This window comes from Hoplias malabaricus, chromosome X1, assembly GCF_029633855.1.
Source record: "Hoplias malabaricus isolate fHopMal1 chromosome X1, fHopMal1.hap1, whole genome shotgun sequence".
In the NCBI taxonomy this organism is placed as follows: domain Eukaryota; kingdom Metazoa; phylum Chordata; class Actinopteri; order Characiformes; family Erythrinidae; genus Hoplias; species Hoplias malabaricus.
Window position 1 is genome coordinate 15,737,353 of NC_089818.1, and position 121,655 is coordinate 15,859,007.

The 121,655-nt window shown below is 39.9% G+C and overlaps 3 protein-coding genes across 7 annotated transcripts; 2 read left to right on the top strand and 1 right to left on the bottom strand.

Moving 5' to 3' along the window:
* Positions 1–14,181: 14,181 nt before the first annotated feature.
* LOC136675646 (GATA-binding factor 6-B-like) lies at positions 14,182–21,431 on the top strand. 4 transcript variants are annotated; one of them, XM_066652312.1, is made up of 7 exons: positions 14,182–14,306; positions 15,134–16,011; positions 17,343–17,509; positions 18,765–18,890; positions 19,257–19,344; positions 19,470–19,585; positions 20,596–21,431. In XM_066652312.1, exons 2-7 carry the CDS (start codon positions 15,144–15,146, stop codon positions 20,761–20,763), a joined length of 1,533 nt encoding a protein of 510 aa, XP_066508409.1. In that variant the 5' UTR covers positions 14,182–14,306; positions 15,134–15,143; the 3' UTR covers positions 20,764–21,431. The 4 variants fall into 4 exon arrangements, with proteins under 4 accessions (XP_066508409.1, XP_066508412.1, XP_066508408.1 ...); XM_066652315.1 differs by having other exon boundaries at positions 14,193–14,306; positions 15,180–16,011; XM_066652311.1 differs by having other exon boundaries at positions 14,255–14,302.
* A 42,290-nt stretch (positions 21,432–63,721) lies between these two features.
* LOC136675677 (CDK5 and ABL1 enzyme substrate 1-like) lies at positions 63,722–91,135 on the top strand. 2 transcript variants are annotated; one of them, XM_066652372.1, is made up of 10 exons: positions 63,722–64,340; positions 76,837–76,908; positions 77,600–77,692; positions 79,731–79,808; positions 84,214–84,319; positions 84,662–84,815; positions 85,312–85,415; positions 87,708–87,814; positions 88,328–88,535; positions 89,278–91,135. In XM_066652372.1, the coding sequence occupies exons 1-10, from the start codon at positions 63,889–63,891 to the stop codon at positions 89,416–89,418; spliced, it is 1,515 nt and encodes a 504-aa protein (XP_066508469.1). In that variant the 5' UTR covers positions 63,722–63,888; the 3' UTR covers positions 89,419–91,135. The 2 variants fall into 2 exon arrangements, with proteins under 2 accessions (XP_066508469.1, XP_066508470.1); XM_066652373.1 differs by lacking the exon at positions 79,731–79,808.
* Positions 91,136–98,101: 6,966 nt separating this feature from the next.
* On the bottom strand, positions 98,102–119,524 carry LOC136676015 (NPC intracellular cholesterol transporter 1-like). The gene is made up of 25 exons (XM_066652864.1): positions 119,433–119,524; positions 114,513–114,638; positions 113,771–113,877; positions 113,169–113,332; positions 112,054–112,221; positions 111,157–111,400; positions 110,601–110,686; positions 109,822–110,186; positions 109,389–109,615; positions 108,999–109,099; positions 108,773–108,875; positions 108,202–108,391; positions 107,936–108,118; positions 106,690–106,804; positions 106,198–106,325; positions 104,880–105,014; positions 103,916–104,005; positions 103,505–103,695; positions 102,847–102,962; positions 102,220–102,349; positions 101,755–101,955; positions 100,782–101,013; positions 100,350–100,463; positions 99,839–100,001; positions 98,102–99,589 (listed from the first exon to the last, which is right to left on the bottom strand). The coding sequence occupies exons 1-25, from the start codon at positions 119,517–119,519 to the stop codon at positions 99,507–99,509; spliced, it is 3,849 nt and encodes a 1,282-aa protein (XP_066508961.1). The 5' UTR covers positions 119,520–119,524; the 3' UTR covers positions 98,102–99,506.
* Between the last annotated feature and the right edge of the window lie 2,131 nt (positions 119,525–121,655).

Consider the following 121,655-nt stretch of genomic DNA (forward strand, 5'->3'; position numbering starts at 1 on the left):
TAATTCCCAATGTTAACTATTTTAAAGACTGAAATGGTGTGTTTAGTGTTCCAGCCTCTGCACTAATTAAGCCAAAGGCATGACAAGGTTTACATGTTCATTTCGCTTCTTAATACTGCGCCAAAGACTTAACGACAGGGTTTGTGTAGTTCAGCCTTAATGCTAACTGAGCTAAAAGACTTAATATTGATATCTTTATTTTGTCCTTGCTGATAACTGTGCTTAATTGACTTAAATTTGTGTTTATTCCAACCTCATTGCTAAGTGTAATAAAAACATAATGCAAAAATATATTCATTTGTTTCAAGCACTACTTCAGCTAAAGCCCTAACAACATATATGTGAGTATTTTAATCTCAGCGCTAACGGCACTAAATATTTAAAGGTTTTATGTGTTTAATTAGGCTCTAGGCTAAGCTAAAGACCTGACAAAATATATGTGTTTATTTCTGCCATGGTGCTAATTGTAAATCTTTATGCTTCGTCTTAAGACCTAATTAAGCTATACACTTAATTTCAGGATATGTGTTGTGTTTATTTCAGCCTCAATGCTAACTGGTGGACTGCAATGATTAAACTATGCAGAAAGTTTGGTTTGGTAAGTTCCTGCTAAAGATGAAGTTTCTGTGTTTTTTTCCACCGCAGAACTAATCATGACTAAAGCTAAAGCCTTACAAGTGAAGTTTATGTCTTTATTTCTACCCTGACCATGCTTATGATATGATCCCTTCTGTTCTCGCCCTGTTTAAGGGGGCACGTTCCTGGGGGCTGTGTTAACCATTAACTGCCTCATATAACTGTGTTACTGATTGATGCCTCGTGTTCTTGAGCCTCGCACTGACCCGAGCCATGTCCTCCACGTGTGCAGGTGTCTCCTTATCCACCCAGAGCATCTCCCCTTGCCTTGAGAAGACCCTTCTGTCTGTCCAGCTTTGTTTTTACGCTCCTGCAACTCCCTCACACAGCTGAAAAAAGGCTCCAGATGCCCGTCCACTATCACCCCCCTATCACCACAAGAACCAAGAGCTCCCCTTATCCTGGCCCTCCACAAAATGCTGGGCACAAAGACGTCTTTTTACAAAGTAGAGGAAGCCCAAGCTGACGTTTAATGCCTCCTTGTTTTCCTCAAGGGCAGAAGCGGAGAGCTAGCGGGTGTCGTGATATATGGGCCTTGAGCACTTGTTCAGAGCTGGTGGGGCCAAAAGCACAAAGGGAGGAACTCAGGAGTTTGTGCTGAACCTGTGGCAAAGCTGTGTGTTTTGTGTGTAAAAGAGGAAGCAGGTGTGTAGCTCATGTGTTTCAACCTGACACACTGACAAAATGTCCACAAACCAGCCTAGATGCTGATTTACAGTTGCTCTGCCATAGGTCTAGCATGTTGCACTATAGTAAAATAACTGTATCAGCTCCTTGACTTAAGCATGCTTCCAGTTGTTCTGCAACTGCTACATCTTCCGTGATAAAACAAATATAGATCAACCTCTAGATTTAACCACAGTTCCAGTTCAGGTTCCAAACCACCCTTGTTCTGTGTGTTTTTGTCTTTTTTCCTGAATTACTAACATGGTCGCACTAATCAGCATGTTAAGAAGCCCTTCCTGACTTGAAGTGGTTGTACTGCAGGAGTGCAGTGGGCATGGCAGGGATCCTCCCAGAACTCATGACCAGGAGTGGGAACCACTGGGCTGACATTATCCAGAGATGTCCACAGTCACATCATGGAAGAACAAATCAAATTTCCAGCCTTTAGTAGAGACTGTAGATTAGTTTGTTATTATGAGAAGGCACAGGATTTTATGGAGAAAATTCCTCTTAGAATGTAACCCTTTTCAAGCAGACATAATGACTGGGTTATTGGTGTATATTTTGTAACTTTGTACATATAAACAATTCCAGCAATGTCCAAAGAAACGCGTGTTTCTTCCACATAGTAACTTTGGAGCAATCCAACTTTCAATGGAATTCAATGTAAAAATATTTTATTCCAAGTCATTTTGGAGCACTTTTTCCAATTCATCTTTAAGTTTTCACACTAGCTGCTGTGTTCAGTTACCATTTACTCAGTGCTACCGGGGCTGGAGGGTAAATTATTCTAGCACATGCTTTTTCTGAAGCATAAGAAGCCCATCACTTCTTGTTTTCTAACTGCAGCTATATCAGTGTTTCTGTAGCTCAAAGCGTTTACTGAACTGTCCAGTAACAGTGACATCACCATTAGCTCCTTAATGGAAGAAGCACAATTTCTCTTAGTTACTACCTAGACCTAGACTCGGTCGAAAATTGTATAAGTTGCAAGACAATGTATTTAGCTCAAATCTAGTGATTATTTGTTATGCTTTCCGTGTGGTTACTGAGTAATTCCTTGAGTGTGGACACCTGTGAGGATTAAGAAGTTGAACAATGCTAAGCCGAGGGTCCTGAGGCCTGGAAGTGATAACCTCCAACTGGTGTTGTTTTGGGTCCGTCTGAGAAAGCTTTCCTGTCTGGACCATTGTCTCCTGTTGGTGTGAGAGACGCTTTTACATAACATCCGAGCACAATAGCACCTCTCGGACTGTGTGTGTAGAGTGAGCCTCGTGCCCTTTGAATGCCGCCGTCGACTCGGCCTCGCAAGCCACGAGCAAACACAGCCAGGTACACACACACTACTGCCATTACAAGCAGGCCTATTGTTCCTAGGTGATGGAGCTTTGAAGTGCGCAAGGTGAGAATGCATGGCCCATGTTGTTTTTCATGTCAACATCCAGGAACAATTGAACCGCTCTCACTCAGTAAGTCATCAGAGATTAATGTTTAAAAGCAGCCAGGCCTTGCAAGGTTCCAAACAGGGGTCATTAGTGTTTCTCACCTTTAATTTTACAATTTTGAATGTACATAGGTGGTTTAAAAAAGTCAGGCTTTCTAAAAGATGTCATTTGCTAATTTGGTTCATGTAGTGGACATACACAAACACAAAGCACAAACAACAGCCAATTTTTACAGTCCATACGGAGAATTATTACAAAAAAATCAACCCATATATACACCTCCATTCAGCTTACAGCATTTCAGCCCACCCATTAATATTACGTGGAGTGTTTCAGCCTGGACTCCTTTATTTATTAAACAGAGCCAATCAGAACTCAGGTCATTTACATATATTCGTCTTAAAGGCAAAGTAACATGGAATATGTTCTTCTTGGTAGATGATATTGGGGAAAAACCAACAAACTATGTAGGGTTTAGGCTCATACAGGGTCATTTATAACGTACATTTAATGACAGACTTTGTGAAAAACCAAAAATGAAGACGATCCAATACCTAAGTTTTTGAATCTCTTATAAAATGCAGCCATTATGTCTTGTCATGTCCAACAGCTGGTTGTATGTGAATTAGTCCCATGATGATAAGCTATCAAGCACCATGACGTAAAATGAAATTCTATCTCCTTAACTAAAGAGAAATATGTAATCATCCTTCCCTGGACACTCTTGCTAAGTGTGGGTCTCATCTCAGTAGACAGCCCCCCTTGAATCATTTGCATATCTTGTTTTTGGGATCTCTCGGTCGAATGGGTGGTTAGAAATCTCACTGTGTTCTCTAAACAGCAGCGTTCTCAGAAAGCAATCAAAAATGCTAGATCCTTAAGACTATCAAGTCAAAGCAGGCACAACAACCAGAGCAGTGAGGGGAGATTCTAGGAGGTGTTAAAATGGTCAATGGTTGAGTAAGTTACAGTGCTACTCATACTGCTTCCTTTAAATACAAAGTGTACTTAATGTGTAGGTTCCATGCCCATAATCACTAGTGTGTCTTAATGCTTCTGACGCCCTATAAACCTATTACATTCAAATACACAGTACAAATCCACTTTGTATTAACTGAGTTACAGCTGTAAAAACAACAGTAGGTTTGCTACAACTACGACTTCCCCTAAATTTATAGGAGTAAGTAAATGTTTAAAGGACAGAGGGGTCTGAGGCTGATTAGCCTCCAAACTTTTCAGAGTTTCCTTGTTTTATCAGCTTTATCAGACAACTTAAGGAGAAAATGCCACCATATCTCACAACTACAAACCTCAATCATCAGCACTAATTTGTTTCCACTTTCTACATTGCGCTCTCCTCCAGTTCACCTTCTACATCTGCAGAAGTCGTAGTTTTGAGAACGTGAGGCCTCTTGCCCTGTCGTAAAGCCACGTGCAGTAGGCTGCATACGTGCTTCGTGGGCCCTACGCGGAAGTGTGTCTGTCTGGGGAACAAAGACGACTACAATGTTCCACGCCTTTTAGAGCTGGCCACCAGCTCAGTGCACAATGTTAACACCGTCCACGCTGCAGATCGGTCTGATAGGAGTCCACTTCCAAAGTTCCACTCCTTTCAGACCTTGGGTGCCTTTTTTCGCCTTTTGAAAAACAAACACAGCACCAGGACTCATGGCTGGTTTGTCCATTTTCAAATACAAATATGAAAGAGCAAGGAGCTGAATTTAAAAACCGATCAGTCTCAGACAAGTGCAAGAGAGTGACACGTTGTTTATCAATGGAGTCGTCTCTCCCTCGCTCTCTCTCGTTCTCTCTCTCTCTCTCTCTCTCTCTCTCTCTCTCTCTCCTGTAGGGACCAGAACTGGCCTTAAACACTCCATTCCCGCCATGAGTAAACAGAAAGGCAAACAGTTTTCCGTCTTCTAACAGTGCCTGGTACAGTGCTGGTACTAACCCCACACACACACAGAAGAATAAGCACCGTTTGACTGTTTGATTGAGGCCTGATAAAAGCCATAATTGGAGAATGTAGAATGCATATGTATTTTGTGCTCAAACAAAGCCCTTGTCACGCCATAGAAACCGAGTCCAGCCACCATTGTGTGTCTCCTGTCAAAGAATGGCTAAGTGGGAATGTCTAAGTTCACACAGCACTCATGTGACGAGTTTCTTTTCAAATTTCTTTTCGAATCCAGAAAACATATCTGTAACAGTCTGGCCACCATCTAACACCCCTTTCACACTGTTCTTCAATGGTCAGGACCCCACAAGACCACCACAGAGCAGGTATGGTTTGTGTGGTGGAGCGTTCACAGCGCTGCAGTGACACTGCCGTGGTGGTGGTGTGTTAGTGTGTGTTGCGCTAGTGTGAGTGGATAAGACACAGCAGTGCTACTGGAGATTTTAAACTCCTCAGTGTCACTGCTGCACTGGGAATACTCCACCAATGAACAGTGTCCAACAGTGAGCATCCTGTGTTCGCTGATGGAGGACTAGAGGACAACGTGAGGTATTTAAACAGTGTTTAAAAACTCCAGCAACACTGCTGTATCAGATACACTAGTACCAACACAACACACACTAACACTGTCAGTATTCAGAGTATGCAGAGGAACAGATAACTACAGCCTATAATTGTAGGACTAGAGTGCTCCTGTACGGTCAGTGGAGCTGAGAGAATGGACAGTGGGTGCAAAAACAAGAAGGTGGTAATAATGGTAGGGTTGGTCAGTGTATATATATATCATTATATTCAATGACTGTGCTCTCATACATTTTCTTATAATGCTGTATATAGGAGCTAACAAATAAAATATCAAAATACATGTAGAGCACATTTTCGTTACATATAGGTGCGTAAATGTATTTAACAAACTTAACTTAATTTAATCAATATTTATTAATTACATATAAATAACAAATTATTCATTAATGTAGGATCTTGTAAAAATATAAATCATGTAAGGGATATAGTGTTTAACACACAATATCCTGTATTACTGTATGTAGATAAAGAAAGTTTGTATATATATATATGTGTGTGTGTGTGTGTGTGTATGTGTGTGAGGGTCAGTGGTTGGTACGGTCACCAAAGGACAAACAAAGTCGTATCATGATGGCCATTTTGTTACGTCTGCACTCCACTAAAGTTTGGCTCAGATCTTATCAAAAGTGCGGAGAAACCATTTGTTCTGTGGACAAAAAAGCATTTGGAAAAAAATGTCAGCGTTTGTCCACCCTGCAGTGTGGTGTTTGTGTTTTAAAGGTGACTGAAATGGTTTGCTACTATTCAATTTTCAGCTGTGAGAGCTCTCAGAAAATAACACTGCTTCAAACTTTCTGTAAAGTATCTAGAGAAAATGATTGAATGCTGTAATTTCTGCTGTTGTGCGCACTCTTTTAATTAGACGCCACTCTCTTGAAGTTGTCTGTCAGTTGTAGATGATAAGCTCTGACTGATAGCAGCAGGCCACATTCTCTAAGTCCTGCTTCCCTGAGTTATGAGCTATTTTAAAGCTTTAGTGTCAGACTCCCATCCTATACATTTACATATAACAAGGCTAAGGGCATTAGATGACCTTGTGAGAGTGCTCATTATTCTGGTGTGAAATTAAAGCTGTATAAACGTCTACAAATATGTTCTGTTATTATTTTAAAATCTGAAATAACAATATATCCCACATAAATTATATGTAGTAAGCAATATAGGATCGTATATATGCATAGACATAATAAAATGTGTCCTATATGTGTAAGTACCTATATACAATAATAATATGCACCATTTTTTTAAACACACAGACACACCTCCAGGCTAAAAATCATTGTTATCCCAGAAAAAAAGAACAAAAATTATATCTTAATTGTAGAATATTTCTATTGTTCCATTTACCATGGAATTTTTCCAGTCACGTGGATACACATTTTAGTTTTGCTTTACAACTTATTTACTATTGAATATCTGTTGCATTATCACATTAGGTCACATATAATTAAGCTGTAAATACACTTTGCATTTATCCATTCACAAATAAGTGTTAAGCCTGATAGTTTTCCATCAGAAACACAGCGGTGAGGCCTTCAGACTCTGGGTCTATCACATCGTCTCCAGGCTGTCTCTCCTCTCCGCCGCCACGGTGACGCAGCAGGAGCCGAAGCTGATAGCGTCGTCCAGTGGCTTTTTAAACAGCTGATTCAGGCCTGACCTTCGCTTTAGACACAACACAGGCCCTCCACCAACAGGATGAAGGCTGAGTGGATGGAGCTCAGAACAACAACAAGGCCTCAGAGCAGCACGGATTTCTCTTAATGTAATGGTAGTACTGCACGACAGTCATGCTGGAAAGCAGAGGCCATTTTATTTACCTTCATCTCCTGGCCTTTACACAATGGGCACTGCTTCTAGGCCTTAATACGCCACAACTAGACATTTCTAGCAGCTATAATAATAAATGTTTGTGGGATCTTGTCATGCAGAATGTTTTGTCCATTGTAAAAGTATATGGTGTGTCTGCAGAACAAAATCTCCAAAGCAATGTCTTTAAAGGAGAAACCGAAACTTTTTATACCAATAAACCCATTCATTGCTAGTTAATATAACTGGGTTTTTTTAATATGGAATTTTTCTGCTGATCCATTTATTGTACAATTTTGGCACAATATTAGTTGTGCCAATAAAGGTCAGTGTTTATGTTTAAATCATGAAATGCAAAAATATCGATAGAATTTGTGCCTGACAACAACAATATATTCAACAAACACTGTATAATGTATGACATATATTTTATTAATTTGTTTTTTATTGATGAGGTAAAATTACCTCAAAGACACAACAGCGTTTGCATGGACCTAAATGATACAACAGTGTTTTTATATGATACTCTATGAACTAAAAATACCAAAGCTGTACCCTAGAAGTTAATGGATTATCGATGTCTGTTCGTCTATTGATTGTACCCTAGGCTAGTCATGCTAGCAAACATGCTGGTGTCAATTTATTTGCTTTCACCTTGTGGTCTTTGTGAAACAGACAATGCAAAGTCCACTAGCACATGCTGGTGTGTTTTGTGTAAGAGTCTTTATTAATTTTAGTATCTGAGCTTTCTTCAGGTTAGTTTCATATGCAATTAGCCTAGCTAATGTGTTCATAGCGTTGAATTGTTGTGAGGTACTGTTATTATGAGTTTGGATCAAAACAATTGACTCAGCACTCTCAAAAAGCCACAGTACAGCATCTGGGCAAACTAGCGTCTGACATGTTTTAAGATATCGTCAGGTAAAATTCACAAGCAATAGCCCAGGAAATCCTGGCATACTTTATTTGACACGTTCAAATTTGTGAGTGCTTTTATTAAGTGCTTGGATATAAACATTCAGCTCAACTTACAATAATAGTTAGCATCTTGGCTATTTTCAGTCATAAACAAATGATCCTAAATATGTTGGATTTTATAATCTCCTTTATATAATACAGGCAGAATGGTGCAAGACTGGTGGAAAAATCGCTCAGAGCTAGCCACCCGGCTAAATATAGCTTCCAATAGCCCTGGTGTGCGTAAAGCATAAAGAGACCAATGCCTATCTGACTGCAGTCTAATGGCTTTTTAAACACTCAAGTGTAATGAGCGATGACTGAGGCTCTTATCTGTTATTCCAGCACATCTTCTTCATGTGCTTGACTGCTCACAGCCTGAATGAGCCACAGCCACACACTCCTAATGGCTATTAATAACAGCTTATAGCATCATTATAATATTTAAATGTTTAAAAGGACCTGTCATGTGGATTGTAAACACTTCTTTTTTATGTTAATGTGTTACTGTAAAAAAATATTTAAAAGCTTCATATCTAATGTGTACTCTCGTTTATCTAATTACCTTTCTAGTTTTTCTTCTGCTCTGTCAAAATAGAGGTACAGGATTGTTCACAGGAACACCCCCCCACACACACACACACACACTCACACACACACAAAATAAATACAAAATAAATAAAAATACCCACAACCATCACCACACACATAAGAGACACATACCTTTAAATGCATTATAATTTTCTAAATATGCCAAAAATGGAGATACAAGGTTTTGGCATGGTGGTGACACATTACTCAAAAAACCCTGATGTTTTTCCTCTGTGAAATGGACAGGACTGAGAGTGGGTCATGGAGAAATAAATAAAACAATTCAGTGGTTATGAACAAGGGTGAGTCACATGATCCAAACTGGGTGCGTCCCACCTGCAATGATCTGTGGGAAGGTTGTTAACATTCTGCTATCAAAGGTCTTTTACTCACACAGACACACACACACACAAAGGTTTCTTTTACACCTGTTCAGTTTAATCATCTACTATTCCAAACAGACACCTGCAGAAACTCTGCTCTGCTCTACACACTCCTCCATCTCGGCTTTTTATTAGCTACAGGATACAGTGTGAAACAACTTTTTATGAAATATTAGTGCCAAAATATTTTGCTCATTAAAAAAGACACAATACACATCAGTGTCAGAGATATTTCCACTCATATATAGATTAGTCTTAAATGTGTTAACGTTCAAGATTTAAATCAAACAGGAAATCGTATAAAACTCCTAAAACCAGTGGCCCCTTATTTATTAGTTTTTATAGGAATATTATATTCTTACATTTCTACTGGTGATAGGACACTGCCAAAAAAACTGAAGTGAAATTGTGATTAGAGTTTGTACCGGAGTAAACAGGTCTACTGCTAATGGGCCAACGAGCTCAGAACGGATCACTCCAACACAGGAAATGACTTCCCCAGGCTTTATTAGCGAGAGAAGGGCTTTACTTGACACTGAGAGTAAATCAGTGCAATCATCACAAACCTGCAGAAAACACTGATCATCAGTTACACACTCACATCAGTGTTTAAGATAGAGAGAAGTGTCAGGGCAAATATGTTAATAGGTCATTAGATTTATACAACATGCAAAGATAGATAGATAGTGATAGAGATAGAGAGAGAGAGAGAGAGAGAGAGAGAGAGAGAGAGAGAGAGAGAGAGAGAGAGAGAAAGAAAGAGAAATGTGGTTACAGACCAAATCTTTCACTTAAAGTCAAACTCAGACTCTTTTGAATCTTGTGTGTGTATTTATATAATTAAACAAATTAGTACTTATTTAATTTACAACAACGCTGCCACCAGGTATAAAAAATCATTTCAAAATCACATTAAAACCAATGGAACACCCCATTTTAAAACAGAATACAAAAATGATAGTATGAAACACAGTGTCACTGACCTTATCAGGTTCATATCAACCAAATGAGCACAGAAAAAAACGTGCTCTGTTGTTACCCAGTAAACAATTAGCCGTTTATTCAACGTTGAAATAACGTAATGACTGCCGTCTAATCAACGTTCTCTTAAGGTTGAAAATGAAAGTTGAAAAGACGTCCAAAAACAGACATTGAAAAGACGACTATTAGACGTATTTTGAACGTCCATTGACGTTATTAATTGGTCCCGAAATAAATTACTTGTATAAAACGCGTTTTGGACGTCCACTGACGTTATCGATTGGTCACCAATTAACTAACTCATTAAGATGAATTTTGGACGTCCATTGACGTTTAAAATGTGTCCTTGACGGACAGACTACTTTTAGACCTATTTTGAACGTTCAGGGACGTTCCTTGTTTACTGGGTAGGAACTACATTCTGGTGCCACGATGTATTTTTTACATTTTGGAATACGTTTAATCATATCTTTTTGCAGTATAATCAGAGTACACTGAGTGTTAACTCTGAGTTTGTAAGTGCAGCTCGTGATCTGGGACTCGCCTCTGACAGAAGAGAAAATATTTTAGTTTTACTCACAGGCAAACAGCAGAACACACTGACCACAGCTCTATACTGACCACTGCAGCTCAGCTTTATGTCTTTATATATTTACATCTGTTCTCTGTGGGAAAAGAGGGGATTTAATTAATAACCTGTGGCTGTTCTAGATCCGGGGTTTCAGCTCGAGTCATATCTGTCTGGGCTCGTGCGAATGACGCCGCTGACGCAGTTGAGAAACAAACCCGCAGATATTTTGTTTTTACTTGATATTGTTCTTTCTGCACGAAACTTTTCGCGGAAACAACTTTACTCTGATTTCACTCGCGTTAGCCCTCTGTGACGTCATCACGACTGATTTTGTTTGACACGTTTTTATCGTCTTCATTATGGGTTTATCAGGTTTTTTTTTTTTTACTTTTTATGTTTTAATTGGTATTATACTAAATAATTATTGTTATTATAATTAATGGTAGTAGTTATAGTTATTACTACTATTACTACTCTACTACTACTACTATTACTACTACTACTAATAATAATAGCTTTTATACTATTTTTCAAAGTTAGCTTAAATTAAGCTAATAATAATAGCTGAATCAACAAAGGAAAATAAAATATGTTTTTATTTTTTATTGTATACTTGGCAGTTTTATATCATTTAAAATGTATGACGTATAATTTATAGCTGTGGGCCTTCTCTCCCTCTCTCTCTCTCTCTCTCTCTCTCTCTCTCTGTGTGTGTGTGTGTGTGTTTGTGTGTGTGACAGAGCACTCACTCACAGCGCTGTAGATATTACTGAATTGATAAGAAACATGAAAATGTGCTATTTTCACTCCAATACACTCTCAGATTTTGCTGCTTCACAAGTACAGCATAAACTGCATTTGCATTTACACAGAGAACAGGATGCAGTATAACTGTGTGTTTTACGAAAAGTGGGAACTATAATGACCACAAAATGATCTTGTATAAGGTTGGTGTGAGATTTCAGAAGGGTTTATAATTCACACGAGATACTACAGAAAGTTGTCATTTGCTTTTATTTCGTTTCAAAACAGAAACCACAACTGAGGTTTGTAACGTCTTACCAGTGTTTCTGACTAAATTACGTAAATAGTTTAAATTAATTTAAAATAGGTATATGGATATGGAACTGCAATATTTTATTGTATTAATTATGCAGTGTTATACAGAATGCATAATGTGTTTATTTCGCGGTGGAAAAAAAATATTTTCCTCCTTTTTTTATGGAATTTGGTTTAGTATAAGAGAAATATTTCCCCCTTAAAATACTCCTCCCTCTGCAGTATCATTTAAAATATAATGCGAAATGAACGTTTATTTATAATCAATGAACGGGTTAATTTCACTCAGAAAAAAGAACTCGCAAAACATGCCCCATGTGTGGGAATATAATTATTACAAAGGAAACAAGTACAGTAAAATACTGTATGTAGTATTGTATAGTAAAAATACCTTGTTATAAATGGACAGTTTATCCCCACAATTGCAATGAAAAACTGAAAGGGCTCCCCTTCTTTTTGCCTGTAAAATATAATAATAATGATTTAGAAAAGTGTACAGACACAAATGCAGCAGGGAACACTGGAAGGAGAAAGTGACCGCTGGAAGCTTGCAGTGACGTTGGTAAAGCACTTAATCGCTTCCTGTTAGAAATGGTTGATAAAAATGTGAAATACAAAAATACATTGTGAACTGCTCCGATCTGAGGGGGGGGGGGTACATTTTAAAATGTTCAGAATTGTTAACAGTGGTGGTAATAGGAACCAGTCTGAAGTGTTCAACAGGACGTCTGAAAAGGTTAAATTGATAAATTGGAAATCGGTTTCCAAGTGAAACAGGAAATAATAGGACGGTCGTGATTTTACCCGTTCAGGTTTGTCTGGTGGCGGGGAGGAAAGTGTGATATGATATTACCGGTTTATTTCAAGTCTGCAGGGTTTGTCTGGTGTAATCATAGATAAGAAGGCAACAGTCACAACACTTTGATTGCAGATTAAATGATGAGAAACAATACCTTTCATTAATTTAACCTAGGAAGTTAAAATCATTTTTATTCTCTATGGTTGTAGACATTGTGGGACACATGTGCTACTATAACCATCATAATATCACTATTAATAAGTTTCTCTACAATGATTCACGTCACATCAGACCACTGTATATTATTAACATCTCACTGATATGTTTTAAACAGAGATTTTAGTCGAAAGTGGTGAGACTGCCTTTTCAGCAACAAACAAATACCAGAACACAGTCAAATCACGTTAGCATTGGGCTAAACGTCTAAAGATCACAGCTGGGCCGTTGAGTGGAGAATCATTAATCCAATAGACGTCCTCCACTCTTTCTGATCAATCCACAAAACAATGTATATTCTACCTGAATGAATTATCACCTGTTCAAAGTCAAAGCCCCTCCCGTGGAAGAGCCATTGCGCGCGGAGGTTTAGTGGTCAGTCCCTCACTCTCCTAACTGCCGCCCCATCGCCAAAGATAAACTAATTATCAACGAGCTTCATTTACACAACAATGAGACAGTACAAGCTTCAAAACAATTAAAACAACAAACCACAACACAAGCCAGTGATTCCATCACTGAATCACCTCCATTGATCACCACTGTCTCAACCCTCGTCCAGTCTTTAACTTTTACTCAGGACTCCTGCAAAAATGTGTGATTGTGTATTACGTTTAATTTATATATAATTTACACTGTAAAACAATTAAACAATTTACTTATAAAATGAACTTAAGTTTTTTTTTATTTTATATTTACATATTTATTTTACACTTTTATATTTTATATTTTATATTTTTAGTAACAAATGAAAAGATGCAAAGCAGTGAAACACTGAATTTTATAACATTTTATTTATTAATCTATAAGTAATAAATTACACTAATAAAAGAAAATTAACTGGTAATTTAATACACTTTAAATGGATTCGAAATCATTATTATTTTTTTTTCACCACTGACATTCATTTTAAAAATGTTAAGGATTAATTAATTTTATATAAGGATTATGTTAAGGATAAAGGCAAATTAAATATTATTCCCTTTTATTTATTGGGCTTTAAATAATACATTAAAGACATGAAAACAAACAGGATAATGTTATAACATTTAAAATCAAAGATTTATTCAACGTAAGTTGGTGAGTGGACAAATAAGAAAATATTTACAATGTACACAAAGCTGGACATAGAATACCGTGTATACAAATGTACAAAACCCAAATTCGGGAAACCAAAAAATTATTATAAAATTTACAGGGAAAACTGAACTGTGTGTTCTTTCTCAGTTGCGTTGTATTTTTTTTCAGCCGTTTTCGTACGAGCCCCGCCTCTCTTGCTCTGATTGGGTAGCAGCGTCCCAACTCCTGCGCTGTGATTGGCCAGCCGCACGTATCCTAGCGAGCATATGCAGACCAGCCCTGCCCCTATTATGCGAGGATTGGCCAATAGTTGCGTTATAAACCGTCGAGACGAGCCCAGAAAGGCGGGGCCTGTCAGAATGCGGGTGGGAAACCAAAATAATAACCACGCCCTTACGCTTAGTAGCGCTTAATGAAAAGTACCTCTCACGCCTATTTAGAGCGCCCGTTTCCAGAGGCCCCGCCCACCCTCAAACATCCAGATGAGAGTCCAACTAAAAGCTTCCATTCCAAGTTTTTCTTCGACATGAGTGGACCCTGCGGACAGCGGCTCATGGCTCAAAACCAGTAGGTCAGTTTTGGAGAATACTATTTGTATGAAATATTCCGTTTAACTTTGTTTCTTTCAAACTTCTTTGGACGAAACGTTTGGATACTCTGAAGTTTGTTTCGCTTTCACGGAGAGCAGCCCGTAAAGGTTTGTGTAAAGCTCTTATCTCCCTGAGGGGCTTATCTAGCGGTTATCTCCTTGTTGGAAAGACATATTGCGTTTTGTTTCCTATCTGTTTCACTCTGCGAGGGCTTTTTGTGGTAATTTGATGAGGATCCAATCCTTCAGTGGAGATCCTTCTCGGGTTTGTGGAATGTGCTCAGCTGTTTCTCTCATGGGACTTTTATTCCTGAATTATTAAAATAAATACGAATGATTGAAAAATAACATAAAAGAATGAAAGTTCTGAAAGTTAAAGCAACAGTGCAGTCTGCAGAGTTGGTTTTTCTTTTAAATGAAAATGTTATTTTGAAATATGTTTATATTTTATTGTACTTTAAATGTTTTCTATAAACTATTAACATTTTTTGTTTGATTTTTTTTGTGTTAAAAATCATGAGATATTTTAAAAAACAATATCTGGTGAATTCTTATTCAATATATGGATTTGGGTAAAATTCGTGCCCAACTTTATATTTTAAAGAATACACATTAAAATGTTCTATTGTGGGTCACTTTTCAGGTCACAAACTTCAAAGTTTTTCATGACTTTTGAGGACCTTTGGGAATGAAAAATGCTTGGGAGGTTTTATCAAGTTTTTTAACTAATATGCTTCTGTGCTCTGAATAAAATACAAACTCAAAAACCACCATTGATCATATATTTTTTTTAATTTTCAAATCCGCAGGGTGACTTACATGGTCTCTGTTTTTCCACGAACTGATATATCAAAGGGATCCTGGATGGACCTGGGGGACAACAGCTGGTCCATGGTGAAGCGTGAAGTGTCCAGTAGCCCGGGGTCTCCGGCTGAGCAGAGCTACTTACCTGGAGACAGGAGGGACCGGCACACATCTGGAGAACTGAGGTCATGTGGTCCGTCATCACTGGGTGCATCCAGGCGCCCTGAGGGCAGGCCGCTGCACTCTTACAGCCCCTTCGGTCATCCTGTTAATGTCCTGCCAGGCTCTGAGGAGGCTGCACTCTTCACGGACTTGGACCAGAGCAACAAGCTGATCATTTCAGGAGGGGGGCATAAGGGTGGGCTCATAGTGGACCCCAGCGACATGTACCAGACCCTGGCAACTGCGTACGACTCGCCCTCAGCCGGTTACGTGCACTCCAGCCCCAATTCTCCTGTCTATGTGCCCACTTCTCGGGTAGGGCCCATGATCCCAAGCCTTTCCTACCTGCAGCCGGGCGTGTCGTCTCAGCCTAGTCACGGGGTCACTGGTCACCCAGCCTGGACACAGCCCACTCCCGAGAGCCCATCTTACAGTTCTGGTAGTCCCCACACCTCCAGCCGCTTCCACTATTCCCCAAGCCCACCCATCAACAACGGCACATCACGGGACTCCAGCTACTCCAACCCACTGAATACTAATGGCCGTGACCAGTACCTGTCCAGGCCCATCAGCGGGTCTTATCCCAGTCCCTACCCGCCCTACGTGCCCCCACAGCTGCCCCAACTGACCCCAGCCTGGCCAACTGCCTCCTTCGACAACTCCATGCTCCACTCTCTCCAGACCAGAGCAGCGCCGCTTTCGATCAGACCTGGGCCTGGAGGTACACCTTTCCTAAACTTTATAGGGCACAGGGAAAGTTGTCTCCTGGTTAAGTGAAATGTTTTGTTGATTTTTCAAGTGAAAATCAGTACACATCTGCAACAGAGGACATACAAACATTTTAAAACACACATAGTCATTATTTGCTGAAGTCTAAACACTGGGGAAAAGGGCCAGAGACATCAGCCAAATCAGAAACAGCATATAATATAAAATATTGAGAAAATGTTACATGTAATTTTTGTTTTCACTAGAGGGTGTTCTCTCTTACACTCGTTTAGGAAATCAACCTGTCATTTTACCGGGAGTGTTCAAACTGCTGCAAACAACTTTAGACTTAAGCTTAAACTGAAGGCTTTGTTTGTTCCTGGGAGTGTTTTAGAATTTCTTAAAAATGTTTATTGGAAGATTTTCCTCATGTCAGAGATATTTCTACTGATTTTAGGGACAATCTTAAGTAAGAATCAATTTAACATTTAACATCAAACGAAGAGGGAGAAAATGGGGTTATTCAGATTAAACTGGATATCTGTTCAACCTTTTTAGGCCTTACATTTTTTGTGTTAAATACATTGAAATAACAAATACATTCAACTTAAGCCCTGGGCTATTAACCTTCGGCCCCAGTAGGACTCTTGGTTTTAATTGTTGTGCACATTATAATCTCCTCCTTTTGCTGTTCAAGTGTCAGTGAAAATGACTAGTGAAATGTCAAATTACAATCCAAAGTTAATTCTAAAGTGTTTTATACCATTAGCGGATGTTCACCAGGTTCATTTCCCAGTAAAATAGATTCTATTTAAGGTCCATTTCTTCTTTCAGGAATTTTTTTAAATTATGCATTAAAAAAGGTAATATATTACATATATACAGCATATATTAGTGAAATCAATATATAATACATGATAAGTAGCCTTTTTTATGGGATCAGTTGCTTGTTTACTGTTTCTGGCAAAAATGTTGCAGTGATTTTATTTTTTTTTTTTACATGTTTTTTATAGTTTATCATTCCCACATTCAACAAAAAATAGCCATATATAAGTGTGCTTTTTTAAATAATGAATTTAGTTATTTTTATTTAGAAAATCAGTAGAACATGTTCTTTTGCAAGAAACGCGCACGGACTGTTTTATTATGCGATTAATAATGTTATTATTAGCAACGTCTAATAACAATCTGATGCCGGTAAATAATGTAGAATAACATACTACTGTTTTATTACGATTGTTACCGTAATTAGGTCTATAATGAATCTATTAATACACTGTAATACCAGTCGAGGAAATGCTTAGCGTGATTGTGTGTGTGTTTGTTTGTTTGTGTTCGCTGTAGACCTGCTGGAGGACGTGCTGGAGGCGCGCGAGTGTGTGAACTGTGGCTCCGTGTCCACGCCGCTGTGGAGGCGCGATGGCACCGGTCACTTTCTTTGTAACGCGTGCGGACTCTACAGCAAGATGAACGGCCTCAGCCGCCCACTCATCAAGCCGCAGAAGCGCATGGTGAGCCTCAGCGCCGCGCTACACCCGCGCACACTCTCTCTATCTGATTCTCTCTGAGGACTGCGCAAAATGTGTGCGGGTTCTCCTCACACCACTCCTCGGGCTAACGGACAGGTTTATTGCGCAGGAGACGGCACGGACCATCACGAGCCTAATAGACCTCTCTGACACACATTATTACTTAGTGTGTATTATTTCTAACACACACACACATACACACACACACACACATTAATACATATAAATTTTTGTCATATTAATATTATTTGGGATTTTTTTCAGCAGTAGGTTGGTGGTAGAAGAAAAAATGTAGACTACAAACCTAGTTAAACTACGATGTCGTTAAATGTTACCAGAGTTAGCATTACATATTAAAACTGTTCTACTTTTATACCTTAAATAATTTTATTTTCAGCTACATTTTAGTGAAACCCATGACTCCAGATATTTGAACGTCATATGCGTACAAAGTGGGTCTTCTTTTCATTTAAAAATAAAGTTAAAAGCAAAGTTAAAAAATACATAAATGCAGAACCATTTTTAAAACCTATTTTTAGCTTTTACAAAACGAGAGTAATCCGTGTAGTTTCAGTATACTGAAGTAAAAAAGAAAGAACAGCTAATACAAATTCTAGGCACTAAAAAATGTATTTTCACGTATTATTCAGGTTGCTGAGCTGATAAAATGAAATAAAATAATAATAAAATAAGCAATACTGGATAATCTAAGGAAGATCTATTTTCTGAAGCGGAGTGAGATTTTAAACGAAGTGCTATCGCCAGCGTTCGCCATTTTCCCGCTGTTTAATCTCTTTCCTCGCTGAACTCCGACTCGCTAGGTCCTAAAGTTTGCTGCAGTATTCATGTTTAAAGACGTGCTTCTGTCAAAGACAGTAGTTTGATAGATTTATTACAATAATAAACTAAAATAACAAGGCATTTTTACTCCGTATTTTTATTTTTTATTTATTTATTTATTTTGCATTTCTGCCAGACTCCTGAAACAATAAGACTTATTATTTATCATTATTCACAGAATAAATACAATGCTACATGATATCATAGTAAGTGCCTTAAAATAATTTTTGTACTAATAATTTAAGCTTTAAAAAATTAATTAAAATACAAAATGCTGTTTCAGAATTTTAGGTTTTTTGTTAGAGACGCTTCCATGTGCCGTTGAAAGAACGAGTACATTATGTAAATGAGTTTGTGTTATATATTTATTTCTTTGCTAATTTTGTTTGTTTGTCAGGCCTCTTCCCGCCGCCTCGGTCTCTCCTGCGCAAACTGTCAGACCAGCACCACGACACTGTGGCGCAGAAATGCAGAGGGTGAACCGGTGTGTAACGCGTGTGGACTTTACACTAAACTACATGGGGTAAGTTGCAAGAATATGAAATGTTTAATTAAACCTGTTTACCATACCTTTTTAACTCACCTGTTCGACTCACAGGTTTATTGAATCCATTTATCTCAGAAACTATACACCTGAACCAGCTTACACTGTCAGAAAATGCGTTTTCCGTGTTCGTCCCTCAAGTTCAAAATAATATAAGTGCACAATCAAATTTAGAACAGTGGTCTCAGAGTCATAAACTCCTGCTTCACCTGATTTAAGTGGTAACCCTCCCTCTACAAGTGCATTTGGCTATTTAGTAGCTTATATACTCTGAGGGCATAGGGGGCTGTGAGGGGCTACTCCAGTTAGTGAAAGGGCATTTTTCACCCATGTTTATCTGAACAGGTGCCCAGACCTTTGGCCATGAAGAAAGAAGGGATTCAGACAAGGAAAAGGAAACCCAAAACCTTGAACAAAACAAAGGGATCATCAGGTTTGTTAAGATATAACTTTATTTAAGAAATGAACTATAGGCACATGTCTAAATATATAAAGCTAAGTAATACCCAGTCTAGTATATATTAATGTATTTATTTGTCTATTTATAATTACCCACAGGAAGCAGCTCTGTCCCCATGACTCCAACATCCTCCTCTTCATCCTCCTCCTCATCCTCCACTTCAGAGGAGAGCTCCAAGAACAGTCCTCCATCAGCGCAGGTGTCCGTGACCTCTGTAAGTTCACGTCTCTTAAAGAAACCTTAATCTCAAAAGCCTAAGGAGACTCTCTTTACGTACTTACCCTTTGTTTTTTAATGGAGTTATGAAATAACTAAAGTTTGGGAGACGAACCATGCCCAGACTCCTCCCCTTCACCATTACACACTATAAAACCACTCCTCTCCCCTATCCTTCTCGTGATGAACTTCGCACCCCTCCAACACCCCTAATCGCCCTTTTCCATCAATGACTTTGCCTGGCAAAGGGGGATCCGGCTTCAATCTTCACCAGTAGAAGCCACCCAGAACTCCCAGAGTTCCCCTTCCTTGCCCTGCTCACATCAGGAGTGGTCTGCATTTCGCAAACAGGTTTTAAAAAACACTTTTTAATACTGGCCATACAATTATTGACACACAATTCCTTATAAAATCATGTTCATTGGGATTTTTCCTCCTTCACTGTAGACTGTACTCTTCTGGAAGGCTTTACACTTAACTTCAAACATTGCTGTGAAAATGTGATAAACAGTGAGGTCATGTACCGGTTTTGGAGGAGTGAATTATAATTTTAGGTTTTCTATGGTGCTCTATCAGTCCAGAGAGTGCCGTTCTACAACTCCACAGCTAAGTTTACTCCTATCTGCACATGTGCTGTCAGGGAAAAATAATTTGTGTTGATCTCATATGCCCCATGTCATCTCCAGGACTTATATTATGTTCTTTTATTTTACACAGTTCTATATTGAAAACTTATTTCTCTCTGCTTCTGGAAAAGTAAATGTAGTTTACCTCTAAAACCACTGTTGTACCTTTAACAGTGTACCTCTACTGTACCTTTTTATTCTGAGTGTGTGCTCAATAATCTCTTTTATTTTTATGCATTTTCTATATAGATTTACTAAGATTTGCACACTAACCCGCTAAATTAATTAATTATAGGGCGTGTCTACACACATTTGGATATATACACTCTATACCTTATAATTCAGTGGCGATAATCATTGTTGATGTTTGTTTTCATTCTAGGTGAACTCCTCAGCCATGGTGGCTCAGATAGAAGTTCCAGGTACCACAGGCTCCTTAGTGAAGTACCCCGGGCAGGACGGGCTCTACACAAACGTGGGATTAACGTCCAGCGCTGATGTTGGGGCTTCTGTACGAGGGGACAGTTGGTGCCCCATGGCTTTAGCCTGACCCTTGCTTTTAACGGGATAAATCCCCACTTGCTGTAAACTGACTGTCCCAGCCGTTGTTCTGCAGTCGGCTGCTTCTGTCTGGAGCCATCCACCTGTCTTTGGTCCATGTTCACACCCTGAGCTTGTGCAAATGCTACTACTCCATTTTTTCAAGGAATATTCTTTCCAGATGATTCCACTGGAGACTATGAGTGCCAGCAGTTTAGGACCTTCCTGATGGAGATGGTGGTCTCAATGGAGTCCTCAAAAAATACCTGCCTTGGGTATTGAACCAAGCACACACTGCACTATGTGGAGTACATGGATCAAAACGTCACTGTGTACATATTCCTGCTGATGGATATCCCACCTGGAAAGAGAATTTGGATCGAGACGAGATGAACGGGAGAAAAATCCCAAACTTTTTGATCTGTTTCAAACTGGAATTGTTCCACAAACCTCCCTCCCCAAATGAAAAGAAATGTATTTATGATGCTTCTGTTATGTTTTGTCCAAAATAAAGGTAAATGTCAGATTTTAAGTCTCCCTTTACAAGCATAATTATCTTTTGTTTGCAGTGTGGCTATAAATCACTATTCCCCACACCCTTACACTAAGAAAGCTCTTATTGAATTGCGATGGTTGAATACAGGGTAAATGAAAGGAATAGCTTTTTTTTCTGCTTGATTTTTTTATTATGTCGCTCTGGATCAGTGTCAAAATCAAGAAACTCTGAACGTAAAGAAATGAATGGTACTACTCTGAAATGTTAAAAGGGAAAATTTCAGTAGGGTTCAATTATTTTAAAACAAACAAGAATAAACCGCAATTGCTAGTAAAACATGAATTATTAGAACAAACAGCACTCAGGATACATTTTCTGATGCAAAATCACTAGTTTTGTTACAATACACAACTGCAAAATAGTTTTGCTGCAATATATATTTTGTGTAACACATTACTACCTAAGGCATTGGTATATCAGTGCTAATGCTGATGAATATTTCATTTGATTTCTGTTATATTCTTCCAAATAAAAAACACAGTTCTGTGCTTTTCATTTATATATTGTTGTTGTCCAAAATATATTCAGTTTTAGCCATTTCTATTGTTCTTTTTGTCCTTTACATTTTGTGAGAATATCAAAATAATTTGACATACAGAAGTGGTATTAACTTGCGTTGAAAATACAGGATATTGTTTTTTTACAGTTTTATAATTTTTGCAGATTTTGGGCAGCAACAGTATACTGAAGGAAGGAGCTTTTGTGCTTTGTAGTTTGTACAGTGATTAAGTTACAGAAATACGTTATTCAGCAATGAAAGAGAGTTCTTTTATTTCTTAGCATTTTATCCACAGATGCTGTTAAAATAACTGATAGCCAGAATGGCACAATATACTCAGTCTTGTCTTGGCTTTCAAGACAAGCAATTAAAGTGTAGATGTATGTTTATCCCAGAATGATCCATTTAGACTAAGTAGAGTCTAGGGAGCGCTAGGACCTGTTAAAGTAATCTCTCTGAAGGGCTGTCCTTCATTCACTGTAGTGGGAAGATTTCCAAAGAGAAGAGACTCTTTCTAAGTTAATTCATTTTGTTCGAGGCTGGACACTGTGTGCATAACACAAGCGACATTCGACTACAATCCTTCTTCTTTTGCTTCTATGACCTTTAGAGTTATTTATTTCTTAAATGTGGTGTGTTTCTTAGAGGTGGTTTCTTATTTTATTTTGGATTTACTAATGTATTTGTATTTTTTGGTTGTATTTTTTTGGCTTAATTTTCCATTTCAAAAAGTTTGATTTGTCAATGTTGGTTCAGAATTAAGCCATAGAAGGTTTCGTTCTAAACATATTTCATGGTTGGGTCCCCGCCTAGGTGATTTGCAAGGGTAAAATGTTGATTGGTTGATGCCTTAAATTCCCCCAAACAACATGCCATTGTCACAACTGTAACTAAAATACATTTTGTACATTTTGAAAACTATAGAATCACAGCTATTTCCTGTGATTTTACAGATAATGTGTGTAGTGGAACATTAACTGTGTTCTGTTGCGTTGAACAGACGCAGAGCCAGTGGCTAGTATTCGTATTGAATAATCCTGTTCTAAAATCAAGCTATTTTATTTGACTGAAATGTTGTGAAATTTTTCCTCTAGTCCTCCAGATGCGTTCACACACACTGGACAATAAACAAGAGCAGTAAAGTACCTGACTGGGCTTTATTCTTATGTTTTTGTTGTTGATCGTCATGTCACTTTTGTAACAAATCCTTGTATCTTCAAAATGGTACCTTCACAACAGAATTCTAAAAACTTACACTGAAAAACATTTCCCCCAAGGGTCTTTCTTCACGAAATTTACAGTCAAGTAAAATGATGAGTGGCTTTTTAAAATAATGTGTGTGATAATCAAAAATAATTCTCATGATGTTAAATCTATACAAAATACTTACAAATACAAAATCTATCTTTTAATCCCAAGCCTATCACTTAATGTAAACTTAGAAGTTCAACAACACTAAAGAATCTACCAATGATAGTTTTTCATACGTCTTCACACATATTTGAAACATCAAATTGAATTTATTGCATCTATTATTTATTGTTTTTTTTTTTTTTTTACATTTTAATCAGTAGTACACAGGCTGCTGTAGCCTTTATTTTTCAGGAGAGTCTCCGCAGGTTAAATGTTGTTTTGCTGTGCTTTATGGCCTGGCTCTGATCTGAGGAGTTATGGCTTTGCGTGAACTTTGGCTTGTGAGTGCGCTGAACTTTGACCCTGGCTCACAGCTTGATTTATGACTAATTGACATCTTTACTGCAGTGGATCCGAGGGAGCTGTGATGTTACGTCTAGTGCCTGTTCTTTCACATTTTTAAGCAGAATCAGAATAACAACAGAGCTCATATGTATTTGAGGGATATGTAGAAACATCTCGAGAAATTCAGCAAATTGATCCCAAACAAAGATAGAGCAGATTGGGCGTAAATTATTTTTCAGTTTCTTATTGCTTTGTTGTTGTGATGTTCACAGTTGAATTTCTATAGATCTTTTTAATTGCAAGTTTAAACGGTTAGAATATAAAAGTTATTCAGAGATTTGATGTGAGTCAGAATTGTTCACAGTGGTGGTGAAGGGGACCAGACGTCTGAGGAGTTAAATGCCTTTTAAAAAGCTTCCTTACAGGAAGGGAATTTCCTGTACTTATTAAAAACAGACTAAAGTTTTGAAGAATTAGTTTTAAAAGAGTGTAGCTGTAAACTTTGGAGCTAAAACATATGTATATTTCACTTATTTTTTTTTAAATTTATCATTGTTTTACAATTTTATTTAATCAAAATACTCATGGATCGTTTTTAGATTGTAAGTAATGTGGTTATATTTGTGATATCACAAACCCTTGGTTCTTCATGTACTTTAAAAAAGAGTTAATAAGCTTCTATAGAAGGAACCTTTTCACTCTTTGTGTTCATTTCAATAACAGAATACCACACTGAACAACTGGTGGCATTCCACTTTAATCTGATATGCTTTACAGAATGTATTCCGTTCATTGCTCTGTACCCACAAAAGTGTCAGATTATACCAAGAAAATCAACTTCCACTGGAATAAAACCAAGGAAAACGTGCTTGCAACGAAAGACTTTAGTTTATGGCCTTGTTTGTTCAATTGCGACATAAGGCCAGGTCCAGACATGAGTTTAGAGCTGAGTACACACGCACTTACCACTGCCCTTTTGAACTGAGTTTGTCCCACTTGCTCTGGAGAGAAGTACCAGTCACAACAGTAACTGAGAGCTCAGAAAGACAGGCAATTAATAACAGCTTTGGCACAGTTCGCTCAGAGCTTATAACATCCCACTGCATTCCAGCAGCCTCTCTATGTCACAGCACCACTCTACAGCCAACCAGAGATTTATCCAGTAGCATTAGACCAGCCGCGCACACTGTATGACATATTACTGCCACGGTTTATAAGGTGTTGGGATCTGCGAAGGATTTGAGTTAAAAGTTTGCCCTGAAAAACATATTCACAGCCTCCAAAATCTACAAATTCACTTCTACTAACATACTTCATTTCTACACTTAAAAAATCAACAGTTTGGGGTTTCTTTACTGTGAGAGCTTCCTTTGGGATCATACTGATGAGTTTATACTGAATTTAAGATACATATGCGTCCACAGGAGCAGAAGCGCAGGGGTTAACTGGGGCAGATGGCTCGAATACATCAGCTTGTTTTTTATTAAAAAGTAAAAAAAGGCTTGAAAGCCAGGTGAAAGCATATTGCTGGCAGCAGCATGCACTTTTTTTATGCACTATAAATGATAACATTGCCAAGACTTGTTAAAGGCAATTCTGTCTATATATGCAGGCCACTTTATTGAATCCCACTTAATAAATAAATAAATAAATAAATAACTGTAGCATGGGAACATCGTTTAATTTTAAAATATTCCATTTGTTCACCTTTCTCCATACAGATAAAAATCCATACATCCACCTACCAGCACAGAACATTTCCCCCTTCCACAGTGTGGATTGTAAAGGGTCCTTGGGTGTCTAGAAAAGCGCTATATAAGTGTAATGATAGATAGATAGATAGATAGATAGATAGATAGATAGATAGAACAGCTTGGCTAATCAGGCTAATGTTTCAAGGTGAGGCACTGTTTTGAACAGCCAATCAGAACAGAGGTTATTTAGACGTCTCCCAGCTATAGGGTTAATGAAGACAACTATAAATGTAAGAGGAGCAAGATCCATTCAGATTTGCCAGACCATTATCAGGTCCACAATATTTATCAAACCAGAGTTATTAGATATTATAGAGTAATTTATACTTGTAGTTAAGTATAACTTTATGTAACATGTGACAGGGATACCGGGATGTCCCCAGAGCCTAATTTTGCTTAAAAATCTAAGGAGGTAATCTATGATATTTTGAGGTAATGAAAAATCTGTTGCGTTTTGTTTAATTACGTTAAATTTTGAAACAATGTCAGATTATTAGAATTATTAACACAGAAGAGATGTAGGCATTAGATGATTGCTATGGAATTGTTTTTTATGCCACCCACTCATCATTTTTCATGTCAGACAGGAAACTTGTCTGCCCTTGATGCTAGCGCTGAGGACACCTTTTTACCAATATTTTTTTTCATGACCTTTAGATACCTTTAGCTACACAGAGTATCACATATTTATGGAAACAGAAGCCAGCTTGAAAATATGTCTGCTTCGACCAAGACAAATTACAAACCACGCTTTAAAAATCTAAAGCTGGCAAAAGGTGAAAACTAAAGGTGGAGCAAATATTTATTTTGCTGAAAATTTATGGTTAGCATAAAGGAGCTCCTGTAACCTTGGAGCACAGAGTACTGTACACAAACACCACTCAGCTCTGTCCCCATTTTAGCATGTGCTAGAACCTCTGGTATATTCAAAACAATGTAAATGTGTTCACTTTCATTAAGCATTACAAGCAATACAAGAGGCTTTAAAAATACAGTTTGAATCTTTCAACCACGCAACACATGACAGTGTTCTTGCTGTTATAGGCTTTTTAAAACTACAGTTGATTGGATGTTAGCATGCTAATCTCTACCTCTTAAAATAGATTAGCATAGTTGGCTAAATGCTTTCTCCTCTTATCAGAAATTCAAACTAATAAAATATAATGGTGGGTTATTAAAGGTGACCTGAAATCAAAACAGAGTGTTTTGTTAGCTCATCATTTTATAATTTAAAGACAAAATTCTTTGTTCCCTACAATCTTTATAAACCAAAGGGTTTCAGATTTTTTAGAATATCTCCATGTCCCAGCTGTTGATTAAATATTTAGTAAACTGAAACATCTTTGACAAAAGGATGTCATGTTTGGGTGGGGCAGCACGGTGGCGCAGCAGGTAGTGTCGCAGTCACACAGCTCCAGAGAACTGGAGGTTGTGGGTTTGAGTCTCGCTCCAGGTGACTGTCTGTGAGGAGTTGGTGTGTTCTCCCTGTGTCTGCGTGGGTTTGCTCCGGTTTCCTCCCACAGTCCAAAAACACACGTTGGTAGGTGGATTGGCGACTCGAAAGTGACCGTGTGTGAGTGAATGTGTGAGTGTGTGTGTTGCCCTGTGAAGGACTGGCCTTGCGCCCAATGATTCCAGGTAGGCTCTGGACCCACCGTGACCCTGAATTGGATAAGTGGTTACAGATAATGAATGAATGAATGTTTGGGTTGGTAACAAGAAGACAGTAGTCTGATTTTCAGGACTAGGAGGATAGGGGATTGGACTGATGATGAGGGTTAGACTGGACAATGATATTGGGGGCAGATGGGGGCAGATGATTTTTTGTTTATTTGTTTGATTTCCAGTATTCAAAATTCAGCAAATGTATAGTAGTATACTATACATTATATAGTGGCATTCGATCTGCATGAAAACCCCTATACCGTTTGACCAAACGGGTAAGATGGGTTGAGTCAGAAGGTCAGTGTCACCCTCCCCTCTCTGGCACTCTCTCTGGTTGAAAGTCCATGCACAGAGTAAACAATACAGGACGAATGGGACTAAAGCTCGCCTCAGGCTGTTTGACTGTTAAAGACTGCAGCTCCCTGGGGGTTTCATCTCAATGACCCCAGCACAGTCCAGCTGCCTGCGGAAGAGATGGGATCATGAATCTGCCATTTGTGGTTTCCTAGAAAGACTCAGCTCTATTTTGGACAAACTGTTTTGTAAAACAAACAGACCAACTGAACAACACTACCAGAAGTTGCTTGTTCCAACTTTCATCTGAAATGAAGGGTATTAATACAGAGTTTGACCAAATGATACTTTCCCAATTAATGGCACTGCATCTCTTCAGTGAAGAGCCATCTAACCCAGCCTCATGTGCAGTGGCTTCTGAGCATCCATTTCCTTAGCTATGGGAATTATACACCATCTGTGTGTACAAATATAAATATAAAGTATAGGAACATAATATAAGTCCTGGATAATACATTGGGCATGTGAAATCAACACAAATGTACAATCTACAAACATTATACAATATGGTATAATTATTTTTGCTAAATAAAAGGTACCACCACAGGGCCAGAAAAAATTATCACCACAATGACACTTTTTCTGAGGTTTTTTTTTACAGTAGACATTTACAGAAGTACCTTGTGTAGCACATAACCTGTTGGCACATTGTTTCTGTACTGTTGGGGCTTGTTTAATGTTGCAATCATGATGGATTCATTTTAACACAGAAATGCTAGATACATCACTGCTTGAAAATAACAAGTGAGTCAAGTTTACACTCTCATTATCTCCGAGAAGGAAATACGACGTTGCAAATGATAAACATGCTTTTGCTACCCATCAATCATCAAGTAACCTGTAATATCATTAAACGGAACTGCTGTGAAATACATGACAAAGACTGAATGAGTCTGTCTTGTAACCTAGGAGTTTGAGTGGGAGTGTCTAGATTCATCTAAGCAAAGTGGCTTTGCAAATGAGGTCTGCAGTTACAATCAGCAGGACTACGCAAATGAGCAACTGCAGAAACATTATCATGACATGAAGTAAAATAGACCCCTCCCTCCAAGAGCTCTAAATCTGCAAATGCATTTTACAACATAAAAGTCCTTTTAGAAATGCCAGTGCATTATATCAACTGCCATTGCTCATATGAAAACCTCATTTCAGTTTTGGACAACTCATTCATTCATTCATTATCTGTAACCGCTTATCCAGTTCAGGGTCACGGTGGGTCCAGAGTCGTTTTGGACAACTGAAAGTATTATTTATAAACACAACATGTGAGGATATCTAGAAATGGACTGTGGACCCACCGTGATTCTGAACTGGATAAGCGGTTAAAGACCATGAATGAATGAATAGGAGTGGTCTGATCTATGTTGTTTACCAAATCGTCAGTACGAATCCTAGCCATCTGAGGATGTCCAAAAACCTAATTATCCCAGATATTCATTCAGTGCTGTATCAGCCAGTGCAGGCATGCAAGACATCAGAATTAGATGTTGGTGATCACCTCCAAGCATACTGAACTGTCCAATAATATGTTATCAGGAGCAGTTTGAAAGGATACTGCAGCCATTCTAGACTTATTAACTGGCTGATTAAATTGGCAGTTTTTAAAATGGAAAAAATAAAGTAAAAAAAACTGTCAATATTGAACATAAAATGAATGTAAGTTGAATTATGTGTGCATTTTACAATATCATTAAATATTTAAATGCAGATTTCAACAGTCCAAACAGACCAAAAACTATAAAGAAAAACCTTAGATTTATGCTATTACTGGTTTTGGACTTTTTTTTGGTGTTACAGTAAATATTTATATTACAATCCACATTTTGTACAGCACAGTAGAGAAGCACAAACACAAAGAGTAAAGACATGTCCAAAGGCACATAGTTTAATGCTAAACAGCATGCCAAACAAAAACCACCATTGCAAGTGCACTCACCAGTACAGCATGTATAGTGCGTATATTATGGAAGTAGGTGGTTTTTTTTACGTAGTTTTGGAGTCAGTCAGCGAGAAGGAAGTTTGGTGGAGGGCCTTACGGAGATGGAGGTGTACAGTGGGAATTGGAGGAAGGGCAAAAGTCCATGTCCTCACTCTCCGAAAGCGGAAGAGCTAGCATTCGTCACAACTGACAACTGGCTCCACTGTGGCCTCAAGAAAATGATATGGAGGACATGACATCTACATTACTGAGGCTCTGTTTTCATTTCCACAGAATCTCTACTGGGCAGTTTTGTGTGTTGCTTGTGAGCTAACCCTTGGAGAAAAGTTCAAATAAAAAGGAGGAAGAGAATTCCCTCACCACTGATAAGTTCCACTAACAAAAACAGAAATTCCTTCATTGTGTGACTGGGGATAATAGATGAGCTAGAAAACAGCTCAGGCAGGTATTCTAAATGTATCAAAACCTCGTGTGTGGATATCATAGTACAGTAGCTAAGCTAGCCTGTCAGGATTTTCCATCCCCTTTTAGGGCTTCAGCAGTATGTTCTGGTCTTTTTGTTGAGTTCAAATGTAAGCTAGGCTTATCTACTCCAAAATTATGAAAGTGCAGACCAGCAAAGATGTAAATAATCCTACTTTGCTTGGGGAAGATAGGTCATGATGGCAAGAGTGTTTAGCATTCTTACCTCAGTTCCTTCAGGTCAATATTGAGGAAGCAGTGCAGCAGCCACAGCTGAAAAAAAAAACAGTTTACAGTCTAAAGGAAGTCTTTATGTTCTCAGGAATTTCAAATGGATGAGTTATATTTGTTCATAATTCAAATTTAATTCAGGCTGACTTGTTTTTGTTAGCCATTTTCCTACTTCAATAAAAGCATATGCTGTTAGCAGTTTTATGCAAATTATTGCTAAGTAGCAGAAACCATGAACAATAGACTTTTGCTTTCTAGAGCAGTTAGCTTCCTGTAACAGTAATGCAGGGGAAAGCATTTCGCATTCTGGTCATTTTACAAGTACGGTAAGATTTATGACCTCTCCTACACATAAACACTCCTTTTAAAACATACTGTTTGCACCAATAGTTGCAGGAGATGCTAGTAACATTTGCTAGCCTAAAATACGATGCAGAAGCATAGCTCAGTAAATTTTTGTGAAAAAAACAATGAAATAAAAATCCATTAACAGCGTGGGTCAAATGTGGATATGTTGTCCACTCAGTAGAATCACAAATAAATTGTATTTGCCTTATATCCATACAGTGTTTCTGATGATTAAACTGAAATGGAATTAGGTCTGAGTATATGAATGTTACTCACTGTCTTCTGTAGGAGACTTAGTTGCAACACTGAATTAAACTAAACCTGCTGTGTGGAGGCAGTACTTCAGCCTGGCTATATCTGACTGTATGTTGTTTAAGTGCTTTAAAATGGTGATAGACTATAGACACCTCCTGTATAGTGTAGTGTTAGAGAAACGTTGAAGAATGAATAGACACATTTCTTAAGTAGCCTTTTGTGTTGTTTTGAACTGCTCTATTTTAGAAGAGGTTATCGAAAAAAAACAAGTGCACAGAGTGTTATTTTACTTGATTTTAAACTCATCTTGCCAGGAAGGAGGGGAAGTCTGTGATTTTTTTTTCCTCAGTCCAGAGCCAAATGAGACGAACTGTTACTACAAACAAGAGTTCGCAATGTTGAGTCTAAAATAGACGTTGAATCTTGATGAACAGGCTGCTGTTCACCAGTGACCAAGGTATGTTTTCATACTTCCATTTTTTGTCCGATAGCTTCCCAGTTTAAATCTTTTTTCTCCCTTTCTTCATCATTTCAGAAGGCCGTCTGCGAGGCTGCCCCACTAAATCATTAAAGTTCATTTAAGTATTTTCTTCAACTGCTCCAGACATAATCCAAGTTTTTGCAGGGGTTCAGAGCGAGGTCACTGCTATCTCCTCTCTCCCACTAGCTCAACAGTCAGCCCTCGTCCAAGAGGCTCAGAGCTGAGTTCAACACATCGGTCTATGGGAAACTGCGCTCAACGCCAAACGCAATACTTTCCAGCGTATTTCTGTCAAAGCTCGGGCCTTTTAAAAACAACACAATTGCTGAACTCATAGGAGTGCCATTTTAATCAATTACCTATGTGTCAACAAAGCAAATTCTGTGCGTACTTTTAAAGGAAGGAAGGTCTGACTCAAGCCACTGTACATGGGCCCGCAAGCTCATTCCACAAGTGGCAAGTTTTTTATTTTTTATTGTTAAACAGAACATGATTACTGAGGACGTGCATCATGTATTTACAGACATCAAACTGAAGGTCCATAATTTAAGGTTTAAGTCATAAAAATGACAAGAAATTATATTCCTCTTTCTACATGACATTCCAGATAAACTCTTGAATTTAAGTCTCTTAAATGGTTCTTGGTTTTTAAGAAAAACTGAAAACATATTGTTGCTGTTCAATTAGAAACATGACTTTCCCAAAATAGTAACTTTACAGTTGAAGGAAAAAACCTTTTTAACTTGCAGTGGAAGTGAAGGTAAAAAGACGTTAAATGATCTCCAAGTAGCTTTGGAGCATTTCTATTGGTACATTCATTATGAAAATTTCAAACAATGTGAAGGACATTTCCTGTGTTCAAATGATGTAGCAAACTTAACATTGTCAAAAAAGGTCATACATGTTTTTAACTAAGTCAGCACGGTGGCACAGCAGGTAGTGTCACAGTCACAGCTCCAAGGACCTGGAGGTTGTGGGTTCTGGTCCCACTCTGTGAGGAGTTTTGTGTGTTCTCCCTGTGTCCATGTGAGTTTCCTCCCATGGTCCAAAAACACATGTTGGTAGGTGGATTGGCGACTCAAAAGTGTGAGTTGTCAGTGTGTTTATGCCTTACTTAGATTCTACAGGGATGTTTTTCCACTTTTCAAGTAATTAAATGTAATTAAATGTAATTCAAGTAATTTCAAATGTCCCACATTTCAAGTAATTATTAATAAATGATGAATGATCTTTAGTTGTCACTTCAGTAAGGATTTTTAAATGACTTTTTAAAGGTCTGTGGCGTCTATCTGTTCTGCTTATCTCCCACCAATTATAATTGTGCTGAATGGATGTGCTGAGGCTATTTTTGGTCTGAAGTGTGAGACTGTGGTGCATAAGGACAGCTCCAGCAATCTATCAGCTGTCCCCTGGGAGCATATAATCAGCTGATAACAAGAGCAGTAAGCAACGTAAGGCTGAGATGATGCAAGACTAGCTTGCTGTGTGCTGCTGCGATTGACCGATGGTGCAAATGGGATGATGAGAGTGTGGAACCTCTAAGCCCTTCAGAGGTGTACAATAACCCGAACACTTGTTAATTTTTAATTGGGTGAAACAATGAGTGCTGCAGGAGTTAAATTATCCTTCTGAATATCAGCTTGACTACAAAACTTATCTTTTTGTCTTTTATCTTAAAATTGGGGAGTTTTCACAGCTCTGTTCTTCACTTTTTAATCTTCATGATCTAAAATGAATTGCTAACACACTGAAAAATCAATGGTGTAACCCATTACAAAAACAGCACAGCACCATTATTAACCTCAAAAATGTATCTATTAAAATAAAGCAATAATGTAACTTCCTACTAACCGCCTCTGCTACTAAATCATACGAAGAACAGGCTTTATAAACAGCATTAGGATATTTTTTTCATGAATTCTGGCAAAAATTCAGGCCTTTCCTGCGTCCTTGCTCCGAGACCCCTCGGCCGAGGAGGCCTATTAATTACCGACGTGACTTTAAAACTTCCTGTTTTCCTCTCCTTAATTAAGCTAATCGGCCTCCGCCTTCTAAAAGGGAGGAAATGCCTTGAAATAGTTCCCAATTTTCAGCACGTTCAGTTATTCAGATCGCATCAGGTCGCTTTAATGCAGAGATCAGCGGGCTTTTGATGGTGGAGGGAAATGAGCTCTGTCACTTCTTCCTGTGGCACTGAGGGAGAATGTGGGAACTTTTCGGGGGAACAGCGACAAGGCTGGGCACGGCCGAGGGCTTGGGACGGCCGTACGTGCTCGAGGTCAGGGCCATCCAGCATTCGTCTCTGCCAGCGAGTTTGTTATTTCTCCACAGTGCACACTTACTGCACAAGGAAAAGAGATGTTGACTTATGCTCCCTGTTCCTTTTCTCCTGCCTTAGACTTCTGTATGATCAACACATAAGACTGAGAACTGGAACACTGGGAGGTGGAGAACTTGTTTCAAATAACAATGCTTCCTTTGGATGGTTCTTCATCTTTGTGTGAGATCCACATAGACTCAAGGTCTAAAAGGTACCAAAAGGCATACATTCAGGTTTCTTAAACATTTGATTTTGTAGAAACCAGTGTGTAAGACTGGCCTAGCCCCACCCCTACAGCACTACTTCCTAAGCCACTCCCCTAAAACACAAACATAAGCACAAGGTTTGATAAGTCACACAAAGTGAGAAGCACAACGCCTCTCCATCTAACACCATGCACCTACCTCATGTCTCATTCACATGTAAGAAAGCTAGGTGTGTTCTCCTTGTGTCTGGATGGATTTCCACGTTGGAAGGTGAACCTGTTCACTCAGGTATATCATCTAGTTTCATCCAGGCTTTTTTCAGAGCAGCTCTGAGGGTGATGTAGTAATAAAGAGGCAGGTCTGGATGAAATGATTAGATAGGGCTTTCCCAGTCCTGTGATTTTCACAGAAAAGTAATCTGTATTTGTCCACAAAGTGTTATTTGGAACAAAAAAGGTACTTCTGAGTCATTTTTGTTTTTCTAAAACACCATATTTGGTTTAAAGAGATGTGTGAGCCTCAATAACCTTTTTGAAAAGACCCCTCACATTTACATTGTGGGGAGGTTCTTTAAACATTAAAGGAACCAAAACAGTTTCTTCTAAAGCACTGTGTAAAAAACCCCTTTGGGAGCCTTTCTGTTTTGGTAGTGTAATGTAACAATGTACCAAACCTGTTCCTCTCCTTGGTCTTTACGTTGGGTGAAAGGGTCCTTGAACTTTAAAAAAATGTGTCTGCACACTCTGACATTTCATTTACAACAATGGCTCTTTAAAGGGAATTAAGTGTGTTTCTACCATGGCATTGCTCCAAGGACATTGACTTTTGAGTAGAGCTAGGATTTATCACCTTGGGCCCAATGGACTATTAAATTAGCATAATGTTTCCCTTCAGGGGGCATCCTTTTCTTCATTCATTTGAATTGAACAGCACACATGAGCCCATGGTATTTTCTCATGGCTAGACGAACCATTCATTTTTCCCAATCAGTTCCAGAATGAATCTACTTCATATACAGCTTCTAAAAGAAAAAGACAAGTGTTTGTTTTAAGAAAACTGCTGATGAACCTATTCTGATCAACTACTATTCTCTCGCTTGAATAATGCGACATCATTCCAGAAGCTGCATACCTTCACAAATATCAGTGTTAATGATTTTTTTTTCAGTCTGTGGAGTGGATTTCTCCAGCTCTTTGCTCGTGCTCCAAGGAACACCTGCCCAACTGACCTTGAGAGTGGATACAAACTTTATCTCTGTGCCCTCCCATTCCTACAGCACTCTCATAATCGCACTAAATCAACAGTGGGCTCTCTCTTTCTCTCCTCAACTCCTCAGTGGCTCACACTGTTTTCATAAATGCAGTGTATTTGCTGAACACACGCCAGCGTTTTCACCCCTTTCAGCCGTGAACTGAAACTCACCTCCAGCCTCACCCTTCTGGTTTTCATAAGGAAGAACCAGGAGAGAGAGGCAAGCTTTTTCGGCAAGACAAGAAAGTGAGGCAAGACGTTTTTACTCCTCTCAGGGTTTATATTTGAAAGAGTGTGTGTTTCCCCCACATCACCACAGAGCTGAAGATAATGTTCTCTAGCCTACAGGATTAATGTGAAATATATCTCTTATATAATGGTTATAGTTACTCACAAAGCATGAGATGAACCCCCAGCAGTTAATCACTTTTTATGAGTAGCTGAAAATTCTGAGTGTATTAAGCATGAATTTTACTGCATTTAACAGTATGTACAGTAACCTTTATTATTTCATAAGACTTTACATCAAGCAGTGTATTGGGTTCTGAATGTGCCAGCTTCATGCAAATGCAAATCTCTGCTCTGCTAGAGCTGCCCTTGTCAACTGTAAGCGCTGTTACTGTGAACTAGAAACAACTCAGCTATGAAGCAACACATAACAAAATCACAAGATGTTCTTTCTTGTCCCTTTCTTGTTCTTTCTTGTCCCTACGTTTCCTTTTATCGTGTAGAACACCAGGACAGCTCCACATCATTTCACACCCACAGTGTTGAGTATCTTCTCACAATGAAAGGAAACAAAGACATATTTTTTAGCTGTCTTTTACTGTTGAAATCATTATGTTGTTTAAATGTTAAAGTTTAAATGTGACAATAGGTGTTGTGTGGTTATTAAAATTGCCACAGTTTCTGTATCATATAATCATTTTTCAGTTTTGGAAACTCATGATCTTACACATCTTTATGTAAGTGGATTGTTTTAAAGCTTGTCTCCTCAGAAATATCACCTGAAAATGAGTAACATTTATAAATGGCTTAATTCTTACAACATTTTGGTGGTTATGTCATATTCTTTATTGGAGAGGCCTGTGGTTTACCACACTATGAGTGATCAAGTCATTGAGTATTTTGAAAGCTACTAATTTTGTGCAAGTTAATAGAAGGTCATTGCAATGGAGGGATTTTTTCACACACACGTCATTTCCACCATCAGCTTCTGTGACAAAAGCAGGAGTATTGAGACAGTGAATAAGGGTGGAGTTGTTGTGATGATGACTTAAGATTAACTGAGAGAGAGGCTAGGCAGAGTCATAAAAGAGCTGCATGGACTTAGTGCTCAACATTTCTGACCAGTCAGCACCTTGTTTGTGTTGTTAACATATTGTTATATGGTGCCAGTCGTCCCAGAAGTTCTTTAGGCCATGCATGCAGTGTTTAAACTAGCTGTGGAAAATGTCTTGGAAAGTCAAGGTTAGTCCTGTTAATCATTGATTTGCCAGAGCAAATGACCCTGTGAATATGTCATGGCCAGAATTTGACATGTTAGAATCATTTTAACTTACTCAAATATTATATATTCAGGTCAGGTTCATTTGAGAGTAAAACACAACAAAAGTGGTGTTATTACTGACACAGCAAATGTTACCTTAAAGGTGATGTTCTAGATTTTAATAAGAAAAAAAACACACATTTTATAAAATTCAGAAGGTGTTTCCTCACCATCTACTGCTTTCCAGTCTAATGTCTCTGTTCAATATCTCACAGCAGACAAACAGCATCTAGACGTTTTTAAAGACAGACATTGAAAAGCATGAACTGAGATGAGGACAATGCTCTATTCCTGCTCTATAGGTGGGTAATACTGGCTTATTTGTGCTGTAGAAGGAACTGACTCAAAATTCAAGAGAGTGGTAGCTGTATGAAAGTAAACACAAACAGAAAGATCCACAAAACTAAACAGTTTGATTTACATTTACATTTTTGGTTTCTGTGTTAATTCAAACAACGAATAAAAACGTACAGACAAGTTCAACCTCAGACACGTACAAACATTTCTTTCTCAAATATGCAGCTGGACATTAAAAAAAGAACACAGGGTTTTGCCACAATGAAATACATTTCTCATTTTTGCTAATATTAGTGAATAGTATTTGTATATGTGCTTAACAAATTCAGCTTTAAAAAAAAAAAAAAGACCAAAAATTGTGGACATGTGCTCAGTAGAATAGGAGGAATATATACACTGCCTTTCTTCACACTGCACTAATAAATCCCTTTTCAACCATCATTCTTTAAAGAACCGCGAGTGCTTCATGGGAGAAATTATTTCTTGAAAAGAAATGTCCGCTGATTGTTCCCAAATGGTAATGACTAGGATGATGACTGTGTTGATGATGTTAATGATGATATAGCAGATAGTGATGTTGTTGTTAGTAAAGGGGCGTGGCGAAGGCTGTGGAAAGCGATGACATCATTGTCCCAGTAGCCCCTGTGCACCGTATGAACGTCTATGGCTCCTTTAAGAACACAGAGCTTTTATCGCCCCACTAACATTTATTTAACCCTTTCCTCCTGTGTGTGTTTTGAGGTGAGGAGGAAGGTGCTTGGGGCTGAAGGAGGGGGTGGCTGGCTCCTTAACTCTTCCGAAAGAAGCTATCACATTTCCTGACCATTACATCAGAATCCCGCCACCACCAAAAACCCCACCACCCCCAGCCCCATCATCAACCCCCCTCACACACACGCACACAAAAAACACACCCACCCACTCTCTTATTCACTCCCATTACCAAACACTCAGCGCGCAGTGGAGGAAACTTGTAACCCAAAGGGTTACAACAATACTCAGACAGTCCCTGAGCGCATTCTCCTACACATTCCTGCCCATGACACACAGTAAATGTGTGGTTGAATACAATCCCGCGTGTGGTGTAGGATGTATGAGTTACTGTAACTTGTAATGAAGTAGTGTAATGCATTACATTTACCGACTTTGAAGGAATTTTTTTTCTTGCATTACTCATACGTAAGAGTAATATTAAGTATGTGTGATGCATTTAAAATTAGATCTGTTTATCTGTGCCTGTTTTGTATGTACATTAGCAGGTGCGTGTGCATGCAACTTTTAAAAGGTGGCTGTGCAAATTGGTCTGTGATATGATTATAATTTGCTGAAGCATCTGTTCATGCTATGTATGCGGAGTCAGTGTATTTGGTGCTTTCTAATTTAAGGTAATATTATTATATTTTTCATATATATTTCTTCTGAAATGAGAATACGTAATAGGGTTTTTGTTCCTAATTGGTACAGTAACAGAATCGTCTTTCCTAGGAAGATTTTAGACTAGATACTGGAACATTTCTATAAAGATTTAATGGCATTGAGCCCTGAGAGCAATATTTAGGCCAGGTACCATTGTTGGAAGTTAGGTTCAGGATCACACTCATGGCCCCCTCAAACTGAATAAGGTGGTATTCTGTCTTGTCAGAGAACACAATTTAATAGCGAAACTGCAACTGAATGTACTATTGTAAATTTCAGAAAGATTTGGGTTTTAGAAAGTAACTTCAAAGTAAATAATGAGTCTCGAGATTAATATTTCCTTGAGATAATAAGTACTCCCACCACATAAGAGCAGTTTGAGAAAAGTAAACAAGAACTTCCAATGGATTTCCTTATTTGAATAACCACCCCAACACTGCCTCAGTGGTTTTGCTGGATTCTTTCATCTCGGCTACCAGTCTCCATCCAGCACTTCACAGTCCACTGGGAGCAAGATAGAAAGCAAAGAAGGCTGATTTCATCACACTGAAGGATTCTTGAAGGCGGCACTAGAGCTAAAGGCCGAGCCTCTCTCTCCCACACTTCCCCTGGTGGGACGCTCCTTTCTCTGATTCATCATTCGCAGAAGGAAAAAAAAAAAAAAAAAAAAAGAAAACAGCACAGTGGACATCAAAATAAATCGTAGGCCTTTGGTCCAGGCAGAGTTTCAGAGGCTAGATAGCACTTAAACATGCTGTTGTTTTTCTAAGGAGGAAGACAGAGCACTTTATCTAGCTCTGGAGAATGTCTCGCTCACTATTCCCAGTTTGTTCCCACACTGTACACCCCATCATTCACCACAATGTACTTTTTGTCGTCAGTTCGTGTGGCATACTGACAGCATTGTAGACGATGTAGGTATTGGCTACGTTAAGGTGGTGAGAAAGGCGAACAGCAACCTACTGCTTTATTAGCATGCTAATTCTTGCTAAAGTTCGAGAGCAAATCTGCTGTTAGCTGTAATGAGCTCACCAAGGCTACCCTATCCCATGAATTAATGTGGTCAGAATGTGGTCAAAGTAATCTTTCATCCAGCACAACACCTGAACTAATGTATAAAGGTCCTCTTTTTGGAGTGAACTAGCTAAGGTTTCATTTTGGTTTGATATGATTTTAGTTATTGGCTCACACCTATCAGAAGAAATCCGTTATATTTAATTCATTTAACAGTGTCATATGACATCGTAGACTACGGCTACCGCAGAAGCTCTGCCCTCACCCGTGTGTTTTGTGATGAGCACAGCATGAAAAAATGAAGACTAATGGTGAGGTAGACAGTGTCAACACAGATCCTCGGATCTGCATGGACCTTGCAGAAGGGTGTTTAGATTTGTTCCACAAACTCCAAAAGCAAACTTTAGGAAGCAGCGAGGAAAGGATTTAAACAGCAAAAGTAGGTGACAAATTTTGTAATTAAAATATTAATGTTATAGATTTCCACACTGAACAAGCAGTTTAAATGAACAACAGTGGTCTTAAAGTACAGTTTTGTTCTGGACTAAAGGTATATTGCATTCTTTTCCCTAGAAGGAGAGGTAAATATTTGTAAGATTTAACTGTAGTACTGTGTAAAAGTAAACAAATGAATACATAAACAAACAAATAAATGACTCCAAAGTATGAATCAACACCATTTAAAAATCTACACTTATTGTAGGACATGGCACAGTTATGTTCGCTAAACAAAAGTGCTCATTATGTACCCTTGAGAGTACCACCACAGTTTTTCTGAGAGTGTAGGTTACGGGTTTCATTTTGTGTGTTGTAGTATCATACCTTGATGTTTGTTGTATGATGTCTTTCTTTTGGGGGTGTAACGTCCTCTTTATGGGGTAATGAAGGTGGTCATTGCCATGATATTATGAACCCAACCGTTCTTTTTAATGTATTCCTTTAAAATTTTATGTTTTGTTTGAAGATCTGTAAGGAGTGTTTGGACCAGAGATCAATGGCACTCTCCCATCCTAGCCATGGGCAAGTGCATTCCCGTTGCCAAAAATCTACTAAAGGGTTTACATTCGAAAGCATACTAACAAAATAGCATGTAAAAATATATGTGATCAAATATAATGTATTGTGAATCCAGACCAGATCATAGTGTCATGCTCTTGCTATGGCACTCTCCTCGCAGGCCTCAGTTGTTGTCTTCTTTCTTGTGTTTGACTGGTCTGTGCTCCCCCCCACTTGGTGTCCTCTTCTCAGTGTTTGGCCAAACTCCTAAACACCTGTCACTCCACCGTCCCCGTGTGAGGTCCCCTTTTCGCGGTCTATCGAACACTACTTCGAGCAGAGCTCTCCGACAGCAACCCCACCTCCCCCCTTTCTCCCATGGCTCCGATCCCAACATTTACTGGATCCCTGGAACATCAATGATTTGTTTATAATTAGCACTGGCACCTCTTCACTACTTAGAGAGTGATTGTTTTTCGGAGAGGGGCTGAGGGAGACGCATGACAGATGGAGGGTTGGCGCTTCTTGTGGAGCTCCAATGGGAGCGTGGTGGGGTGTCCAGCACTGGTGTCGTAGCAGACCACATTCCTCACAAGCCGCTCTGGAGCTGTGGCTGACAGCCCTTGTGATAATAGCTGGGGGATGATAGTCCACCATGGAGCCCTCCCTGGAATCACTCAGTTAGCCAGAGCAGGGAAAAGGCCCTAAACCCGTGCCTAAACCCAGGAGCAGAGGACGCTTGTTCTCCACGGATGCTCAATTAATATAGGGCCAGTGTTTATACGGAGAAGTGTGAGGTGTAAATACACTTTGTGTGGTCCATGAGCTTCGCAGGGCTGACAGGACTCAGGGCGATGGCAACCTGTGTTTTAGCACTGTCTCCAGACTGTTTACCAGGGACTAGGGACAATATCCATGGGAACATTGCTCCAGCTCCATCGGCTTTGTAAATGAGCCCAGACCTCAGCCAATTAATCACGCAGTATTTGGGACATCCAATAGGACAGTGTTTGGAGGATGTCACGTAAGACGAGGAATATCATTTAATACATCATCCGATATTTACAGAGCTATACTTAGCTGGGCACTTACTAAAGGTGTCCAGTTGCAGGGTAAAGGCCTCTTGGTGCATTTTCTGGGACACCTTTAATACATTTTATGGGCAAAAGCTTGTGGCCACCTGCACATCCAAGAACACTGATAGGTTGTTGGTCCCCCTTTGCTGCAGTAACCTCTACAGGGGTTTACAAAATGTAATGCTAGTTACAGATTTAGCAAGCTATGTTAAAAAGTCCTCTAAAATATCTCAAAAAGCCTCACTCCAAATTCAAAACTCTCATATTCCAGATGAATCATACATATTTCCGTGACTTTTACGCATATGTTCTTGCTGTGATAGGCCAGCGAACACTTTTAAACATCAGTCACACCTAAACCAATTGTAGAATCAGTGTCTAAAATATCCAGACACCACCGCCTTATATTGCTTAGTTTGTGTTACTATGTAATTGGCCTTCATGTTTACATAGCAATACATCACAAGTCAAAGAGGCCCTGTTTGATGTAATGGAGCCAAGAGTTTAACCTCTGCAGGGCAAGAGTTCTGCTAGACTAACTTCAACTCCAACCAAATCTACAAACTGAAACCCAAAATCATTGGGACAGTATCTGAAATGCAAACGAAAACCCTACAGCTTCTACACAGTAACTTCACCAGTGTTAAATCAACACTGTTAGTGTAATAATTTAACACTCTCAGTGTTAACACTAATAGTGTTGATTTAACACTGGTGAATTTACTGTGTATTATCATTAGAAGAATCAAGGCATCTGGAGAATTCTCTGTGTTTGTAAAGATCAAGAAGCAAAATACAAGAATTTGAATTAGTTTCTGATGACTTGTGCAATGGAAGAATGGCAAAATATGTCACAGGGTTGTGGGATAGAGGCGTTTGGTGTGTTCTCTCTGTATCCGTGTGGGTTTCCTCCCACATTCCAAAAACACATATTGGTAGGTGTATTGCTGACTTTAAAAATGTCCATAGGTGTGAATGTGTGAGTGTGTGTCACCTTGTGAAGGACTGGTGTCTCCACCAGGCTTTGTTCCCACCTTGTGCCCATTGATTCCGGGTAGACTCACCACAACCCTGAACTGGACAAACAGTTACAGACAATAAATGAAAAAAAAAAGAACTGAAAATAATTTCAGCAACTGGTTGATATCAAATGACAAATTTGACCACTGGACTACGTTTCAGCATTTCCGTTCCCAAGTCAGTGATTCGGCAGATCAGTCTCTTGCCTTTGACCCCCTAGTGACCCCTTACCTGTGGACGCCCTCACGTTTTCTTTGATCTGACAGAAGGTGTATGTACAGTAGAGGTCACACTCAGCGATGTAGTAGTTCACACAATGCTCCGTTTTCCTATGTAGTCTGAAGTTTAATCAGGGATTAAATATTAAATTGCAGCAAGTGAGAGGTAAATACGTTAAAGCTGTATGTGAGCACTTCTAGGCGACGGATGTTAGTGTCAACACTTGCCTTTGGCCTTTTTTTTCAGCTTGTCGTCTGGTGTTTGCCCTTCCCTTACATTAAGGCGTGGAGGTCGGCTAGACGGAGGCCCTCAGCTTCTCTTTGACAATACTGTCAACGTCAGAAAATAAGAGGGAAAAGAACATTGTATGATTTTGAAGGACCTTTTAGACTGATGATCAAATCAAATCAAATTTATTTATATAGCGCTTTTCACAACTGATGATGAAATGGTACACTTTCTTATTGCTATTGTTTCTTATATTTAATTAATATGATTAAATAACAGAGGTCTTTCATTCAGAGTCAGAATTATTACAGTGGTTATATGTACCAAAGTGATTGTGATCCTGAAGCCATTATGAAATACCAGTACCTGACCTCACTAAGGTCACTGTAGCTATTAATACCCACAGGGAAATTATTGAAATTAGTGAATTCACAGCAGTATTCCTGTAGTGTAAAGTCCAGTGTTAACACCAAAATAGGTTCGCAAGCTATATTCCACTTGAAAAAATTTTTTTAGAAATATTCATGATGACAGACAGAGACAGAAAACATTTGCAGAATGTTTGGGAGCCCGGTTTCAGAAGTGCAGTCTCACAGGGCACTGTAATTCATTATCAGAAGGGGAGATGAAACATGAGTTATTTCAGAGGTTATAAATCTCAGATTTAAAAGCACTCGTGTGAAATGGCAACAAGCACAAAATAAAAGCCAGCAAAACTCATTCGATCACAGGGACACATATTCCTCGGAGGCTGGAGCCCTCAGGTCCCATTCAGTTGTCCCTATGATAAAATGTTCTAGGTCAAGAGAACTCTAACTCTAGAGAAGCAGAGAAATCGTGGATGTGTCACAGTGCCATTAGTGGGAAAAGGAAACCGATACAAAACAGATACAGAACAATATGCCTGGCAAGCAAAGAAGCTGCTTATGTTCAGAGCCCAGGCTTCAACATATTTCATGTTGTGAAATGTGTTGTGAAATATCTCTAAAGAAAGTATGTTTTCTGGAAATAATGAAAGCTGTTTTTAAGCTAAAGCTGCTGAAAAAATAATATTATAAATAGGTGAATTTGTGGACGTATGTCTTGTTTAGGTTTCAGAACTGACTCCAGTATCTAGTTGTATGTAAGTTAAGTGGTGATGGACTCTAATAGTATCTGTACCGGTGAGGATATGCTCTGACATGACTAGATGATAAAGAACAATGCAAGCAGAGCAGCATCACTTTCTCACAAGTCCACTGCTTTGAAAAATCTGCCTGGTTTCCTATTTTTTCAAATTTGCTGTTGAGCTTCAGGAAACCACAATGTTTCCATTAACATTCAGTAAATTATACATCTAACTGAGAAAAGGCAGCTTAAAGCAGTACCCGTATATGGTGTTATTCGACATAGCACTGACCTTAGGGGGATAAATCAAACGTTCACACCACAGTTCCCTATAGGTGAGCAATACAGCATGAAGCCATTCCATTCTCACTCACTCGTAAAGGTCTGAGAGGGACTAGGACCACTTAAATGGACATCCATTACCTTCATCCTTCATTTCAAGGGTGAGTGGCCTAGCTCCAGTACTTAGACTCAAGTGGTACCACCCAGAGGGAAGAGTTATAACTGAACGGGAAGGTGATAGATGCTCAAGTTAGGGAGAGGAACTTGAGAGTGACCTGAGACTAGTGACTAAAACCGTGGTGGGATTTCAAAGACTTGAGGACTGAACTGTGGTGTGTGCTATGCTGAAAGATCATTGAGGTCAGTAATAAATGTCTTCCAACTTTTTATGGCTTAACCAAACTTCTACCAAATCTTGTTATTTCTCTTTTTTACTGCTGTTATAGAGAGTTTGTCCCACCATTTCTGCAGTAACAGTTTCTACAAAGGGAGCAGTGTAGAAACTGGGATATTACTGTGATGGCATTGTTCCACAACAATAGTGAGGTCAAGTTGTGATGATTGAGGATTACCTTTGGATCACAAAAGCCACTCCAACTCATCCCAAATGTATTGGACAAAGCTTCAGAACTCCAGAGAAGTTCCACTGCTCTACACCCCAATGTTGGGTGGGTTATACCCATCTAGCTATCATTTGACATTGAGCATGGTACCCTAAAGCTCTTGTGCTGCTGCTGAAGAGTCAAGCCATTTTGTTTCATGCCTAACTTTGGCAATTATAAAAGCTGTGCACGCAAAACAGGTTCACTGATTTCTTTAAGTCTGCCTACGAAGGATTTAGAGCATAACAAAAATATTAAGAGAGCATCATATCATTCCCTTCAAGTGTGCTTGGTCTAGATTAGCTGTGCTTATATTCACAATCCTTGCCTGTAACTTGACAACATGCCAACTGGTGATTTGCTCTGTTTTGAGATTGATTTCCTGTTTTCCTTCATCAAATTTCGTCTGGTTAATTTCCCATGTTCTCCGTGTTACACTGACATCATTAGGGAGCTCTCCCGTAGAGTTCAGTCCAGCTCTGAAAAACATTAGTATAAAATAAACTTTAACTAGGTCCAAAGAACTTTCATCACATTCTTTCAGACGTGGAAAAAAAGCAGCTTAATGATGAAAACAAAAGCCAGCAACCTCCATTAAATACACTGCTGTAGCTCCATGCTTGTCCACATCTTGCAGTGTCCAGAACGAACTCCCCACTAAAGCCAAGACCCCTATTGAAAGGCCATGAATTAGGAAGGACCAGCAGCGTCCACGTCTTGAATCACGGTTAATCATACTCCAGTGAACTAAATATACTCTATCAAGTAGATGAATCCGCTGAAAGCCCAATTAGGGAGACTTCAAAGCCCAAATTTTCAATACATTCCTCCTGGCATTTCAAGTTGTGCCAGTGCTTTCATCTTGTCCTGTGCCCAAAGTGGGTTCAGCTCTTGAGTCAAGAAGTCATTGGGAACGCCCTAATGCTCCTAGGACAGTGCTGCTATGCACTGAGGAACACTCCCAAGTCAAGAGAAATTGACAATTAACCTCTTTCCCCAGGCCTCCTAGTGGACATTACACCAGCAGAATGGAGATACGTTTAGATATGTTAATTTACACAGTCAAACGATACGTAATGTGGCTTACTAGAGTTACCAGAGCAACTACGACACTGTGTGTGAAACGTGCTTCTGTGTTGAGCCGATTGGGCCAATGATAATGTTCATTCAGTAGCCGTCCTCTGAAAGATTCCTAAAAAAAAACCTGAAACAAACACACATTGGTTCTTCTATGGCATTGTTTTGAATAATTATTTTTTAGCAACCTTATTTTAAAGAATGCCCTCTATAATTTCTGTACTGCAGAATGTGTGGCAAGCGAAACATGTTAGGTGCCCTTCCTGCTGACCGTACCCATTACAAATTGTCATCTGTCACTACATTTGTCAATTTTGGCAAAGCCTCTTTCTCAGACTCACCTAGTAATGACCAGAGAACTGGAGTCATGAGAAAGTGCTGACGTGGTGTGTTTTCGGCGCAGCTCCGGCGTCGCTGTCGCCCATGTTCATCCATTAGTCCAGTGCCTGAGGGGAAGTGATGCTGGCGGGCATTGTGTAGTGGCTGGGCCTTCTGTTTACTGGGTTTAGAGGTGGAGTGAAGGAGCATGGTGTTGAATCTCAGGAGGAAAAGGCTGGCTCCAATGGGACTCCCCCTCCCCCAGGGGCTATCACACCAGCTTAGCTAGAGGATGAGGCTGGAGATATGGGTGAGTTTGGGAAGGGGGCTGTTATTTGGACAGTGGGAATCTTTGATCTTGTGGTGAATAGTTATAATATCTTTGCTGTTGGAACAAAAAATTCTATCTTCATTTTTGCCGGATTTATCCTTTGGTACCATTATGAAACATCCAAATTTCATGACAAACAAGCCAACAAATATGGTTCAAAACTTTCCTACCATGATCTTCTTCCAAAATTACAAATGATTTATTGGATTTATGTAGAAAATAAATTACATTTTAGTATTAACACTTATTTTTTTAAACCTGCATTTTATTTTTATAATTTATTCTAATGTCCCAAATGCAGATCAATTAGGCCGTATATTTTGGAGCATTCTTAAGGCCGAAGGGTATTTGTTGTTGCTGCTGCAGCGGGCGGTGGTGGGGGTGGGGGGGAGCCACCTCCTGCCCTCTCTCTGACAGGATCTGGTCAATGTCCTGCCGCCGAGGGTCGCGGCCCGACTTACGAACACAAACTTTATCTTCAGAGCATCTGCCGGCCGCCTGCGCAGTCAGGCTGTCTCCACTGCCGCCTGCACACTCTTTCCTGCCGAAGGGAGGGAGGGAAATAGAGAGAGAGATGCCCTTTTTGGGGGGAGACTGTACTGCACTTCACACAGGGAGAGTATTAATAGCTGGAGAGTGAAAATAAAAACAGAGTGAGAAAGGGAGATCCTGCATGTGATTATAATAATATCAGCTGCATGTATAAGCTTTTGTGGTGTAACCAGATGTGCACATTACATGACCAACATCACATATGTTCAGGGAAAACACTGTAAACTTGAACATCAGATGTAACCATGTTATTACAGAAATTCCTTGAGAAACTAATCCAAACCGTATAGATTAAGTCTTATTTTAAAGGGAAGAGGAATGTCAGAGAAGTGGGCTTGGGAATGGAAGGTTTCTGGCTTAATAACGTACTCTGGCAGGACCAAGGAACAACACTTTCTTCGTCCTATAACATTTATGGCTGAAATGCATGAACAGCAAAAGGTTATTTGGCCTCCTTTGCTGCAGTAACAGCTTCAACTGCTCTGAGGAGGCTTTAGACTAGATTTTGTAACATTCCTGCGAAGATATGACTACATTCGGATTCGTGCGAATGAGTGAGTTAAATAATTAACTCTGAAAACACCATTCAGTCTCTTCCCAAATGCATTAAGAGATGCTCCAGTTTTCAATGTTGTTGTAATCATAATACTAGTAATAATCACACCTCACTAAACATTTATAACATACTAACATATTATAACTAACATGTACAATCTCTGTCTCTCTCTCTCTGTTTTTTCTTGGAGGATGCTAAAAAAGAATTGAGGGGGAGGATGAGGAGGAGGGAAACAGAATGGGAACCCAAAGCTCCAGGTCTCGGCCAAGTCTCTGAGTTACATGGAAAACACGAGCTGCCTCGAGGGTAACAGGCCCACTTCTGAATTTCAACAAACAAAAATAACTCGGGTGACTGGATACGGCCATTCTTCACGCAGCCACACACTCTTTACTGTCTGTCAGACTGGAATTCCCCCTAGCCTAACAAACCCCTTGTAGACCGAACACGTCTATGAGGATTGCTAATTTACTCTACTTTTGCCCAGCATGGATGAAATTCAATAATTGTGCTCTGCCTAGCATATTTATCATCCCCTCTCTCTGCGGATGGAGACAACCTTTGAGTGACCAAATGTGAAGCTGGGTCCAGGCCTTGTCCGTTGGCTCGTTTCATCGTCCGAGCACAGTGTGATTAGATTCTCATGACCTAATGCATTGTAGAATGCCTTGGAGCTGGACTTAATGTTTTCTTCTTTTCTTTTCTCTATTTTTTCTTCTCTTTCGCGTTCTCCTCCCACCCTTTTCACAACAGAACGCTGGCTGCTCCTACCCAGGAGAAAATGACAACTTTGTCCGAACTGGACGGTGCTTGAGAACTCGGAATGTGTGATTGGGTTCAGCCTTTCAGTGGTTAAAACATGAGGAAGGTACATATAGGTTAGCTAATGAGCGAAAGTTAACACTTGGTACACACTGCTTATTCAGTATTCAGCTACTTTCTGAAGTACTGAGACATTCTGAAGCAGCTGCACATGAATTTAAAGTCGGATAGAGAGGCATAAGGCCTCCAGACACTGGACTCTAAAGCAGCAGTAATGAAACATCACAGAAGGACAGGGGATTGACATCAGACACTAGAGAACCTGGCTGATTCCCTGGGCAGTACCCCAAACACTGAAGCTAGGGCACTACTAGGGAGATTGCTGAAATCTTTGAGACACACCCGATGTGTTGCCTAATGTTTACAGTCACTACAGCACGTACCACCATTTCTATGTGATCACAGTTGGTTTAGTCAAATATTAATAGTTTTGAGAGAGAAATGCAGGGAAAGGCTTCTCTGTAACCGCTTCATCTTGATCAGTGTCATGGTGGGCCCAGAGTAAGAAGAAACACAGGGCATCACACACTCACACTGCGTCTACATTAGCACAGCAGATCATCCTAACCAGTATGTGTTTTTGGGTCATGGGAAGACACCGGAGCGCCTAGAGGGAACTCAGCACACTCTTTACATATAGAGTATGGGATTAAACACACACAAACCCTGGACCCTGGGGCTATGTGGCAATGAATTTAGCCCTGCAGTTTAGGCGTAGTCCATGTCCACTACCGTGATCTTCTATGAACACATCCCCCAGTGTTTGACCAATTAGTGGCAGGTTTGTCTTTTCTACTTATTCTACGTAAATTTGCAGCTATTATCCTACAACTTGAAAAGCTCAAAACAGGGTCAGAGTTTCTGATTCCATGTTTTAAGATGCGTTTAACAGGAATATAAACACAAAAATGTCACATAGTGGGTTAGAAACATTTCATGTTCCTCAAAGTGAAATACAAGCTGGATCATGTTGGGGATCAAGCCACGTGAGAAGGACCACTAACCACAGGGACTGCTCTGGAGTCCATGAAAACCCCCTGACAAGGCACTATAGAGCGCCTCATAAAACCCCAAAACCTGCACATCTTACACATGGTTCTCTCTGGTTTTGTTCTTAAGCTTCCATCACTGGGACAATCCACACCAAATGGACAGAAAGAAATGCAATTACCATTATCAGTGCAATATGGGCTTGTGTACTAGTGTTTTCAAGGGGAGTGGGGGGGGGTCAGTGTTAGGTTTAGCACCCAAAAGGATACCTTCTGAAAAGAAAACCCCTGGGAAAAAATGTATGGTAGTATTTCATATTATATGTAGTTGTTGAGGCTTTTGTTTGAGTTCCTTTAATATTTTTGTTTGTGATATATGTTCAGTAACTGTACTTAAAGTGTTTTTTTCCTGTAGTTACTGTGGAACATGCCGTGAGGAAACAGGTGCCAGGCCTTTTCCACAAGAACAGCGCTCACTTTACGCTGTGGAGGTGTGGTAAACTGAGTCTTGGTAATGTCTTTTGTAATTTAAAATATAATTTTAAAATATTTTGCACCTAATAGTCAGCATTTACAGGTGTGGACTAGTGTACGCATAATCTTTTACTGTTTGTGCAGTTACAGTAAGCTCTGATAAATAAAAACCTGTGAGCCTGTCCCATCCCACTGCAGTGTTTTTCTCCCCCTGAGGAGGTGTAGCTGTGGGAGGAGGGTGAGGAGTGAATCCATCAGGGCCCAGCCGGGACGTCCCGGGGTCAGGGGCGAGGGCTGAGCCTCTCACTGTGCCTGGCACCTGCAGGAACGGAGCGGAGAGCAGCCAGACTCAGGACACGCCTCCTACAGGACAACACCCAGAAAGCCCTGCTTCAGCTCCACGGCCGTATGCAAAAGTTTGGATGCTTAAATGATGTTTTTGTTGAGTTCTGAGGGAAAATAAATCCTTGGAACACACACATGCACAAACACACACAAACACACACTTTTATTGAATGTATTATATGGTACTCTTAGGTTTATGAAAATTAGTAATGGCACAATAAATCTGTTTCTTTTCCTGTACTAGTAACAGTGTATTTGGCTGATACTGATACTAATCCAATACTAATCCTTCTTTAAAAAGTAGCTGTATATACTTGTATTGCATTCTTCTCTTCCTGGTGCTCTCTTATGACTTAATTCACTTACAATACCGGCACACCTATGACACCCAGTCACACTGAAAGAGAAAAAGACCCTCCTTGTTATGTTTAAGAAACTGAGGAATGCTTGTAAGGGCTGTCTTGGAAGGATTCATCCTCATTTACTCAAGCTTTCTTATAAATGACTAATTCTGAACCGACCTTAGTGGGAAAGTGGGCATTTGTGGCTGATTGCTGATGTAAACACTTGCGTGAACAATAGTGCGAAAGGTGACAGCAGGTCAAACAGCTGACACATACAGGGGCCAATGAATCATTTAATGGGAATTATGTGGGAATTACAACTCAGTGTAATACTTGGAATTAGTTCTGAGTTACTGCACTGATGTACTGGATATTTTTAGTTGATTTAGTTGAGTGTGCACTGCTGAATTAAAACAGTCTGTTTACTTTTGATTGATAAGATAAAAACGTGGAACATACATATTTGATCCCAGCATTGTAAACATCTTTACAATAATGATAATTCCCACTAGCACCCCTATGGGATTCCAGTAAAACGTTAGTGCTAAGCTATGACAATGAATATGAGCATTACAGGGTGTAGATTCAACACCAACATTTTAAGTTTGTTAAAACATTCCCAGTTACATAATAAATAAGGAGAGATTAAGTCTTCTGTTTCTGTTCGTAAAGTTCTAACAAATGAGGGAACTGACTTTGCTGTGTCTGCCTAGATACCATGGAGGACCCAATCTTGATTTCCATGGTTTTCCATTGTTTTTTTGTTTGTTTGTTTGCTTTTTGTTTTTTTCTTAACTTAACCCTTTGATTACTATGACAGCCACAACATTAAAAAACAAGATTCTGAAAATAAAGTCAGAATTCTAAGAAAAATGTCTGAATAATTCTGAGAATAATGTCTGAATAATTCTGAGAATAATGTCTGAATAATTCTGAGAATAATCTCTGAATAATTTGCTGCACGTATACATGTGCATACATGTGTAATTGAGGAATGCAGTGTATTGCTGAAGTCATAATATGACATAGATTTCGGGAATAAATACTCAGTCCACATCTGGACCAGATTGTGATTAGTATTTAAACCCTGAATCAGTGTAAGAACCCTGACGGGGTTAGTTTTCCTGTCATGTGGATGTGTTTAATAAATAATTCTGTTCACTTCACTGACTGCTTCTTTCACAACTCACTCTATGGTGCACAGACTGTGAGTTTGTCTGTCTACACATTATAATAAAACAGTAAAACAGTGTTTCTCTAAATATTCTGACTTTATTCTCTGAAGTGTACTCACATTATTTTTAGAATTACTCCAACTTCATACTTAGAATTCAAACTTTATTCTTAGAATTCAAACTTTATTTTAATCTTTTTTTTAATTTTTTTTAATGTCTCTAAAACTCAGTGGTAGATTACTGATCAAAATTAAACAAAGAAATAAGAATATTGAGACCAAACACATTTTTAAAAACATTAGTAGATTGATTTTTTTTCACTTAACTGAAAATTTTAGGCAATTCTGAAGACAAATAAAAACCCTGGTTTTAAATAAAGTCACTCCAAGGTTTACCAGGACATTAGAGGTAATATCATAACTGATCAAAATGACAAATGACAGCTTTCACAGTAGATCAACTTCAAAATTGAACTCCAGCATGATTCTAGCATCATCTTCCACTTCATATGCTGACCAAGAAACATCTTCTCTAGTGTATAAGTGCAGTTTTCCTTCGGCCTTGCTCATGCATCCACTTATTTCCTAAGGTGCTTCCCTCTTCCAGAGCCCCATTCCAAAGAGTTTCCACGGTTACAGTACACTGGTCACACTTGAACTCCACGTATTGACCCTTCAGCTGAACTTGTTACTGCTACTTCACCTCAGACCTCCCTCATAAATCTTGGACCATGTTTCCGCTTCATTCCCATGCTGGCCCCATAAGTGGCCCTTTATTGTTTTGTTCCATTATCCTCATCCTGCTGTTCCTCAGAATCAAAATAGTCTTAGGGTACTTCATCAATACTGTAGGGACCTGAAGGTTTAAACGTTTGGGTGTTTTTGACTCAAATATGATCTGTTATGTCCGTCTGTCCTTAAGGGCCATGGGACCTACATTTTCCTGTATTTTTAGATGCAAAACACCTCACTGAACTGGCTTGTAACTAGCTCAGTCATATACATCCTCACTCACATATTTTATTTTTTAGAATTAGAATTAGGATCGTTTTATTGGCCACTGTGCTTGCACACAGAGGAATTTGTTCTCCACATTTAGCCCAATCCGTGCAGTGAAACACACATTTACACAATAGTGAACACTAGGGGGCAGTGAGCACACATGTCTGGAGCGGTGGGCAGCCCTAGCCAAGGCACCCGGGAGTCGTTGGGGGTTAGTTGCCTTGCTCAAGGGCACTTCACTCACTCTGGGGATCGAACTGGCAACCTTCCTCACTTACTCAAATGCTCACTCACATACTCATTCCCCAACATACTCACTCAATCACATACATAAATACTCAGATACATACACACTCATACACCCCGGTACATAAATACTCATTCATACTCACTTACATGTAAACACACTCTCACATTCACAGACTCACTCATATTCACACATTCATTGACATATTAATCCATACTCACTCATACTCAGTCACATATTCATTCACTCATAAAATCACATACAAACTCACTCACATAAATACTACTCAGTGATATGTGTTTTATAAACAGACTGGTTTAGTTACTGTGCCTTCCTTCACTTTTTGACACACTGTATCGTAAATATTAATGAGATCACATACTGATGTTGGGTGATTTGTTTTGGCTCACTCTCACTCATCGCAAAGGATGGAGCCCCACCACTCCAGAGAACAGTTCCACTGCCCCGCAGCCGAATGCTGAGGGGCTTCACAACCCTCTGGCCAACACTTGGCTTTGGGCATGGATGCTCATGTACAGCTGCTCCAGAGCATCTCATTTCATTTGTTTGATCATCACATGTTTCTATAGAGATTTTAGAGCATGTGTGCACTGTTGTTATTGTAAAGGGTGACCACAGACTTTTGGACATGGAGTGCAACTTAATCATTGCTTTCCGCCAAAAACAGTCTGCCATGGCCACTGTATGTTTTTGTGTACTGTGTATATGATCATTTCTGAAACAAACAGCATGGAAATTCTGATTATAACGTTGACCTACAGAGAGTCAGTTAATGGAGTTTGATTGGACAAGGTCAAATAAAATAATATTAAGGGTGAAGACAGCCCCAAAAAACACAATTGCAAGGTCCATCTAGAATTAATGTGGTGCAGAGGCGAACTTTGCCAACAGCAGTGCCTACCCCCACACTCCAACCTTTTGCTCTCCACCCTCCTATGTCTCTCTCTCTCTCTCTCTCTCTCTCTCTCTCTCTCTCTCTCTCTCTCTCTCTCTCTCTCTGTCCCCCCTCTCTCTTCGTAAATGAATACGAATGAGTGTTTTTATTCTGAGCTAGACAGCCAAGTATGTTATCTCAGGCTCAGAGATTTTTTTTTCTCCACAGAATAGGAAAATAAATAAAACCTAAATGTTTAACATTAACCTTCAATAAGGGATTGCAATGCTACAGATTGCTTTTAAATGTGTCCATAAGTTTCATTTTTGTTTAATGGCATGCCTATTGAAGAGAACTCTGGAGACCATACATATACATGCGTTATAAAAATACACACATATGTTTATTTTAATCAAAGATTTAAAGAGTTACACCAACAGCCCCTTCACTGTGTATATGTATAAATGCTGCAATTTGAAATCAGAATTGTCCTGCCCTGTCGCTGACTGTTTATTCTGTCGAAATACATCTTCTAGTTCATAAACACCTCCACACAGGTGTGATAACAAGGTTAAGCATTTTCAACCTGATATCATTTTCATCTGTCACTTTGCCAGTTAATGTCCAGTAAAGGGCTAAGTTTACACTTAATGTAGTGAAAGCCAGTGTAAAAAACTGCTATATTTTTGGGATATTCCTTTTGGTGCTTTATTCAGGAAATTTTCATTCCATATGTGTTCAAATTAGGCGGCACTGTGGCGCAGCAGGTAGTTGCAGTCACACAGCTCCAGGGCCCTGGAGGTTGTGGGTTCAAGTCCCATGGGTTCAAGGTGACTGTCTGTGAGGAGTTTGTTGTGTTCTCCCTGTGTCTGCGTGGGTTTCCTCTGGGTGCTCCCGTTTCTTCACACGGTCCAAAAATACACATTAGTAGGTGGATTGGTGACTCAAAAAGTGTGTGAGTGTGTGTTGCCCTGTGAAGGACTAGCGCCCCCTCCAGGGTGTGTTCCTGCCTTGCACCCAGTGATTCCGTGTAAGCTCTGGACCCACCGTGGCCCTGAAGTGGATAAGTGCTTACAGACAATGAATGAATGAATGTGTTCAAATCAATTTGAAAAATAAAGATTGGTGGGGAAATTGGAGAGCATGGACATAAAGAGTTCAGGTTGCAAACGTATGCAAATTTCTGACAGAAACAATTAAGATTAAAGTTCATTTGGAGAGCAATAGACGAGCATTCCACGGTTAGCTTTTGCAGAGAGCTGATTTTCTCATTTCGAAGGAATCCTGCTTGATGCCAGGAACACATCAGATTTATGAAGGAGTGCTAAATAACTTAAGTGCGACCTCATTGGCTGGCTGTGGGGTTTGGACATGTGGACATGATTGCCCTAACATGAGGCCATGAGACCATTAGAGTAGTAAGCAGTGCGAGAGATTTTATCAAAGCTCTTGACAACACATTAAATGGGCTGTTTTTGGGTTTATATGTGAGTCCACTGCAAAAATTATGTACTCTGTTTGTCTCGGAGAAAAATGGTCATTAAGGCAACTTCAACTCAGATCCAGTTCTCTTCTGCCTTTGCCTTCCTTTGGCTCATTTTTTGTACATATTCCACATTTTTTAAAACTGCAATAATGGTTCTTGTAGGCTACACAAACCTGGAACTCTTCAGCTTGACTGGTACGCATTGCCAAAACGATTTGCTCATTCGCTCTAGTGATAAATCACTGCACATGCAGCATTAGCATATTGTTCTTCTATTCTTAACTCAACACGGAGATGGACAGAGGTTTGGAGATGTGATTTTCTCACTCTTTCTTTAAGTCTTTAAGGCATAATGACAGAAAAGACACAACCGAGTCTTATGTTGTTCATCAGATTGGATTTTTCGCAGAAAATGTTTTAGAGAAATGTTGATAAGTTAATTTCATTATTTGTCCTGTTTTTTGTGCTATGGTAACTACAGAATGTTGAATGGAGGGTTTAAAGGCCAATTTATGCTTCTGCATCAAATCTACACCATATAACACAGGTACCATGTAGGCGCATGCCGTACTCTTCTGTTGCCTGATGAGTACCTTCTCAGAAATGTAACTATGTGTTGTGAAGACGTAGACCACAACAAATGTGACTGTTCCATGGTTTGGATGAACATGGATCAAGTTGAAGAGAGAACCCCTGATAGCAAGAAGGAAAGTTGGAGGTCCATTGGCGTTTTGCACAGCATTACCTGGGCAAGCCAACAGCTGGTAAACAGGGTTTACAACATGTCACGTTTTGGCAGTTTTCCATTCAAGTTCCAATTTGCCTACTTTTCCTTCATTACCTTTCATTGTTATTCTTTGTCAATTAGATTAGTAAATCATTTTAATCCAGCACAATGTTAACATTTTCAGCATAATTATTTTATATGAGGTTTGCTCATTATTGTATCTCTCATAGTTGTTGGTAATATTTGTATTAGCTTATTTTTCTGAATAAAAGCCTCTATGAAATTAAATTCAGTTTGAGGTAATTAAATGGACAAAGGGCAGTAATCTGAGTGGTTTGATGGTGGACCAGTGTTTTTTAGCCAGTGGACCTATATATGCTTGCTGTCTGGAAACCAAGGAATTTCAGAAATATGAATCTGTACGACTCCTTTGTCACACTACAAAGCCTGTCAGATGACAGCAAATTCATAGTGAGTTATTTTCATTGGTTTGGACATCGCAGAATGTATGAAGAGCTGGAAGAACCTGAGGGACAAATAAGGTTTAAAAAATTGCTTCAAGGAGTAGGGAACCAGAACTGAAAAAAGCGATAGCAATGTATTTGCTTCATTCCTTTCTGTGAAAGGAGTTTCACAATAGATTTAATGCAAAAGTGTAAATCTAGTCTTGTGTACCACACAATCTCATATTACAGTGTGTGGAATGTTAGCATTTTGTTTTTAGCTAATCTTTGCTCTTAACATTTTTCTGTTTCACCTTTAATATTGACCAGTGATTGTTAAACTGAATTGACCTGGACATTATGTGTTTATAGAATTTAATTTGTGTATTTTAAAGCTTAATTGAAGTGGACAGTTTAGCATTGCCTTTGTCCTTATAAATAATAGTATTGTCAAGATTAGCATTAGGAACATTAGCTTACATTCCTTACTTAGCATTGCACAGGCACAATATATACAATATTTCCTCTTCCTGACTAATCCTACTACATTAAATTCTAAATAGAAAATCTTAAATAATGTGGTTTTCATTAAATTTAATTAATTAAGCCCTTGTATGGGCTCTGAATTAAATGCTTATGTACAAAATTAGCATATTTCTATTCATAGCTAAGCTGTGCAAACAATTTTTGTATAGGTTTTTTTTTTCATATTAAGAACTGAAGTGGATGGCTGATATTAAGCTGAGAAGAGATGGTGTAAATGTCTATAAATCTCTGTAAATCTCTATAAATCTCTGTGGTGTGAGGGCCTGGCCCCTGAGCCTTTGTTTGGCAGCCGCCTCTCCCCAGGCTTTCATCTTGTTGGAGATAAATCCCCTGATGGTCCAGAGAGAAGCATGAGGCCGGGCTCATACATCACCACAGCGCTGGCCCGTTTGATGTAGGGGTGCCACGGGTCCAGGGGTGGGCTGGAGCGGGGCTGGAGGAGGGCTTCCTTGACAGTAACGCACTCATCAATCCTGAAGGATGACCACAACCCAACACCCACCAGGCCCCACAATCGTCACCGATGTCTGAGCCCCTCTGGCCTCTTGACCACAGCAGACTAACAACAGAATAACAGCAGACGGTCCAGCGGTGGGCAGCAGCCCCTGGGTCTCAGATATCAGTCACCGCTGAGGGCCTGCATTCAGCAGATAAAGCCCAGCACAGTGCATTCACTCTGGAATGTCTGTGGCAATTGCCTTTTTTGGGATACTAGCGTATGCATTTGTTTGTTTATTTTGGGACTGTAAGGCACTGAATTTTAAAATATATATTTATTTATATGTTTGGCATTCCTCATATGAATAAAAAGCATTCCTGTTACCACCTTGTAAGGAAATCAGAGTCAGCTTGTTTAGGATGAAATGTTTCCACTGAAACCACTCTACTTGACTTACTCTACCACTGAATTATGCAGTAATGCTGAAAATTGGCCCCAGCTTAATTACGCTGAGAAGAAGCTGATCTTTAGTGAGAGGGCAGTTTGTTACTCATCATAATATTCTCACAACAACAATGTCTGCATTTATTTTTCTTTCACTTTCTGTTTAAAGGGGAATTTTAAAAGTCACTCTATTTGACAAGCATCAGAAAAAAAACACTCTGGATAATATGCCTGAGGCCTAATGTCTTTTTTTTTATTACTCCCTCGACGTATCCCTCCCCCAGATCAGTGTGCAGTAATAGTCCCATCATGTGGCTCACTCCTCACACAATAAGGTGCCAAAACACTTGAAGAATAGGAAGCTCCACACAAACACAGGAAGAACAGCGTTCCGCGCAGACGGAGAGAAGCAGGAGCCGATGGCCAAGGATCCGCCGCTTCAGCGCTTCATTGTTGTGCTGTACACTGAGGCAGCTGAGCACAAACGTTCAAATGTGCAAACCACAGCATTATTACACTCTATTAATGGACTTAGGAAGCAATAAAACAACGGTGAACAGAGGTCCATAGGGCAGAGTCAGGCAGAAAGTAAAAGGTACAAGAGACAATGCAGCCAGGGCTGTACGAAAGGAATAAAATGCAGGCCCATGTAGGTTAAGCTCAGAAGTGGGGGTAGCATGGGGGGGAGCATATTGCCCCTACTTTCATGCTAGGGTCTCTGGCTCACAAAATGAAATGTTTAATTAATTTATTTATATATTTAATCCCAATATTCTTGGCCATTTGGTTTAGTCGTTGCTACTTTGGCCTGATACCTAGGTCTCCCCTAAGGAGGGTGCAACAGGGATTCCTCATGATGCTCTGTTTTTCTCCCACAGTCTGGTGTATTGATCGCCTATTCAAAAGTGTCCGTAGGTTTAAGGGTGTGATTTCCTGTGATGCACTGTGAATTCCAGTGTGTGATCCTCACTTACATCACCCCAAGGTTTTCTCTTGTGTGTGTGTTCAAAGCCATTTGAGTTGTTGTCTGTTTGAGTGTACCAGATCCAAAAAGTGTAATAGCCAAAACAAATGGTGTATTGCTAATTTTGACCACAACAATACCTGCTGCTTACTTCAGTGCTTCACTTTTGTTGAATTAGTTTCTGTCTGTGCATCATATAAAAAGGAAAAAAGAAACAGTGGTTACGAGCCTCATTTCCGTGTTTACCAACACACTGTTGAAAAGAGGAACGAAATGCCTGTAGGAACAAAAAGCTCAGAGGCTGGGGATCTCACTCCACCGTGTCTATGATTGGTCAGAAGCATTTGTTGGAGCCAATCATTATGAATTTTACAAACCTATAGGACATGACAGGGGACGTGTTGCTAGGATACTAGTGCTCACCGTGCTGGTGAAAAAGCATGGTAATGCTGGTGAGAATTCTCAGAACAAGGTGATTGGCCTGTGTCATGATGAGGATAAAGAATGAAGACAGAAAAATGTATTTATCCAAGATTGGAAAATATGCTCATAGAACATAACAGAATATTTATATTAGGCTCATTTGCATATCAGCTAATACTGCAGCACTGATCAATGAGTGATAAATCATTTAGGCCCAGCCTTGTGTTTACTGTGCTTAATGGGGCACGATATTTTAACAGGCGTTTCCTCCAAAGTGTGGCTTTATTCCAGGTGATAAATCACAATTTCCAGAGAATGTTTTGTAGGAATCACAAGAAATGAAAAAGCAAGAAGAAATGAATTTGAAACTCTTAAGACCTTAATAGGCCACCATTATGAGTGCATGGGTGACTCACTGTGTTAAAATAATGTCATTGACCTGGAGGAAGGTTATCAGTGTGGAAGAATTTTTCAGCAGATCAGAGAGGAGTGGACCACCCGTGTGGGGAGCTTTTACTCATGTTTTGGGGTGTGTGGGGGTGTGTGTGGGGGGCAGTGTCAGCTGGATTTTATTTCTGAATTTGCATGCTCTGTTATATTCGACTCAATCCTAAACAATGTCCCGTGGTTTTAAACATGCTAGACTTTAGCTCATTAATATTAATGAGCTGTAACATATCTATGTTGGGCTTGTCAGTGTGTTCAGAATTCAGTTGAATTGTTATGAGGGATGCTACCAGCCTCATATTTTCAGGTTGGATACCATTTGATTCTGAGATTAAGATTAAGTTTGATTTTCAATACCTTACGTCTTAAACTGTCTCCTGTAAAGCCTTACACACCACAGAGGCTGTTTTGGCTCAGGTCAGTGTATTCTGTTCTTCATCATGTTTTGGGATGCTGGCTCTACTCCCCATTAAAAAATTAAAGGGCCCATACCATGCATTTTTCTGGAGGTTCATCTTTATATATTACATAAGCATATTATATGTTTCAGGGCGGCACGGTGGTGCAGCAGGTTAGTGTTGCAGTCACACAGCTCCAGGGACCTGGAGGTTGTGGGTTTGATTCCTGCTCCGGGTGACTGTCTGTGAGGAGTTGGTGTGTTCTTTCCGTGTCTGCATGGGTTTCCTCCGGGTGCTCCGGTTTCCTCCCACAGTCCAAAAACACACGTTGGTAGGTGGATTGTCGACTCAAAAGAGTGTGTGAGTGAAAGTGTGTGTTGCCCTGTGAAGGACTGGTGCCCCCTCCAGGGTTTATTCCTGCCTTGTGCCCAATGATTCCAGGTAGGCTCTGGACCCACCGTGACCCTGAGCTGGGTAAGCGCTTACAGATAATGAATGAATTATATGTTTCACACTTATTAGCTAAGTATAATTAGTCAAAAAAAATGAACAGGCTGCGTTTTTTATTTTTTGTTGTCGTTGCTTGATATATATATCATCACTGTCCAAAGAAAAACTAAAATATCTCCAAATTAGTAACTTTACAGGAGAAGGAAACCTCTTCTTAACTTTCAGTGGGAATCAATGTAAAAAGATTTTATTCCAAGTACTTTTGGAGCATTTCTATTGGTCCATTCACTAGGAAACATTCACACAATGTTAAGGACAGCTGCATGTTCAAATGAGCGCTTTAGTAAACTAAAAACTCACAAAAGTGAAGATACACGTTTTTGATTGGATGATATGTTCAGCATTGGGCTAAAATTGGGCTTTTAATTCATCTCCATTCAGAAGAGCACTGAAAGCAAGTTGATGGATATATTTCTGACCAGAATTTATATAATTTGTTTAAAAACGGTTTCTAATCATATGAATGTTTTTTTTATGTGGCCCACACTAATAATATGGAGATTTAAAATGCAGTGTATGGTGTACCAACCTCATGCATTAATGAGTTTGCTGTGAGGAAATCAGTACACTTGTATTTACTGGCTAAAGACAGTATTCACTTCACAGAATAATTACGCAACGCTGTGTAACACATAGTATACAATTATATCCAGCTAAGGCCTGCTCATTGGTCAGATACTGGTCATCAGTTAAATAGAATGAATGGCCTAATACTATTTGGAAACTCTGGACATTTTTAAACCTACCCTAGAGTTTTACTTCATATACGGTGAGTTATATTCTGGGCTGCTTTACTGTTGTCAGTTATTAATCTGGTTAAACGAGGACCGCTAGAGTCAGTCACGTAAAGCACGGAATAGCACCCTCTTGTGGAGCACTCTATTAGCGTGTATTTAAATGAATACGTGAGTTATAAGACAGTTCACGCAAATTCTTCGAATCTGAAAAAAAGCTAAAAGCGCCATCAAGTGGTGGATAAAAGCAATGATTTTTAAATCATTATTTATTAAGTCCAAAGACTATATTTATGTATCGTTAGACTTTATGTAACAGTGTATTTAATGTTTTTGGGTGCCTTCCCTCTCACAGGCTCATGTCCTGTGTTTTCTTCCTGCAGTAAACAATATTAATCAACTGGTTCAGAGATAGGCATCAGATCTGTGAATTACAACAAACAAATGAATCCCAACAGATAGTGGTCTACACAACGGTGTGAAGAGCTCATATATATTTGTTGCTGAAATCTGGACTGCAGGCTGTGCACATGGCACTGTCCTGTTGATTTCTGCACAAGAAGCTTTAAATGTCTTACTGCTCTTAGTCAACCACTACATTTCTAGGAAATGCTGTAATCTGATAACACACTCTACAATGCCTCTTATCGCCCATGCTTAAAACCTAGCGTAATATTCTCTCATTTCCTTATTGTCAGAAGTCATCTATAGATTTATTGGTTACACTTAAACCCTCCACTTTTAAAATAAACCTCCATTACTGAATAATAGAACATTAAATGTCAGAGCATGGGGATAAAACCTGTTTAAACAGTAGTTTAAATGTTTCATTTTGGCATCTCAACCTTCATACGCCCTCTGCAATTCCATCCATCCATTATCTGTAACCCTTATCCAGTTCAGGGTCGCGGTGGGTCCAGAGCCTACCTGGAATCATTGGGCGCAAGGCGGGAATACACCCTGGAGGGGGCACCAGTCCTTCATAGGGCAACACAGACACACACACTCACGCCTACGGACAGTTTTGAGTCGCCAATCCACCTACCAACTTGTGTTTTTGGACTGTGGGAGGAAACCCACGCAGATACGGAGAGAACACAGCAAACACCTCACAGACAGTCACCCGGAGGAAAGCCACGCAGACACAAGGAGAACACACCACACTCCTCACAGACAGTCACCCGGAGTGGGAGTCAAACCCACAAACTCTAGGTCCCTGGAGCTGTGTGACAGCGACACTACCTGCTGCACCACCGTGCCGCCACCTCTGCTATTCCTTTACGCCTAAAAAAGAGTTCAAATACCTCTGCTTCAAACTAGAGACTGTAATTAATCAGTGTGACCAGAAGATGGCGGTATTACAGCGGCCAAGACCTTTACCACAGTCACTGCGTCAGTTAGTGCTCAGCTGTTTAGAGGAATTTTGAGTGAATATTAATCACACTGCGGTAACAAGAATATGAATCTATTATTTAAAATAACGTAAGAGACTTGGCTTTGGGCATTTAGCACTTAACTCTTGTATTCTTTATCTTTTTGTTCTGTTTTCACATTAAAATCGTGGTAAAAGGCTGGCATTACTTTGGCCTGCTCTCCTCTCTTCCCTCTCTCCGTTTGTTTTGTTCCTGTTTTCCTTTTTTCTTACCCTCTTTTTACACGTCTTTCCTTTTGAATTTTTTATTTTTTATTTCTTACATACATTTATATTTCATGTTTTCCCCCTCGTTTCATTACATTTTCCCCTCTTTCTTCACTTATTTCTTTTTCCTTTATATCATTCCTCTAGATCCCATTTTCATCTTTTGCGTTCTTTTTCTCTTTTTTCATATTTTATTCGGTCTTTCTTTCTTTCGCCTTTTAACTTTGCCTCATTCCTCTCATGTTGTGGAGGGATGGCCTGAAAGGGTGGAAGAAAAGAAGAAAAACAAACCGTTCTTGAGATTCAAAGCTGATTGGTCAGTTGCTGCGAGCACGTGACACTGACCAGCCCACCTTCTCTACCCTTCAGACATTAACCTCTTTATTCCTCTTTTATAAACATTTCTTTCGTTCTCTTCTTTACATTCACTCGTCTCTTCCCCCGGTTTATTTCTCTTTTTGCTTTCCTTCTCTATTCTGTATTTTTAATCACTCTCCCTCGGTCCTTCACTCCCCCCCACACACACAATTCTCTTCTCTTTCTTTTTCTCCCTTTCTCTCTGCACCCCTCTCAAGCGCGCGCACACACACACACACCACACTCACACACAGACCTCTCTCACCACCCCAACACCTCGAGTGTGAACTTCAGTGAAAAACAATGAGGAAAAAGGGAAAGCGTGAGAGAAAGTGAGAAAAGAGAGAGAGACGCCCTGTTCCTTGAAGTGTGCTGCTGATTGGCTCAGCTGAATCTTGCACGTGACCCAGACCCGCCCCGTGTCCCCTCTGCCAGTGTCTTGTTGTGTGTGTGTGTTTTTTTTGAAGCGCCTCGTGCTCAAAACACGCGCAACGGCGACGATGGCGATTATTCCGAGTATCGTGCGACTCCCGTTTCGCTGAGGGCTCGCGATGGCAGCGAACGAGAGCTGTTAGCCCCGGAAAACAGCCCCCCACCCCCACGCGCCACCCCCGCGCGGATCGGTCGATGGCGGCGGCGCTGCAGTCGAAGCCGTGCGCGGTAGAGGTTTCGCGGAGACGCGCGGACCCGCAGCGGCGTCAGGCGGCGCTCCACTTCCTTAGCAACATCTCCCTGGACGGGCGGCCCGTGGCACGAGAGCACGATGGAGAGAACGACAACCCCGACGACAACAACGAGGGCAACGAGAGCGAGGTCCTCCTCCACGGCACCGGGAGCGTTCCAGTGCCAGAGGCCAGGACCGAGCCCCTGCCAACGCCAATGCCGCGCTGGGCTCCAGGGGCCGGGGGAGACGTGTGGGGCTCTCCACTCGCGGCACCCGCTTACCGGGGCAGACTGAACACGTTCACTCAGGGAGCGGCGCAGACTCAGAGCCACGGAAACTACAGCCACTGCTGCGGCCTCGAGGGAGCCACGAGCGCCCCGCTCAGCAACGCCGCGATCGAGCTGCACAGGTCCAGGTCAGATATCTATCTGTCTCTCTTTCTCTCTCTCTCTCTCTCTCTCTCTCTCTCTCTCTCCCTCTCCCTCCATCTCTCTCTCCACACCTCTCTTGTCTCTCTCATTTTTTCCTTTTAATGTAGTTGTCCCATAATCTTGTTTTACCTCTTCCCTGCATGTCTTACTCTACTTTTCCCTCTCTCTTCTTTTGTCTCTCTTTACATGCCTCTATTCTGCATATCTCCTGTGTTTCACAGTCTGATTTTGTACATTCTCTCCCTCTCTCTCTCTCTCTCTCTCTCTCTCTGTAAGAGTTAATTACATTAGTGTCAGTAATACTGCATTTATGCAAACGACACACAAAATTGTGATTGTGTACACACCCTGTCTGTCTCTGTCTCTTTCTGTTTGTGTGTGTGGAGTGTGGAGTGTCAGTTTCACTATTAAAGTGATAATTAGGTGTCAGCAGTGTGTAACATCTGCAGTGGGGCGGGCGATGGCCGACTAACCCTGATCTCAGAGCCGTGTGCAGTCCATTAGCTACTCTCAGTTTTACACACACACACACACACAAAGGCTCCAATGGGCTTACGTAAGAATACAAGCCATGAGCATAACATTACACACCAGCCACAAACCATGAAGTCTCATCCCATATTTACTGACCATGATCAGGGCTGAAAGATGGTTAGGGTGGAATAGTGGATAACACTCATACATCAATTATGAGATCAGGGTTCGATTCCCAGATTTGGCAGGTACTTTACAACACCGAACGACAATGAATCCTTGGACAAGCCAAAAAAAAGCCTGAATGTGCAGCATGGAAATGTAAACGATAAATCAGTTTTATAGATTTTATAGAGGTTACAGCGTTTATAAACATGTAACAATTGTTCTTAGTCTGTTTGTAGGTGAGATGAACCAATCAGAAGCAGCCACACACTCCAGTGTTGTGGCCACATAACCATGACTAACAGACCGTCTGGTGCAATACACTCAGGATGCAGCCTTCACACCATAAGTTAGTGTGGTGGTCTTCATGGCCAGAACAACAAGCATGGGTTGTGTTCCAGAAAGTAGATTGCTCAGTTGGCTGGATGACTTAAAGGAACCTAAGGTAAAATTTGGTATTGTTGATCTTGAGCTCCCCTTAAGCTCAGTTTATACTTCTGTGTCGAACCTACGCTGTAGGCAACGCGTCAACGTGAACCATATGCTGTAGTTTACAGCACAGCCTGACTCGCACCACTCCAGAAATGTAACTACGCATCACATTGATGCAGACGGCAACGACTGTGACTAGTCAGTAGTCAGACGGACATTGTTTATGTTGAACTGAAGAAGTACAGGAACATGAACTCCACACTATAGAGACAGCAGCAGACGGCAGCATTTTCATAGCGAGAGATTTCCGCAGACATAATGTTGGAAAAATGTTGGAAAAAAAGAAAATACAGACTTCTCTGGGGAAAAAAATCATGAGAAGTGGGGAAAAGCGTGCCAACTTTGTATTTGCTTCTTTCCTGGCAACTCATGTAAACTATGCTCTGTCCAAAACAAAGCCCTACTCCTGAAAAGTGCACTTTAAAGATTTCTAAAATGCATTCTACTACACCACTACATTATATAGGGTTTCCCACAGTGCTTTACAGTTATTAGAGTGCAGTTCGTTCTGTTGCCTTATCAAGGCTTCAGATGTGTTAGTGCATGGCTTTTTGCTATGTCCAGTGGCCCGTGATTAATCAATCCATTGTAGAAAACACTCAATAATAAGAGGTTTTTCAGTTCCAAATTACTTTCTGTGACTCGTTTAATGACCACCCCCCAACCACACCCACCCCGGGCTCACCAAAGGTAACACCTCGACTAACCCATTTTCTGCGGGAAGCCCTGTTGTATACTACATAGTCTACATGAAGATGTTTGCGATTCACCTCTAGTGGTGTAGAGGTGTAACTGCAGAACAACGCAGACACCAGCACAGAAGTATAATGGAGTAGGGCTCTTGTGTAGCCTACGGTATAGGCTTGTGTTGTGTCAACACAGATGTATAAATCGGCCTTTACAGTTGCAGAGTGTAAATCACTGGAGTAAAAAAGACAGGGGGAGTTTCCTCTTGTTACAGGTCAGTGGAGTATCACAATGATTTTAAAGCTGAAATTTTAAGGTAAAATATTACCTAGTGTTGCTTTAAAGCTGTAAAACATTGATAAAACACCCCCCGCAAATGTTCAGTCTTATCACGAGCCTAATAACACTGTCTAGGGTCCAGTGGATGAGCTCAAAATACCAAGACGACATTCTCAATTATCCCTCTATTTCAGTGAGAAGTCACCTGACGTCTGCGTAGCCACATAATGCAGCTGAAATGGCCCTGTGCAATCAAATCCTTCAGCTGCTGACTCATGTCTGAGTTCTATGATAGTGCTGCTTCATCCAGATATTCCCTTTTAATTACAGAATTATGATCGGCCGTGATATCTGAAGATATTAAAAGGTTTAACTTATCTACCATGTTAAAAAGTTTGTAAATGCTCCTATGGGATGCTCTGGAGCTAGTCTAATGTCACTAGGCTGAATGCCAAGTGTCAGCTAAAGGGGTACAAAGCCCCCACCATTGGGGTATAAATCAGGGGAATTATTCTTTGGACCAATGGAGTCCTTTCTAATAACTTTTGGGATGAGGATCAGTGGTAATTTTAATCTAGAATTAATGATTCAGCATCCTTACTTGACCTTGTGGCTGAATACAATCAAATGCTCACACCAGTCTTCTAGTATTTAGTGGAAAGCTTTCCCAGATAAATGGAGGTTGCTTAAAAAGGCCTGTTCATAGCATTGATTTCATATAAAATGTTGACTAAGCAAGTGTCTACACATTGCCAAAAGCTTCCTGCATGTATTTATTTATACTAGGTGACCTTTGGTTATACCAAGTACGGCACTAATGTGGCACTGCCTGCTTCATCAGTCAACTTGTCTGATCACTGTGACAGATTGCACAGAGATTGGCTAAGATAAGCAGTGTAGTTTATCAATGAATCGTTTCACTGTTGCAGCAAAACCACGTCTCAAAAAAAATCTTCAAAATAGAAAAATCAACATGTTAAATTATCATTTATATCATTATAACACAATGTGATGATGTTTTCAAATGTTTAAATATGCTATACAAATACAACTACATTTAACTGAGTAAAAGAAGAGGAAATGTGAATTTATAGGTTTTGATATGATGCCAGTTATTTGTAGGAGGCCAGAAAAGTAAACACTCAACCCAGGAAAAGACTGCTTCCAGGGACAGGGTCACTTTTGGTCATGTGTTGATTTAATTTAGCAGTCCCATGCTTCAAAACAAAACACATTCCTGCATCTCAGCATCCAGGGCAAACGTCGCTTAGCTCAGGCATTTCCTCATGGATACATCCACCGCAACACTGAGGACATGCGCACTTAAAATAAAAATATGGTTTAAAACAGTCAAACATTATTGTCATTTATTACATCCCCAGCAAACTATTCAAATTTGTGGAAAAGGGCTATATCCCCTTTAAGCAGTTAAATTCATTCTAGAAGAGTGGACTTACTCTAATTAGAATTTTACACATAAGCTAAGAAATAATGGAGGCTCTATACCACTTCAGTTAGCACTGTGTAATATAGGGCCTGACCAAGTTATTAGTTGCCTAATAATAATATCTGTGGATGTTAGCAATTGCTAAAATTGATTGGTACAATGTTTGGGGGGGGGGGGGGGGCTTGTGCCAACATCTTTTAGAATTGGCTCAAAAGTAAAGTATTTTTATAGCTCATTACACTTAGAGGAGAGCACCAACTGCCAGTTTTATAATGTCGTCTAACACACAACCAGGGCCCTCCAATGGCTGTGGCATTGCTGGGCATTGAACTGTAAGTGGGATAGCTTTTGGAAAGTTGCACCAATCTGGGACCCAGATTACAGTAGGAGTCTGCCTTCTGTGACTAGTTAACTCGTGGTGTATATTCTTCCAATAATTCCTAGCTTTCTTAGCTTTGCAGCAACAGTGGCACTGAGCCCTTTAACAGTTTGAGCACATTCTGTATGTTCTTTATAACTCTGTTGACAGAATTAATGTGCTTAAGCAAGTGTTTTTTATTGCTATAACACCCTTATCCTGTTGCTAAACCAGCTTCGTTTGCAATAGCTCTGTAATCGTTGAGCTAGAAGAGGAAACTTAGTGAGTGATTTTGATTAGTTTAAGGAATATGCCAGTGAATTTCAGAATATCTCTCTGTAGCTTTGGTCTGAAAGCTTTGGTCTGGGTCTCTTTGGTGTGAAAGAGTGGTGTTTAGAGTTGTGTTGCCAATTCAGACTTTATGCTACAGCAGACAGTTTTACAAACTTTATGGTGGGATTCGATTTGACGGGGGTTTGAGAGTGTACTGTGTAAATACATGTAGCCGTGTGAGACGTGGAGGTGGGATGACCCTCCAACCTGCCTCCACCATGTCAGGTCTGAATCACAACGTTGTTTCATTCAAGCATGGGCTCTGTTCTCTGTGAAGAATGTTACACAAACAGAATCACTCTTTTTGTAACTTAGACAATGGCTCAGTTTTGGCAAAATATCAAACATTCTCTGTTTACATCCTCCCCTAAATGTAGCCAGACAGCCTGGGAATGTTTAGTCTGAATTTAGCTTCTTTCCTTTAGTTGTTATTTGCTACACAGCTAATGTAGCTAACAAGTAATGGGATCGTATTTTCCACTCATTAACATTATGCAAAAAGTTTTTAATTTAAAAAAACTAAAAATTGAGGGTTTTCCAGACATTATAAAACATTTGTCTGTAAAATTGGACAAGCTATGACCAAACTGATACAAAATGGCTACTGTATGTTTTAGCTATGTAACCTATGTTTATACATTTTTACAAGTAACTGATTGTCGTACAGAGTTAGGAACCACAAAACCAAGCCTGTCTGGTATGACTCTGAAGACACTGTAAGACCATACACGCAGCACAATGCTAATTGGTGACTGTGAGCTTCTGTGAATTGTTAGCTAATGTCGCCACATAGCTAAGTACAAAGCTAAGAAAAACCGGTCATGTCTTATCAAATGTATTCTAAATAATTTGGGCAAAAATGATTATGTTAAAAGTAAATTAAATATGTGATTTAAGAACTAGTTCTGGGGAGATTGTTTGTATTGTCACATCTTATAATATTTGTTGTTTTGTGGAACTGCTCTACAGGCAGTTCATGAGCAACCCTGTCTCACACCTGTTCGTGATATAGTCACATATTTAGGGGATTGCAATTCGTGAAATAGTCGCATATTTTCGACACTTTATGCGACAATATCACGATCATAAGTGTATTGGTACAAAACTACCGTACAAACACTATGCGACAGTAACACGAAAACTCTTCCTCTTTACAGGCATCATTACTCATAACATAGAAAAAGGCATAATGCGAATTACATAACATAGTTTCTTATTTCAACAAAGGCATTAAGTATTTTATTATAATATTTCTCCTAAGCAATGCTTATTGTTGGTGTCCTACTTTAGCTTTAACTCTAACAAGAACATTTCTTTCACTTACCGTTATTTTGACAAATTTTTTAAAAAGTTGTAATATTGAAAAGGACATTTCTCTAGCCATTATTTGCTTCGATATTTTAGCAAATAACGAATTAGTAACGTTATATTTTCTGTAAATAAAAATAAGACCGTGGTATTAACGGATGGTAATGACGCCTTAATGAGGAAGAGAATAGGTGTGAGACCGGGTTGTCATGAGCCCTTGAGTGTGTTATTCAGTAAAAATTCTCAACTCAAAGCATACTAAGACGACATAGTTAATGATGCAGATTGTAATAACAATAAATGGCAGCTCTTGTCAATTTTAATTGAATAACGAGATGAACGCAATAATCTTTCAGCTCTGCATGTCATTTATGATTCATTTTTGATTAAAGACTCTGGACATTTATACTCTACAGTCAAGAAGGTGAACCCCACACAGGGAACAGCCCGAGTGTTAACGACACAAAAGCATACTTTCTCCTCTGTATCTCTTATCACTCTCTCTTCTTGTTCTTTAAGGTGGAGATATAAACTTACAGTAACCAGAGAGCGTGGCAGCCTGGCATGTGAGCCTGACCGTCTTTTTGTCCAGTGTCTTTGTTACAGGGCAGTGCAGATATATGAAACTGTTTTTGAGAGATCAGACTCTTTAGAGCGCTCTGGATACATGACCAGCGTCCAAAAACATGGTTCCTGTGTCCATGTTATTTTTCAAGGTCTTTCATAATATTGTTGAAAGTGTGATGTTATGATACAGGTTCATTGTTTGGGTGGGTGTGTGTTGTGGCTTTTGGCCAAAAGTTTAAGGGTAATAATAGTTAGTTTATCCCTCTTTACGTCAATAAACTCTAATCTTTTAGTAAGGCTGTACACTACAAATTAGAACAATGTCTGTGAGTATTTGGTGGCAGTTAAACCTGAAAGAATTTGGAAACTTAGATGAATGGTTTACTGGATGGTTTAGTTGTATGGGGAAAAACATTCTGACTTGTCCTAAAGTTACTGGATTGAGATCCATCATGCAAGAGAATCACAGCTATGTTGCCACGCAGCCCAATGGCCCAAAACTTTGCATTGGGCATGGTGAACATGTTATCTCTTAGTTTCTCTTAGTGAATACACGATGAGTAAATGACTCTTAACATTACCGCCACTTTTGTTGTGGTTTCCAAAGCCCACAGGTATCATTAGAGGCAGTGATTTGTGACATCACCGGTTACATTTCATGGCGAGCTGTACTAATATAAAAATGAAAAGGGACTGAACAGTGTCTGGAGCCACACTGAGCCGAGTAGGTACCATGCAATGGAAAAGTGCCATAATATTCTGCTGTGTTTTCACTGAACTGATGAAAAACAATTTAGTCATAGCAACAGGGTCAGTACTGAGCCATGTTTGGTGAGTATATGTTGTGAATAGACCCATATATTAATCTGAACTGTTTTACACTGAGTCTCCACAACCCCCCACCCCCGACTCTCTCTCACACACACACACACACACACACAGTCTCTCTCACAGACTCTCCTCTCACACAATGTTTGGCTTGTACTTCAGGAGCAGCTGGTGGAAACGAACACAGGTTTTCTGGCTGTAAAGAAGGGCAAAATGCCCAGGCTGTAGTCTGAGTCTCTCTCTCTCTCTGTCTCTCATGTGCTCATTCCCTCTCTCTCCCTCCTCACTTTCCACCTACCTCTCCTTCTTATATTACCTCCTCATCACCCCCTGTCTCTCATCCTGACCTCCACTTCCTCCCTCTCTCTCTCTCTCTCTCTCTCTCCTGCTGTCTGCCCAAACCCTGTTAGTCAGGGAAAGCTCGCGGGTCTTCAGATGATCTGCCAAGAGCAGCTTCAGAGGGGAAACAGAGCAGAGGAGTGTTTCTGTTTGATGTGCTAACACATCCCCATAAAAGGCACACACACGCACACACACAAACACACACTGACCTCAAGGCTTTCACCTGTCAGACTCTCACACTGTTCTTAATAATTCCATGATTTGTGGATGCCTGCTTCATTGGATGTGGAGCAGCGATCTGTGTGATGTTAGAAAAAGAAGGTCATTACTTTTCTCTTCTCCATGTGCTGTCTAGGTGCAATTGCAGATCAAAAGAAAACCAATCATGATTTGACCCATGGTTTCCAGTGTGAATAAATAAAATAAATAATCAACATCGCTTTCTCTGCGAATCAGCAACTGATTAGTTAGCTACAGGACAAAAATAACTGTCAGTGTCTTAACTGGAAATGGAGCAGTGGTGGGAGAGGAATCTGTGATTCAGAACTAATCCTTCAAATTACGTAATGGTAATTTGGCTGCAATTAAATCCTCAAAGTGGTGATCCGACATCTATAGTAAACTGGCTGGATATTGTCACTACTACACAGCTCTGGGATCCCTAGGCCCTGGAGTGAATATCTGTGAGGATTGCGTTGTGTCTGCAATGGTTTCCTCCCACAGTCCAAAACACATGTTGGTAGGTGGATTGTCTGAGAGACATTGTCCAAAGGGGGGGGGGGGGTGTGGGTGTGTGTGTGTGTGTCAAACTGGATGAGTATGTGATGACCTGCGAAGGACTGACTCCCTGTCAGGGAGGAAGGATTCCTGGTAAAACCTGGACTCACCATGACAGGATGAAGAGGTTACATGATGAATGAATAAATAAATGAATTGAATTGAATGAGTTGGTACAAATAAATTTGCCTCAATTGCAATGCCTTTTGAAACTGAAAGCAGGAATAAGGAAGCAGTGCTTCCTCTTTACTGAAGTATCCATCGCAGCTACTGTAGAAAACCCTATTTCAATTGTTCCTTATTTTGCGATTATATTCCCATTTCAGCTCTTAGAAGAAAATGCTTTGAAATGAACGCAGTTTGACCTTTGCCAGATTCCTTTACGTTTCATTGGTGCTGAATGGGGCAGAGTGGTGACGAGGTCATGTCCTCTTTGTTGTAACTCGGATGACTAACTTTACCGTAACAATCAGTTAGTCTGACTTTCCATAATCTTAGAGTCTTACTGGAACCAGTAAACAGTGTCTACAGTGGGGGAAAAAGTCTTGCGCTTCTTTTTAATGCTATGTTGAGCTATGACTGGACAGTAATTTGATATCAATACATATCGCAGTATAAATGACAGCAGGTAGTGTCGCAGTCACACAGCTCCAGGGACCTGGAGGTTGTGGGTTCGATTCCCGCTCCGGGTGACTGTCTGTGAGGAGTTTGGTGTGTTCTCCCTGTGTCTACGCGGGTTTCCTCTGGGTGCTCCGGTATCGTCCCACTGTCTAAAAACACACGTCTGTAGGTGGATTGGCGACTCAAAAGTGTCCATAGATGTGAGTAAATGTGTGAGTGGGTGTCACCCTGTGAAGGACTTGCGCCCCCTCCAGGGTGCGTTCCCGCCTTGCGCCCAGTGATTTCGGGTAGGGTCTGGACCCACTGTGACCCTGAACTGGATAAAAGCAGTTATAGACAGTGAATGAATGAAAGAATGAAGATCAAATGTTTCGATAACAATGAAATTATTTTTATGCACATTTCTTTAATATTTCTTTATACATTATTTACAGCACCTGTCACTGACTGACACTCATTACAGGGTGCTGTAGTTAGTTCATTGCACTCAATTCTAAAGTTAGTTTAAAAATATTGACAAAGCCATAAGGTTGTTGTTTGATGGTGATGTCATGTTGCTTTTAGATCTGTGCCTTTGATATTGTTCATATCGATATCGGAATTATATTGTATTGACCGAAATTAAGAAATATTCTGACAGATTTTTGCTGTACCGTCCAGCTCTATGTAGAACTAGTGGCCTGGGTGCAGCAGAGGGTCTTTTTTTAAACTTATTTGCCCAACTGTGGGGGTTCCAGTCTGTGGAGCGAGCATAAACTAGTTAATCCTAGGACAATAACTGAAACTTTATTTTATGTAAGTTGCTGCTTTAACTTTCAGTGGACGTTTTTTGGCTGTCTCTATTGGTTCAGAAGGTTTGATGCAGTGTAGATGGCAGCAGGTGTTTTCAGATTCAGTTTAAAATGATAAACGTGGAGATGCGGGGTTTTTTTCTGACAACAAATACTTCAGTGTCCACTCTCGTCAGAAGCAGTGTTTTCAGGAACTGGCAGGAATCTGGTAAAAGCGCCTTCCTGTCATCTGTCTGAAACAATGCCCTCTGTTTATTTGAAGAGACGAACAGAGGTAAACTCCATTGTGTTCTAATGCCATGGAGGTGGAGTGTCACAGTCAGTAAAGGTTGTTGGTTGTCTTTAGTACATGTATTTTACCTAATGTGTTAGATAACTACATACAGCCCTGACAACTGGAGAAATGGCAGGGGTTTAATTGTATAAGTAGTTTACAGTTTAAATATTAAAGTATATAATATTTAATTTTATGTTAATAAATTTAATATTATATTTAAGTATTAAATATAGGCCTAATGTTAATTAGCACCCCCCCCCCCCCCAAATATTCCATATATTTGGAACTGGTTTGTCACTCACTCACTCATACTCACTCATGTTTAGGAACTGCTCCACAAGGGGTGCTGTTCGGTGCTTTGTCTTTAATATGTAAGTGTACAGCCCACAATTCATTACGCATGCAATCCATAATCCATAGCCTAGAGACTGTGAAATGTGTGATCCACCATCTTAGTGAGGCTTTAACTTTTTGGAACTTTCCATGTGAAGAACATCTGACAGTGAAGAGGGTCCGTCTCAGCGTTGGATGTATTTCTGTGGTAGAATTTATATTAAAATGTTCCTTGAATGTCCTCAGCTGTGTTTTGGTTTTCCTGAACAAGTCCACTGTCTCGTGTGGTGAGAAATATTAATCCTGCGCTCTGCTTAATGAATTGGATTTATTGTGCTTTGTGTAGTTAAGCCGGTTTATGCCTCAAATCTGATGCTATAAAAGTAATTCCAGGAGCAGAGGAGGCTTTGATTAGGGCAGGCACATGACCGTGCCATTTCTCTCTGGACACTTGTTGCATGGTCAGCCTGTAGTAATATGAATGTGATCATAGCTGCTGATGGCCTTGTCTTTGTGTGTAGTGTTTTGAATTATTTTTGATTATTGACTTGTAACACAAGGATGTTTGGGACGTTTTGTGTCACCGGTTTTAGACCTTTTACTGAAGCGATCAGGCCCTAGAGTCACTTGAGACAAAACAAATCTTGCTTCAAAGAGGTCACTAGAATGTAATCTCTAAAGGAAAAGTCTAGATGCTGAACATAATTCTTTTTGAATCATGCCTTAGGAGAACAGCACTTTGGAAATGAAGGAAATGAATATAATGCTCATTTATAAATGATGCAGACATTCTCTCTCTCTCTCTCTCTCTCTCTCTCTCTCTCTCTCTCACTCACTCACTCACTCACTCACAATTGCTCTGTCCCCCTCTCTCACTTTCTTAGGTGGGGACAAATGAGTCTTCATAGATCCACAGACACTGAATAAAGCTCTAAAGTGTAGATTTGGAGCTAATGCCACTTTTGTGGCATTAAGGGTTTTTATTTTTGTTTTGTGTATATTCTACATCTGTAATTTAGATTAACTTAATAAGTGACCAGAGTGGCACGTTAAGGTCAGTCTGGCAGTGGAACAAGCACGTTTTGCTATGCCCCCCCCCCCCACACACACACACACTTCTATTTGCTCTCTCTGTACAGGAGCTGCTTGACCTGGTTTTGTGAACTGTTCTCCTTCCATCATCAGTGGAAAAATAAATATAAGAGAGGAAAAAAACAACTCATAGCCTGGGGAGGAGTGGGGGGAACGGGGGGGGGGGCACCAATGTCTAGAAATAGAAGCAAGTGTTGCATATGAGGCTTTTGGGCTTTTGAGCAATCTTTGGTGGATTATCAGAAGGCTAATAAAGTCACAATGTTTCCTGAATGAAAGCCTCTTCTGTGGTGAATGAGTGCAGTATAAAAATGTGCATGTTATCCTCTTACAGCCCAGTCATTCTGGAACATTTCTTCATGAGCTTGTGCTGAATATTACAGCAGTAAATTATATGAACTGCACTTAGTTTGAAAGCTTATGTTTGATATTGATTGCAGAGGTGGATTTGAACAAAACAGCCATCAGTACTTCATCTATGCTTTAATTTTCCTGACAATGCCATGCTTTGGTGGGATGTCCAACATAACCCTGAGAGATGCATTAGTTGCCATAGAAATACTACCTTGTTTCTATGGTAGCGAGGGCATCAACAGTAGTTGAAATGTTCGTTCATTCATTCATTTTCTGTAACCAGTCCTTCACAGGGCAACACACACACTCACACCTACGGACACTTTTGAGTCGCCAATCCACCTACCAACGTGGGTTTTTGGACCGTGGGAGGAAACCAGAGCACCCGGAGGAAACCCACGCAGACATGGGGAGAACACACCACATTCTTCACAGACAGTCACCCGGAGCGGGAATCGAACCCACAACCTCCAGGTCCCTGGAGCTTTGTGACTGCGACACTAACCTGCTGCACCACTGTGCCGCCCTAGTTGAAATATCTCATTGATTATTAAAAGAAAAAAAAATCTTTAAAAAAGTATTTTAGAAACACCTCGTTAGAAGCACATCCTCAGAAACACTCCCTTAACAACTACCTGTAAAACACAGCGTTGGGAACTTCAACATGTCCTTTTACACATCTTTAACAAAGGTTTTTCCGGTCCTGTTTTGCCGTATTTGAGTATCAATTAAAATAACCCAGAGAAGAGCACTGAAGTGAGTGCATTTCAAAAGTGTGGGAAACTTCATATCCACTCATCCCCATCTTCTCTGTCCAAATAAATAAACCCTGAATATAATTGTGGGTCCCAGGACTGAGTGGATCTAATGGATTCATTTAATTGGCGGTTTACTGTGAATACGTGTGTTTGTGTTTCTGTGTGCGATGTCTCACTGTGTTGTTGTTTCTCTGCAGGAGGAGGCTTATTTCTCAGCGTTCTTCACTGGAGACTCTGGAGGACATTGAGGAGAATGCTCCTCTTCGCAGGTAAACACAAAATGCATCTGTGTCTGTGTTTTTAATTTATGTAGAGATTTTAAGTCCTATAGCATATTATATTAATGTCAAAAACATAATTACATATTAATTTACTAAATTAGCTACATTTACGGTTGTTGTTTTTCTTGTTTACTTGGTCGACACTCTGGGCGTCCTTCATCGTACATTTCTGTTGAAAGCAGGAATAAAGATAAGGAGTTTGTCTAATTTTTGCTGCAGTATTACCCTCTATTCCTCGAAGAAAGCTGTAGACTAGATGTTGGAACATTTCTGCAAGGATTTTATGGCATTCAGCCAAAAGAGCTTTGAGTTCAGATACTGATATCAATTGGATGATTATTTCTGGCACTCCAGCTCATCCCAAAGATATTGGGTGGCTCTCACTGTCTCATCACTGGAGAACGTGTGAGCCATTACTCAAAGCTGATGGAGCATAACAGCCCTCACACCCGTGCTTGGCATTGAGCATGGTGACGTTAAGTCTATTTGCAGCTGCTTCAGAGCATTTCATTTTGTACCATGCTTTTCTGAGGAATTGATATGTTTATGTTCTTATATTTAAAAGGTCTCTCTCTCTCTCAATCACTCACTCACTCTTTCTCTCTCTCTTTTCTCTCTCTCTCTCTCTCTCTCTCTCTCTCTCTCTCTCTCTCTCTCTCTCTCTCTCTCTCTCTCTCAGATGCCGAACCTTATCTGGTTCACCCCGACCAAAGAGCTTCAAGAAGGTCCACTTCATCAAGAACATGAGGCAACATGATATCCGCAATGGAAGGTACATGTGCACTGTAAACACACGTAAGCTGTTGCCCTCAGTGGACATCAATATTACACAAGGGCCTTAAAATTCCTCAGTGTTTGTTTTGTCTCTGACACATGATCAGCTTTAAGGTTTTTATTTATATTTTCGTTAGTTACTTTCATGTATTCTTGTCTTTTTGTGTGTGTAGTGTTTTGACTTCTACAGGAAATGAGATAATAACATTTAAATTTTCAAACATGTTACACACAAAAAGAAATATTTTTGCTGCACTATGAGTTGAATAGTTTTAAAGATTTAAAGATTAGTTAAAGATTTAAAGATTAGTTAAAAAGCTTATATTCAAAATATTTTAACCAGAACTCCAGGCATCAGAAAACTTCCATAACAGTAGTATATAAAACCCAAGGAATTTATTTATCTATTTATTTATTTAAGGCATTAATATTTTCAGCCCTCTGGTTCCATTCACTAACACTGAGAACAATTGTGAGCCTTCTGAGCGTCCTATAGCATTTCACTCTGAATTATTTTACAGTTTAACAGTTGAAGTAACTATACAGTAATAGAATTTGAAAATTGACGGTGTTCCACTTTAATCCTCTCAGTGCATATGTGCTGCATCGATGCAGTAGACATTGTTTAGGGAAGCGCTGTTCCCTTTGCAGACAGCAGTGAGATTCTGCAGCGTAGACTCCTGTCGGTCCAGACTGTCATAATTATCTGAAATATTTCCTTGTTTATTCACAGCCAGATTCCTCGTTTGATTTGCTCTGTGACTTGTGCCCAATAACTGAGGCTTTAATGTTGTTTTTGCTGCGTATCTCGTTCCTTGTTAATAAACAAATATTGGATTTACCTCTGTACCCAGCACATTGTTGTAGTTTGGCCTTCAAGTCTGTGAGTGAGTAGACAGCGGAACAGAAGCAGTTGACCTGGATGGTTGTTCTTGGTTGGGAGCAAGTTTTAACGGCTCCTGTGCTCAGTGAATGATTATTTGGGTAGCGAGGTGTAAACTTGGGCTCTGTTCCAGTGGCTCAGGTGTTCCACACAGCGGCAGAGGAGGGCTCCCATTTTAAACCACTGTTTCACAATCCTGCAAGTCCCATTTCAGTGGATCAGTGTATTGAAATGTCAAATTGTGTCAATAGTGAAAGTTTAACTCCATGTAAGATGTAATCCAGTTTGGTAAACCAGTTTGCTTCCTGAATTGTGTGTAGTTTCTCTTTTTCGATTAATGCTGAGTCTACAAGGTACAGTGCAAATATGTAGAGACACTCCTTATAGTTGTTGAAATTGTTAAACTGTGCATGCACAGCTTGTCTAATCTCCACAGAATGCTCTGAAGCAGCTGCAGAAGAGTCTGCCAGACAGGTTTATAATCCCCCAGCAGACTGTGGAGAAGGGTATCCACACTCTCTGGAGGATGGAGCTCCATTCTGTACCTTCTGCGACGAGCTGGAGTGCCAGAACTAATCATCCACCTTTTAGTGACCGACCTCATTAATGGTCTTGTGGCTCCCATTAAAACCTCAGAGCAGTGTTCTAATATGTAGTCTAAAGCCTTGCCAGAAGAGTACAAGCCGGTCTCGCAGCAAAGGAGGACAAAGAGCCTGTTAATACCTTTCATTTGAGAAGAGCAGGTGTCCTTACACTTCGGGCCATTATAGTGTACATTAGCCTTGTAGTAGTAAAGGTCAGATGCCAAATATCTTTCGGCTGGGGGGGGGTGCCCAGTGAATATGTGGAGTGTATGGAAAATAATGGCATTTTTAGTACCCATTCGAAATCAGCTAAAGGCATTCACAAGAACACACAAATGAATGGTTCTAAACACCCACTTGTTGTGCCCTCACTCTTTATCTTCTCTTTTGTTTTTCTGTTTTCAGTGTTCACTTCAGTTCCTTATTGAAATGTTTTAATGATTTTAATGTTAAAACAAACTTTTTTGTTTCCGATATGTTCCACATGCATGGGCCAGACACTGTGTGCTATAATATTTACTCCACACTGACTGAGGTCACTGAATTAGTTTACCGTTTTGTCTTTGTAGGATAGTCCTTATCAGTGGCAGAAGATCCTTCTATAGTGTATTTTCTGTCCTGCCCTATCGTGATTGTAGCCAAACAGGGTATGTATTCTTCAGCATGCTAATCTTTTCTCTCCCTTCTCCATCATGCCTTCCTGTTTTCACCCCATCACCCTCCTCCCATCCCTCATCATTCTTCCGCTTTTCTCCACTCAGGGGCAATGACTAGGGGTGCACGATCAGAATCTACCTTTTCGGTTCCTCACAACTGGCCGAAATGCCATTTGTAGATAAAAATTTATATATATAACATATATATATATATATATATATATATATATATATATATATATATATATATATATATTTATTACTTTCTTTAAAAAAAAATATTTCAACAGATATTTCAAGCAGTTTTTTCAAGTATTTCCATCAGTCAGTTCATCAGTGGCTATTAGCTGACTGCAGATTTGGCATTTAATGCTCTCCTCCAAATGTGTTGAGCTCTGGAAACCATCTGGCGGTGCTTTGGATCTGAAAGGGGCATGTGCTGGACTTCATACTCCCAGCCTGTTAGCACAGTGTGTATGGGGGAGCCCTAGCTAGTAGTCGGGGTCAGACACACCAAAATGGGGATGACGAGTAGATTAAAAATGGTTACCAATTTTAAATGTAAATGACCCTGAATAGACCACTAACAAACATTTCATGATCAGTGCACCCCTACTTTTAAATATTTAAGCTTGAATTAGCCTTCCATATATTTCAGAAATATCTCACTAGCTTTGTTTACGTTTATGGTTTAATTATTCAGCAGCTATCCATCCGTGCACTAAGAAAGCTGGGCTCGTCTCAGCCTGGTGTTCACTAAGAAATTCCCTGTTTCTGAATGATGGAGAGAGAGACAAGTGAAGGCTTGCTCTTCTCAGACCGTGTCCTTGCAACTGGCGGCTCTAACATTAAGGGTGTGTCTCTGAAAGGCCTTTCACTGGAGCTCTGCGGCTTATTTTCTTTTCGATTTCCGCGCAGTTCACAGCTCTTTGGCTCTCAACGCTATCTACAACTCTGCGCCTGCTTGTTTTTATTTCCTTTCAGGCGTAACTCAGTCTGAGCTCTCAACTGACATCATTCTCAACAAAAGATTAAGCTATTTTCTGTCCTTGAGATAGATTTCTTTTGGACAAATGCATTAACATACAGATGTAATCAGCCCCTGGTTGCACTGCGCTCTTAAAAATAAAGGCTTTTGGCTTGGGTTGTGGTAAATAAACTGTAATTGGTATGGGTTCTGGGCAAGTTTGGAGCTTACTTAAAATGTTCAAGACACAAGCTGTTATTTCCTTTCAAATGTTTTTTTTCTTCACCTTATGAAATGGTTATTCTACTGACACCTATTGGCCTGGGATGTGTCTAAGCCTCAAACATGGCTGCCCCCCATATGGGGGACTTGCTTCATGAGGCATACACTATTCATTCAAAGACTACAGTTTAATTTGTTTTTCATCTCATGAGTTGCTCTATGAAGATAATAATCATTATTAACTATTGTTTGCTGCTTTTTAGTGGTAAAAATGACTTAACCCTATAGATATTAATTTAAGTATAGATCTTAAAAGAACCACCCTAAAGCCAGCCAAAAGTAATAGTACAAGGATCTCTTTTTGGTGTCTTTATTTTGAAGGGTGTGTGCTATTTTAAAGTGCTAATCATTAGAATTATGTTGGAGTGGAAGCTTTTTCTTGGAACAATAGCAAGCAAGGGGTAAGTAGGTTCACTGGGTTATTATTGTCTGCTTGAGACTTCCCACCTCCGAGTGTGAGTGTGTGTGTGTGTGTGTTTAGGAGAGTGATTAGAGGGTTAGAGTTGTGACCTTGATGCCCAAGCTATGCCTGCCTTCTGCAGATAGCTCACTAAATAAGTCTTTGAGGAGTAAAAATTGTTACAGATAAGAAAACCGCCAAAAATGAACATTTCAACTATGCTTGGGAACAAAGTGCACATGCTGAAGGTAATAGATACTGAACCCCTGCAGAAGATGAACTTATGAACTTAACAAAACAATGAAATTACCCTTTTCCTGTTATATAACTAAACGTGAACAGTAGTGTAATTTTTGCTATGAACTGCCCACAATTTAAAAACTGGACCTGGCATGGTCTACTTTGTGTTTAGGCCTGACTTCATCACAGTAAAGTGCTCCAGACTGAGGGCAAGTGAACATTAAAAGCGAACAGCTAAGATTTTTAGACATAATATATTTGCGAAATTTTCCAGGTTTAATAGATTTTCTCAAAATAAAACCTAGTGATGATTGTGTAATTTTACATTTGAAAAATTCTCTAAAGCATGAAAGTAAACAGCTTTACTGTTGTCACACACAGTGAGGGGGGGGGGGTGTTACAAAACCAAGAATTTCTCAATTTCCCCGATAACGTGAGCCAGAGGATAAGCTTATCTAATAGAAAAAGTGCTGAGGGATGTTCCTATTGGGCCATCCTCTACTTCTTTATCTGCCTTAATTTACATCACCTTTATTTTGAAAATATATATTTTCAATTGTTATGAAATAATGATACCTATATTAATTTTAGTCTCTCGATACTCTCCCGCTTCAAACACACCGTGTGTGTGTGTGTGTGACGTCCTCTCAGCTGTTACGGTCATTGATTTTAGTGCAGGGCTTCAGAGGTCAGATGACCTCTGTGTGGAGCTCCATTGACATTCTTCATCTCACTGGCTTGGTTTCAACAACACTGAAGTGAGAGAGTGTTGATAATGTACTGAGAGCACATGGGTACTTTCCTATACGTTGTGACTGGCTTATTTCCACTTGTTCCAGTAGATCTGCTTTTCCTAGTTCTTTAACTTTTGTGGAAAGTGGTAAAACATGGTGGTGGAGGATTTTCTCCAATCCTTTCGTCATGGACTTTCTTTGCTTATTCTTTCCCTCTATAAAACAGGATGCTTGTGGATTTCAGGCTTGTTTTTACAGCTATTCCTGTAGAGCTAAGTTTGAATCTCTTGCTCGAGTCAGCAGTATTTACTCTGTAAAAGAAATAGCTCTGCAATTTTACATTCACAATGAGCTCTGGGACCCAGATTTTTAAACTCTTTTTTTTTTTTTTTTCCAGTTGTATCTGGCTCACAAGTATTTGCATCCTTGTGAGAAGACACGTTTGAATCCCAGTGATGCCTCAGCCATGTGTGAAATTGCAGACATGCGCCACCTGCTGCTTGCTTTCCAAAATATGGTGAAGATCTGTCTGTGGCCAGAATCCCTGGAGAGAATAATTGGTGCAGTGCTGAGATGACATAACAGGATTGGCCTTTAGTGTTCTCCTTCAAGTATGTTGAGCTGTAATTATGTTGCATTAGCAGGCACTTACAAATAAACAAATACATAATGTGGAGCAGTACGGAGAAGGCACTTGTTAGCCTTCACCATTTCAGCTCATTGGCATTGTTGGGGTGTACCTAGCACATGGGGTGAATTAGAAATGAGTGGCACTGCAAATTGCCACTGTCAGTGTAATCTCCAGCTGCAGTGGTGATGAATAGTCAAGTCTTTCCTGATGCTTCGGACTTTGCTGTATGTCTCTGCCTCATATCTGTTCCATGCCTTTGCTCTTTAACCATCCGCAAACAAAGACACCATTATATCCATCAGCTTTTTGCAGATTCTGACCCTCCTCCTCCAGGGCACTGCTTTGATTCCTCTGCTTTAGCACCACGACACACTGACGGTTATTTTAAAAGGAAAGCATGGCCTATTCTGGCAGCACTGACAGTTTTTAAAAGGCTTGCCTTGCAGGTCTGACAGGTTTCCTTTAACCACAGGCATTTCATTTAAAATAATTGGAGTCCGCAGACTAACAGTGGACACGTGTAGCAAGGAAGACACATTTGCCTGGTTCTTTGAGCCTGTCAGGTCACAGGTTTAAAAAAAACCATTTCAATTTCCTGACTTAAAGAAGGCCATGGAATGTCACGCTATGGTTTGAATGTAACACACTGGTGATGCAGACCACCTTAAAGAAACGATAAGTGCAGCTTTCTCTAACGATTTTGTTAGAAAGCAGCCATCATACTGGTTTCTGCACTAAAATTTATTTCATAGCTGCCCCTGTGTGGGGGACCCATTTGAAATGGATCATTCATAGACTACAAAGCAGTTAAACTCCTTATCTTCTGTAAGATGCACTTAATGTTGATTTTCCAAAGCTTGGTGGAAAAACGTATTGTTGCTCCTTAAAAGTGAGGTTTATTTTATCAGAAAGCCCTCGTAGCACAATATCCTCTCAACCACCGTCACATTGAGATTTCAAAACCATGTTTGTGCAGAACATCCTGTTCTCCCCCACCTTTCCAGAACTTATCAACACCTACTGAAGAAGTGATGATGTGATCAGCCACATATGTCACAGTTGACTGGTGGGCTGATGGTGTCAAGCAGGAGTATGAGGTCGGGGTGCTAAGGTTGTTGGTTTTGGTTATTTTGCCCCCGCAGGGATGTGAAGGCAGAGAGCAGTCGTCAAAGACATCCCTCTGGTGGAGTGAGTGCCAAGGAGATGGTGATCGGTCTGGAGGGCGTTGAACTGGGCGCTGATGGCAAGGTGAGGGAAAGTCTCACTTTCACCTCACTGTTCTCTCTTTATTCCTAAAATGTCTGATTGGCAAATGGGTGCTTCTGAGCCTATCTCTTAGATTTGACTGTTATACTAGGACACTTTAACAGAATGCATTAAGCAGATGCAGAATGCAAAACTGAATGTCTATTTAAACAAACCTATGACACCAACAACATCACACTTATGTTGTGTGCATTAGTCTTTGGATGCCTGCTGTACCTTTTATATTTCCTTCAATGTAAATATATTTGGAATACGAAAATCATCCCTTCCTAACAAACATGCTTCAGTCTAAATGGTTCACATGGCGTTTTACTCTGTCCACAGACTGTGTCCTACATGCAGTTTTTGTACCCCACGAACGTTCTGGGCCGCCGGAACACCATTGACTCGACCTCGTCCTTCTCTCAGTCCAGAAACGCCAGCCACCGGAGCCTCAGCCTGGCACGGGCCAACAGCAACCAGAGCAGCCTGGACACAGGTGACCTGCCAGCTCGGCCTCTTTTACTGCCCACTCATTTCCCATCCTCCATTCCAGTGTGCCACAACAAGGCTCCGTCTGTTGAGCTTTAATAAGGGTTTCAGGAAAGTTCATTATAGCGAAATGTCAGCGTGAAGGGTTTTATGAAAAATGCACAGTCAAGATCATACCAGTGTGCGTGTGTATAGTGTGTACTAATCTAGACTTCTGTGTTTTTAAATAATTAAAGAATAAATGAGCTGACTTACTAATGCTTAGAGCCTTTAAATCCTCACAGCTGTGTTCTAACATTTGGCAAAATGCCTCCAAGGCTTTCAAACTCCCTATTAATACCCTCATTTTCTGAAGAAACAATGAACAGTGTCCCTCTGACAGTGAAACTTGGTTAAACAAAATCGTCTATTGCTTACAGAGGCTTTTACTGCGGACAGCTTTGGAAATTTGGCACTTCCAGCACATGCTGACTTTGTTTACTTTCTTCTCTTGTGATCCACAGGGAATGAGCTGGGAGATTTCAGGGAGTATGACCCCAACCTTCTGGATGACCCTCAGTGGCCATGTGGAAAGCACAAGCGGGTCCTCATCTTCCCTTCATACATGGTGAGTTTATATACAGACTGAAGGGGACATATTCTACCCGTCCTCTACAAGTGAACACTGTTCTTGGTCTTAATGAGATGTTTGTGACATGCTTTGGTCAAAATACCACAAGGCTTAGAAACCACAGCAGTGTGCTCCCCCCCGTCTTTGTTCCTCCCCCCATTCAGCGCTTGTTCCATTTTCACCCAGCTCTCTGTTCTGGTTTTGTCAGTATTTTTCCGAGCTTGATGTGTCAGTGCGATTGTTCCATTTAACATCGTCTTTGCACTCTCACATAAAAAAATGTCCAGCGCTGTGATTGGACAGACTCAGACAAGGGGGCAGGGCAATTCCAAAGAACTTTAAATCTACACAGGATGCACCCTAAAACCAGAACACCGTATTTTATTCCAAGCTTTCTGACTTGCCCAGCTACAAAACAGACTGGGTGGTCTTTTTTCACAGTGTGTGGGTTGGTGGGCTCCAGATCCCCACATCAATGTGTTAAAGCACTGAAAAAGTTTTGCCCATTCATGATAAAACTGTAAGGAGTGTTTCTGTGCACTTTGTTTTGAATGAGTCCATTATATACGTCTTATGTTGCACTTCTGTGATGTCATTACTTTGGTACCAGTCTCCATTGAAAATGACACAGTAGTAGATCTGTGTTTACAAACTGCTTAGTTCAGACATCTAGGTCGTATAAAGGGCGTTGAAAGGGACTATGCTAATACATGCAGAAATATGTGAATGCTCCTGTATCTGTTGGTACAGTATAACGTTCTTGCCCTGAGCTGGGACAGCTGGAACACTAATCTCCAGTATATTTAATATTTGATCGGGCACGGTGGTGCAGCACTTAGTGTCGCAGTCACACAGCTCCAGGGACCTGGAGGTTGTTGGTTCAATTCCCACTCCAGGTGACTGTCTGTGAGGAGTGTGGTGTGTTCTCCCTGTGTCCATGTGGGTTTCCTCCGGGTGCTCCGGCTTCCTCCCACAGTCCAAAAACACATGTTGGTAGGTGGATTGGCGACTCAAGTGTGTGTGTGTGTGTGTGTGTGTTGCCCTGTGAAGGACTGGCACCCCCTCCAGGGTGTATTCCTGCCTTGCGCCCAATGATTCCAGGTAGGCTGTGGACCCACCGTGACCCTGAAATGGATAATGGATGGATGGATTTAGTATTTGTAAATAATCTCTACGTCTTGTTTAGGCAGGATCCATAGACATGCAGTGATCAGCGTGAAATGAAACCATTCTCAAAGGGTTAAATTTATCATGTCCTTCTGCAAGGACCTATTCCTCTCACCCCACCCCCCTCCGCATGTCACTTCAGATTCATGTCTTGTCTGAGTGTTTATCCTCACACACTTCGGCACACTATGACCTTCCCAAGCCCCCAGGTGTGTGTTCGTTTAGGAGCGAGTCTCCTGAAGGCAGCTTCCATATAACTCCAATTATTTGATGTTTGTAGCCTTGGATCAGAGGGGGATTTACATTCCTGTCTTCGCCTTTTCTCTTTCAAATGAGTTTGCTAGAGTCTGTTTTTCGGCGCTGACCGCTATCACGTTCTCATGTTCCAGCGGAAAAGGCTTCTTTATCGTGTTTACATAATGACTCCCTGTTCATTTCCCATTTGGGCTGTTTTTGCTATTGTGCTGAGTCGTAGACATGTACTTGAACTCAAACAAAAAAAATTCAGACAAGGGCTCCCCACCCCCCGCCGCCTTCCTCTTCCTTCTATTGCTAATGTAATCCTTCACACTAGCAATGTGAACTTGTATTGTGTTTTCAAAGAGCTGTTACCAGTAAAGGGGGAGGGGGGGGGTTCCAGCCCATGATTCAGAGCTCAAGACCTTCTCTAGGCCTTTGTGGGATTGGTGAATTTGATTTAAAAAATGTATATGGCCAAGGTGACTTAAGATTGTACTCCTCTGGAAACCTATCTGTGAGGATTAGATGGCACAGAGCCATGAGAGTATTCTCAGTGCTGATATTGAATGATTCCCAGCTGTTGTCGTCCTAAAAATATCAGATGCTGTCCTGTCACTGCAGAAAACACGTTTCCACTGCTCCGCAGCCAGATGCCGGGGTGGCGTTGTACCCCATCTAGCTCACATATTTTGTCATTAGACATGGTGACTTTATGACTGTGTACAGCTGCTCTGGAGCCTCCCATTTGGATCCCTGCTTCTCTATGGACATTCTAATGACTTCATAATTTACAAGCAATTAGTTTTAAACTGTGTGTCGTTGGCATCGGTGAGCAAGACACTAACTGTTGTCTGTTATTTTAACCCTCTACCACCTTTGTAGACCACAGTTATCGAGTATGTCAAACCCTCCGACCTCAAGAAGGACATGAATGAGACATTTAAAGAGAAGTTCCCTCACATTCGCCTGACGCTAAGCAAGATCAGAAGGTAAAGTGCTTCAGTTCTCCTACAGCTCCTGACAGCTTCTAGCATGTGTTAAACTCTACAGCCCCCTAGGTTGTCCTGGCAAAGGCATAAACGATGATATGCCATATGTTACAGAAGTTTACTGCGTGTTCTAAGCTTAAAACATAACTAACGATGGTCATATCTCTGTAATGAGCCTTTTATGCCCTGCTACTCTCCAAATGGCAGACGGGGTTTAGGTTCAGTAAGGACGAACAGCTGGTAAATCAGGGACAGCGTCATGGGCACCCAAGGCTGTGCAAGCGAAGCAAAGGCTAGCTCATGTGGTCCGAACACAAATTGCTGAGAAAGCTAAGGATGGCAGTGTGAGAAAGCTGTTAGAACATAGTGCATTACATTTAAACTATGACAGGGTTAAGGTTAAACCAGTTCAAAATCACATCTCATGTGCAGCTGCTCCACAGCATCATATTAGACGTGTTGTTTTTGAATCTATTAGAATAACACTGATCAGACTCCGGCTTTGTGTTCCAGTCTGAAGAGGGAGATCCGGAAGCTGGCTCAGGAGGAGTGTGGCTATGAGGAGCCCACTGTGGCCATGGCCTTCGTTTACTTCGAGAAGCTGGTGCTGCAGGGCAAGCTCAACAAGCAGAATCGCAAACTCTGCGCAGGCGCATGCGTGCTGCTCGCATCCAAGATCGGAGGAGACCTCAAAAAGCACGAGGTCAAGCTCCTGATCGACGTGAGTCTGGTCACGTTTCATACTCAGCCACAGTCTCAGTGACTTAAGACGAGACAAACGAGTGTCAGTTATATTTCAACAAGAGGAGGGATTGAAACAGCTTAATGTTTAGCGTTTAGAATTCTGAAACTGAACTCTGGAGATGTTCTTGAAGTATCCCATTTTTAGGATTTTTTATTTTTTCATTTTTGTATTAAATTGGGGAAAAAAAAGTAATGGAATTTTTTTTTATGAATGATTAGCATCTTGTGACATGCATGTCCTGTCATAAACAAACATACTGGCCATGTCCAGTGAACTTTGACACAGTTTGGTATACTCTTATCTGTAAAATGGACAAAGTACCCAGTATAGAGCTGGTTAATAAAAAAAGAAAAAAAGAGCTGGGTACTGAAATGTGCTACTTTTATCTTACTAAAAGATGACACTGCAGAAAACGTGGCAATCATTGATCTATGCAAGGCAAAACATATTGCTGCATCATTTCTTGTTGATTACATTAGGCTTGTTACAAACCTCTTCAGTAGAGCCACTATTTTTGAGAGTGTATTAGAATATTCTTGCATTTATTCATTTTGGTGGTTATTTATAAACCCCCACACAGTCAGGTCCTTGCAGGACAGAAACGGTCCCTCCTCGAGGAAATCTCTACATTTGCGTGCATGTTTGCTGACGTGTGTGGTGTTGTGTTGGTCTCAATCCTGCTGTATAATAAATGAGGCGTGGTATTTCTGCCCTGTAGAAACTGGAGGAGAGGTTTCGGGTGAATCGCCGTGAGCTGATCGCCTTCGAGTTCCCGGTGCTGGTGGCTCTGGAGTTCAACCTGCACCTGCCTGAGCACGAGGTCATGCCCCACTACAGACGCCTCCTGCAGAACTCCTAGCAGCAGCTTTCCATCAGGAGAGAGACCCCTCCACTCTCCTGATCCCACCCGGACCTTGCCGACCCTCAGCAGGACAAGCCCTATGCACCTGACCAACATCTCCAGCCCCGAGGTGTTGGAGAAAAAACACTTTCTCATTTTCCTTTTTATTTTTCTTCCATTTTATTTTGATTTAAAGAGCTTTCTCTTTCCTCAGCCAAAAATGACACATTTGTTTCTACTGCTCTAAAGACTTTCTGCTCAAAGGACTTCAGTTCCGAGTTTTGAGTTTAAAAGATGTTGACTGTTTTGTTTGTATTCAGATTATTGGAGTCAGTTCCAAGTTGAATAATAATTTTAAATCCAATGTTTTGGCATTTGATTGTGGATTTTGCTATTATGTTCTGTACAGCAAATGTTTTTTTATTTTAAAACTCATTTGACTCCTCACCTTCAGCCAGGTCTGATGTTCTCAACCCATTCAGCTCCTCCTGCATGCTCCATAGCCTTAAAACCAGCCTGTGAACAGGCTGAACTTCTCATGGGTGTGAATATGACTATGACTGTGACTGTTGCTCAGTTGAAAAGGACTTTGTTCTCTTACACTAAAAGTGCACTTTCCTGGTCTTGGAAACTGCAGAAAACCGTGAACGTCTGCAGGTCCTCCAGACCGGGATAACATCATCTCATTTCACTCACTAAAATGAATTGTAACCAACATTCCCTGTGTTAGCATCTCGGTATGTTGGGCTTTGTTCACACTGCAGGACTTTGTCATAACATTGACGTGAGTAAGCTTGAAAGAAAAGGAAAAAAAAAAATCACATGGAATTGGATCTTATCCCATCTGCCTGGTCAAACAGAGTCAGTGATCAGAACTTAAACAACCTTCAAATGTGGTTTGATTTTGCTGGGGAAGAAGTCTCACTTCATGTGGTTTTTAGATGTTCAGACAGAAAATCTGTCCTGTTTTAAATCAGATTTGTTTGAACAAGGCCAAGCAGAAGCCTGGTTTTTGGTGGATGTGTTTGGGAGGGGGAGGTTTATACAGCAGTGCATCAGCATGCTCCTTTTTTTTAATACTTTTGTGAAGTCCCACACCCCCTCAACACACACACTTTCTTTATGATGATTGTTGGTGTGACGAGCTGCACTTGCGGTTACAGTTCTCCGTGCTCTATGTTAGAGTGGACTTTAGGGTTTTGGCACGTTTTTAGTGCTACGCTGGAGAAGACGAAGCTTCGAAAAGTCGTACCACAGAAAAAAAAAAACGCTAAACACATACAGTACTTTACTACAGCCCTCACTGAAGACACTCAAGCAGTATCAAGAGATGGATTTAATTTTCATTGGACCATTATTGTTTATTTTTTTTAATCATTTTCTCTTTAGCATCATTCAGTTTTCTCTTAGTTTTCCATTGATTGATCCTCATTTCTTGTTTCAGATTGGGTGACAAAAACATTTCATCTTATAAAAAAGTATTCTTGTATTAACTGTTACTTTGACTATGCATTTACCATCGGAAATCCATTCAACAGTAGAGCAAAAGACTTTTTAATATGATGATGATGATCAAACATAAAATGGAGGGGGGACTTTGGATCTACACAATAACAGATGGCATTACGTTACATTAAAAGGTTCCTGAATGATTGTTCAATGAAAAAAATATATATTTTAAACGTGATTTGACTTGCACTTTAAGCTTCGTTAAAACAGGTGGAATCTCAGCAACAAACTGATGATGCATTTGTAAAATATAAACACTTCTGTAAATAAGCTGCTTTGCTTGTTGAATAAAAAGAACATTTATACATTTTTTGTTTGTTCTTTGGCTTGTTTCAGAATATTTGAAAAGGCGTTTCTGTTTCAGAATGACAGAAGTGCCTCCCACCACCTCTTCTCCAGGGTGGCCTCCACTGCTCAGCTCAGGACTCGGGTTAATTACAGTGGCTGGAATGAGTGCTGCTGTTAATCATTGTTAAGGCCAGTCAAGGCTAGAGCACATCATTGCTATCCAAATGGCAAAAGGTCTGTACATCAACAGCCACAGCTACTGTATTACCGTATCTTCCAGAACACAACAAAAGTCAGAACAGATTTGCACGAGAGGAGTACACGGGGGTTGCCAGCTGCAGCCAAAACAAGGATCAAGCACAAAGAGTGTGTTGCAATCATGGCTCTGATGCAATCAACCTCAGTGTAAACACGCTCAGCCGTCAGGCGCAGTCTCACACGGCCATCGAAACAAACACTCACTCACTCTCCACACTGGCTCAAATCCTGCACATTGACTCTCTAATTCCCCCATAAAAGAAACCTTTTGAACAAGTATGTGTGGCCTTTCCTGACTCCGGCCACAACGGTGACCCCCATTGTGGACAAATATGCATCCAGCGTCAGAGCGAGCGAGTGGCTCTCTGTCTGTGCTTCCTCTTTGAAAAGGAATGTAGGAATTTTGGCTGAGGTGGCGATTTGCCCCCTTGCCACCCTTGCTTTGGGGAACTGGATGCTTCAGCTTCCCAATACAGGGCAGTTTGTAAACATAGAATGTGTCAGAAGGTAGCCTTGCTGTCTTAGCACACTAGCTAATAGGAGAATCTTAATTTGTGTTTGTATTTAACTTAAAGGATGAATTTTCATTTGTTTTACACAAAACACACCTGCTTCCAAAATATGATGGCCATGTTATGTTTGACTATTTCACTAGGGTGACCAGACGTCCTCTTTTCCCCGGACATGTCCTCTTTTTTAGACTTAAAAAAATGTCGGGCGGAATTTCACAAACGTCCGGGATTTTGTTTTTCTAGAACTTACATAGAACTTCGAGAAGTTTCGTTCACAAACTAGTCCCGCCCTCCACTACTACGATTGGTTCGCTTGAGTGAGAAGGGGTCGTGGTTAAGTAGCCTAAAATCTTCTGATTGGACGGTCTGACTGTAGCGCTACCGTTATTGGTCGATAACACCCCCCCACCCCCCCACCCCCCCCCGAGACATGTCCTCTTTTTCACCATCTCACATCTGGTCAACCTAATTTAACAACTTCATAATTCAGTGGAGCCAGTGATATTTCAGAAATATGAACACAGGAGAGACTAGCCAATTATCTCCTTAATTTAACCCAAGGTGCTAATCTCAGAACCCTGTTATATTCATATAATTAAACATTTTACAATGTAGGCTGTTTCTAAAATCAGCAAACCTAAGCCAAGCCCTGCGCTGTATTTGACATAATTATATATTCTGTAGTGGTAATATGTGTGTTTAACCTCTTGAAACCTAGGCCTGTTACCCAGCTAGGACTCTTAAGGTGTGCTGTTGATCTTAAAGTAATCTTAAAGGACCCACATATGGAGCCTTGTAGCTGAAAAGGTTAATAAAAAGTCACCCAAAGCACAAATCAAAATCTCAGCCTCAGATTTTCCCCGGAGGACCCCTGAGGTCTTGGTAGAAATGCTGTGTGGTGTTGTCTAAACATGTCTAATCCCTAAAAGGCAGCACTTTTACAGAAGGTTGTTATTTAGCTTGAGCTGAGATTCTGTACGAAGGTAGAATTTGGGTTTAATGTGGGTTTCCATAGTAACAGTACGTCACTATGTTGCTAAGATACCAACAGCACTGGAGACAACAGAGCAAACTCAATGCAGAAAAAAGAAAAGTTAAAGTGAATGGGGTTATAGCGTCTGTGAACTGTTTTAGCCAAAACACAAGGATCGAACACCACAGCAGAGCTCTCCCAATGTCTAAACAGCCAGTTTAAGCGCACGTTCCTTTAAATGACAATGAGCCACAGCTCAACTCAGCGCAAGCACCCGAGAGTGAGCAGCTCTTGTTTATAACCATTTTCATTATATATATTTTGTCCTTTCTTATTTTTGTCATATTTAATGAGCACATCCAATTCTGTAATTGGAGAGACTTAGATGAGGAAGCTTGACTCTCTGCTAAGAAAGGAACAGCACAGCTTTTTTTAAACCTATGTTTTCTGACTTAATCATCCCATAAAACAGATGCAGGGTAGTCTTATTTCAGTGTGTGGGTTTATAGGAGTTCCAGATAAAATAAATAGTCACTGAAAAACAAGACCTCCCCCCCAAAAAATGTACACAGGTTTTACTGTATTCACAAAGCATTAAGGTGGTATTGTGGCATATCTAGGCCCTTAAAGGCCTTACAACATGCCTTGAAGGCAGTAGTCTGTAAAACAATGGCCTGGCCTGACTGACCTAATGTTTCCCAAATGCATCTCGTTGCCATTCAAAACACACCCCAGGAAATAGGCCTCAGTGAGAAGTGACATAACGACCAATGCTAAGCTGGTGGGCGCTGAATGAAATCATTTCCCCTGAGGTAAAGCAGCGCAGATTGAATCTGATCCCAGCGCTCCTGCACTCAAGACTGCTATCTAATGCTCGAGGCGCCGCTCTTCGTCCAGTTTCGCTGTCAGATGACCCTCTTAACCTCGGGCCGGTGACGCAATGGGACCTAGATGCCTAACTTATTCATTGGTCCTGTGAAACTGATTGACCCTTGTATTACAGGGGCTTAATTCGTTCAGTGTGAAATGTTTACATACTACACTTTTGCGTCTTAAATTGATGACTAGGCCCAAAAATCTATAGCAAACCACAAACGTTTTCACTAAATTATTTATGTTGACATACTTCTTGTCCATGACATATTTGGCGTCCAAAGATTTCTTACGTTAACTGTGAGATAGCAGTGGGCAATATGGCATGATGCATTAAACCAGAAGTGGGAACCATTCTGCAATGATTTATGGCAGTCACATAAACAAGGAGCACCAGTTGATGGCTTTGGAATGGCATTCATCATTCCAAATAACACAGACACCCAGCTCGAAAACACATATCCCTCTATCCAAGACATTCATCCTCTATATGAACAATTGAATATTAGTTGCATTCATTTTAAAGAATGTCTGCAAACATTTGGCCATAAACGTTTAATACACCGCACAGCAAAAGGTGTATGAAATATTAGACACTACAGACACACACACACCTGGTTTTTCAGCCTGGCAACCTGATCACGTTTTCATGACTATTTAGGACACGGCAGGATTACTGTTGTGCACATACAGAGGAAGGACATCGATTAACTAAAGTGTGCCAGAAAACACTAACGCAGCTCCTCGGGTTAAAGGGAACTGATGCCGATGAGTTAAAATTAGATGTATACAAAGTCGTTTAGAGTGACGGAACTGGTCCACAGCAGATAAATGCAATGTTCCAGTATCAAGACGTACTTACCTGCTCATTAACACACATTAGACCAAAGTAGAGGGGAGTATAAAGGTATAGAAAAATATTTAAATACATCCAGCCCCAATTCCAATGAAGTTGGGGCACTGTGTAAAACTTAAATTTAAACAGAGTATGATGAGTTGCAAATCCTTTTCAACCTATATTAAGTTGAATGCACCACAAAGACAAAATATTCAAACAGATAAATTGTATTTGTTTTTGCGAATATTCACTCATTTTGAATTTGAGGCCGGCAACACGTTCCAAAAGAGTTGGGACAGGGTCAACAAAAGACTGGGAAAATTGAGGAATGTTTAAAAACACCTGTTTGGAACATTCCACAGGTGAACAGGTTAATTGGAAACAGGTGAGTGTCATGGTTGGATGTAAAGGGAGCATCCTTGAAGGGCTCCGTCGTTCACAAGCAACGATGGGGCGAGGGTCACTAGTTTGTGAACAACTACGTGAGCAAATCGTTCAACAGTTTGAGAACGTTTAACATACAATTGCAAGGAATTTAGGGATTTCATCATCTACATCATATTATCATCAAAACATTCAGAGAATCTGGAGAAATCTCTTCAAGGCCGAAAAACCAACATTACATGCCCGTGACCTTTGATCCCTCAGGCGGCACTGCATTAAAAACTGACACCATTCTGTAACGGATATTACCACATGGGCTCAAGAACAATTCAGAAAACCATTGTCAGTGAACACAGTTCTACACTCCATCTACAAATGCATGTTATAACTCTACTATGCAAAGCGAAAGCCATATATCAACAACAACCAGAAACGCCACCAGCTTCTCTGGGCCTGAGCTAATTTGAGATGGACTGACGCACAGTGGAAAAGTGCCCTGTGGTCTGACGAGTGCATGTTTCAAATTGTTTTTGGAAGTCATGGACGTCGTGTCCTTCGGGCCAAAGAGGAAAAGGACTGTTCTGGTTGTTATCAGTGCAAAGTTCAAAAGCCAGCATCTCTGATGGTATAGGGGTGTATTAGTGCCCAGAACATGGTTAACTTGCACATCTGTGAAGGCACCATTAACGCTGAAAGGTACATACAGGTTTGGGAGCAACATATGCTGCCATCCAAGCAACGTCTTTTTCATGGGTGTCCCTGCTCATTTCAGCAAGACAATGCCAAACCACATTCTGCTCGTGTTACAACAGCATGGCTTCATAGTATAAGAGTGTGGGTACTAGACTGGCCTGCCTCAGTCCAGACATGTCTCCCATTGAAAATTTGTGGCGCATTATGAAACGCAAAATATGACAACAGAGACTTGAGCAAATGAAGTTGTACATCAAGCAACAATGGGAAAGATTTCCAACTACAACACTTCAACAATTAGTGTCCTCAGTTCCCAAACACTTATTGAGTATTGTTAAAAGGAAAGGTAATGTAACACAGTGGTAAACATGCCCCTTTCCTAACTTTTTTGGAATGTGTTGCAGGCCTCAAGTTTAGTTTGAACATCAAATATCTTGTCTTTGTAGTGTATTCAATTGAATATAAGTTGAAAAGGAATTGCAAATCATCGTATTCTGTTTTTATGTTTTACACAACGTCCCAACTACATTGGAATTGGGGTTGTAAATAAGAGAAACCTTTACCTGAGTCATAGCAGTAGATAACTAACTTATTAAAAAGGACACAATGTTTCAGTGATTCAATTTATGTGAGAAACAGCATCCATTTTAAGGTACTAACTTACTGAGTTTCTATAAAACAAAGTATTTCACACCCACAACAGCAGAAGAATTCTCCTTGAAGTAGCAGGAGGGGAGAAAAGGCTTAAAATCTCACCCATCTCCAGCGAGATTAAACCAAATCTGTGTGCAGAGAACATTTATGTAAGCAGCTTAAAGAGTGAATTTGACGCCTTTCACATTTCAGGTTAACCCTTAACTAACTTAAAGAAAATGGCAGCACCTGCAGGTCTCTACACGCTCACTGCACTCTGCAATTAAACATATTAATTCCAAGAGGAGGACCACATGTAAAATATTTCATTTATATTATGGAGATCTAGCATGAACAGTTAACACAACGCTAAATACTGAAAAATAGGTGAAGTGTCTGTGGTGAGAAGGTGAGACACCCTCCCACTGCTCAGAAACACACTTCCACAGATTCACACCTGACACATTTTCAGTCCCAAACTCAACACTTGGCTCACTCAGAAAATCTCACTCAGGAGACTGTGTTGCTGATGTCAATTTCAGATAGAAAAGGTGTTTACAAACATTTTCAGAAGCAAAGCATCTAATTGGACTGGCTTATAACTCACTCTGCTCCTTTAGCAACTGCTCCAGAAGGGGGTGCTATTTCTTACTTTGCATTGACTGTCCATTTTGGCCTGATGGGCCTAATATAATACAATAAAAATAACCCACTTCCACTGTAAGTAGCAGACTTTCACATTTCCTCTGTAAGCAGCTTGTTCTGAGATCCATAACCTTTTAATAGGATGTGCATTATTAGTTATTACCGAAATGGAAAGAGTAGGATTAGCTTTGTACCACGATGTCACTAAACCCGTAACCATGTTACCTTTTAATGACATTGTGATAAGTAGGAACAAAAGCTCGTTTCACGATTGAGGGCAGGGAAAGTCAAGGATGGGATTGAGGGATAAGGAGGAGAAGAGCTTACAAAACACAGCCTACTATGGCTGTGTCTTCCCTTCTGTCTGGTGAGTGAAGACCAGGGGAAATTAATATTTCATTCCATCTCCACCATGAGGGGTAGAGGGGGATAGAAACACATCAATAAAAGATGAATTGCCAGCTTGTACGACAACAGCTCGGAAAGGCCAGTCCTCTGGGGTCAGCAACTGCCACCGGGGCACATATGGACCTCCACCAGGTCAGATTGGGGATAAGATTTCCACTGCAAATCACTGAATGATAAATGAGCCTCTTGGCCTCGAAGGTCAACGAGTCGGTGCTGAACTGGCCAAATGGATCAGGAACTTTAAATTTTCTCAGCTGTAAAGGTAAAATGATGTTTAAGCGTCTGCTTTGGTGGTGGGGAGGTAAATTAACGTCGTTTAACGAGATTCAAGAATGAACATGAAGGCTTTGAAGAAAAGAGGTCAATGACTGCAGAAAGCTGAATCAGGGAGATTCTCAGTGTATCATACAAGGCTCTAACGCCTCCTTGTGGTGGATCAGGACAGGACCTGAACTGATTGTCTATGACAATAATGAAATCAATCACAATATTAAAAGCAAACAAAATTAACATTACATTAGACATTTTCCAAAAATAATAATAAAACCCTGTAAATTAGCCACAACCAGTATTAACATTCTCCATTCATGGTGTCTATTGATTTTCCCCTATATGCAGTGGCTGTTAAAGCCTGAATTGTTCACTCAAAAATGCAAAAATCCAACAGAAACAATGAATGTGGCTGAATGCAAGGTTTACAAATTAGTAGCAGTCATTTATTGAAAAACAAAAATACAAAATCATACAAATAATCAGACTCTATTCTCCACCATGGAACATGAACAATTCAGTAAATGTCTCAATATTAAAACAGATTTTTTTCCAAAATTGAACCCTCCCACCGTTTTGTTGTGCCAGTAACAGTAATTTTCCCTCATTCCTTCATAATACCTCAAAACTCTGCTGTAACTGACACAAACACTTGTGACCAAACAGTGCACTCAGTTTTCCCAAAGTAAATTACATACGATTAATAATGGTTTTAAAAAAAAGCATGTACACGATCACAGATGGCCACAAGCTCTCCTTAAATATAAACTGTGCGAGTTGTTGCAACTCACTTTTTATCCTGCAACTATTAAAATTCTGACTGATGCTCCAGATGTGATGTAAACAGGTTTTAATCCCCCAAATGGAACCAATTTAAATTAGTCTAACCATGCAGTTACTCCCGCTACATTCCCTCTTTGCAGAATAAATGTTCACCCGTAACCCGAGTCTAGTAGCTGAGCTGGAAAAACAGGCCAAACCCCGAACTGAGGCCCAAAGATTTAAAGCATATCCATCACATCCGGCTAATTCACCAACTCTCAGCTCAGGCCCCTTTAAAGGGACTGTTAGTTCCTTCCTTTCTGTGTATTTTAGTGATGATTCCTTAATGCAACACTTGGTCTTGACATGACCAAACAGTTTAAGATTTTTTTTTTTTTTAAAACGCCATTAATATTTGTGAATAACACATAACCTCCCAAAATTGACATTGATCCCTGGTGAGTAAAAGGTCACTCTTCATTACAGTGAAATTAAAGAATAAATACAAAGGAGGAATGAAATTCAACAGAGTTCTTTGTTGTGTATCAACTACATTAATTAATTAAGTTAGTAGTTCTTTGACAGAGCAATATATTTATATATCCTCTTAACACAAGTATATGGCCAAAACATTCTCACAAATAAATACAATTTAGCAGACATTTCATTGTTTTAACGCATAATTCCAGTACAAAAGTTAACTGTCCATGTTTTCTGACTGACATGGCCCATCTACCACACTGCTGTACGTAGAAAACTGTTAAGCTTATGGGTTTTGCGGGTTGACTCATTCATGCATTTTACTGTGCTTTTTGAAAAGCGAATGCAGCTTCCGTTGACCATTCTGTGGGGGGAAAAAAAACATTACTTTTGTAGCTGGGACGATGACCACAGCGATATTCCCATTGATTAGTTTTCACTGCTAAGCAGGGGTCCTGAGTTAGGGTCTCTCAGTTGAGGTGCGTGTGTGTATGTGTGCGTATGTGTTAGTGTGCATGGCCGTGTGAGACCACCGTTCCCGCGAAGTCCTTTGTGGTTGGGTTTTGTTTCCTCAGACGTGTCAGTAATTAAGTAGGTGCTCACGTTCTGTTCCGGCGAATCTTTTCCTTGCAGCTATAACTTTGGCTTTATTCACCGAGGGGCCTGAGGGCGAGAGGACAGAGAGAGGTGTGTTTTAACTGTCAGAATAAAACTTGGCATTTCCAAAACCTGCTAAAAATATATAAACAAATAAATTGATACACAATCTGCTTCTGATGCTCTGTTTAAAGAATTGCTAGTCCATGTTACACACTCAGATACTGATAGTGGTGTATGGTGTCTGTTTAGATATTAGCTGCATATTCACTCTGTGGTCACACAAATAAACTAATGTAACAGCTCTAGTTGTACCTGCATAGCTAAGAAGAACAGGCAGAAAGATGAGGCCATGAGCTGCTCCCAGAAGCACAATGGCTAGATACATGCGGAAGTAGAAGACCTGGAAGATCTGGGACTTTGAGAGCGCCAAGATTAGGATCCCACCAAACTTAGTTAGTGTGATGCCACTGAAAACCTAAAACACAGGAGAGAAGTTAAAAAAACATAAATGTTAGATTTGCCAGGTGTTCATAAATTCAGTGTACATGATACATACAACCCTTTCTGTTTAACATAGAAATAGCAGAATTACAGGTTTCAAATAACTGAAGCAAGCTTCTTTATTATTTATTTATTTATTTATTAATTAATTAGTAAAAAAAGGGTCTTATTAATAACATTTCAAATATAGGGTTCTAAAATATGTTCGATACCAGATTTTTAAGCTCCAAGTGAAACTGGATTAAATTAAGTGAATCAGATAATCTTATTAGTTTTGTTTAATTTGAAATTTACAGTCAGCTCTAGGGGAGTGGTTACTTACAGAGCTGCCCATGTGCGCCAGAGCTTCCTCTGCTCTCTCCACCCGAGAGCTCTTTGTACTGATTGAGAATGCTCTCACAATGTGACTGCAGAACTCGACTGATATACCACAGCTCTAAAAACCAGAAAATACTTTTAAATACTTTGTAAAGCACTTAATTTGCCAGAACATTAAATAACCAGTTAACTGACACCATTAATATGGCTGATAAACTATAAGTATTAGACTTTTATATTACAAATTAGAAATTGTACTGTGTAAATAAAGTTTGTACACTAGAGGTTCACCCACAACTTTAATACATCCAATAGAGAAGAGTAAATTGAAGAAAATCTATGTATATTCTTTCAAGCACAATTGCAATGTAAAATATATGCATCTTTTAGCTTTACTGATAGCTGGCAAAACTAGCCACAACAGCGCTCAACTCACCATGACCAGGTTTACAAGTGACACAGCATTAAGGCTGATACCCCACAGCCACATGACTCCAAACATGTTGATCAAGATCATGGCGATGGTCAGCGAGACCAGCAAAGCTGACCACAGCTCGAAGCCCAAGAGCACTGTGCTGACCACAAAGATAGCAGCCAGAGATACTGAGAGGTTCAGGGCTGTGTCATAGGCGATGGTGAGATACTGCTCATAGAACACATAGAACACACTGCAAAGGCAGTGAGAAGGAGGGGAAACAAAGAAAGACAAGAGAGTGTAAGCAGAACAATAATCAGGCATGCCGATATTTAAAACAGCTTATTCACAGACAAATGTGTACATTTTATATATATCCATAGTTGTGAGTGAATGTGTGTGTTGCCCTGTGAAAGACTGGAACCCCCACCAGGGTGTATTCCTGCCTTGTGCCCAGTGATTCTGGGTAGACTCTGGACCCATCGTGACCCTGAACTGGATCAGTGATTGAATGAATGTTAAAACATTGATTATGTTGGCAAAATAAAATTTGTGTTGTACAAGTTCAGTACTTTAAATAATAATAATAATAAATAAATACTCAGTGGAAACGTACATGTGCTTGTTGTTTTTATAAACTTAAACTTTTCCCCACCCCAAATAGAGCAATGAAAGAGGAATGTTCTGTAACACTGCATAAAGAGGGGCGCATTTCTTTGCTTTGGGCAGCATTCAAAACACGTGCCTTGACTTGCGCAGTTTTTATGACTCCGTACAGAAACGGATCACGAGGGATGAACTAATTCTCAGGGTCTAAAAAGAGCATGAAATGTTTTGACTAGGACAAAATTGTACAAGAGAGACCATAGCTAAGGCCCAAAAATAGGCCAAAAAAGGAGGCAAACATGCTCCTTATGATCAGACCTCTGATAAACACACTCATTCTGGGCTGGAGTTTTGTTTATATGTTCATTTTCATGTTAAGTGTTATTACCTGTAAGGGAAGACATGGTAGGTTTTGTTCTCCAAGCCCATGGACACAGTGATGTTGTCGGCCAGTTCGCGAGCAATCTTCATGGCATTGATGCTGTCTGAAGAAGTCTTTAGGATGGTGTGGTAGCTCATGAAGTATGTAGCCCCCACGTTGGTGTTGTTGTCCTTAAGTACCACAGCAGTACTATATGCGGCATGACCTCTACGGAGGACAATAATATTATTAATTATCGGACTGAGAATCAGAAGTTTAAACACAGTCACACAGGTAGGTGTCACAGTCACAGCTCCAGGGGCCTGGAGGTCCATTATACACAGAGCTAATTTCAATATCTATTGATTGCATGCAGCAGGCTCATCAGTATTTTGCCAGCTATCTGCAAAGTTTGTCCAACCTAGCAACGGTTTCTATGGAGAAACATGGGCAATTCTTATAAACCAAGAATCAAGCAAAATTCTTACACACCCTTTTCCACAGTGTATGTTGGGGTTGTCAGACAAGAACATGGGAAGAAACCTCATAAAGTCTGTGCCATTAGGTCTCAGTTTTCCACTGGGAGTCACTGGCCTGCAGTGCACACAGGTCGGATCCACCACTGCAAAACAAACATGAAGATTAACCTGAAATGGAGACAAAGCAGTGTGCAAAAAAAAAGACTGATTTGGGGTTTAACTAAGGTAGAGAGTTGAGGGGTTCAGTACTCTCCACTCTTGTGATCCAATTTTCTTTCTGAATCATCAACAAACTTTCAAAGCAGCTAACAGCTGTCAAAACATATCAAACAATATTTAAAAACTGTTTTCAATTATTTTGGACATCCCTGGACTTAGATATCCAACTTAACATAGTTTATAGGTAAAGTGTAGGTTTCAATATCAAACTTAAGGGCCCCCACCCAAAAAAAAGGGAATAAAAAAAATTGAATAAAATCAAAATCCGATTTATTTCAGCTAAAGCATTCCTTTTAACTCAAAGGATTTAAAAACCCCAGAGAAAGGGGGACTGACTTCACAATGCCCCATATAGAGGTGGGTCAGTGACCTCTGGGAGTTGTGTGTGAAGAGCGTGTTGATTTTCTGGCTAATGTTTTACCTGAAGCATTACAGAAGGCTCCGGTATCGTTGTAGTACCGACAACAGGACGACTGAGGCTTTACCCAGTCAAAGTAGTCATCCAACCAGGAAGAGGGCGTGGTGCTGATCTTAGAACTGAAACAAACATTCAAATCCAGCAGTTATCACTTAACTGTAGTACCAATGAAAGCAGCTCCATCACCAGCACAACAGTCAGTGTACATGCGAAGACTGAAATACTTTCACATTATATAGTACAGTATATAGTTTTGCTGCTTTAATCTATGAATGGTATTTTTCAAAGAGAAAGGTTTCTTTCCCGAGTTTTAATATATACAAATAAACTGTATGAAAAAAAATAAAACATTTAAGTGTGTAATTTGACCAGGGGTGTTCCAAAGGGGGGGGGGGGGGGGGAGAAAAAAAGATGGCCGCTCTATAGGGGAACTGCTCAAATGAATACATGTATTGTAATTTAGTAACTGCTTTTAAATTAAAGCCAAAATATCAGCCCTGAGTAAATGTTTTTTTTGTTACTACAAAACAAAAAAAAGTTCAATTTTAGGTCTCAGAAATAAGGTTTAAAAGTACAATTTTAAAAGCAGTTTCTAAGCCACAGGCATTTCAACACCAGGGTGCATGAAGTTGCAGTTCACTTCTGTCTGAGGGTCACTCACTAGTTGCTCATGAGGGAGGCTGTGTAGATTTGCTGGACCAGAGAATTGTTGTTGCAGCCCACCCCTCCACACAGCTGGTTCTGTCCAGATGAAGTACGGTAATCATGTCCATCCTGCACCACAAAGTAGACCGGAGGCCCAGTGTGCAGGTACTCAGTCAGATTCCCAAAGTACTCCAAAACATAGGAGTCCTGAAAGAACCCGAACAACACAGAGCCTTAAATATGAGGACACACAAATGGATGGTTTCCTAAATAATATTTTCTACATATTCTAATGCATCAATAATGAGAACATTCTTTGAAAATATAATTCTTTCAACTCCTATAACTGATATTTAAGAAAAAAATCTGGATTTGAATATGAATAACTGATACAATCATAATAAACATGGTGAAAATATGGGCTTACGTCAGGCATGGAGAGTCTTTGGTCCAGTCCAATTTCTATTTTGTCAGTGACTGCAATGCTGAAAGACATCATCCCAACAAACACAGCAACCTTGGGGGAGGAAGAAAAAAAAAAAATAATGATAATAAATTATTTTTTTAATATGAAAGGCGATGCATTAAAGCTATCAATTTTCCCCTCATTGAGAGCTGTCCAATAATGCGCAAAACATAGCCAAATTATCAGGAATTACAATTTCTCATTTGGGGACGGCACGGTGGCGCAGTAGGTAGGTGTCACAGTCACAGCTCCAGGGACCTGGAGGTTGCGGGCTCAATTCCCGCTCCGGATGACTGTCTGTGAGGAATGGGTGTGTTCTCTCTGTGTCTGTGTGGGTTTCTTCCGGGGGCTCCGGTTTCCTCCCAAAAACACGTTGGTAGGTGGATTGGTGACTCAAAAGTGTCCGTAGGTGTGAGTGAATGTGTGTGTGTCTGTGTTGCCCTGTGAAGGACTGGCGCCCCCTCCAGGGTGTATTCCTGCCTTGTGCCCAATAATTCCAGGTAGGCTCTGGACCCACCGCGACCCTGAACTGGATAAGGGTTACAGATAATGAATGGATTTCTCATTTGAGGAAATGTTCCTGTAAATGTTCAGGGGTGTTCATCTGAAATATTTTGATACATCTTTATACAATGGACAATTATGGACATAAAAAGGCATACAGATCCTGATACTGAAAAGTTAACCCTCTACTTTTTAAATGCACATCTTGATGTCAAGCATTCCACATTGCCTCTGATGTACCAGCCTGTATTCCTATGACTGATTTGATTTTTTTGCCTTTGTTGATGATTACTTTTATAACTTTAAAACACAACTAATATGCATCAGGGGTATTAAATATGTTGTTTACACTGCGATACAGGAAATTAAAATATTAATACTAAACTCAAAGCCTTGCTGTTACCCGCTACATGAGACTTACCACAAGGGGGCGTACCCATTCCTTCAGAAGGGACGGCGCATAGACTTTCTTGAAGAAACGGAAGAGAACACCTTCAGTCTTTTGTTCCTGGCCCTCGGACAATTGAACACAGCACAGAATGTCCAGGCGGTTTCTCTGAATGGCAGAGGAGAGGGGAAGACGTTTCAGGTTACTCTCAATCGCGGTACATTAGGTCCAGGTGTGAATTCCGTGCAACAAATATCTGACACAAATCAAATAAATTCCTCAAAGACATCTTGATAAAAGAACAGTGTAAAATGTTTAAAGACTAAGCACCAGCTCTATGAAAGTGTCAAACAAATAAATACAATGGAATTTGAGTTCCTAACGTGTTTATTGATAGTCAGAAAACATGTTATTTCTTACTAATTCAAGGAATAAGTTTTAAAAGACCGTTGGAGCCTCTGTAACATGGAGGTCAACAGGGTAAGGACACTCACTTCGCCTGTTTTAGTTGGTGTTAGTTAACGTTAGCTTGACTCGCTAAACTCGGTGGCTCAGATTATACTCGGCTACGTAGCTGCATTACGGAGGTTTATAGTGTCGTGTGAGTTCGAGTTCGACTTCGATCACATTTACAAGAATAACGGTTCCTCTAAATTTGAGTTTAGTTTATTGCTCGGCTATTGTCATGAATAATGTTGGTTATTTAGCTAGATACTGTCATAACAGTCAGTCATAACGGTGTTTTACCGCGGCGTTGTTCAGCTGTTGTCCACCAGTGACGTCACGGTTGCGTTCAAGAATTTCCGTAGCGAGCTCGGGTTTTTCCGTCAATTTAATAAAATTGTCAGTTTTAAAGCAAATTAAGCTGCTATTTTCATTTTAATTAATACTTATATATGTCAGTAACTAAAATAATGTGAAATATTCATGGAGGTCCATTAAGTGGTGCTTAGCCTTTAACAGCATTCTTCTATGAAAAGCTTTTTAAAGCTGAGTAATTATTAAATATCTATACAAAATGGACACTATGAAAAACGTTTGTCTCACCTCATTTAACAATAGATTGGGAATCATTTTACTAGCGTGCCACAGGAATCAGAAAATATAGTGTTGTTTTTATAGCGCACAAAATAGTAATATTTATAGTTATGTAGCCAACACTCAAGCTTCAGTCCTGAAGGCTTACACACACATCCAAATAAAGATGTAATGACAACTACATAAATGAGGCCAATTTTTTTTTATGATGTCCGCACAAGAAAACATTTAGGGGATTGGTTTATTAAAAAAAAAAAAAAAAAAAAAAAAAAAAGTATATATCTCAGCATTTCCTTGCTGTCTTGACCCTCACCTCCTGCCTCTTAATGTCGAGACCAAGCAGAGAGACAAAACAGCTGATCTGCAACAAGAAATCAATGAAGACGGCCAAGGCAGCAAAGCATGAGAATGTCTTCACAGCTGGCATGTTAGACAGAGAACCTGCGGGGAGAAAATAAATAAATAGAGACATAGTCAGGTAGGAATCCAAAACAAGTAAATATTTGATGCTGAGGGACACCTGCAGATGCTCTGTTTTATGTTTCTGCAGTTAAAGAGAATACAGTTGCTGAAGATTCCTTGTTTCTTTTGACACAGCATTAGCACAATTTAATTTAAACCGAACTTTATGAAACTAGTGGCGATCAATTTTACAGAACTGTCTGGTCTCTGGAGGAACAAAGAACACTACAGAGGCCACAGGTTTCAGACAATTTTTTTCTGAGATATATTCTGCAAACCTAAAATGCCATTAATCCACTGATGGTTTATGTCTTTTTGTTCAGCTTAGAAATACATCTCTCACCCAAAAAGAAGGCCACAGTCTCAGAGATGGAAGAGAGGAACATGCTGGGAGCCACATCTCCAAGGATACGGCCTATTTGTTGGTGCAGCTCCTCATGTTGCATTCGTACATCTCTCTGTTTGCAGAAAGAGGAATAGAAATCACAGGTTACACGAGAGCGGTTTCCTTTATGCTGTCGTCATTACAGCCCGCAAGATTACGCTTATAAATGACCTGATTCATATTGACGCAAGTGAACAAATGAGAAGTTGCATTATTTCATTAATCCTGATTTATCCAATCAAAACACAGATGCAAACAATTCCACTGCTTGGTTTTTGTATGCATACTAGTGGTCGAGGGTATGTAAACAAATTATCTATACAGTTGTTGTAAACTTAGTCTTCTGGTGGTTTCAATATGAAGAGACGAGACCAGTCTGGATTTTACGCTGTTTTATGGCGCACTCCAAAAAGCAGCATTTTATCCAGACTAGTCTCCTCTCTTCATATTGAAACCGCCAGAAGACAAGTTTACAACAGCGGATTTAGGTGGTTTCTGATGGCTCTTCATGATGGTTTTCTTGCTGAGCAGTCTAAACCATCATGGACCAACCAGGAGCCATCAGAAACCAAGCAGGAACACCACAGTACTTTAAATTTCTGTTTGACAACTGCCACAGACTCACATTAACGAAAAAGCCATAGCATTATCTTATGCACTAGCTGTCATTTGCCCCAGGAAATACTTATAAAAACATTGTTTTCTTGTCTTTGATACTTAGTAGCTCCCAGCTGATAATAGCCACTGCCCAAGCTCAAATTATACAAACATTACTCATTACATATTAAAGCCCTTTAAAAGGTGTTAAAATTAGCTTTGACTTTTGTATATTTTTTATTGCCCATGTCTTTTATTTATCTAATAAATCAAAGTATATAAACACATGAAAAAATAAAATTATTAGCTTAAAATACTTGTGACATTTTTAACTGACACCGTCTACTCCAAAAAGTGAAGAGAAACTAGAAGGATGTGACTAACAACTACCCTTCTAATACCCATAAAGGCAGGCAAATCTTAAAAAAAAAAACCCACCCCACAGACTGCAGCATGCAATCTTTGGCCTTAAAATTGCAAAATGGCTATTATTTACAACACTGGGAACTTCGAGGAGAACTGTTATATTATTATTCTGGTTAAACAGCTACAGAGTCACTACATAGACCAGGTCACTTAAACATTTTTAAAAATACAAGCCACCAACTTGAAAGGTCTGCACAATGATGAAGATGTTGTCCACGCCTACGGCCAGCACGAGGAAGGGGATGACCTCGATGACGATGAGGGTGAGGGGAACACCAGCATAGCTGAAGATCCCTAAAGAGCTGGTCACTGAACTCAGAACAATCAGGATGCCTGCTATGCCCAGACTTATTTTGGAATCCACCTGGACACCACAAAAAAAAACAACTTATTATTTTGGCACTGCTAACAAAGTGAGTAATATTATATTTTTAAATATAGGCGCACCAGTAGTCTGCGGAAACTGTGGATGTGGCCCAGTGCCAGAGAGACGTAGACAAACATGATGACATAGCTAATGATGATGGTGGCAATGTCACTGTTGCTTTCACGATCAATCTCATCCTCGATGCTCCGTTCTGAGTTGAAGGAGATGGTAAGGTTAGGGTTGCTATAGTTCTTCATAAAGCTGATGAACCTGAGAACAGAGGATGAAGAGGGTAGAACAGAATCACAGCCATGAATGAAATTTTATGTCTGTGTTCTTACCACAGACCAAAGAGTTGTTAAGATTTAAATGGTCTGCTTTAATAATATATTATTTATAACTGAGAATAGTCTTAAATCTATAGAATTTAGAGCAAACCTCAGAAAGCAAGCAAAGAGAGGCTGTGTTACAGTTTTAATCTCTTTTATGGAACATGCACCGACACGCCTTAACCATGGAAAGTGGGAGGGTAGACACTGCCTTGCTTTGTAAGATATTACCTGAATTCAAGGGATATTAATGCACCCCTTGCATATATCTGGAATTTAACCAGTAACATTATGATAAAAGCCTGTATTTTAAAGTACTCACTCTTTCTCCCAAGCAAGGGCTTTACCCAACTTGTCAGTGTCATTGAGGTAGTTGTTGACAGGGAAGGTGATCACAAGGGCAGTGGCGTTTTGGTAGGCTTCGCCTAAAGTTAACAGATTGGTTAAGTAAACAGAAAATTAAAACATTTAAAAAAGACAGCTTAGTTCAGTTCAATCCCTTCAGGCAATCTCCCAAAGTGAATAAAAGATCAGCAACCTTAACTGACCTTCATAGCCTCCAAGGACCAGCCAGGGGAAAACTGGGCCTCCAAAAGTCCCCATACAAGGGTCATGGAATATATTCATATCATCAAGGGCTACAGGGAAACTAGACCAAACAAAGAAATACAGCAGAATGAGAATGGTAATGAATAGAGAGAGAGGAAAGGGAAAAAAAAGAAAAAAAAAAAAAGCAAACACATGATGCTTTGTTTTACTTCTACATTTGTCGTAACAAGACATGAAACCGTTCTTTTGTCTGTCACACAAAAGATATAAGGTCATGTTTATAAAGAGGAAAAGAAAAGGTATCTGAAACCGTAACAGTAGTCTATTATGAGACTGACATTACCAATAGGCCTATAGCAATATCACAGAAGAAAACTGAGAATATTTACCTTACACAGTACAAGAAGTGAGTGTGGTAATCAGCATATACCATGAAGTCATCTGCTAAAGAATGATTCAATACTTCATGGCTGTTCTGGAAGTAATTGAGCATGCTCAAAATGGTGCAGTTGTTGTTATAAGGAGCCAGAGGAGATGAACAGATGTCCTTCAATGTCACCTTCTGCCCTTTATAGTCTGCCTCTAGGTTCTCAATATCAGTCTGAAGATCCAGAATCTTAGATGGAGAAGTTCAGATATTAATGCTGGGGTAACAGTTTCTCTATCCTCTCATACTGTAAAGTTTTAGAAGAATATGGTGTCTTTTTTTTTAATTTAACATTAAACATGTACTATCTTCCTATCCTTTGTAAATAATCCAATGTAAATAAGCATAAACCTGTAAAACCATGCAGAATAATGTTAGTAATGTAGATTCCTCACCTGATGAAGTAAAGAAATGTTGAATATTGGTGCAAATAACATTTCTGATGTAGCGGTCACCAACTTAAACCTGTCTGTCCAGGGTGTGGTGATTATGAGCTGCTCCGTGCGAAAGAATGGGCCAAAATTCTGGTCAAAATAGTCCTTCTCCTGCCGAGCCTGGCTGCCGGGGGCTGACCACAGGTCTACAGGGTCTGTGGTGACCTTCATGTAGATGAGACCAGAGGAGCAGGCGACCACCAACAACACGCTGGACAGAATCACCAGCACAGGCTGCCGCACGCAGAATGAACCCCACATGCTGAACAGGAGACGGAGGGCATTCTCAAAACGCTCTCCCAGGGACTCACAACAGGTCGCCTGACCTGTAATTAAATTTTGATATTCCTAAATAAAGACATTGAAACTGTTTCAACTGCAATTATTCTTAGTGTTTCCTTTCTTGAAAACATCTACATTAGTTTCTTCCATTTTAAACATTTTGGGAAAAGTGTATAATTAAATATAAGCATATTCTTGCAGTTCTGAACACACCACTTCCTACTACCTTGCTTTGTTTTCATTCACAGTTTCACATCCAACTCGTGATGCTTGATTAGCACATTGGAGTATCACACTGAACTGTGTAACTACAGCAGCAAAAAAATTCATAGAAATAAGGAAATAAATAAAAATAAATACAGAAACATGAAAAGGAAGATCCCTTTAGAGAACTAGGGACAGTTTAACTTTCCCTCTCCGGTCATGTTTATGCACAGGGAATGAGAACTGTAATTTACCAGACATTTCTACAGAATCGTCATTCAGCGACAGGGGCTGGTTGCTGTCTTGAATGGGTCCATATTCTGAGGTGATGGCCCGCTTTCTGAAAGAAAGGGGTGAAGAGTGGGTAGAAGAAAAAAAATCATAATAAAACCATTTTTACACTGATTTACTGATATTGTAGAAACATAATGCAATTATAACCCTTTAAAGAGCAATGAACTTTTACCAAAAACTTAGTCGTTAAGGTTCCAAATACAAATTTGATCTACAATGATGAAACTTTAGGGGTACATATGAATTCTGGACAGATACTCGTAGAAAGGGATAACCACAATCAACTGAAATCCTATGACTTTTGAAAAATGCTGGGGGAAACCAGATGAATTCTCAGATTCTATGGTTTAATCAGTACCCTACTTTAAAAACACCAACAGGATTAAGTGAAATACTGTTATTAGTTTAGTGGTTATTACACTCAAGAAAAGTGACAAATCTCATTATGCCCAACTGTGTTTTATAGAAATTCTTCAACTATCCTGAAGTGGTGTGATCATAAATCATAGTTCTTACTTATAGCACCATGCTCCAAGCAGAGCTGTGATGAAGATGAAGAGAAAGCCCATGTAGGAGATCCACATTATAACACTCATGGCGTCCAGGCCCATGATGATCCAGGGAGGCGGAATAGGAGGAGGAACAGGTTTAGGACCACAGGCTTCACTGCAGTCCTGGCACGAGCAAGGACCTGAGCCATCATCCAAAGACTCTGTGCAACCAAATGTCTGATTATTCATTGGGATCATGCCTGGAGTGCCTGGAAAAACACATCAGAAAAGAAAAACAAGTAGTTAAGACGATTTCTCCATATTCCATCAATTTCTTTGCATTACATGTTTTTTTCCAATATCATTTGTCATAATGCATTTTCCACAAGAAATTTCCCACTTTTCTTTATCTCTTATATCACTGTGCCTTTAAGACATTTGATAAATTTTTGATAAATGCAAAGATAGTAGGCTGAAACTCTCGTCATAATTTCAGTGGCAGAATAAGTCGTGTATATATGTAAAGATAAATAAGTTGATATTTGGAATGTCACAAAAACAAATGAATTCAAAACGTGCTGTTTTTGCAGCTTTGTTTCCCACATATTGGCTACTTGAACAGTACGTGTAGTACATTGAGTAATACTTCATTTTTCCATTTCAATTTCCTATTAATATGTACACCCCTGCCTCCCTTGTTCTCACTAAACTAAAAAGTGACTCAAAGCTGGGTTAGTCCTAACCACAGAGTCAGTTTGAGAAAACGTTTGAAATGCAGACACCTGAAACTCACAAGCTGGCATTCCAGAACAGTACCATGCTGAGTTCTTGTTCACACCACTACTTTTATCATGTCACCATAGTCAAGCATTAAGATGTGTCTGATCAGTTAGATGAAAAACAGGGCGTACAAAACGTGTACCTGAAAATACAGGGTCAATGGAAAAGGGGATCTGGCCGTTTTCAATGTTAAACATGTATTCAATCCAGCCATTGGGGGAGCATTGACTGACTTCTTTCCCACACAGTATATCAAGTGCCTTCTGACTGCTGGAGGGAGCCTGCACATCTTTGCAGGAATTGAACATAGCTGTAGAAAAACAAAAATACCAACAAACAGCAAATAAATAAGCAACTGTTGTTTACATATGAAGCACCAGGGCACATGTACAATGTTATTTGATACAACCAACTTGCAAACATTGTGCATATACAGTGGAACCTCTACTTACGAACGCCTATACTAACGAACTTTCCAAGATACGAACCAGGCATTTGAATATTTTTTGCCTCCACCAGCGAAGCTTTTAAGATTAGCAAATTGTAGCTTTAGCAATTTAGCATTGGTGTAAATAGCAGACATCGAAATTCGTGCTAAGTTAAGCCGTATCTACGCTTCGTCTCCCCACATTCACCGCCTACTCTCCGTTATTCCACCCACCCCCCGTCATACAGCCAGTGCCTGTGTTACTCCTCCAGCCAGTTGTCACGTCTTCAAGGTAGCGATGTGTAACCACTTAAAACTTTATTTCTTTTTTTATTACTGTTACCACTGTATTTCTTTTTTATTTTTAGTAACGCTACATGTATTTTTTTTTACTAATTTGAGAGTGTTGCAAACATATCAGTGCAAAAAGAGAGACTTTCGGGGTGGGGGCTGGAACGCATTAATTGCTTTTCCATTATTTTAAATGAGGAAAATTGACTCGAGAAGCGAACTTTTCTACTTATGAAACGGTTCACGGAACGGATCAAGTTCGTAGGTAGAGGTTCCACTGTATTTTGAAACAATACATTTGAAAACTAATTAGAAGATGATTAAATTTTAAAATGTTAAATATTTCATTAAAATACATTCCCAATAATAAACTGTTGTGTAATTTTAACTCATGAACTGAGTGTTTCTTTATCATTTATCACTAATTTGACCAATTCTACTGTAAATGAGGAAAAAGTATTTATTTGCACAAGAACCAAGTCAGTTTATTTTAGCTTTTCCCAGTGAAGCTTTTCCTACTCCATTTGCTGGTCACTTACAGTTGGCAAATGTCTGGTTGATGTAGTAAGTCAGCCTATGCACATTGCTGCTGTTATGGCCGGGATAAGGGGTGATTTCTGTGACGTTGAGGAACAAGCTCTGATGAGGGCTGCAGGTGAGCTCGCAGAACAGTGTAATAAAGTTGAAGAAACATGCTGGGCACCTGAATTGGATCAACAAAGACCTTTAGCAAAAGGCTAATATAGCTATTTCTAAAAAAACTGACAGCTCAGTTAAAAATGATATGGGTCCAAGCTTGGACACATGACTTTAGTGAATGGCTATAGGTTTACGGTTTGACAAGGGACAACAGGACAAAAATTCAAATCTAAACAACACTATCTGCAATATCATTGTCTGATACCAGCACAAGTTGTGCTCTGATCAGCTTCCTAGGAAAGCATTTCTGAAGTGCTTCAATTAAGGTTTGGAAATAGGCCATGATATTCAAATCTGTCTAACCCTCAACATTCTTACAAGAAAAAAAAAATCATCATCATCATCACTGTGTGAGTGACTGCTATTTCAGGATGTTTGTTACAGTTTTGATTCTCCTTCTTGATATCTCTAACATAAAGAGTAGACAAAGAGGTGGCCATACCTAGACAGATACTGCAGAGGAATCTGGATGCTGTGTTTTAATGTTTTTAGTTGCTGGGTGTCACAGCAGACACTCTGGCTACCATAAACCAAACCTGGACAGAGCTCCTGAACACACGCACAAAACCCATCAACGTCAGTTACAAAATAAAACAGAATTAAACTATTGAGACATTGATTTGTTGGAATGCATTTTTTAAATTCTCACAAGATCAACAAATAGGGCTAGTATTCATGTATGAAATAATATGATCCGTTCGTAGGATTCATTTTTAATATATGAGTAGGATGCAACATGTCTTGTTCTTTAAATGTAATATCAATGCATAACAGTCTCCAGAAGCCACTCTGGAGTTGTTGTGGTTTTAAGTTTGGGGTCAATGTCTTGCTGAAACATCAAGTGTTTCTTTACTAGTGAGAATACATTGTGCTGTCCCTGTACAACTCTACCTGTAGAAACCTGGTATAACTGTGTGGGCAATGACTTGTCAGTAATTTCCAATTAATCAGTGTGCGTCCATTTACAACACTGAACATAAAGGCTATCATTTACTGAGTTATCTTTGGGCATCGAGTGAGTGTGTAATGACACAGTGCTGATTAATTATTAACACCACTGGGAATCTACCTCTCACTTCTTTCAGGAAATCAGAAATTGTCTGACCAAGTTAAAGTGTAATAGTGTCAAAGGAATGCACTGAGATATATATATATATATATATATATAAAAATGACAAACTTACATTTAAGAGTTCCTGTCCCTCCTCAGCTAAAGGTTTGGGAGGGCCTGTGTAGTAACAGTTATAAGGCCTATCTGGTATCTTGGAATTGCCGCACTCTCCATACCAGATACAATGCTGTGCCTGGGCCTGGGGAGGTAACAAAATTATGATAAGTTACAGTCATTTAAATCTATTAATGCTTTATGGCTATTGGCATGTCTTAAATTAAACATTTTTTATTCACATTTTATACAAACATAGAATTAGAATCACTTTATCGGCCACACAGAGAGCAGCCCTAGCCATGGCGGCTGGGGAGCGGCTGGACATCCGTTCTCTGGCTCCATTCAGTATCTTTGACATGAGCAATGACAAGAAGTTATTGTTCCAAGTTCTCGGGAGGTCTCAATACAATAAAATTCCCTCATTCGAAAACCTACTGCTATTTCAGCACCAAATGATCCAACTACTGTGATTGTAGAAGACGTTTGACTGAAGTTTAAAACAGAAGTGACTACAAATACTGGGCAGTGTTTACATATTCTAGAGAGCACAACATTTCTACAAAAGGCATTTGTCTTTTGTGTGTACAGCTGCATGACATGAGATTAACATCAGTGGTAAAAATATCCTACATAACTTCCTTAAAAGACGGCAAGAGTTTTCATTTCCTCATTTACATTTTAATATAAACAACAAATGAAATTACATTTATACAGCTTTGGTTACTTTAGAGTTCTCCTTTTCTGTCACTTGAGTGTGTTGTAAATAGTTCAAAGTTTAAGAAGGATTATTCACCTTCTACAGCATGTGTTTTCCAGTTCACGTCCAAAGAATACCATATCATTTTAAATGGTACTTTAACTTTTATAAATATATGTATACACAGCTGCAAAATATTGGAAGGAGAGTGTGTTTCTAAAAAAACAAAAAATAAATAATAATAAAATAATTGATATTATGTCGCTAATAGTGTCGCAGTCACACAGCTCCAGGGGCCTGGAGGTTGTGGGTTTGATTCCCGCTCCGGGTGACTCCTCACACTCCTGTAAGGAGTTGGTGTGTTCTCCCCGTGTCTGCGTGGGTTTCCTCCGGGTGCTCCGGTTTCCTCCCACAGTCCAAAAACACACGTTGGTAGGTGGATTGGTGACTCAAAAGTGTCCGTAGGTGTGAGTGAATGTGTGTGTGTCTGTGTTGCCCTGTGAAGGACTGGCGCCCCCTCCAGGGTGTATTCCTGCCAATGATTCCAGGTAGGCTCTGGACCCACCACGACCCTGAACTGGATAAGGGTTTCAGATAATGAATGAATGAATCTTTCAAAATGCAATACTCCCTTAGGATAATTAATACATGTCCATCTTACACTTAAAACACTCAGGTGCATAATGACACAGGATGCTCACAGTTGTACTTTGTGTTTTAAGGAATAATTCACATTAAAACAAGTTTAAACTGTTTCCTACTGACGCCATATACAGGAGATTGGTCAATATATGATACCCGGAATCATTGGGTGCAAGGCAGGAACACACCCTGGAGGGGGGCGCCTATGGACATTTGAGTCGCCAATCCACCTACCAATGTGTGTTTTTGGACCGTGGGGCAAAGAGAGAGGGGAGAGAAAAAAAAACCTAAAAAAAAAAAAACAGCATCTGGAGGAAACCCATGCAAACACTGGGAGAACTCCAACTCCTCACAGTCACTCGGAGCCTACATCCCAAGATTTTTTTCTTTCCCGGTATTAGCACTGGGCTTGTTCAGGCAGCATCTGACCTCTAGGGTATTTTAGACTTTAACCCATTTGCACTAGGTAGAATACGAACTGACTGAACGTAAACATTTATAAAGACTGTATAAGAGTCTGCTAAACGTTGTAAACTTGAAAACCATACACGATGAACATCCCTGACACGTTGTCTAGAAGAACACATAAGTACATTGTTCCATCTTTCAGCGATAAATGTGTGCAATGCACTAGTTACCAATGCCATTGGCCTAATATACCACCCAGTAGAGTGAAAGCCCCTCTGGTTGTTGAACTTTATGCCAGAAACAGTGTGGATAGGCTTTTTACTTCTTTGGCCCAGAGAACCTTACCACCAACTAATTCCATAAACAAAACTTACAAGGAACATAAAAGCCACACTGTGCACTTCATGGTGAGCGTTCATGGGATTTTACTTACATTACCAAACCACTGAGGCCTGTCCATGTGATTCCCATTTTGAAAGGGAAACTGATGATTCAGACTCGGCATGTGACGAGCAAATCCGGTGCTCAAAAGGGGAACGACACTTCTGCAGCAGTAGGGCAAATGAGGGTGCATTGAATCAAATGTTTTCCCTTATTAGATCAGGCATTTGCATTGGAATTGGAGTAGGCTGCACTCCATGGCCCTTTCATCAGTCTCATGACTTGAAGTTCCAAAACAAACTCTGTGCCACTATGGTTCTACAGCGTGTACCAGCTTTAGAAAGGAAGAGTCAGCATTTCCTATTGGGTGTCCGTTATCTACACACAGTCCGGACAAGCTAGGAGTGTAAATCTAGGCTCAGCCAAGTCCAGTTCTTTAGAAATTTTAAATTAAAAACTTGATGCCAATTCTATTTAACCCAGTTCAGTTATTTTGGCTTTTACTGAACAGGACGGCTCATGATACATGCTGCTGGGTCATGAGATGAGAAGATGTGACGCTTCCGAAGCCCATCTGAGCTGACTCAACGTTACCAGACGCTGGAACTTTGCTAAGCTTTGCATGATCTAAGCCTGAGCGTGTGATCGAGAGCTGAGACATAACATCTGAAAAAAGAAAAAAAAAAAAAAAAAAAGAGGCTCTGCTGAATCAGCTTCCCCCTCATTTCACGCTGCAGCAAGAGAAAAGCCTTGTTTACAAATCTGGATGGACAAAGTGTCCAGTTAATTTTGTTTTATTTATAACAAAGGACAAATTACTAGCAACTGAATATTTATTAAATTATTAAAGACAGCTGGAGTTTTCAAATTCTAAAAAGGAACAAGTGAAAAACATCAGAAAGTGAGAATTAATGTTTTATTCCAAATCCATAAAATCTGCCTGTGTGTCTTTAACAGACAAGAAAAGGAGTAGTAAAACAGAAACTACACTTCTGACATGTCTTGCAAGACAACAAGGGTCTAAGCAAACATCAGTAACCCAAACCACATCAGGGCTTGCACAATATTGCACATTTGGTGGACATGAAGTCCAGACAAGTTAATGCCATGTGCGTGGTGTGGTTGTGTCTGAGTGTCTGATTAATTGAAAAGAACTACAGGCAGTTCTCTGTATGTCTTAATTAGAATTAGAGCCAGTCGCAAACTAAAACTCAAGGCAACTGTAAAAGTGCAGCTCTTGGTCTTAGGAATTTTCACTCATCAATATGGCGATTACAAAATAGCCTAAAAACAAATGACCTTTCAGCACAATTAATTTGCAAACACAGCCCATGAGGTGAGCTCTCAAATCAATAACATTTGAACAAGCTCACTGGTCAGCAGACTGTGTACAGAGTCCAAACCGCTAACTCTGCTTCTGAACTCTAAACTATTTCATGCAATATAAAATGATCAGCACATCCTCCTTATCAGCTGATGTGCAGTGGATCCATTCTTCCCATAATTCAACGTTACTTTCTGCTGAAAACAATTAAACACTGAGTAAGACACTAGTGAGTGAAGCAGTCATCACCAGGAGGGGTGGTGTGTAAACACTGCCAATGATAACTCAACATTTACAGCTGAACAATGATTCATTTTGATTCCTTGAGTGTAAAAATAACAGAACAATCCGACATCCATTCCCAAGTGTTTACTCTGTTCAGGTAAAGTCTGGACTAAATGGCAAGTCTTAGTAAGACAAAAAGTCATAATTTCCAGTGTGAATAATGGGTTTTCAGGCTAAGGATTCGGCACAGGTAGATAAGTTGATCCTAAAAAGACAAGTGACCTAACCGCCTCAGGACGAGGTGAAAAGTAGAAAAACTGCTCCACCCAGATCTGCTACCAATTTGAGTCATGAAGGGCTTGTCCATAAGAGCAGAGGAAATTCGTAATAACCCACACTACAAACCTCAATACATTAGTAGTAATATGGATTAGGTCAATGCTATAAAAAGCTCTTTATTGCAGAAACCTTTAAACGCTCTTGTTTGTGGGTCAATAAGTAGTTAATAGCCTAATAACGTTATTAAAGCTTATGTGTGCCTTATTAAAGCTTGTTACAAAACTAACACATCAATAAACAAAACAAAACAACAAAAAAGATGCAGGCATTGTAATTTCAGACGATATTAAAGCCATAACCATGGCAATAAAATTATTTAGTTCAAGTTCACCCGTTTGTTTTTTGGAATTCTCAATTCCACCTTAAAATGGTGAATCTAACATTAGGCCCTATTCGGCGCCAGAATGTTACTGATGCAGCATTTAAGGTGGACCTGAAAATTCGAAGAACATGTTGGCGAATAAAGATGCTCGTTGCTTTTTATTTAAAGTAACGTGTCAGATTCTATTTGGCAATATATTTATACACGTAAACGTCTTGTTTTATGTCTTTATACTAGCATTTATCAAGCTACCTTGGTGTTAACCTTACTAATGGGATTAATTCCACTAACGTCAACATTATCTACTTTCGGCACTTTAAGCTAACAAGAGCGCACATTTTGGGGACTCCACTAAGCACAAACCACTTTAAATACCTAAAACGAGATCCTGGGATGCAGACAAAACTGTAGCAACATATATAAACAGATATAAACTCTATATAAACAGCCTTCATATTTCAGTAGCTATCTCCATAACGCATCGATGTTGCTTTGGCCGGCAAGACAAGTGCCAAACAAGTTGCCTAACTTGTTTTTGTCAAAACCTAACTAGTCAAAGGTTGTTTTAAAATGTCGGGTTAACAATGACAGCACTTACCCGTCGTGTCTGTGAAAAGAAAATAATAAAAACAATTGGAAGAGCCAACAAGCCGAAGCTGAGGCTCTTTCTCCTGGAAAGAGGCATATTTGCGTGAGAGACAGTGAGAGAAACTCGAGATGTACCACTCGGTCTTATTTCGAATTAAGAACATCCAGATAAGGGCTGTAGTCCAAATCCATCAAGAGCTTCTACATAGTGTGATTTATAAATCATAAATCTGCCTTCATATTTTCTCTGAATGTCACACAGCGAGCACATGGCTAACTTTTAAAATAATTTCGGCTTTCTATTTTACATATAATGCACTACTTGAGTGTAGAACTCGCATTTTATTAGCACTATATAGGGAACAGGGCATTTGAAACGCAGCCGAAGTCTTCTTCGGCATATAATCAAGAAATGAATGTATCACAGCGTCACCTGCCGCCTGTACTTAGTAATTAGAACGTGACACCAGGTAATTTATTATTATCCTAGGATTTTTAACTAGGATAGTCCATTAAATTAAAACATACCAACATTAAAAGTAAATTTGGTCGGTAATTGTTAAGATTTGGACAATGGTTAACCGTTAATGAAACTGTTATCAAAAATAGATGCACAATATCAATGTACGTAGATGTCTAATAATTTTAAAAGCCACCAGAGCTTATGCAAACTGATGTTTAGGCTAATAAACGGCACAATGTGTAAGTAAACCTATTTTAATATTTTAAAGTTATATATATATATATATATTTGATGTATATTAAAGGTATCCATGTTAGCTATTATATGAACATTTTAAATGTATACTTCCCCAGTGCATCATTTATCTAGCATCACTGTAAAACAAGCCAACAACAAATTCATGTGTTAAAACTCTATGTTTTGCTAAAAGAAAGTCAGATTTCATAGCTTCAGTTTCAAACTAATAACTCTGTTGCCATGGAGCTGTCCATTTTAGGGGCGTGGCTCCGTTGTTGTTTTCAGACGGCGTGGCAACAACACCGTTACTGTGAGCAGACCACAACAGCTCAAAATAAAACAGCGCCATCGTGTGATCAGACTTTAACATTGAAAGGAAAACAGTTTTGTTTTTTATAAAAAAAAAAACAAGGGTGAAAATTAAAAAAAATATTGGAATAAAAGGACCATAAATCTTCTATAAACATATCTATTTACCTTTAAACTCATACAGTGCATAAAATGTAAAAAATTCCCTTCGATAATATCATTTTCCAATTAAATTTCATGTGTGTCCATCTTTCCACTTCAGGGAACACATTCAACCCTGTGGGTTTGAAAGGACATGGAGCTGTTGAGTGGAACTTAACAAGAAAAGGAAACAGATTATTTCCTTTAATCCTTGCTCTGGGTCGCTGTGAGGAGTGTGGTGTGTTCTCCATGTGTCCGTGTGGGTTTTGTCTGGTGGCTCTGGTTTCACCCACAGTGCAGTAACACTGGTAGGTGGTAGGTGAATTGGCTTTTGTGTAATGATCTGTTCCATGTGCTGTTCTCTCACACTGTTATTAGCTCTTTCGTCACAGGAAGTGACATAAATGTAAGGGTGGTCTCTGAATTTTTCACAGTACTGTCTTTAAGAAACACATCAGCACCTGTGAGTCTGTCCAGAACTGGCTAGCTCATAATTTACCGAAACATGTGCTTGTTTTGGACGTGGACCTTCCATAAAACATGACTAACTTCATTCTGTGAAATGTTTTGACTGTTTTGTTCACACATCTGGAGTTTAACCCAGAGCTTCCTTCTGCTCTGGAAACGAAGGCTTATGCAGGACTGCAGCTGATTTCCTGGCAGATTTACGTTGTGTTAATATCAGCTTAACGGCTGCTGAGAGGATACAGTCACACTGGACTCTTCAGATGAGTTTATTGCTTTTGGGGGAAAAAAATGACCACTCAGTTTGACTAGATTAACCCTGATTAGAGTCCCAGACACGACTCTTCAGGTTGCTTTCCCAGAGTTCCAGAGTAAGCATCACAAAATAATTTTCAATTCATTCTGATTTAAAAAAACAACAACTTTATTCTGTGTACATTTTACAAGTAAAAATTACAGGCAGAAACAATGAGCAGGACTGGAAAAAGTGTCGCATCGATGCTGCAGCTTCTGAAAGGGGAACACCACTGATTTCACATAATTTCTGCTTGAGTAATCAGAAAATTAAACGCTCTATTCTAAACTTACATTCACAGTGTGGTGAATGGAAATCATAGA

Coding starts and splice junctions, on each gene's coding strand:
- LOC136675677 (XM_066652372.1), top strand. CDS start 63,889: ATGGCGGCGGCGCTGCAGTCGAAGCCGTGCGCGGTAGAGGTTTCGCGG. Junction 64,341..76,836: donor ATCGAGCTGCACAGGTCCAG/GTCAGATATCTA, acceptor GTTTCTCTGCAG/GAGGAGGCTTATTTCTCAGC. Junction 76,909..77,599: donor GAGAATGCTCCTCTTCGCAG/GTAAACACAAAA, acceptor TCTCTCTCTCAG/ATGCCGAACCTTATCTGGTT.
- LOC136675646 (XM_066652311.1), top strand. CDS start 14,262: ATGAGTGGACCCTGCGGACAGCGGCTCATGGCTCAAAACCA. Junction 18,891..19,256: donor TTTACACTAAACTACATGGG/GTAAGTTGCAAG, acceptor TTATCTGAACAG/GTGCCCAGACCTTTGGCCAT. Junction 19,586..20,595: donor CGCAGGTGTCCGTGACCTCT/GTAAGTTCACGT, acceptor TTTTCATTCTAG/GTGAACTCCTCAGCCATGGT.
- LOC136676015 (XM_066652864.1), bottom strand. CDS start 119,519: ATGCCTCTTTCCAGGAGAAAGAGCCTCAGCTTCGGCTTGTTGGCTCTT. Junction 111,401..112,053: donor CATTGACCCTGTATTTTCAG/GTACACGTTTTG, acceptor GTGTTTTTCCAG/GCACTCCAGGCATGATCCCA. Junction 106,805..107,935: donor TCATTGTGCAGACCTTTCAA/GTTGGTGGCTTG, acceptor TTCTGCAAACAG/AGAGATGTACGAATGCAACA.